The 135,975-nt window shown below is 60.0% G+C and overlaps 6 protein-coding genes and 1 long non-coding RNA gene across 16 annotated transcripts; 1 reads left to right on the top strand and 6 right to left on the bottom strand.

The window, feature by feature from the left end:
• Nucleotides 1-31,999: 31,999 nt before the first annotated feature.
• On the bottom strand, nt 32,000-35,731 carry LOC134471157 (collagen alpha-1(I) chain-like). Its single transcript, XM_063229140.1, has 4 exons — nt 35,651-35,731; nt 34,454-35,437; nt 34,080-34,185; nt 32,000-32,903 (listed from the first exon to the last, which is right to left on the bottom strand). The coding sequence occupies exons 1-4, from the start codon at nt 35,729-35,731 to the stop codon at nt 32,812-32,814; spliced, it is 1,263 nt and encodes a 420-aa protein (XP_063085210.1). The 3' UTR covers nt 32,000-32,811.
• Nucleotides 35,732-38,160: 2,429 nt separating this feature from the next.
• Nucleotides 38,161-54,999, top strand: Onecut3 (one cut homeobox 3). The gene is made up of 2 exons (XM_063228953.1): nt 38,161-39,492; nt 50,534-54,999. Exons 1-2 carry the CDS (start codon nt 38,283-38,285, stop codon nt 50,839-50,841), a joined length of 1,518 nt encoding a protein of 505 aa, XP_063085023.1. The 5' UTR covers nt 38,161-38,282; the 3' UTR covers nt 50,842-54,999.
• On the bottom strand, nt 46,143-52,080 carry LOC134471086 (uncharacterized). The gene is made up of 3 exons (XR_010040436.1): nt 52,040-52,080; nt 51,625-51,757; nt 46,143-46,863 (listed from the first exon to the last, which is right to left on the bottom strand). It is a non-coding gene; the product is annotated as an uncharacterized LOC134471086 (long non-coding RNA).
• A 633-nt stretch (nt 55,000-55,632) lies between the features above and the next one.
• Atp8b3 (ATPase phospholipid transporting 8B3) lies at nt 55,633-73,578 on the bottom strand. 5 transcript variants are annotated; one of them, XM_063228945.1, is made up of 28 exons: nt 73,453-73,578; nt 72,212-72,270; nt 71,697-71,788; nt 70,949-71,062; nt 70,606-70,704; nt 70,187-70,248; nt 69,712-69,784; nt 69,535-69,605; nt 69,009-69,091; nt 66,718-66,876; nt 65,486-65,574; nt 64,270-64,463; nt 63,981-64,189; nt 63,749-63,780; nt 63,509-63,665; nt 62,564-62,752; nt 62,356-62,468; nt 61,013-61,177; nt 60,809-60,920; nt 60,300-60,375; nt 60,061-60,172; nt 59,524-59,878; nt 59,218-59,441; nt 58,671-58,754; nt 57,801-58,040; nt 57,357-57,495; nt 57,126-57,253; nt 55,633-56,312 (listed from the first exon to the last, which is right to left on the bottom strand). In XM_063228945.1, exons 2-28 carry the CDS (start codon nt 72,258-72,260, stop codon nt 55,638-55,640), a joined length of 4,095 nt encoding a protein of 1,364 aa, XP_063085015.1. In that variant the 5' UTR covers nt 72,261-72,270; nt 73,453-73,578; the 3' UTR covers nt 55,633-55,637. The 5 variants fall into 5 exon arrangements, with proteins under 5 accessions (XP_063085015.1, XP_063085016.1, XP_063085018.1 ...); XM_063228946.1 differs by having other exon boundaries at nt 57,192-57,253; XM_063228948.1 differs by having other exon boundaries at nt 71,697-71,818; nt 73,453-73,576.
• A 1,704-nt stretch (nt 73,579-75,282) lies between these two features.
• On the bottom strand, nt 75,283-98,338 carry Rexo1 (RNA exonuclease 1 homolog). Of its 3 annotated transcripts, none has more exons than XM_063228952.1 (15): nt 98,012-98,338; nt 82,279-84,062; nt 81,385-81,489; nt 80,567-80,840; nt 78,995-79,158; nt 78,478-78,609; nt 78,290-78,413; nt 77,875-77,988; nt 77,644-77,781; nt 77,449-77,562; nt 77,189-77,262; nt 76,782-76,892; nt 76,406-76,521; nt 76,069-76,328; nt 75,283-75,974 (listed from the first exon to the last, which is right to left on the bottom strand). In XM_063228952.1, exons 1-15 carry the CDS (start codon nt 98,166-98,168, stop codon nt 75,886-75,888), a joined length of 3,756 nt encoding a protein of 1,251 aa, XP_063085022.1. In that variant the 5' UTR covers nt 98,169-98,338; the 3' UTR covers nt 75,283-75,885. The 3 variants fall into 3 exon arrangements, with proteins under 3 accessions (XP_063085022.1, XP_003460887.1, XP_063085021.1); XM_003460839.5 differs by having other exon boundaries at nt 80,567-80,780; nt 98,012-98,326; XM_063228951.1 differs by lacking the exon at nt 98,012-98,338 and adding an exon at nt 95,755-95,986 and having other exon boundaries at nt 80,567-80,780.
• A 4,381-nt stretch (nt 98,339-102,719) lies between these two features.
• Klf16 (KLF transcription factor 16) lies at nt 102,720-113,013 on the bottom strand. Of its 3 annotated transcripts, XM_063228954.1 has the most exons (3): nt 108,778-109,170; nt 108,376-108,477; nt 102,720-104,985 (listed from the first exon to the last, which is right to left on the bottom strand). In XM_063228954.1, the coding sequence occupies exons 1-3, from the start codon at nt 109,070-109,072 to the stop codon at nt 104,684-104,686; spliced, it is 699 nt and encodes a 232-aa protein (XP_063085024.1). In that variant the 5' UTR covers nt 109,073-109,170; the 3' UTR covers nt 102,720-104,683. The 3 variants fall into 3 exon arrangements, with proteins under 3 accessions (XP_063085024.1, XP_013000577.2, XP_063085025.1); XM_013145123.2 differs by lacking the exons at nt 108,376-108,477; nt 108,778-109,170 and adding an exon at nt 112,257-113,013; XM_063228955.1 differs by lacking the exons at nt 108,376-108,477; nt 108,778-109,170 and adding an exon at nt 107,699-108,351.
• A 6,404-nt stretch (nt 113,014-119,417) lies between these two features.
• Abhd17a (abhydrolase domain containing 17A, depalmitoylase) lies at nt 119,418-127,645 on the bottom strand. 2 transcript variants are annotated; one of them, XM_013145175.3, is made up of 6 exons: nt 127,470-127,645; nt 124,300-124,465; nt 123,983-124,083; nt 122,999-123,193; nt 121,170-121,349; nt 119,418-121,086 (listed from the first exon to the last, which is right to left on the bottom strand). In XM_013145175.3, the coding sequence occupies exons 2-6, from the start codon at nt 124,312-124,314 to the stop codon at nt 120,861-120,863; spliced, it is 717 nt and encodes a 238-aa protein (XP_013000629.1). In that variant the 5' UTR covers nt 124,315-124,465; nt 127,470-127,645; the 3' UTR covers nt 119,418-120,860. The 2 variants fall into 2 exon arrangements, with proteins under 2 accessions (XP_013000629.1, XP_003460888.1); XM_003460840.5 differs by having other exon boundaries at nt 123,983-124,465.
• Between the last annotated feature and the right edge of the window lie 8,330 nt (nt 127,646-135,975).

The raw sequence follows: 135,975 nt of genomic DNA, 5'->3' as shown, positions 1-135,975 counted from the left end.
AAGTGCAGGCCTGGGGGGACAGCGGCTTTGCTGACCTCACCGGAAGGGTGCAAAGAGACGGGGAGTGGGGAGCTGGGCCCGGGAGGTCAGCGCCCAAGCAGGAGGTGGACAGGGCCTGCATTAGAAAGTGTGGAACAATATGCCCACCCCCGTGGCTGTGGGCAGGCACCATCACTGCTTCTAAAAGATTCCACCACCTTGGCTCCGCCCGACATCTGTCCTTTAAACCTCACAGATCATTATCTCTCCTGAGCAGCACACTAACTGGTGCCCCTTCTGGGGATTCCAGTGTCAGGACAGTGGGCCGCCATGGCGCTTCTGGAACATTCCATCAGCATAGCCCTGGGTGGGCACTGTTCCTCCTTCTAGAACATTCTGTGCCTGGCTGCTTCCAGACTTTACATCACTGCTTCTAGGTCCCACCATTGGGCCTCCCGAGGCCACCACTGTGCTTCTAGAAGGTGCCCCATTAGAGCCCGAACCAGTCCCACGCCTGCTTCTGGAATCTTCTGCCCTGGGCTGCCTCTAGAAGATTCCACCCCGCTGCTTCTAGAAGATTCCACCCGGCTGCTTCTAGAAGATTCCACCCGGCTGCTTCTAGAAGATTCTACCCGGCTGCTTCTAGAAGATTCCACCCCGCTGCTTCATGGCTGGGCAGCTCAGCCCTGCGGCCACCAGGGCCGGAAGCAGCAGGGTTCCCTCTGCGATGTCCCTTCTGAGGCACGCAGGGAGGTGGCATCTAGAGAAAGTCCAGCTCCTGCATGGTCCCCGGGCCCCGCCTGGTGCCCAGGGGCGGTAGTGGGGGGCGATGTCCTGGCACTGGGGTCCCGGGGTGAATGCACCTGAGCGGGGTGGGGGGTGGGAGTAGCCAGGAGGGATGCAGAGGGCAAAGCCTGCTCTGGGTCCTTCTGGGCCTCAGTTTCCCCATCTGAGCAGTGGGTGGCCACGTGGAGGCGATCTGCCGTTGGCATCCAGACCGGGCAGCTGCTGCTCAGAGGGGCCGGGCTGCTCCCCTGGGGCGCACAGAGGCGGGGGCGCGGGGCGGGGCGCGGGGGGGCCCGGGGGGCTGCTGGCCCTTTAAGAGCCTCGTTCCCGCGCTGCGGCTGCCGCCGGGATCGATGGCAGCCCTGGCAACGCGATTAGATTCTGGGCTGCTTCGTGCCGGCGGCTCCGGGGCGGGCGCGCTCCGGATGGGGGTGGGGAAACTGAGGCGCAGGGCTGGAGGGTGCGGCCGGGGCAGGCCAGCAGGACGTGGGTCTCCGGGACGGCTGTGTGTGCCCGGGCTGGGAGGCCGAGGCAGGCGGAGGCCAGCTGGGTGCTCTGGGGAGACCCGGCTCAAAGGAAAAGCGGTTAGGAGCGGGCGTGGGGTGCAGGCCTGTAACCCAGTGCCTGGGAGGCTGAGGCAGGCGGATCCCCGCGAGGCAGCCTGGGCTCCATAGTGAGTTCAAGGCCACCTTCGATGGCAGCGAGACCTTGTCTCAAAACAAAAAGGGTGGGTGGCCTGGGACGCAGCTCATTGCAAAGGCCCTGGGTTCAAATGGTTTGTGTACCCACTGCACGCACCCCAGGCCCTCAGAGGGGCTGGTTCCCAGCGCTCCCACAACCAGTGTTTGTCAATTGACTGAACAAGTGTATTTACCAGGTGCCAGGTGATGGTGCCAGGTACCAGGAATAAATGAAATCCAAACTGCTTACCTTGGGCTTCCTTCTGAACAACCTGAGGCCTCCACTCCGCAAACCTCTGTCCTTAAGTCCTTCCCAGCATTGATTTATTCTTTCATTTATTTAATTATTTGTGGTGTTGAGACAGGGTCTCACTATGTAGCTCAGGCTGGCCTTGAGCCTCGCAGTGATCCTCCTGCCTCAGCCTCCCAAATGTGCCAAGGCTAAGACCGCAGGGTTGCACCACCATGGCGCCTGGCTCGGAGTCAAGATGTTAACCAGCCCCTCGGGGTCCCCTGGGAGGAGAGGGACCCAGGGACAGGAAGGGAGGCCCGGAGGCTGGACATGGCCCTCCAGGAGCGGCCCGGGCCCCAGACACGGGGGCGCTGGCCAGCAGGGGGGCAGGGCCGTGGGGTGCTGGGCCCGCCGGCCCTGGGCAGCAGTAATTAAGGGCTCCGCCCGCGCCGCGATGCGCACCCTTACCTGATCATCTATTAGGCCGCTGACGGCTCGTCAATATTAATTCGTTTATTTAAACAACTCGGCCCCTAATGAAGATGTGGCCTGTGCGCGGCCGCCTGGCGGTGGGCTGGGCACGCGGGGTACAGGGCTCAGACCCGGGCCTGGAGAGATGTCCCCACAGCCTGGTGACCTCAGCGCTCTACTGGACAGGAGGGGAAACTGAGGCCCGGGCAGGTGGGGAGCCTCCCGAGGAGGCCGAGACAGGGGCGAGGCAGGCTCAGAGCCGGTCCAAGCCCTCTGGACGCTGGACCCCCGATGCTGCTCTGTCTGGGGCACCGAGGACAGCAGGGTGGCCTTGTCTTGGCTCAGTGCCCTCCGCCTGGTGGCTTTATCCTGGGGACACTGGAGAGGGAAACCGAGCTGGCCCAGTGGCGACAGGACAGACTCACGGACTGGGACCTGCCTACCCCGGGGTGGGGCTCGGGGGGAGGGCCCTAGTGTGGGCAGAGGAGGGAGGTGCAGCCTGCGCCCCGGCTGCTTCGGAGGCCGAGGCGAGAGGGTTGCAGCTTTGAGGGCGGCTGGGCAGTGCTGGAAGAGGCGGGCTCACAGTGCAAAGGGCGGCGCTGCGGCTCCGTGCCCACCACCCGCGGAGCGCCAGGGCCTGGCTTCCGTCCTGGCACCGCACAGGAAGGCACAGACCGAGAAGGGCGCTCACTCTGCGAAGGGTCCGGCTAAGCCACTACGTTGCCCACACTGGGCTGGAACTTGAGATCCTCCTGCCTCAGCCTCCCAGAGTGCTGGGATGCCAGGCGGGCACACCCCGCCCGGCTTAGCCCTGGGTCCCCGCGGCATGGTGTAACGGGGACAGGCTGGAAGGTCTCGGTGGCCCACGTGTCCTGGCCGCTCCCCCAGGTTGAGGGCAGCAGGGGCATTAAAGTTAACTTCCTCTTAAACAGACGTAATTAGTGCTCTCCGGTCCCACATAAATTAACCACGCTGGCCGCGGAGGCCGGGATGCCGATCGATGGGGAGAGCTTCTCCGGCTCATCTGTCAGGACCGGCTGATAACGGCACACGGCTTTATCTCCTTCAGCTCCGCAGGGGGAAGGAGGTACTGTCGGGGTGGAATCGTGGGGCAGGGGCATGTGACCGGGCCTGGTTCTAAGTGTCATTTTAGTTGAATCCTCGCAATTGGGTTTTATTTTTGAGACAGAATCTCACTGTGTAGTCCATGCTGGGCCTCAGCTCCACTGTGTAACCCAGGTTGGCCTCAAACTGTGGAGATCTCCCTGCCTCAGCCTCCTGAGGACTGATATTATAGCAGGTACCACCACACCTTCCAGTTTAACCCTCACAGAGCCCTGCAAAGCATCAACATGATTCTTCCTTCTTTCCCTGTAAATCTGCTGAGGTTTGAAATGGTAGAAACCAAAGGACCAGAAAAAACAAAGCTCAGCATAAGCAAAGGCCCTGGGGCAATGTGGTCAGGGGACTTGATTGACAGAACAGAGGGGGAAGGGAGCATATCCTAAGCAGGTGGAGATGGGGGGGGGTTCTCCCAGACAAGGACACAGATGGACAAGTCCCTTCCGATGTTACATGGAGGATTCATCTGGGGGCAGCAGGGGAAAAGCAGGGAAAAAATGGAGGACCCCAGGGCCATATATGGGATGGACAAGGGGTGCCAGGGCTGGGCAGGGAGCCCGGATGGAAGATGTGGGCAGATAGGGGGCAGATTTCAAACAGGAAATGGAAGCTGGGCGCAGTGGCACACAAGTGTGGGCCCCAGCGTGGGGCAGCTTAGTGGCTTGGTGAGAGCCCCTCCCCCAAAGTAAAATAAACCCGCTGGGGGCAAGCTGGGGGCAGAGCTGGGTGCAGGGGCAGGGAGGGGAGAGAAAGCCCCCAGGCCAGGAGCTGGTGCCCGCTTGGTCCCTGCAGCCCCCTCCCACCTGCTCCACTGGGTCCCCCAAGGCTGCCGGAGCTCCAGCATGCGGCTTTGATCCCCAGGCCCTGAGCTGGCTGAGTTACCGCTCAAGCTCAGGCCTGGCTGCGGACAGCGAGCCCCAGGCCCACAGCTGTCTGAAGATGACGCTGTCTGGCAGCCGAGGCACAGCCGGCTCCGTCCCTGGTCCAGCCTGGGCTGGGCAGCTTCTGGGGCTGCCTGCCTCAGTTTCCTTTCCGGTGAGGATTCCGGCAGGGGCTGCCGGGAGTGAGTCTCCCTGCTGGGTGCCCCTTGGGGCCAAAGTCCCAGGCAGAGGGGGATGGAGGTGACAGGGAGCCCCGTCCGGGGTCTTTTACCAACTTTTACCAACGGCGGGGTGCTCTGATGCCTGGGGAAGCTGGAGCCTCCTCCTCCTCTTCGTCCTCCTCTTTGTGGTAGGAGGACTGCCACCCTGTGCTGCGGCCCCAGACCTGTCTATCTGTTTCTGTCTTTTTCTTTTTTATCAGTACCAGGGATTGAACTCACGACCACACACTTGCAAGGCAGGTGCTTATGCCACTGAGCTAAATTCCCAGCCCCATCTTTTTCTGTTTTGAGATGGGGTCTTGCTAAGTTGCTCTTGCCCAGTCAGAGCTGGAGACTCTCCTGCCTCAGCCTCCCAGAGTGCTGGCCTGACAGGCAGGTGCTACCACACTTAGCTGACCTGAATCTTCACTAAACTTAGCAGATGCATTTTTTCTATGTGCCTCAGTTTCCCCATCTGCACAGTCACCTGCAAATTGGTCCAAGGTTGAGCCCTGAGGGTTAGGGTTAGGGTTGGGGTCTGCGTATTCAACACCAGTAATCACACCTGCACAGGGGCGGCGTGGGAAGGCAGCCCCCAGACCCTTGGCGTGGGAGGCTGGCGGGCGCTTCTGGGAAACCCCGAGACCCCACGGGATTCCTTCTCTTCTGAGAAACACTAGAGCCTGCGTGGAAGCGGCTGACAGGGCAGGCGTCCCCTCTGCTGTCCTGGACCCCGAATCCAGGCACTTCTGGAAGCCACAGTGGTAGGAAGGGGGGTCACGCAGTCTGCAGCCGGTGACCCCCTCCTCACCCTGGAGCCCCCAGCATCCCTGAGCCCAGGTCCAGCGAGACTGTGACCCCCATCAGCAATCTGTGGGTACCCCACACTCCCCTCCCCCGCAGCCCCCTCTCAGGGCGGGCACGGCGCCTAGTTCCTGGGCTTGGCCTCTCTCTCAAATGTCGCCTCTTCCTAGCTTGCAAATGGATGTCCTAGCTGGGGAGACAGGAGAGTGGCAAGTTTGAGACCAGCCTGGGTGACTCGGTGGCTTAGTGGGACCCTGCTCAAAATAAAAAATACAAAACAGTCCGGGATGGAGCTCGGTGCAGAGGCCCTGGGTTCAGCCTCTAGCATTAAAGAAGAAAGAGAGAAAGAAAGAAGAAAAGAAGGCAAGGACAGGAAATGGCGCACCCCTGTCACCCCAGCACTCGGCAGGCTGAGGCAGGAGGATCTCTGCGAGTTCCAGACCAGCCTGGGCGCCAAAGTGAGCTCAAGGCCAGCCTGGACTGCACAGAGACCCTGTCTCAAAAGACAAACAAAAAAAACAAACAAAACAAACCTGAAGCCTGGTGGACCCCTGAGTATGCTTGTGACAGACGAGATACAATACCTGCGTCCCCAGGGGTGCCTGCCGTTTGAGATGCCTCTCAGTGTGCCCGCAAGCACTGATGCCGGTGGGATTTTTAGCAAACCACAAACTGACTGCCAGGCAAACCTGGCACGGCGCGCTGGTAGAAAAGAGCCCCGTTAAGAAAAGTGAAATGGAACCAACATAAAAAGTTCATGAAATAAAAATGTAGCTGACTGACGCATGGTGTTTCTGTGATTCTGGTGGTGACACAAAAGCTCACACAACCTACAAAATTCAAACGGCCCAAATTTCGTGATTTGAGGCCGGGCATGGTGGCGCACGCCTGTGATTCTAGCACCCGGGAGGCTGAGGCAAGAGGATCGCTGAGGGTTGGAGACCAGCCTGAACCCTGTAGCTAGACACTGTCTCAAAAAGCCTGATAATAATCTCAGGGAAGGGCTTTGATTGGCTAGAGAGACATCGTGAGCCTGTCACGTGCCCACTTCTGAACCAATCCCAACAGCCGAGGGGCGGGACCACTACATGATTGACTGCTTTGGGTGATCCACCCCTCCAATGGCCAAGGGTGATTTGGACTTTTCTTAAAGAAGGATGGTGCTGACCAAGCACAAAAATCACTCAAGAAACTGACTTGCATTTGGCCCTCAGGGAATCTCCTGGACACGGGTATTCATTGGTGGGTGGTTAGGGCTGGGGAATAGAGAGAAAAACAGAATAGTCTATAACTGTACATGGGAACTCGGTTAAGGATTTGTAGCGCAAGGGACCTTGAAGCTGGAGCTTTGAGGGATAAGTAGGAGTCTGCTTGGTAATGACAGGAAAGGTCACAGAAAATGAGCAAGCCACGGCGATAAATATTCATGTATTTCTTGAAACCAGTTGAATATGCACTCACTTCATTTAGAATGCCTGGCCCATGAAAGCATAGGCTTTTGCCTGCTTTTTAGACAAAGATCACAGAGACAGAGCAATCCACATTTTAGCAGAATCTTCCATTCCAAAGCAGAAACATCAGACTCCTGACCCAGGGCTCTGGGTTGGAGCTTGGGGTGCAGCGCACAGGTCTGGAAGCTTCCATGGGGGTATCACCAGGATGGGCCAAGGGAACCCACACAGGGGTCGCTGCTCGTGGGCATCTGGGGTGACCGGGAAGGGGCACAGGGAGACCGGGCTGGCTGGGCCTGAGTGGAGCTCAGAAAGCCGCTCAGAGGCTGGAGGACAGCAGGCCGCATCCGGAGAGCAGTGGGGACCCTCCTGCTGGGGAACAGTGCCCGCCCCTCGGTGCTTTTTAGGGGTCCCCAAGGCTAGGCCACCAGCCCTGGCACAGGGCACTCTCCGGGGGCCTTGGCTGTCTGCTGTGGAGCCCCGAGCCTGCCCCACATCCCTGTCACCCTGCCACAGACCCGGCTTCTGAGGATGCCCCAGAGATGGGCTGGGCACGGGCAGCCGATCAATAGCAGCCGGGCGGCTGGGCCGGGCGGAAGGAAGCCAGGGCCATCGGCCGCCCGCGGCCCGCACCCCACCCTCCGGCGGTGGATAAGGCCCGGGGACCCTCTTGAGTGGAGCCAGGCACCCACCTGCCACAGGGTGCTCCTATCTCCCCCGCAAGAGCCCAGTTCCTGAATTGCCCCAATGGGCCGCGCCGCAGGCCGGCTCCGAAGCACTTAATAGCTCGGGCCTAATGTTTTATTGTTGGTTTTAAAAGTGTAATTAGTTCAAGTGTAAACAGAAAAACCTGCTTAATTAAGAATTTTTAAACAGGGGCATAAAACGGCCGGGGAAGCATTGATGGAGCCCTGAGCGGCCTTCATAAAATCGATCAGAGAAGCTTCGGGTGAGGAGGGGCGGGTGGGGCACCGAGGGGGACAGGGTCCTTCCCGGGGACCAGTGTGGGCCCAGCCCGGCCCCGGACCAGCTGGTTTATGACCAGGGGCCCGGGACCACTGCCGGATGATTTTCGCACATCAGCAGACATGGAGGTTGGCCCTGAGCACTGAGGGAAGCCTTTTTATCTTCCTTTTTGATAAGGAGGATGGAACCCAGGGTCCCCTCCCTCAGCTGCACCTCCAGCCCTTTCCGAATTTTTATTGAGTCGGGATCTCCCTAGGTCGCTAGGTTGCCCGGCCTAGATTTGGATATGGAATCCTCCTGCCTCAGCCTCCGAGTGCTGGGATGACAGGCCTTTGCCACCACTTGCAGTTTTTTAAAAAAAGCCTTTGTAGGTGTCTGGGAGCTGAGCCCAGTGCCCTGGGGCCTGCTGGATGGCGAAGACCCTCCCCCACAAAGGAGGTCCTGGTTCCCCTGGTGAAGGCACCCTTTGGGTGGACCACGCCCACGTCCAGGCCTCACAGCTCTGTGGAGTCTCAGAGGTCCTGGGTCACCTCCCGGCCAGCTGATCCATTCTGTGTTCATGTTGAGATTTTTGTTCATTAGTTTTTTGAGGCAGGGTTTTGCTACGTGGCCCAGGCTAACCGAACCTGGGGGGATCCTCCTGCCTCAGCCTCCTGAGAGCTAGGCTTACGGGCCTGTGCCGCTGTACCCAGCTTCATGTGGTGATTTCATCCCACTAGGTGGAAGGGCCCTTCTTATACCCAGCTGTGGGTGGCCCTCACGAGGCACAGAGAGAGGACAGGGACCTGATTCAGCAGCTAAGCTGGGGCCCATGGTGAGCCCTGGGCTGGACCGACTGCTGGGGAGGGCCGGGGGACCCTGTCTGGTTCCCAGGAGGTCTCCAGGCTCGGCTTTGTGATCCTTGTGGATTGGAGAAGTTTCCAGGACTCAGTGGTCACCAGGGCCTGCGGGGACCTGGAATCCGAGGGCTCAGGGGCCACGAGCCAGGGGAGTCACCCAGAGGGGCATCCCGGGTCACCACTGTCTCCTTCGGGGTTCAAGGGCAAAGCGTGGATGGGGGGGCCCAGCTGGGGACCCCAGGAGAAGCTCTCCCTTCCCGGGGATGGGGTTGCCCCAGATCATAGCAGCCCGGGTCACTTCCCAAGACCAGATATGGACCTGGGCCCCTGCACCTGCCACATGTGACAGGGCCTCGGGGCTGTACTCATGGGTCTTGATGACCATCAGAGACCAACGGAGATGTGATCTCTGATTGGAGCTTTTATGTGTGGGTCTCTACTCCCTTCCTGTCCCCCTCAGTCGCCCTCTGTGCACAGTCTACTTCTGTCTCTTTTTCTTTTTTTGAGCCAGGATTTTGCTATGTAGCCCAGGCTGGCTTTGAACTCTCAGAGTTCCTCCTGACTCAGCCTCCCGAGTGCTGGGATTGCAAGTGTGACCACCATGCCTGGCTTCACTTCCTTTCTATCTTTCTTTCCTTTTCTTCCCTCCTTCTTTATTTCATTCTTTCTTCCTTCTCATTTTGAGATAGTATCTCACTAAAATGTCCAGACGGGTCTTGAACTTGTGACCCTCCTGCCTCAGCCTACTGAGCAGCTGCCACCTTGCTTATGTGTCCGTCTCTGCGTGACTGTGAGTCTCCACGACCTTCCCTTTCAGCTCCCATGTCCACCTCTCTGACTCCTTCTCCGTTTCTGTTTTAGCTCCTTTTCTCTTGTTGCTGAGACAAAATGTCCAACACCTGAACGGAAGAGGAGAAAGGTTTGTAGCTCAGTTTGCAGAGGCCCTTGCTGGGGGACGAATCAGAGGGCTGCAGCTGTGTCCTTTTTTCCTGGGTTGGTACAATACATGGCCTCACCTGTGCTAGGCTAAGCGCTCACCAGTGGGTTAGAGCCCGAAGCCTCCTTATGTTACGTAGAGATGTTGCCCAAGCTGGCCTTGGGCTTGCAACCCTCCTGCCTCAGCCTCCTGAGTGCTGTCCTGCCTCTCCTGTTCAGCATCTCTGCTCCACCGGGCAGAAGGCTGGAGGTCTCTGACAGCCGGCACTTCTGGGGCAGAGTGGGAGCCCAAGGCTGCTGTGTTTATCAGCTGATGAGAGGCGCACGGGTGGGCAGGCAGGCATGGGGGCTGTGAGCACGGCTCAGAATACAGCAGGCAGCCAGAGGGCAGAGTGGGGTGGTGACCGTGTGAGAAATGAGTCCGTGACAGACGGGACAAGTGTCTACGTCCCTGCAGAGGGGTGCCTGGGGGGATCAATGAGCAGGTGGAGGGGACACAGTGATGAACTGGAGAGTGGGCAGTGGATAGGTGGATGGATGGTTGGATGGATGGATGGATGGGTGGATGGGTGGATGGATGGTTGGATGGATGGATGGATGGGTGGATGGATGGGTGGATGGATGGATGGGTGGGTGGGTGGATGGGTGGATGGATGGATGGATGGGTGGGTGGATGGATGGGTGGATGGGTGGATGGATGGTTGGATGGATGGATGGATGGATGGGTGGGTGGATGGATGGATGGGTGGGTGGATGGATGTATGGATAGATGGATGGATGGGTGGATGGATGGTTGGATGGATGGGTGGATGGATGGATGGATGGGTGGGTGGATGGATGGATGGATGGATGGGTGGATGGATGGGTGGGTGGATGGATGGATGGATGGATGGGTGGATGGGTGGATGGGTGGATGGGTGGATGGATGGATGGATGGATGGGTGGATGGGTGGATGGATGGGTGGATGGATGGATGGATGGATGAATGGGTGGATGGGTGGATGGATGGATGGATGGATGGATGGGTGGATGGGTGGATGGATGGATGGATGGATGGATGGGTGGATGGGTGGATGGATGGATGGGTGGATGGATGGATAGATGGATGGATGGATGGGTGGATGGATGGATGGGTGGATGGATGGATGGGTGGATGGGTGGATGGGTGGATGGATGGGTGGATGGATGGATGGGTGGATGGATGGACGGGTGGATGGGTGGACGGGTGGATGGGTGGACGGGTGGATGGATGGACGGGTGGATGGATGGACGGGTGGATGGGTGGATGGGTGGATGGATGGGTGGATGGATGGACGGGTGGATGGATGGACGGGTGGATGGGTGGATGGGTGGATGGATGGGTGGATGGATGGATAGATGGATGGATGGATGGATGGGTGGGTGGGTGGATGGGTGGATGGGTGGATGGATGGATGGATGGATGGGTGGATGGGTGGATGGATGGATGGATGGATGGGTGGATGGATGGATAGATGGATGGATGGATGGGTGGATGGATGGATGGGTGGATGGATGGACGGGTGGATGGGTGGACGGGTGGATGGATGGATAGATGGATGGATGGATGGGTGGATGGATGGATGGGTGGATGGATGGACGGGTGGATGGGTGGACGGGTGGATGGATGGGTGGATGGATGGATGGGTGGATGGATGGACGGGTGGATGGGTGGATGGGTGGATGGATGGGTGGATGGATGGATGGGTGGATGGATGGACGGGTGGATGGGTGGACGGGTGGATGGATGGGTGGATGGATGGATGGGTGGATGGATGGACGGGTCGATGGGTGGATGGGTGGATGGGTAGATGGGTGGGTGGATGCCTCAGTGGATGAACAGATGGCATGAGGGGTGAGGAGATGGGTCGGGACCAGGTGAGGAACAGTCAGATGGGTGAGCTACTGGCGGGTGGATGAAGGGAGGAGGAGACCAACACGTGGCCGTTGTCCCCCGTGTGCCCCCAGTGCCCTCTGGGCTCCCAGCAGCCCGGTGAGGCCTGGACGCAGCTGTCTGCCCTGCAGACCTCGGTGTCCCCTCGGGGTCGCTGCCGCGGAGGGGACACAGTGGGGCCCAGCGTCCACCCCGCTGCCCGCACCCCTCCCCCGGGAAGGACGAGTCCAGGTGCAAGGGACGGGGCGGGGGACATGAACCGGTCATTAATCACAGTGAATGGGCAGAAGGTAGAGCGCGGCTGGAGACACAGGGACACTGGGGCAACCCAGCGGCTCCCACCAATTAGAGCTCCGGCTGGCGTCCTCGCCGGCGTGGCTGAGTTGATTACTCTAATTAATTTTGCTTCGACCTGCCCGGTCTGCTGGGAGAACGCTGAGCATGCCGGGAGGTGAAGGCGCCACCTCCCACCCGGCCCCTGCCCTGCGCATGCGCGTCCCTGATGGCCGGGTCTACAAGGTCACAGGATGCCCCTCTGGCCTTTGTTTTGGTTTGTTTGTTTCTTAGACACGGTCTCAGTGTGTGGTCCAGGCAGGTCTTGAGCTCACATTGTAGCCCAGGCTGGTCTCGAACTTGCAAGGATCCTCCTGCCTCAGCCTCCCGAGTGCTGGGATGACGGGTGCATCACCACACCCCGCTCCTGTAACAGCCATAACCGGTCTTCTCATTGTGACATAAACCCGGCTTACACTGTGACTACCGGAGTTGAGGTCGTCTGCTTCACCATCACAAGCCAGGAGAGTCAACCAAAAAACTCACAGCAGCATGGTAGCCTACATTATGTCCTTACAGCTACCCTGCAAAAATTAATTAAAATTCAGAGAAAGAATAAAGAATGGCATGGATTTTATAGAAAGTAAAAAGAAAGATAAAATGATAAGATAAGGGTGGTGGCCCAGGCCTGTCATCCCAGCACTCCGGAGGCTGAGGCAGGAGGGTCACCATACATTTAAGGCCAGCCTGGATGACATAGCCAGACACTGTTTCAAAACAAAGCGAGAAAAACAAAAAGAAAACGAGGTGAGCATGGAGTTTGGTGTGCAGGCCCTGAGTTTCACCCCCAGTACTCAGAGAGCAGGGCAGGGAACAGGAGAGAAAGCGATGGACGTTAACAAGGGCAGGAGCCCTGGACTGCGCTGACCCAGGAAACCAAGACGCTCATGGACAGGAGACGGAAGGTGGGGAAACACTTCAGGCTTCTGTGCTAACAAACTTTAACAATGAAATGGATGATTTTACAGGAAACCATAAATTACCAAAATCTACCCGCCAAAACCAGCAAAACCCTTCAGGAAAAGCCCTGGAGGGTCTCACTGTCACTTGGTGCCAGGGCCCAACCACAGATTCCACACAGACCCACTGAGACAAGGAGACACACAGGATACCACTGCAGCAGCACGGCCAGTTCCCCAGTGGTGAGAACAGCACCAGACAGACACACTCACCCGGCAAGGTCCATCCATGCCCTGGAATATTACTTGCCCAGGAAAAGCGGTGAGGCCATGATGGGGAGGAGCCCTGGGGCCGGCATGCTTAATGAGGGACGCCAGACAGAAGGCACACAGCGTGGGCTGTGTAGACAGGAAACGCCCAGGACGGGTGGACTCGGAGACAGGAAGTGGACTCGTGGGTGCAGGGCTGGGAGGGTTTGGGGGACAGGGCTGGGTGATAAGAGGATTGGAAATTCAGTGCGGGACGGTAACAGTGTGACTGTGGTAAATTCCCCTGAACTGTACACTAGAAAATGATCCATTACGTATTAGGTAGATTTGAGTGGAATAAAGGACCCTGGACTCGGGTTTCTGGGCTTTTGCAGGAGGATGGAAGAGCGCATGCATGGATGGGGCAGGGCTGGGCCTCTACAGGACACGGAGCGGGACTGTGGCCCAGGAAGACCTGGAGAATGGGGCAGAAGGAAGAGGCCCTGCCTCTGGGGGACCTGTCCCCCGCCACAGGCAGGAGCGGGGTCCTTGCAGATGCTGAGCCAGGACCAAGATGAGCCGGGCAGTGCAGGCTGCCCGTGAGCTCACCGTGTAGCTCAGGCTGGTTCTGACCTCCCAACGATCCTCCTGCCTCAGCCTCCTGCCTCAGTCCTGGGATAACAGGGGTGCAGAGGCCCCGGGTTCAATCTTTGGTATCAAAATAAACACGGAGGGGTCCTTAAAGCTGCTAAGTCTGCGGCCACTGGTGGCATAGCCGTGGATCACAAGTACCCAAGGACGTCGGCAGGGCACGGGTAAGGTTTGTGCCAGGCTCGGCTCAGGTCCCCTGTAACCCCTGACAGCGCTGTGCTTTCCGCTCCACAGGCTGCCGCAGAGGACGGCGGGAAGGACTGGGCCCCAAGCGATCAATGCTCCGCAGCGGCCACCCTGATTGAGACAGACATTTAGATTATTTCCAATTTTCAAAACGCATCAGAAAGGCCCGCAGTGACGTCTTCCATGCAGCTTCGAGAGAGATGTGAAATCCCCGGATGATCCGTCTTGGGGAGGGAGGGTGGACCGCAGGACCTTTGCCCACGCTACCCAAGGGCATCCCCGAGCTACACCCTAACCCTTTGTATTTTATTTTGAGACAAGATCCCATGGAGTTGCTCTGTCCCCAGGCAGGCCTTCAATTTGTGATTCTCCTGCCTCAGCCTCCCAGAGCGCTGAGATTTCAGGTGTGCCCCACCGTGCCTGGCTTTATTTTTCCATCGTGACACAAGGTCTCACTGAAGTGGCTCAGGTTGCATTTGAATTAGTGGGCTTCCTGTTCCAGCCTTGGCTACACCCATGGGAAAGAAAGACTCCTTGGAAATACTCTCAGGGAATGTGGGCTTTGGGCATCTTCGAGATCAATAACATTATAACCTGGTAATTGTTATAATTCCATGGCACAGTACAATGTCAAAAGAAAATCCTGGGGAGCTGGGCATGGTGGTGACACCTGTAATCCCAGCACTAGGGAGACTGAGGCAGGAGGATCGTTGCGAGTTCGAGACCAACCTGGGCTACAAAGTGAGCCCCAGGCCAGCCTGAACTGCACAGTAAGACCCTGTTTCAAAAAGAAGGGGGAAAAAAAAAACAAGAAAAAGATCAAAGAGATTGTTAAGGAGAGAGCGCAGGCCAGGTGCCATGGTGCACGCCTGTCTTCCTGGTAACTTGGGTGCCTCGGGCAGGAGGATCCAAGCTCAAGCCCAGCCTGGGCACCTCAGGGAGACCCTGTCTCAACATAAATAAAAAGGGCAGGAGCCGGAGCGCGGCCGTGGGCCTCTGCGTGGTCCCCTCTGAGTGCTGGAAGGTGTGGCAGAGATGGCCCCAGGACGTTTGCCCAAACACCTGGTTTGAGGGCTCAGCATGGCCATTGTGGAGAAGGCCACTGTCCTCAGAGTGGTAGAAAAGGACAAGAAGAGGGAAGGATAGCGTGTTCTTTCCCCTGCACATGGCCATCTTCTCCACACTTCCTGCACAACTCTTCAGCCTCCCTGTACGGACTTGCACGGGACCCCACAGTAAGCCCTAGGCCTTCCCGCGGACAGACAGCCCTGTCCCACGCTCCCACACCTGACCCTGTGGAGGGAACTGTATGCTCATTTTTTAGATTTTCATATATTTGTATATCTGGCACTAAAACTTTTCTCTAGTGAGCATTGACTGATACACGCCCCTAATCCAATCCCCGCACACTGGAATATTATGCAGCCAGGAAAAGGAGTACACCTATGACACTTACCACAGTATCGATGGACATCGGGGAAGCCATGCTCCCTGAGAGACGGCAGCCACAGAGGCCACACAGCCTGGGCCCCGTGGACAGGAAATACCCAGGACAGGTGACTCCAGACAAGTAGATTTGGGGGTTTCCAGGGCTGGGAGTGGCTGGATGACTGCTCATGGGGAGAGGGGAAGGGTGATGGGACTTTCTGGAATGAAATCAAGATGAATATATTAAAGACCATTAAACTGTAAGCTTTATTTTTTTTATTTATTTATTTATTTATGTCTTTTTCATTTTTATTGGTACCAGGGATCGAACTCATGACTGCCTGCTTGCAAGGCAGGTGCTTATGCCGCTGAGCTAAATCCCCAGCCCCTATTTTATTTATTATTATTAGGTTTATCTTTTTGAGACAGTGTCTCTCAGTGCAGTTCTGTCTGGCCTTGAGCTTCCTTTGTAGTCCAGGCTGGTCTCAAACTCACAACGATCCTCCTGCCTCAGCCTCCCGAGTGCTGGGATGATAGGCGTGAGCCACCGCACCCGGGTAAAATTGTGTACTTTATTTTTTATTTTTAAAAATTGTATACTTTAAAATGTTTAATTTTATAGTAGTAAATTTCACTTCAATCTAAAATACAGGAGAACAAAAAAACAAAAATTGAAGCCAATGACAGCGGTGAACACAGCCTGGCTGTGGGAAACTGTGAAAAAGACTCAGGTGTGCTGCGCCACAAATTATGCAAATATAACTTTAAGTGGAATAAAGTTTGAAAACCGGCATCTTTCTCTCTGTTTAGTTAAGAAAACATCTACATTCATATCTCCAAGTGAAAAAAACCAGGCCTGCTGAGAAGCTTAAAAAGTGAGGTTTTCATGCAATAAGCGAATTTCAAATAGAAGAAACACGGTGGCCAGGCTGGCCGCGCCAGTCACTCCGAGATTACGGGAGGCCGAGGCAGGAGGATCAACAAATTCCACGCCAGCCTGGGCGACTCCGTGAGAGGGTCTCAAAAGGAAACAGGAGAAAAGAACTAGGAAGCCGGGCGTGGTGGCGCACGCCTGTCATCCCAGCACTCGGGAGGCTGAGGCGGGAGGATCGTCATGAGTTCAAGGCCAGCCTGAGCCATGCAGAGAGACCCTGTCTCAACAAACAATCAAACAAAGAAACAAACAGAGAACTGACCATGGAGCTCAGTGTGAACACGGTGGGTTCAGTCCACAGACCTCAAAAAATATCTAACACTGTGTCCTACGCACGGGGACAGGGGACCTTGCAGGATGGCACAGGCTGGAGGGGCCGGGAGGGGGCCCCCGGCCAGCCCACTGGCGATGCTTTCTGTACTAGGAAATTACTCCACAATCCGCAGTTATTAAGGGAGGCAGAAAGCGGAGGGCGCGTGGGCTTTTAAGCAGCTTCCTCCTGGCACCCCGGAGACGGATCCACTCCCGGCTTCGGGTGGCATTTCTTGGTTTGTTGGTGCTCGTGAGGTGTTCGGGGTGTTTCTCTTTTTCTGGCCTTGGGGTTGCTTATCTCTGTCTGAGGACAGTTTTACCCCTCAGCTATACACGGTTTATGGAATAAAAGATCACAAGGGGACTTTGCGGCCTGCCCCCCACTCCCCCCCCGGCCGGGGTGGACGCGGCTGCCCCCATCCGCCAGCGCCTGCTGGACTGCTCATCAAATATTCAAATGTGAGTTTCCAGGGCAGCCGCGGAGACTTGGCAACGCTGATGATAAAATATATATATATTTCTGCGCCTCACCCCGTCCCCCGCCGCCGTGAGCCCCCAGGCTTTGCGGCCCACCCCGACACCCCGCACGAATCTTGGTTTGGAGGGTCCCCCGGGGAAGCCTTGTTCTAAACGAGGTGCAAAAATCTAAGCAGCACCAACAAAAAAAAAAAGCGCCAGGCGGGATCAATATTCTCTTCACAGCTCCATCGATTAACAACGATATTCTTCATTTATTAATTATGAAGGGGATACAGAGCTGCAGCCCCTTCTCTAGCTGTGGCAGCCTTGGGGGCCAGGCCTGGGATCCCCACTCAGCGCCACCACCACCCCCACAGCCCGAGGCCACAAGCAGGGCACAGAGCTGTGCTGTGCCCCAACCCAGGGTCACCAGGAGACACCTCAGGAGTCACCCCAGCCTCCGCGCTAACGATGCTATTTCTGTGCTTCCGGGCTGCCTTTGCAGTCCCCCCTCCAGAATACAAGTCCCCAGCCCGGGGCCAGACCAGCCAGCGAGTTCCTCTCGCTTTCCTGCAGTACTGAGGGCTGAGCCCAGAGCCTTTGACACCAAGCTAAGGGCCCAGACCTTCATTTTGAGACAGGGTCTCACTAAGTCACTAAGTCAGTCTGGGTTCCAACTTGAGACCTGCCTGACTCAACTTCCCAGAGAAGGACAGCTTTGCTGAGCCCATAAAGCTGCCTGAGTCGAAGGGCAGCCAGGACGGGCAGTACGGCTGGCAGAGCAGAAGGCGGCATCCACAAGCCTGGGGAGGCTGAGGCAGGAGGATCGCCATGAGCTTGAGGCCAGCCTGGACGACACGGGGAGCCACACGGAAAGAAAGAAGGCAGCAGCTGCCCCACGGAAAGCTCTCCGAGGCCACCATGGCAGCTGGAGCAGGGCAGATTCGGCTCCCATCTGTGTCCCAGGCCACCCGTCCTCAGATGGGCTTCCTGTCCGCTCTGGCCCGGCCACTGCGGGGGTGTATGGCGGGGATGGCGTTCATCGCAAGGCGCAGGCTCCAGGCCGGGCCACACTGACCCTCGTCACTAGAGTTCAGCACCACGACGGTCTGGAGGTGCCCACAGAAAACACCCCTGGTGGACAGAGGCGGGGTGGACGGAGCGGGGATAGAGTTGGATAAACTCATACGTGGAGTGCGTGGCCTACTGACTGTGGGGGGGGTGGACAGATGAACATGGATGGATGGATGGATGGGTGGATGGATGGATGGACGGATGGATGGATGGATGGGTGGATGGATGGATGGATGGATGGGTGGATGGATGGATGGACAGATGGGTGGATGGATGGGTGGATGGGTGGATGGATGGACAGATGGGTGGATGGATGGGTGGATGGATGGGTGGATGGATGGACAGATGGGCGGATGGATGGGTGGATGGGTGGATGGGTGGATGGATGGGTGGATGGACAGATGGGTGGATGGATGGGTGGATGGATGGGTGGATGGATGGATGGATGGGTGGATGGATGGGTGGATGGGTGGATGGATGGGTGGATGGATGGATGGATGGATGGGTGGATGGGTGGATGGATGGGTGGATGGATGGGTGGATGGATGGACGGATGGGTGGATGGATGGGTGGATGGATGGACGGATGGGTGGATGGATGGGTGGATGGATGGATGGATGGATGGGTGGATGGATGGACAGATGGGTGGATGGATGGGTGGATGGATGGATGGATGGATGGATGGATGGATGGGTGGATGGATGGATGGACAGATGGGCGGATGGATGGGTGGATGGGTGGATGGATGGATGGGTGGATGGATGGACAGATGGGTGGATGGATGGGTGGATGGATGGATGGGTGGATGGATGGACAGATGGGCGGATGGATGGGTGGATGGATGGATGGATGGGTGGATGGATGGACAGATGGGTGGATGGATGGATGGGTGGATGGGTGGATGGCTGGATGGGCAATGGGTGAGGTAGGAAGGTGAGTGGCCGAGGAATCCATGCCGGGGTGCACCCGCAAGGCCTCCTGCGGGGAACACCGGACCTTGGGGTTCCTCTGCGTGCCTGCCTTTTGGCACCCCCTCTAGGGACCTCTGCAGCAAGGGATGGGGCAGCAGGGAGCATCCCAGTCTCACAGGGACAGCGCAGCCCCTGTGGTGGGGGCAGCTCCCAGCCTGTGCGCCCCCCTCCCCGCCTCCCTCCAGCGCCCCCTCCTCTCCGCCTCCCCCCTCCCGCTTGTCCATCCCCCCCCCCGCGGGGCACAGAGCTTGGGCGGCAGCAGGAGCCTCGGCGTGCTGGGGAGGGGGCTCCTCCGCCCGGGTCGATGCGAGCGGGGGCCCGGGCTGCGGTTTACACTGAATCCACAAAAATCACCGGAGCTTGAAAAGTGGTCAATACGCCATCGATCGGGAGCTGCTGATCGGCGCGGCCGACGCAGCCGGCGGGGGAGGCGGGGCGAGCCGGCGGGGTGGGGACCGGAGCAGACAGCCAAGAGGGGCGCCCCTCCTCCGCCTCTCAGCCTTGCGGTGGGTGGTCCTGGGGCCTGAAAGTCCTTCCCCAGCTCTTCTGGGTGATGCTGAAGGAAGGCAGAAAAATCCAGCTGGTCCAAGGCTGTGTAACTTTCAGTTCGTTCCTGTCCCTCTCTGTGCCTCTATTGTCCTATCTGTGAAATGGGTGCTGTGATTCTCATTCTATTGGGAACCCTTGGCTCCCCCCCTTCCCCTCCACTTCCTCTCGCCCTTGCAGACTTTCCTTTGTTTTTTCCTTCTCAGCAGTGAGGAGTGGGGTTCCAGGCAGGGCGGGGGGGGGCAGTTGTGGGCTGAGTCTGGGATGCGATGCAGGACCAGGCATGCTGGGGACTGCAGGACCAGAGGCTGCAAAGTGCATGGGGGGGGTATCAGGGGACCCACACTTGCTGAAGCCTCTGATGTGGAAGCCGGGGGGGGGGGGTAGGAGGGGGCCGTGGAGTGATTTAGAGGAGGGGTGACTCGGGTGATAAGCACCCCGTCCCAGGGCTGCGCCCGACTGACGTGGCCTCAGGGTGATCTCACGGCCTCCCAGGCCAAGCCCCCTCACCTCCTTCCCTGGTGGCATCTGCCTCTGTGTCTTCCTGGCCCCAGGCGACTGGGAGCCTCTGGGGATCCCTGGACCGAGCGCCACAGATTTCAGTGAAGAGGGAAGAATGTGGAGCAGGCCTGAGAGACGCCAGGTGGGCAGCTGGGGAAACTGAGGCCACGCTGCGGGCTGCTGCCTTCCGAGCACTCCAGCCCCGAGCCACCCACAGCCACCGGACCCCCAGCTCCCACCAGGGAGGGAGAGGCCCAGCACCCCTCCCCTCCCCGTCTGCCTCCCAGCGCCCGGCCTGACGCCCTCCCCGCAGAGGTCAGGGAGCTAATTTCATTCCCTTGTATCCCTCACATCTCGGTGATTAATAATTGAAGAAACTACATTTCACTGGGGCTGGGGACAAATCAGAAATCACACAGCATCGTGTGCTCTGGACAGCGGGGACCCGTCAGGAGGGACGAGCTGAGACCAGGGGTGCCTGCTCCCACAGCCTCGAGAATACCCAGTGATGTTTTCAAAGTATTCCTTGTGGGAGGCTGAGGCAGGAGGATCGCTGCAAGATGGAGGGCAGCCTGGACTGTGTATCGAGATCCTGTTTCAAAAAGGAAAAAAAAAAAATTTGTTGTGGCCTGGTGCATGGTTGCCTGCCTGTTATTCCAGCACTAGAGAGGCTGAGGCAGGAGGATCTCAACTTCCAGTCCAGTTTGGGCAGCTTTGAGACTTAGCAGACCCTGTCTCAAAAAAAAAAAAAAAAAGATAAGAAGGGCTAGGACTGTAGCTCGGTGTGAAGGCCCAGTACTACAAAATTAAATAAATAAGGAAGAAAATCCTAATTTTACAGCTGCTCTTGGGATCCCATTTTACAGACGGGAAATGGAGGCACTGATCAGAGAAATTACTTTCTCAAAGACACAGAGCTGAGATTCAAACCAAGAGCACCCCAGTCACCTCCTTCCTGCACCTAAGAACCTAGCTGGGGGCCACCGAGGTTTGGGATCCCCCCACACTGCACCCCAAAGTCTGCCTATCCAAATGCCTTAGGAATCTCAGGGCTGATGCTAAGCATCTGGGGTGTACAGGATCTTGTTAAGACCTTGACTACCTTGGGTACTGGATGGGAACGACACTTGGAGCAGCAAAGCCACCTTCCAGTGGCCACTTACACAGGGTACAACTCAGGGTGTCCCACCCCACCTACAGCTCCAACCAGGACCCCCTCTGGCACTGCCCCCTTCAACTGTGATCTGGAGGCTCAGCGCTGTGAAAGGTGGTGTGCAGGCGCTTGGCTGTATCCTAGGACCCACTTATTGGAGATCAGCCGAAACATGGATACATGAGCAAAGCCCGGGCCAGCCATGCATTGGAATATTAGTCAGCCAGGAAGAGGAGTGGGGCTGTGATTCTCGCCACAGCATGGACAAACACTGGGGGCTTTGTGCTTGTGAGAGACGCCACAGACAGAGGACACGCAGCATGGGCTCTGGACAGGTGACACAGAGACAGCGAGTGAAGTAGGGCATGTCATAAATTGTCACTGTGAAATTTGTTTACTGTTAGGTTGGACATATTCATCTCAATAAGGGGAAAAAACTACAGGAGGCCGAGGCAGCTCACTCTCAGACTGCATCCCAGGCTGCCTCAAACCCATTGCGATCCTCCCAGTGCTCCTTCTGTATTGGTCAGAGTAAAATGGGTTGGGGGACCTTGTTCTCCAAGCAGGGGGGTCAGTAACTAGTGGACGTCTCTTCCTGTGGTGCAGTGTTAGGTAGTCATAAAAGGCAACGAAGAAGAAATTTTTAAAATGACAGAGGAAGACAGGTACTCGTGAAAATACAGGTGACAGATGGGGGTCACAGAGCCCCCTCGGGTAACATCCCTGTCTTCCGGGTTAAAGTCCTCAGGCCTCTTTCGGCGCGGCCCTGGTGTCCAGACCAGGACTAGCTGCAGGGAGCAATTTCCTGAGACCCTGAAGACGGTCTCTGTCTTCCCTCTGCTCTGTTGTTTAAGCAGCCTGGGGTTTTTCCTGAGACGGTCTTGCTATGCAATTCAGGCTGGCCTTGGGCTCACTGTGTAGACAAAGCTGGCCTCCAACTCATAGTGATTCTCCCGCCTCAGCCACCTGAGTGTTGAGATGACAGGTGTGCGTCACCCGCTGGCTCTCCTGCCCCTGTTTTTAAAAGTGTGATCCCAACGCTCTGGGAGGCTGAGGCAGGAGGATCATAGGTTTGAGCCCAACCCAGGACTCTGATTATGCCATAATCAGAATCTGCCTCATAATAAAAATAAAAAGGGCTGGGGGGTGCAGCTCGGCCCAAAGTGCACAGCAAAAATACTAACAATAAGCCAGAAGGTTGGCGGTGGCTCAGACAGAGCGTGCTGGGCGGGTAAGAGCCATTTGATGGTGGTGACACTGGACATCAGGAGGGGCAAGGACATCCAAGCCCAGAGGAGCCTCAACAGGGCTCCCATCTGTGACCCCGAGTTCCTGCCCATCTGCACTGAGCAGGGTCAGCCTGGGATTCAAGCATTTCCTCTTGCAAGCCATCCCTGGAAAAATCTCCGGTTGCCAGGCATGGTGGCATATCTGTCATCCCAGCCCTCTGGGAGGCTGAGACAGGAGGATCCCCATGAGTTTAAGGCCAGCCTGGGCTACACAGGGAGACCCTGTCTCAACAAACCAGACCAAATAAATACATAAATAAATTCCTGTAAAACCAATGACTCGGAGGAGGGTGGGGGAGAAAGGGAATGGGGGGAGGATGAAAAAAAGGGGGGAATGGGCCGGAAGGGGGACGGGGAGACGTCATCCCAGCACAGAATGGGGACACTCGGGCTGCTCCAAGGGCCGTGGGGAGCTGGAGCCCTGGAAAGCAAGGGCGGGGAGAGGGGGAGGGGTTTCTGTCCCCCAGGTGGCGCCCCTCGGGGCCGGGGTGCTCATAGGCGGGGTCCCTGCACCCCAACACTCGCGCAGGATTTGAACTTGCGTCCAGGACTAGACACGAGGGACTCCCCTGCACTCCGCGCTGGGGCCACGCGGCGATTTCCCAGGCACCGGCGAGCAGGCAGTGGCCGCCGCCGCCGTCCTCGCAGAGGGGGGAGCGCCCGCACCTCCCCGCGGCCCTGCCGGAGCTTATTAAGCGCCTCGGGCCGCGCGATCGATGGCCACCGGGCGCCGGCTGCGGCCTCCCTCCCGGCCAGCGCGCTGCGCATGCGCGCGGGCGCCCGGATTGATCGGCTGCGCTCCAGCATCCTCGGCCGCCCGGCCCCGCCCCTCCTCCCGCCGCGTTGCCCGGCAACCGCTCTCCGGCGCGTCCCCATTGGCTGACGGCGGCTCCGCTCCCCGGGCGCGCGTGGTCAGTTGGTCAGCGCGGCCGCGGCGTGGCCAGGGGCTCGGCTCCGGGCGCGGGTCGATGCCGCCTCCCGTCTGACCTTTCCCGGCGTGGGGAGGGAGCTGCGGGCGGCGGGGGCGCGGAGGAGCGGGGAGCACAGGGGGTGGTGATGGTGGAGAGAGCTGGACCATCTTGGGAGGGAAAAAAAAAGTTTATTGACCCGTTTCTTATCTCGGGGATGCACGGCTTCCTGCCGAGGGGGTGATTGAACGGCGGTGTGGGGCGGGGGTGGCGGGGGTCCCTCCCTCATCGCGCGGGGCGCCACCTGCCTGCTGCCTGGGACCCTCCCTGGGCACAGGGGGCCCCCATTCCAGGAAGGCCTCATGGGTGGCTGAAAGCGGTCGGTACCCAGAAAGTGGGGGGCAGGCTTCAGGTTCCCTCTGTCACACCAGACTGACCACTGCACCCCAAAAGACAACTAAAAACACTCAGTTGCATCTAGGGGCCCACACTGGCTGCTTGAGGCCCGGGCCCTTGAGAAGGTGCTTTGTCAAAATGAATGAACACAGAGGCGAAGCCGGCAGGGTCCACGGGGTGCGGGGGGTGGGGGGGGCGGCCTCCGTGCTGGGCCACAGCCCACTTCACAGAGCGGAGAGGACCCCAACTTGAGGACAGCCACTGGGCCTTTTGAAAGCACACTTCCAGGCCGGGAGAAAAATCCCAAAGCCGAGCAGCGCGTCCCATTTAGTAAAAGAAGCAACTGGGTGTCAGGAGCAGGGTTACTCCAGACCAAAGCTTCCTTTGGGGAGACGCTAAGGTTCTTGGCCTGGGACCCCAAAAACCTCTGGCTTCCCCCAGGGTGAAACACAAGACTGAGTTAGTTAGCAAATGCGAGGTTTCTGGAAACTGAGACCTTGTCAGAGCTCGGGGGGCAGGAGGTTTGCTTAAACGCCCTCTGTGCAGCCCCCATGCACCCCCAAATCCAGCGTGGTCTTAGAGAGCTACTCCCAAACTGCCTTTAAGGAAATTTAAAAGGACACAAAACAGCCACAGCCCGCATCCCGTCAGCCCCACACAGGGCCCTGGGGCTCTGCCCCCCCTCCCCGCAGCCCCCTACCTGGCTGGTTTTTTCTTTCCTTTCCTATTTCTCTCCTAATGCCCCACCTGCTAGGGCCCCTCTCGGCCCCCGCCTGCTGGAGAAGGTTGCATTGACCGGATTGTGCGGGGGTTATTTTTGAAAGCAGATGCTGGAATTCAATTTTTATTTTAACCTGGTTATTGAGTGGGGAGCGGGAGGGGCGGGATCGGCGGGGCGCGCGGAGATGAAAAAGCTGCTTTTTATCAAAGGATGAGCCATTTGGAAAATGGCTGCTGGGGTTTTAATGTACAAGCAGCTCAACAGCACGTGTGTGACTGGGTATGAGCGCGGAATGAACGTGCAGAATGCGTGTGTGTGTGTGTGTGTGTGTGTGTGTGTGCGTGTGTGAGCTGGCTGTATTTTGCACTCATCTTTTGGGTTGGTTTGGTTTGGGTGTTTTCTTGAGACAGAATCCCGCTGTGGAGCCCAGGCTGGCCTCTAACTCAAGGAGATCCTCCTGCCTCAGCCTCCCAAATAACTGGCATCACAGGTGTGTCCACCATGTCCAGCAAGGCATTTAGTTTACAAATGTTTGTCTCCTTTGGGCACTCTAGCAGGGCACAGGCCTGCCCACTTCGGCGTCACCTGATGTCCAGGGTCAAGGGCAGGATACACACACACAGGAGAGGACAGTGACCCTAAACATGTCCCAGAATCTTGGCTTGAGTCTGGCACATGCAGGCCTTGGTAGCATGGTGTGGGGGCCCCTGGGTAACGGGGAAGCTGAGGTCTGGGCATCTGGTTCCCTCACGGGCATCAGCTGGCCCTGGACACTGTTCCTGGTGGACATGGCATGGCGGGTGTGTGGATTTCTGAAGCCTGCTCTCCTCTCCATCTGACAGCTTTATTAACCCCCTTCAGGGGCTCGAGAGACAGTCAGGTTTGCTGACTGCTCCTCCAGCCTCTCTGGAGACCTGGCTTGAGGTGTCCCTACCCTGTCCCCAAGAGTTAAGGTGAGAAGACCCTAGAACCCCTCCAGGGCCTGCGACCCACTCCTATAGGCTCGGTTACATCTGGGGCCGCCTCCAGGAGCGACGCCCCTCTAGCACAGTTCAAACTTGAAGCCCGACCTTGGCCAGGGCTGTGACCCTGACCTCATTTCCCCCAGTGCAGGCACTCAACACACACAGGACAGGAATTCCTGTGGTCTCCTGACTAGGGATTTTTCTTAGGAGAACAAAATTGTGGGTAAGAGGATGCGGCTGGCCATGTTCCTTTTTGTTTTTGTTTGGTTTTGAGACAGGGTCTCATATGCCATTCAGAAGAGCTTTAAACCCACTACACAGCCCAGGCTGACCTCAAACTGTCATCAATCCTCCTGCCTCAGCCTCCCCAGTGCTGGGGTTACAGGTGTGCACCACCACTTCTGGCTGGGGCCCTCTTCCTGACACTGCCGTCCCAGCTACCTCAGGAGGCTGAGGCAGGAGGATCGCAAGCTCGGCAACGCAGTGGGACTCTGGCTCAGAATAAAACTTTTAAGGGCGGAGCGCTGGTTAGCACACAAGGCCCTGGGCTGCGTCCTCAGTGCTGTGATTTATAAATCCTGGGGAAGATCTGGGTACCCCAAAATGGGCTGCGGTGGAAGCAGCCACAGAGCAGCCATAGCATAGGGCGAGGAGCAGCCGTGGGAAGGGCGCTGGACCCGGAGCCAGGGAACTCACCCCGCAACAGAGAGAAATGAGCCCAGCGCGGGAGCGGATGTCTGTCCTGTGAGCACTCGGGAGGCCAGTGCGGGAGGATCACAAGTTCAAAGCCAGCTTGGACCATTAGCAAGGCCTTGTCTCAAAATAAAAACTAAAAAGAACACCAGGGATGCAGCTCAGCACCATAAGTGCCTCCCTGGCAACCGCAAAGTCCTGAGTTCAAGTCCCAGTGCCAAAAAAATTAATTAAAATTTAAAAAATAAAATGACTCAGGGTGTAGCTTAGTGTAAAGGCTCTGGGTTCCATCCCAGGAGGAAGGAAGGAAGCAGGGAAGGAAGGCCAGTCATCTCCTGCTCACATCCCTTATTCTCAAAGCCGAGTGGTGGTCCTCACGGCAGGCCCTGCCTGACCCAGCCCCTCCCATCTCCACTTCTCTCCTGACCTCTGTGCTTTGCATATGCTGTTCCCTCTGCCTGTACACTGTTCCCATTTCTCTCCACCTCAGGAACTCCTGCACCACCTAGAGGTTTTTTTTTTTTTTTGGAACCTGCACTCGAACTCAGGACCTCACGCTTGCCAGGCAGGTGCTGTGCTGCTGAGCTATATCCCCAGCTTTTCTAAAAAAAAAAAAAAAAATCCATTTTGCTTCAAAAAGAACATAAAAGAAAAGTACAAAAATAAAACAAAATTTTAAGTGGGCCAAGGATATAGCTAGCAGCACAGTGCCTGCCTGGCAAGCGTGAGGTCATGAGTTCGATCCCAGTACCAAAAAAAGAAAGAAAAAAACAAAAACATGTTCAAAAATTTTTTCAAAACACATCAATCGAGGTATCTTTTTTTTCTTAAGACAGGGTCTCGCTATGCAGCCCAGGCTGACCTTGAACTTGAGAGAATCCTCCTGCCTCAGCCTCCTGAGTGCTGGGTTACAGCTGTGCACACCATGCCCCATCCTCCTGTGGTTTGAGGCCGAGGGCTCCTCCTTGGGCTCAGCTCCCAGCCTCACAGCATGTCACCGCCCTGAGACTTCCAGCCCGGGCCTAGCTCACAGCCAGCACACCAAGAGGTCTGTCGGTGAATCCCACTTTGGGTTTTGTTTTCTTTTTGTTTGTTGTTTGCTTTACGTTTTTGAGACAGAGCTCCCCATGTAGGCCTGCCCGGAACTCAACGCTCTGTGTGAATCCACTTTGAAAACATAGCTGAAAAAAAAAATTTTTAAAAAAAAGAAAAAGAAAACACAGCTGGTAAAAGGGACGAGAAGCCGTGCGGTGGCCTGTCATCCCAGCCCTCTGGGAGGCTGAGGCAGGAGAATCCCAAGTCTTAGCTCAGCCAGGTCAATGTTGCAAGACTGTCTCAAGATAAAAAGTACAAAGGGCTGGGGACAGAGCTCGGTGGGTGTGAAGGCCCTGGGTCCCAGCCCTAGCAGGGTAGAGACAGGAGAGATGGAGGAGGAGGAGGAGGAGGAAGAGGAGGAGGAGGAGGAGGAGGAGGAGGAGAGGGGGGGGAGAGGAGGGGGGGGAGGAGAGGAGAGGGAGGGGGGAGGAGAGGAGGGGGAGGGGGAGGGGGAGGGGATCCCGCCCCCCCCCCCCCCCGCAGCCGCTGGGACGCTGCAAATGGGGTGACCTCTGCCACGTTATTAGCAGCCGCCTGGGCCTCCCTGGGCCTCCCCAAAGCGAGGGAGGCGGCAGAGGCCTTTTTAAGGGCCCCCTCTTCCCCGGGCACCCCCCACCTGAGCGCGCTGAAGAGCCCATTAAGCGATTTTTTTTCTTCCACTTACAGCTCGCGGCATGGACGGATTCAATATCTGCCTTGCAAGAGCCTGGGCCGCCTGGATAAAGGACCCCCCTCCCTGCCCGCCGGCACGTTTGATCCTCTCCCGGCCCCCCAGACCCCCGGGCAGGAGAGGCGCTGCCGCCCCCAGGCGCAGCGTTTCAAGTCTGCAGGCTGGGGTGGGGGCAGGGAGCCGGGCTCCTTTGCAGGTGGGCGGGAGGCCGCCTCCCCCAGGAAGCCTTCCGGGGTCAGGACCCTGAGCTCTGCCTGTGTCCCCAGCATAAGAAGGCCGAGGCAGGCACAGGACAGGTCAGGTCGGGGTGGGGGCTTAGGACTGAACCCCATCTGGGGCTCGAGGCCTGCAGGTGGCCAGGTGCAGAGGGAAGCCCTGGTCCAGACCAGGGGAGGCGTCCTGTCCACTCACACGGGGCGCTAGCCCGTCATCACAGCACTCTGGGAGGCTGAGACAGGAGGGTCTCCGCTTTGAGAGGAGCTCAGGCAACTTGGTGCCTGAGTGAGACTCTGCCTCAAAATTAAAAATGATAAGCAAATTAAGATGGCTGCTTCTGGGTTCCGCGCCGGTCAGCTGCCCACTCCTCTCTGGAACTTTGGGCAGCCCCACTTCCTGTCAGGGACTCCCAGGACTTCCTGGAGAAGCTCAGCGCTGTTTGTAAGTCTTGAATCCGTGGGCACCGGGGGCAGCTGGGAGTTTATCTCTGGAAATAAGTCACGGATTCCAACAAGCAAACTCTGACCCAAGGCCCTGGGGTAGGACAGGGAACAGGTGCCCCGGAGGACCCGGGTTTGCCCAGCCCAGCCAGCTTCTAGGATCTTCCCACAGGACCAGGGGCTTAATGGATAACGGCGTGGGGAGGAGGCTGGAGGACAGCTGTCGCAACGCCTGAGCCCCACCTGCTTCCAAGTAACAACCACCCCCTGGCGCACTCCCGTGATCCCCAAACTTGAGGCTGAGCCACAGAAGGCTGACAAGTTCAAGCCCAGCCCAGGCAATTGAGTGGCTCTGGAGGACCCAGACTCAAAATTAAAAATTATTAAGGGCTGAGGGATGTAGCTCAGCATGCAGGCCCTGGGTGGGATCCCCAAGACTGGCAGGAAAGAAAGAGAGAGAGAGACAGGACAAACAATCACAACTAAATGAATAAATAAAGCCTACCACACAGGGGGTACTGAGGTCCTAAAGGGACCGGGTTGAGGGGCCACATAGAGACACAGAAATGAGCCCAGGTGAAGAGGCCGAGGACTGAGCATGCAGATGGGCCCTATGGTGTGGGTGCGAGAGAAGGGCAAGGTGTGGGGGAGGGGTGGGACACTGGAACTGGGCTTTGCAGGTAGAATAGGAGTTTGCTAGAGAGTGGGAGGAAAAAGCAGGCCCTTGTGGCAGCGCTGGGAGGGACTGACACTGAGGCCGCTGGGGGGACGCGGGCAGCCCGGGCCAGGCTCAAAGCTGAGTCTGCGGAGGCCTTGGTCAGTGTGGAGCAGGCGGTGACCGGTCCAGCAGAGGTGGCCTGGGCAGAGGGACCCAGGTGCCCACGGGAGGGCGAGGGAGGCCGCTTCCCCTCCTGCTCCCCAAATGGCGAAGCCCTTCCCCGCTTCCCAGGGATTCATTCTGCAGAGAAGAAAATGCTTTTTGTATTGATAATGGGCTCACTGTGCCTGCGCAGCCTCTGTGCACCAGCCCTGCCGTCCCCTCCCCTCCCCAGGCTGGGCTCCTCGGCGCGCCCTGAGGCTGCCGCAGCCCCGGCCACCCGCGCAGGCAGGGCCGGGCCTGGGCCTGGGTTGATGCCGCTGCCCGGAGACCGGGCTGCTGCCGCTCGGCTGAGCCGCACGGGGAATTGTTGGAAATGTCGCCTCTTTCTCTGGCGGACATCAAACCGCAGGAGGTAGGGGCGCTCTCCTCTACCCCTCCAGCAGTCTCGGCGCCCGGTTATTAGACACCTACTGTGCGCCCCGCCCCGGCCTCTGCGGCCAGCAGAGCGGACCTGAGCCCTCCCTCCCTGAGCGCACAGGCTGCTGGCAGAAAAGGATGGGAAAAAAGCAAGAAGAAATGAAAAAATAAAAAAATTTTTTTTCAGGGAGGCTGAGGCAGAAAGATCTCAGGCTCCAGGCCACCTGGACAACTTAGCGGTCCCCGGCTCAAGGGAAAAAGAGATACGATGTGGCCAGGGTAGGTCTTGCCAGCATGCACAAGGCCCCGGGTTTCTCTTCACTACCCCGAAAGCAGATTCCAGGGGAAGAGTGTTCAGCTACGAATCCTAACCGGCCCCCGGAAGGGAGGCTTAGGAGTGCGTCAGTGTAAAAGAGGGCGGACTCTGGGAGCTCTGGGCTGCTGAGGTGGTGACCCCGAAAGAGATCAGAAAAATGCAGAGGAGCCCCCTCTGTGACCTGGGGGGACAGTCACTTTCCTGGGACGGACGAACAGCTGTGGACATGCCCAGAGGCTCGGGGTAGCAGAACCGGTCAGTGAGTTGCCCAGGCTGGGCTCAAACGTGGGATCCTCCTGCCTCAGCCTCCCAGAAGGCAGGGATGCCAGGCGGGGCCACCTCACCCAGCTTGGTAATTTGCATTTCTGATGGATTCAGAAGGCTCAGAGGCCTTACTGGTCTAGGAGCAGCCTCTGTTCCCAGAACCAGAGTCAGTGGCCTGGTGAGAGGAATGCTCTGGCCAAAGCTCCAGGGACAGGGACAGGGACAGGGACAGGGAGAGGGGTGAGGACACACAGTAGGCACTCAGTAAATGTAATGACAGCGTGAGCAGTGGTGATGATGCAGCACATGTGGGGGCAGAGAATCTTTTCTGAACCAGTGCCAGGTCAAAACGCAGGATGCAAAGGCACAGCTCCCAGTGTATCAGTCAGCTACAGCTGCATAACAAATTCCCACAAATGGTCCAGCTGAACAAACATATTTATTATCTCACACTTTCTGGCCATCCCTTGGCTGTGTCTTCTGTTCAGGTCTCACCAGACTACAGTCCAGGTGTCAGTCAGGATTTGGGCCAGCTCATGCCCTAAGCGGCAGGGTCCATGTCCTAGCGGAAGTCCAGGTCTTCCTGCTGGCTCTTCAGCTGGGGGCCGCCATCAGGGGGCAGCACCCAGGCTTTCTGCCAGGGGTCCTCTCCAGACTCCCTGTCTATCGGGATGGTCACACGGGCCCTTGGTGTCTGAGGGAGAAAGCTCCCTGGACCCCCATGGAACCCCGAACCCTAGGTGCTGAGGTCCCTGATGGAATCTGGCTACGGCTGACATGGAGACCTGTCCTCCCATGGATTTTGTTTTATTAATTTTATTAATTTACTACTTTTTGGAGGTAGCAGAATTGAACACAGGGCCTTTCCACAGAGCTTCAGTGCTAGCTCTTCTTAAAATTTTTTATCTTAAAACATTAAGTGGCCCAGGCTGGGCTGGGACTTGAGATCCTTCTGCTTCAGCCTCCCAGACTGCCGGGATGACGGGTGTCACCACTGTGTCCCGTGTTTGTAGTCGTGACACAAATAACCAGAAGAAAAAGTGAGTATGCTTTTAGGACCTATGCGGTTTTTCCCTCAAATATTTTCAGTCTCTGACTTGTTAAATCTAAAGACACAGTGGCCTGAATGTGTCCCACAAGGGACTTGTGGTGGTGACTACCAGCCACATCTGGAGGGGAAGAGACAAAGTGGGATGAATTGCTTTAGGATCCCGTCGGCCAAGCTGGGTGGGTGGCATGCACCTGTAATCCCTGCACTTGGAAGGCTGAGACAGGAGAATTCCAAGTTCAAGACCAGCCCTGATCTAAAGAGAAAAAAAAAAAAGTAGAGAAAAGAGAAAAAGAATTTGCCAGCCATTGCTTGCTTGGGACTGCACAGAAATACACAGCTGAACATTTGTGCCTCCAAACACCCATAAAAATGTGCCCAGACACAGAAATGGATGCGCTTGCAGTGTTTCTCTCTTTGCATTGCTTGCCAGGAAACTCAGAGAGAACATTGGACCCCCTGGGTGGCAAGGGTTCAGAACCAGCTGCTGTGGGTTTTGGAGACCGGCTTCTCCTTGAGTTTTCTCTTCTCTCAGCCTCCATTCTGTTTTCTCTCTCTGCCTGGCCTCTTTACCCTCTTTTCCACCCCAATCTTTCTGGACCCCCTCCCCCCACTGGAGATTAGCCAGCAAGGTCACAGGTCTGGCTGAACAACCTGCCTTGGGCAGGAATCAGGGAAGCAGCCCCTGAGCCAGCTGAAGAAATCATCCTGCAGAGGACCCGAGGGGGGCTCATCAGCAGCACAGTCACCCCAAACCACCCCCTCTACCCCAATCCACATCGGAGTCCAGGTGCTGCTTTGGGAAACCCCGTCTCTCCTGCGGCAGTCCAGCCAAGTCTGGCCTTGAAGCTCACCCGGCCCAGGCGGTGGAGGAGACAGCAGAGCCCCCCAAACCATGCCTTCCCGGGTTCCCAGGTACCTGCAAAGCAGCCATGGCCCCGCCGGCCAGGGCCCCGGTCGTTGGTGCAGGAGACTGAGCCCTGGCTCCGGGGTCCCCACTGGGCATCCCAGAGCTGCGGGAGGCCGAGGCAGGAGGGTGTCAAGCTGAGCCCAGCCTGCCTGATTTAGCGACCCGTTGGACCCTGTGCCGCCCAGGCCCACCCCAGCCACGTCTGCTGCGAGGCTGAGCCCAGGGAGGTGTGGCCTGGGGTCTGCTCTGGGCTCTGTCCCCTCCCTCCGTCCAGAGCCGCGGCCCTGGCTCCAGGCCCCCAGGATCGATCTGAGATCAATCCTGCCGGCGGGGGCCTCCTGTCGCCTTCCTCCCCCACCTGTCTGCCCTCCCCCTGCACAGACCTCAGCAGCTCTGCCTGTCACACGGGTCCCTCTGAAAGCCTGCTCTATCCCTGCTGCACGAATGGGGAAACTGAGGCTCCAGAAAGGCCACCCGGTGGGCAAGAGGATTTACAAATCTGACACCAGTGCTGAACTCCGTGAGGGCAAAGCTACCAGAACAGGCTCTCACTCAGGAACATGCAGGGGATGGTACCTGAAAGGGCCGGGGCGCCAGCAGCCTCCATAGCCAGGGTGGAAGCCAGACCAGTCTCCCCACCTGTGAAATGGTGACGCAGGCTGGGTACACTGGCACGCGTGCCCCTCTGTCAGGCCTCTGCTTCCTTCCTACTCTGCGGGTCTTTTAAGTGTTCCAGGCAGGAGAGAGGCATCTGCACTGGGCCTGCCTCAGTTTCGCCGTCTGGAAAACAGTAGAGCCTGGATCAGGCGGTCATTCAGGGCCTGCTCAGCGCCTTCCCTTCCATGCTGCTGTTGTGACCCGAGGAAGCCCCCCCTTCCCGGGGACCCTCCTTCCTGGCCTGTGACAAGCAGACCTCCCCGTGTCCTCTCACCCACAGCCTGGGGTGGAAACAGGGCCCTGAGGCCTCAATTAGGACAGACAGACAGACAGATAGAAACAGGGAGCGCTGGGGAGGGAGCCTGCAGCTCTCGGCCCAAAGTGCAGGGAGGGAAAGGCAGAGGGGGAGGGGCGCCTGCCAGGGAGGGACCAAGGAGACAGCTGGGGGTGTCAGCTGAGGGCTCCCAAATCTTCCTGGCCTGGGGAGGCTGAGGCAGGAAGGTCACTGCAAGTTCCAGGCCATTCTGTGTCCAAAAAAAGAGGCAGAGAAGAGGGGAGGTTGGGGAGCTCCTCAGGGACCCCCAACTCTTTCAGCGTTTAGCGTGCCCTTGGCCTTCCCGGTGGGTGGGAGAAACCGAGCCCCAGTGAGCAGTCTCAGCCTGGTGCCCAGCGCCACCGAGCCCTGGCCCGGCCTCTGAGGCCTCCGCGCAGGGACCCCAGAGGGTCGCAGATCCCCTCCCCCGGGCGTCCTCTCTGTGGGCCGGGTGTGGGTGCCGGCTCTGTGCCCCCCCGCCCCGTCCCTGCCCTGGGGCTCACCCCCAAGTGACACACCCACCGTGTCTGTCTGTCCATCTGTGACAGACCCGGCTCCCCTACAGACAGAGTTGGGGTGCAGACTTGGGAGCTGAACTCTGAAGAGCAGAACCCCTGTCTCTCTCTCCCACACCCCACATGCTGTGACTCACTTTTGGGCTCAGGAACAAAACAGCTCCCGACAGACGCAAAAGCCTGACCCCCTCCACCCTGGCATTCAAGGCCTGGCTTTCAGCTTTGGGCCCCAGCTTTATCTAATCGGCACAGTCAACAAATATTTCCTAGTGAAGCCCTTTGAGGTGCCCGGAAGATTGAGTTGATGCCAGGCTCCTGCCCTCTGCCCCACCTCCTTCCTCTCCAAGTGACAAGGAGTCTTTTTATCTGTGATTTACCTATCTGTCCATAACTCCTACACATCCTACAAAACCCAGCCTCTCAGTCTCCCTCATCTAGGAAGGGAGAGCTTGCTCCCTCCCTGCTCCACACCTCTGTTCAGTCCTGAAGTCAGCCAGGATGGGGGTGGCAGCCCAGTCACCGTTCTCCTGTCCAAGTTTGGGAGCTCCGGGAACAGAAGCCAAAGGCTGGGCCCCAGCTGCAGGGCAGAAGTGCACAGAGAGGTTGTTAAGTCAAGCGGATGGCCCAGCTCCTCTACCCAGCTGGAGCAGGCAGATTCGGTCAGATGAGGCCTTCCTCAGTCCCAGCACCTCGCCACCACCCAGGAGGACAGGGACTCAGGCCCAGGCCCCCAGGCGGATTGGAGGAAAGGTCCGCGTGGCAGGGTAACCGGCAGGGGGGTGGGGCCCCAGCTCGGCCTGCCCGGCAGAAAGCAGCAGGCCCGGCTCTGGCCGAGCGCGGCTCACCTGCGTGCAGCTCCCCAGTCCGGGCTCCCCGGGGTGGCTCTGGGTGTCCGGGTCTGGAGAGCGGCGCTGTCCACGGCGGCTCCGTCCTGGGCCCGTCCACGGCCTGGACACTTCGGGCTGCGGCACCGGCCAGCTGGGGCCGCGCAGAGCCGGCTCCCGAGACCCCGGGCCGCGGGGCCTCTGCAGGCTCACCGCGCCGGGGCGCCCCTCTCCCGGCTCCGCGCGCCCCTTTCCTTCCGAGGGAGCGCGGGGGGCGCCCATCTGCACCCCATCTTCACAACGGGCGGCCGCCGGGGCTGACCAGGGCGGCCCTCGCCGCCCCTCCGGAGCGCGCTGCACCCGGGTTTCGCTGCGCCCGGGCCGCCGGGGCCTGCAGCGGCGGGCAGCGCTGGGCGGGGGGTCCGGCTGGGGGGTGGGGGCGTCCCGAGGCCCCTGCCCTGCGCCCCTCCCCCGCCTTCCAGAGCCCCCTGCCTCAGTTTCCCGCACTGCACCTGGAGCGCGCGGCGGGAGCGCCCGCCCAGAGGACGGGAGAAAGCGGGGTCCGCGCCCGGCCCGGGGCGCGCCCTGCCCCAGGCAGCTCCGCCTGCGCCCGGACAGGCCCGGAGGGAGCCCCGGCTCTCCCCGCCGCTGCAGGGAAACTGAGGCGCGCGCCCGCAGGCGGGGAGGGCGAGGCTCCCGCGCACTCAGCTGCGGATTCGATGGCGGCCGGGCCGGGGCGGGCGCGGGCATCGATCGCGCGCAGCTGTCGCAGAGGAGCCGAGGCCCGTGCGCCCCTGACCGCGCGGGGACCCCCGGGACGCTCGGCCCGCCAGGGGCGAAACCCCGACTTGGAGAAAACTTGGGGTGCGGCTTTGGGGACGTCCTGGGGCCCAGCGGGCCGAGGTCGAGGTCGGAGTCTTGGGGAGCAGCGCGGCCCGGGGAGGGGGACCCCGCCAGCTGTGAGAGGCCCGCGCCCTCCCCGACCTCGCCCGAATGAAGCTGGAGCTAAAGGCGGGGGTCTGGGGCGTCACGGTTTGGGGGCGCAGGGGGGAGCCGGCGCGGCCCGGGGCTGCAGGGCGGTTATTTTGTACCCTCGCTCTGAGGGAACTGTCCCCCCAGCCGGTGAGTTTCACATCCCAGGGAGGCAGATTTAATCAGGACCACGGATGGGGCCGGGGAGACCCCAGAAAAGAAAATTGGGGGGTAACAACCCCCCACAATTTGCAGCCGGCCCGAGACCTGGAAATCAGGCGGCTGGGGGAGAGGAGGCGCGCAGGAGGCGGATTCGGGCAGCTGCATTTGGCGAGGGGTGACTCCGGTGGAGGAGAGGGCGCCCCAACCTTCTCTCCTCTGTTCAGCCCTGGGATGGGGGGCCGGAGCCTGAGCCTAGGACCCGCCCCCAGGCCCGAGCCGGGCACAGAGAGGGCAGGCGTGGCCCCGAAGCCCAGCACACCAGGCCAGAGAGACGCGCCGGGCCGCACCTCGGTCCTCCCGGAAGGGGTGCTGAGCCCAGAGTTTCTGGGGTGTTGAGGTCCCCACAAAGCCAGGAAAGGGGCTCCCAGCACCCCTGCAGCCCACCCTCCCCCACTCGCAATTTGCCTAATGACCCAGGATCGATCCGGCCCAGCCCCCCGCCGGCTCTATTTTACTAATTACTAAAAGGGGGTGGGGATGCGGGCTCCGGGTCCCTGGGGGGCCACACGCCATCTCGGGGGCCGCAGATCTGCGCCCGGTTCCCAGGGGGGCCCAGAGGGAGCGCCCCGGTCCTGCAGGAGTCCCGTGCGCCTGGGCCTAAGAGGGACCTGGGGATGGCAGCGCTGCGTGCACCCGCGGAGGCCCAGCCCCGGGCTCAGTCCTTTTTAGGGTGTCCTGAAGCAGCCGAGGGGAGGGACCCCACCTCAGAGCCGTGGGCCACCGCTCTCCCTGCAATATGGATCCCGTCAAAGGAAAATCCAGTGCGGCCGCAGGAAGCCGAGCCTGAAGCAGGAGTCGCCCCTGACCCCCACCTGCTTCCCCCGTCCCCACAGGATCACTGCCTCCCGTCCCCCCTTTTTCCACCCCCTGCTCTCCACCCCACCCCGCCTGGGCCTCCCAAGCTTGGGGTGCTATTATTTTTATGGCGGCCCATTGATTTTTAGACCCCACGATTCTTTTTCATGATCTGTGACTGCCCAGCCCGGGCTGGGCTTTGGCTGCGGCCCCACTCCTGGACCCGGCAGCCCCATGGGGAAGGCGAATCTCACTTCCAGGCCCGAACCCCCTCCTGCCTCGGTCTTCCCACCCGGAAAATGGGTGTGATTGTGGGCCACGCCGGAAATCACTCTCCAGGCCTGGGAAGGGGGCATCCAACGCCCCGAGCTGGGGGTGTCTGGGTCCTTGGACAGAACCGTGGGGTCCAGGAGAGGAAGCCCAGGGGTCCCTGCTCATGCCAGGGCCTAAGACACAGTGAGAACCCGGATTTAAACAACTAAACGCTAAACTACTAACCACTGAGTCCTAAGCACCGACAGGAACCCTTGCGTCCCACCCAACGCGATGACACGGCTCAGGGCAGCCCACTCAGTGATCCCCTCCAAGATCGAGATCCCAATCCATCACTCCACCAAGTCCCCCAGCACTCAGAGACCGGCCCCCCTCCAGTAACTGGGGACGATGCAGACTCTCCCCAGACCCTTGGCTGAGGGGGGCTGGAAGGGACCTGCTGACTGCTCACAGGTGGGGGAACAGAGTCACAGAAAGGGGTTCAAGCACAGGGCACGGTGCAGAGCACCACGCTGCCTTGCGTGGCCACGTTGCCTGTGTTGCGTGGGCACCGACTTCTGCGCTGGGCCCCTTCCTCCCCGAGCCCCCAGAGCGCAGGTGCGAGGACAAAGCACGGTCCCCGCGGCCAGGCACCTCCGGAGGAGAGGAGCTGAGGGGTTCCCCTGGCCTCTGGCTCTCTCCTCTCTCGCCTGCATCCTACCCAATGCACCTGCCCCCGAGGTGACGCCTCATTAGTGCAGTCCCCCATTGACCCCACTGCCCAGGAGCCCCTGGGCCTCACCTGTCACCGGGTGGTGAAGAGGACCGCCCCCACCCACAGGAGCCTACAGCGGGACGGAGAGGAGAGAGGACCTGGGGTCCCTGGGCCGAGGGTGACAGGTGACCTTAACCCTGGGCTTTGAGCACACAGGGACCCTGGCGTCCAGAGGGATTCTTGGCACCCCCCACCCAGGCCGGGCGTTCTACTGGGCACTTGGGGAAACTGAGGCCCGGCTGCCCTCACAGGGGGAGGACCCTGTGCGCCTGCCTCTCTCTTTGCCCACTTCGTCCCCCCAAGAGGTGGCTGTGAGGCCGGGCTCGCAGGAGATCTGGCCCCCGGGGGTCTATGCAACAGGGGTGACCCGGGGATCACCCCTAAGCGTCTGGCCACACAGCCAGGCGCACTCTGGAGCCGAACCCTTAACTCCAGAGTGCACCCCAGAGCGCCCAGGGACGCCGATGGAGCCCCCTCGCCACCGACGCGGGGCGTGCCTGACCCTCGCCCGCCGCTGTCCCCTGGGCGGAAGAGCCGCTCCCCGAGGTGGGCACGAGCACGGGGGACCCCGGAAGCTCCTCGCCCCAGCCTCTCTCCCGCCTGGCACTCGCGGGGGCCGGCGGGCGGGGTGCGGGTGGGCGGGGGCGCTGACGTCAGACCTCGGCCCGGGCGCCGCGGTCGCTCCCCGCCACATTCTGGTGGCCGCGGTCGCTCAGTCGCTCGCAGCCTGGCCGGACATTGCGCCGAGCAGCCTGGAGCCTCTGGCGCGCGCGGCCACCGGGGAGCAGGCGGGGGCCATGCGGCGGCCTTGAGCGCGCCAGGCGGGCGCTGAGCATGGAGCTGAGCCTGGAGAGCCTCGGGGGGCTGCATGGCGTGGCCCACGCGCAGGCGGCCGAGCTGCTGAGCCCCGGCCACGCGCGCCCCGCCGCGGCGCAGCACCGGAGCCTGGTGGCGCCCGGGCGCCCGGGCTTGGTGGCCGGCATGGCCAGCCTGCTGGACGGCGGCAGCGGCGGCGGCGGCGGGGGTGCAGGGGGGGCCGGGGGCGCGGGCGGCGCGGGCGGCGGCGCGGGGGGCGCGGACTTCCGCGGGGAGCTGGCGGCGCCGCTGCACCCCGCCATGGGCATGGCCTGCGAGGCGCCCGGCCTGGGCGGCACCTACACGACGCTCACGCCGCTGCAGCACCTGCCGCCGCTGGCCGCCGTGGCCGACAAGTTCCACCCGCACGCGGCCGCCGCGGCCGTGGCCGGAGCGCACGGCGCCCACCCGCACGCGCACCCGCACCCCGCGGCCGCGCCGCCCCCGCCGCCCCCGCCGCAGCGCCTGGCCGCCAGCGTGAGCGGCAGCTTCACCCTCATGCGCGACGAGCGCGCGGCGCTGGCCTCCGTGGGCCACCTCTACGCGCCCTACGGCAAGGAGCTGCCGGCCATGGGGTCGCCGCTGTCCCCGCTGCCCAACGCGCTGCCGCCCGCGCTGCACGGCGCCCCGCAGCCCCCGCCGCCGCCGCCGCCGCCGCCGCTGGCCGCCTACGGGGCCCCGGGGCACCTGGGCGCCGACAAGCTGCTGCCGCCCGCCGCCTTCGAGCCGCACGCCGCGCTGCTGGGGCGCGCGGAGGACGCGCTGGCCCGAGGGCTGCCCGGGGGCGGCGGGGCCGGGGCCGGGGGCGGCGCGGCGGGCGGCGGGGGCGCCGCGGGGCTGCTGGCGCCGCTGGGCGGGCTGGCGGCGGCCGGGGCGCACGGGCCGCACTCGGGCGGCGCCGGCGGGGGCGGAGGCGCGGGCGGCCCGGGCGCGGGCGCGGCGGCGGCGGCCGAGGAGATCAACACCAAGGAGGTGGCGCAGCGCATCACGGCCGAGCTGAAGCGCTACAGCATCCCGCAGGCCATCTTCGCGCAGCGCATCCTGTGCCGCTCGCAGGGGACGCTGTCCGACCTGCTGCGCAACCCCAAGCCCTGGAGCAAGCTCAAGTCCGGCCGCGAGACCTTCCGCAGGATGTGGAAGTGGCTGCAGGAGCCCGAGTTCCAGCGCATGTCGGCTCTGCGCCTGGCAGGTAGGGTCCCCGGGAACGGGCCCCTCCCCGGCCGGCGTGCGCCCTGAGCCCCTGCGCCTTCGTACTGTCGCCGAAAGGGAGGAGGACGGGGTGCCGCCAGCCCCACCGCACCCCACCGGGGCGTGCTCCGGGGACCCCCCGGGCTCCGGTGCCGCTGCCAGCCGGGAGGGTCGGCGCGCTTCGGGGGCGCAGCGCGCAGGGCGGCTTATTGTGCGCGCGCGCGTCTGCCTGGGGCTGGGGTGCTGTGGCTTGGCCCAGCGCGGTGTCCTCACGCGGGTGTGACACCCTCGCCCCTAAGGCCCCGGCGGGAGGTCGCCGGGCCTCCAGCCCCGGGCCATGAGCGCCCGCGTCGGCGGGGTCGGGCCGCGCGCTCCGCTTTGTAGCTCGGTCCCTGCGATCGATCGCCCCTCCCCCACTCCGGCCGCTGGCAAAGGTCACCCGGGAGCGCGGGGGAGGGGCGGCCCGGGGACCCTCGGCTCGCGCGCCCCGGAGGCCTCCACACCGGGCCCGGCCGCCCCCACCGCCCCGCCTCCGCTCCGGCCTCGGGTGCGCGCGCCGCGGCCGGCCCTGCTTTTGGGGGTTCGGCCTCTCCGGTCCCCGCTCCACCACGCACGGGCAAAACCCACGACGGTTCCTTCCCCGCTCGCCCTGCGCTTTTATCCTGCTCCCTCCCGGCCTGCTGCAATCGCTGCCCCCCGGGGACCCTGCGAGCTCCCCTCCCGGCCGACAAGCGCGGGGTGTACGGCTGCCCCCAGCCGGGAGGCCGCTCAGGCCCCAGAACCCGGTGTTTGGGGGTGCGAGCGAGGCGGCCCCGCCCCCGTCCCCTAGGTAGGGCGCCTTTCCCTGCTGGCGTTGGGGAGCCGGCCGCGCACCCCGCGCTCCAGCGACAATAGCAGCTGCCGGCTCAGAGCGATCGATCGCTGGGCTGATTTCTCACAAGGGCGAGAAGGGCGGGGACGCGCGGGGCTCCAGCCGGAAGCCCGGGTAGCCCGTGACAGTGGGGGGGGGTGACCCTGTTCCCCACTCCCCCTTCCAAACACCAGGGCTGACCCGGTGTGGCCACAGGGCCCCCTGAACCCTACAACCCGCTCCCTCCCCAACAACCCAGGCGGGAAGCAACCCACTCGCCGGCCTCAGTTTCCCCTTTCTGCAGAGCCCTGAGTCTGGCCAGAGTGGCCTCCGGGACACTTGGATGCTCCGATTCGGCCTTGGGAAAATAAATCCCTGTTGGAGGGTCCCTGTGGCAGGGACCCAGGACCCAGGGAGGCTGCTCCGGGCTGGGCCACCCTGGCTGTTTGTCCCCCTGCACACACAGGGACGCACAGAGGGACACTGGGTCACACCCACGATCGGTGACCCGTGCACTGGGGCATGAAGAGCGGTGATGCCCAGGGGCGCTCGCCAAACCGGGGTTCCCCATGTCACCGGGACGCAGGCCCACTGCTGCCTCCTCCCCGGCGTCCTTCCTGCGGTCAGCTGGTGCGTCTGAGGTGACCACCTAGCGTCCCCATGTCCCCTTCCCTCCCATGCGGGCAGTGGAGCCCTCGCTCTGCGTCCCCTCCGCTCTGGGTTACTTCTGTGGTTTATTCTGAGGCAGGGCCTCCCTCAGCTCTGGCTGCTCTCTAACTTAGAATTCTCCTGCCTCAGCCTCGAGAAGTAGTCACCATGACAGGCCTCATTAGCGGTGTTTGAATGGTGCGTCTTGGGGTCACAGAGACAAGCTGCCCGGTGACCCAGAGGGACACCGAGGGGCATGCAGGTACCCTGCGACCCCTGAGCCCCTGTTCAGTTGTGCTCACCCCCACCCAGGCCACCCTGCATGTCTACCCGCTTCGGGCCTGATTATGGGAGGGTAAACTGAGGCCACGTTTACCGGGCTCTGCCTCCTGATTCCCGAAGCGGCGGAGGCTCAGCTCCCCACTTAGGAAGCAGGGGTTAGGTGGTAGCTCTGGGGCAGGGCGTGGTGGCGCACAACTGTCCCCAGCACTCTGGGAGGCTGAGGCGGGAGGATGGCAGGTCCCAACCCAGCTGCAAAGGCCCTGGGCCCCATTTCTAACACACGAATTTATATAAATGCTGCTCAGGGAAGGGGGAGCCTGCCGGCCGCGGGGCGCTCGCTGCAGGGCTCAGCCTGTCCCCTGTGCCGTCTGGGCGGTGGCAGTCAGGTAATTAGGCCCCGCCAGGCCTTTAGTTCCGGTTAAGTGGCAGCAAATCGCCGCAGTTAAGGGGGAGGCGGCCAGGCGCGACCCTGCTCACCGCCGGGCCGGCCTCGTGCTGACGGCGTCTGCAGCGGCGGGGACTCCGCGTGCGTCTCCTCGGTCCCCCCGTCCTGTGCCCGCCACGATGGGCCCTTCTGGGGCTCGGAAGGAGACCGAGGTCCTGGCAAGAGAATAAACGAAGAGACTGAGACAGATGGACAGACAGGCAGATGGACAGATGGACAGGCAGGAAGGAGGAGAGGATCCCCAGTCCCCTAGGACCCCTGCTCCCCAGCACCCCCACACAGGGCCGTCTTCTGCCCCCGGATCACAGGGCAGGGCACAAGGGGGGTGCCCATGATGGCTTTGCTTCCCAAGAAACCCCGCGTAGACCTCAGAACCCTGGTTCCTGCTTCCTAGTCTGTGTGCCTCAGTTTGCTTGTGTGTAAAATGTGTGCTGGGGGCGCAGAAGCCCGGTTCTGGCCCTGACATAGTCATTCTGTGTCTCCCTAGATCAAGACCCACCCCATAGGTCCCACCCGCACCCCACTTTCATGGACCGGGGCCCCAGAGTCCTCCTCCACCCCCACCCAGCAGAGGCCGAATCTGCCACTCTGGGGGAGGGCGGGCCGGCCCCTGGGGTGGGGGCAGTCCATGAGTCCGAATTACGGCCTCTAATTCATCACCGTGCGGTTGATGGCTCCGGCTTCCTTCAAACACTGTGTAAATTGCAACTGGGCAGGAAAAGTGGTGGGTTTTTGTTTTTGTTTTTTTTGGTAATGGATAAGAAAAATATATTTCATAAACATCAAAGCAGGCAGCTGGAAACGGGGTGCCTCTCCTCCTCCCCCAGAGGGAAGGCAGGGCCCAGCACCCCAGGAGCCCCTGGCTGGGCGCCCCTGTGACCCCAGCACTCTGGGAGGCTGAGGCAGGAGGATGGAAAGTTCAAACCCAGCCTGGGCAACTTAGGGAGACGCTGTCTCAAGAAATAAAAATCAGAGCAGCCGGGCTCAGTTGCAGAGGTCCAGGGCTCAATCCCCAGCACTAGGAAGGAAGGGAGGGAGGCAGGCCTAACCTGGGTGCCCACTGACTCTGGCTCAGCCTCAGTTCCTCATCTGAGAAATGGGCACGACAGCTCAGCGTGGACGGCGCTGCCGGGCCCCCCCAGGTCTGGAAGGGACCCCTGGTGATCGCTGCAGCTGGCATCTGGCTCCTTTATCCTCCAGTATTTTTTTTTTTTTTTTGGTACCGGGAATCAAATTCACGACCTCCTGCCTGCTGCTAGTCAGACAGGTGCTTACATCCTGAGCTAGATCCCCAGCCCATCCTCCATTCTTAAAGTCCTAGCACCGCTCACGTCCGTAAGCTCTCTCCCATTGGCCTGCTCCTTCCCTATCAACCATTACCACTCTAGTCTGAACTACCCCTACCTTTCTGCCATCTCCTTGCTGGGCTTCCAGCTCCACCTCACCCCACACACACAACCTCGGGGCTCCCCATTCCCTGCCTCATGTTCCCTGCTGGAGCTGCTCTCAGGACCTCCTGAGAGGTAGACACGCCTTCCTGTTACTGCCCACAGCACCTAACTCTAGCTCCTATCGTCCTGGTGGGGGGGGAGGGTACTCGAGGCCGGTGGAGAGACAGGGACAAAAGCCGCAGGTAGGAAAGTCAGGCTGCCGGACCCCTGCAGCTTCTTTGTGCTCAGCCAGCAAGCAGCCAGCTTAACCAGGGGAGCCGAGCTGGTTTGAAGCAGTTTTTAATTAAATATAGACCCTGATCAATACGGAGGGCAGAGCCGGTGGGGGAGGGGACAGTCTGGGCCCAAGGCCGGGCCTGGCGACCCGCACGACCTTCCGCAGGCTCGGGCGAGACTCTTGCTGCCTCGGTCTCCTCTGCCCGGTGGGCAGGGCAGGGAAATTGGAGCCCGTTTGTTTTTATTTTTAGTGTGTTCTCGGGATCGAACTCATGACCAGGAGCTTGCAAGGCAGGCGCTTATGCCCCGAGCTAAATCCCCGACCCCGAACCCCTTTTTATTTTTATTTTTAGGAAGCCTTTCTCCTGGGGAGTCTGTTGCTTTGTTTCTCTTCCGCGTCTCCCTGTGCAGCCGCCACGCTGGTCTCCAACTCGCCGTGACCTTCCTGCCTCAGCCTCCCCAGTGCAGGCCTGCGCGGCCACACCCGGCACCTCCGGACTCTTGCAGATGTGGGGCGCGGCTTGGGGATCCCCCGACTTACCCAGCCACAGAGCGGAGCTGCAGATTCGGCCCTAAATAGGACAAGGGCGGCCTGTGCACACCCGGGCGGCAGGGGAGAGGTGCGGGGCGCAGTGGGGACGCCCCTCCACGGGGCGTGCAGCCCGGGGGGCCGGGGAGAGGAGACCCCTTGGTCGATGGCAGGATGTCTGCGCCTCAGTTTCCCCACCTGGGAGGTCCTGTGGGGGTCGGGAAGCCACAGAGTCCCGGGGACACCGTGCTGCACAGGTCCGGGGCGGGCTGGGGAGACCCAGACCCTGCGGCCTGAGGGGACCCGGAACTGGGACTGCGCTCTCCGTCAGCCTGGGCTGCAGGCGACTCGCTGGGACCTGCACTCCGCCAGAATCCCGGTTCCACCGAGAGTTAGGAGGGAAGGAAGGACGGGGGGCATTGTTATTATTATTATTAGAGACGACGCCTTTTGAGAGCGCGCCGCGCCAGGCTGGCGTGGGCCGCACGGTGCCCTCCTGCCTCAGCCTCCAGCGCCGGGGTAATGGCTGCCCTATTTGAGTGACAGAAGAGGCCTCTCCCGCCTGCCGTTCTGCCCACTTCCGTTTCTACACTAAAGTCCGCTGCAGGCACAAATTCTGTTTTCCTTTCCTTTCCTTTTTCTTTTTCTGGGGGTGATGGGGATTGAACCCAGGGCCTTTGCACTGAGCTCCGTCTCACCCCTTTTTACATTTCTTACTTTGCAGCCAAGGTCCGGCTAAGTCGCTAGGTGACTGAGGCTGGGCTGGAATTTGCAGTCCTCCTGCCTCAGCCTCCGGGCTGCATTTCCTTCCTTAAGGGCATAAAAGAGCCTGGGCTTGCTGTGCCCTCGCTCTGCACCCCCAGGGGATCCCCACCCCTAAACAGAGGGAACCCTGGCCAAGCAAGGAGGTGCACGCCCGTCATCCCGGTCACTGGGGAGGCTGAGGCAGGAGGATCCAAAGTTTAAGACCAAGTCTGGCAACTTAGAGAGACCCTGGACAGATATCAAAAACTGGAAAGGGCCGGGGCTGGGCTCCGCGGTGCAGCTTCGCGGGTCCAGGTCCGGCACGGTGAGGTGGCCCCGGGACAGGCGGGCCTCACAGCATTGTGGCCAGACCTTTTTACCAGCTGCCTAGTATTCTGCTGTTTCTTCATGGAGCGATTCACGCTGAGCCGATTTCCGGGCTCAGTTTCGGTCTCCTGGGGCTGCGGTGACACCATGATCCCTCACCTGACCGCATCTGGGATTAATGTCCCAACGATGGAGGCGCTAGGCCGAGCTGCTGCTCTCCCGTCCCTTATCACCAGTTCCTTTCCTGTCATCATTTTCAAATTCATTTTGTGCTGCGGGCAGCTGGGGCCGAGATTTGTGTGTTTTGTTTCTTTAATCAGAGCCGGGTGGGGTTGACTCTTACCCTAAGTGCTGATCTGTGTCACTGTGTCCAGTCCCCTTGGACACCACAGAGGGTGGCCTGGGGGAGGTGGCGACTCCTCCTTCCCCATTAGACTTTGAAAGGCTGGGAACTAATTTGAAAATTCGGCCATTGAAACCCTCTGGGGGAGGGGGTGGGGGAGGGACGGGAGGGGACCTTGGGACCCTCGAGGGGCTGAGGAACCTGGGCTGTGCCTGTAGACCCCCCTTTCTCTCTCTTTCTTTTGTTGTTCATTTTTTTCTGACAACGTCTCACTGTGGCCCAGGCCGCCTTGAACTCTGGAGATCCGCCTGCCTCAGCCTCCCCAGCTGCGATTCCGAGGCAGCATCACCGTGCGTGGGTCCCCCACTCGGAGGACGGTCAGGCTGTCACCCGCCGTCTCTGGGGTGGGGAGGCCCTGGAGGATGTGAGGCAGCTCGGCCACCAGGGTGGAGGTGATCTGGGTGCTCCCCACGTCAGGGGCCAGGATGTGTCGCCCAGGAAACCAGCCTTCCTGGCGGCAGCAGCGGCAGGCAGCGGCGGCCCCTTCGGACCAGGCTCCTCTGGGCGGACCGGCGAGGCGGGAGGGGCGCGGTGTGGTCCCCGCTGCGGCCTGTGCTGGGGGCGGGGATGGGGGCGCGGAGAAGCTCAGGGGCTCCCCCCTCCGCCCCCTGGAACTGCCGTCCCTTTTCCCCTCTGAGATTCCAGCTTCTTCCGGCCGGGGTGGGGGCGTCTCAGAGCGTCCTTCAGGTCGAGTCTGGGGGACCCGCGTGGCACCTCCGTCCCCAGGGCTCTCACCCGAAGTCTGCTTTCTTTTTTTACTTTTCGTTCATTTATTTGTTTGCTGTTTGGCTTTTTGAGCGGCGTCTCACTATGTAACTCAGGCTGACCCGGAATTCACGGCGGGGGGGCCCTCCTGCCTCAGCCTCCTGCATGTTGGGGTTGCAGGCGTGTATCGCCTTGCTGGATCGGCCCTTGGTGGGACAGCCAAGTCTCAGCTTCAGTTTCCCAGACAAGTGCAAGATTATGGGGGTGATCTTGCCCTGCCGAGGGTTCAGACTTGCCCCCCACCCCATCCCCACTGTGTGTGCTTGACAAACCCAGGAAACATCGGGGCAGGCAGAGAGCATGCGGCCAGCTGCAAATGGAGTGGCTCTGCCGCCCTGTCCTCCCCTGCCATCTCCCTCAGGCCACTCCCTCCTGCCACCCAGGCCCCAGGCAGCTGCTCCTGCTGTCTCACTGGTCAGGGTCAGAGGTCTCCCCACCACGCTGCAGGCTCTCCTGATTTCTCCCCATGGTGGTTTCATCCCAGTAACAACCCAGCCCCAGCCCAGCCCGGGACCCAGCATGGCTCTGCCAGGGGAGTCGAAGGAAAAGACCTCCTGAGGAAGGGGCCAATGTAGCTGGGCACTGAGGGATGTGTAGAAGTTCTCTGGCTAGACGGTCCAACTTCTTCCTCCTGAGATCAGTTGCTCCATCTGGCTCCCCTCCTGGAAGATTCCAGAGAGCCCTGCCGTGAGAGGCAGAGGGACCTTAAGACCTGGAAGAAAGCGGGACTCAGGGTCAGCTTCTCCCAGGAACTCCCAGGTCTCATCTCAGCCTCACTTCACTTAGGACCAGGTCCACACGGGGCCGCAGTCCGCGGGGCACGGTCTGACGCCCTCCTGGGCCTGTGGGCTGCGGGCCCCCGACACGTCCTGGCAAGGCAAGGGGCGGGGGCGCTGCGGGGGGGCAAGCCCCGGGGCTTTGCCCTTCGCGCGCGTCCTGGGGCCCGGCTGCGGTGGGGGCGGCTGCCCTCTGCCGGAAGCCTCGGGAACTGCAAGGCGCTGTCGGCCAGGGCAGGGTCGCTGCTGAGACCGAGGTCAGCCCCGCGCCTGTGCCTGGTGTGAGGTGCAGGCTGCGCCGGTGCTCTAAGGCTCAGTCCTTGGGGCCGGGAGGGCGCGGAGGGCAGGGCGGGGTGGGCTCTCAGCCTCAGGGCCGTGGGAAAAATACAAAGAAGGAAAGGAGCCGCGTTTGGTGGCGCCCTTGTCATCCCGGCACCCCGGGAGGCTGAGGCAGGAGGATCGAAAGTTCGAGCCCAGCATGGGCAGCTTAGCAATTGAGCGAGACCCTGTCTGAAAATAAAAAATGAAAAGGCTGGAGATGCAGCTCAGTGGAAAGGCCCAGCGTTCAATCCCCGGTGCCTTAGGGGGACAGGAGCGAGGGGGCAGAGGGGCAGGGGAGGGGCGGGAGGGGGCGGGGCCGGGGCGGGGCGCAGCGCACCTGGGGGGAGGACCCCCAGCAGGGGCCCCAGGCTTGGAGAGGGGAGCCAGTGGGCTGGGGTGACTCACCCAGCACCCCTCAGCACGCTGAGGTCCCCCGACAGCCCCCACACGCCAGCCCCGCAGGCTGAGGCCCTGCCTGTGGGGACTGCTGGGGCCACAGTGCTTCCCCCTGTGACAGGGCGCAGAGCACCCCAGGGAGGGCTGGGAGCTGCGGGTGCTGAAGTGGGCGACAGGTGGGTGCTGCGGGAGATGGAGGAGGAGGAGATGGAGGAGGAGATGGAGGAGGAGATGGAGGAGGAGATGGAGGAGGAGGAGATGGAGGAGGAGGAGATGGAGGAGGAGCAGGAAATGGAGGAGGGGGAGATGGAGGAGGAGGAGATGGAGGAGGAGGAGGAGGAGATGGAGGAAGAGGAGGAGCAGGAGATGGAGAAGGAGGAGCAGGAGATGGAGGAGGAGGAGGAGATGGAGGAGGAGGTGGAGGAGGAGGAGATGGAGGAGGAGCAGGAGATGGAGGAGGAGGAGGAGGAAATGGAGGAGGAGATGGAGGAGGAGCAGGAAATGGAGGAGGGGGAGATGGAGGAGGAGGAGGAGGAGATGGAGGAAGAGGAGGAGCAGGAGATGGAGGAGGAGGAGGAGATGGAGGAGGAGGTGGAGGAGGAGGAGATGGAGGAGGAGGAGGAGGAGATGGAGGAGGAGATGGAGGAGGAGATGGAGGAGGAGGAGGAGATGAAGGAGGAGGAGGAGATGGAGGAGGAGGAGGAGATGGAGGAGGAGGAGGAGATGGAGGAGGAGGAGGAGATGGAGGAGGAGGAGAGGGAAGAGGAGGAGATGGATGGCGCTCGGGGCAGTCGTGAGAAACCTCGGGACTCTGGGGCCTCAGTCAGCCTTTGCATGCTGGGTGGAGACCCGGGGACGAGGGGACCCAGGCCCGCCCTGCACCGGCAGCCCGTCACGCTGCCATCCCTTTGTACATTCGCGGTCCCGGGGACCCCACGCGGTGGCGCCTCACGGCTGAGCCCACCCAGCTCTGGTTCCCTATAAGCTTATTTTCATTTTGACACCGGACTTAAGTTTTCCAGATTAGGCTCGAATACAAGACCCTCCTGCCTCGGCCTCCCAAGCTGAGCTGCCAGGCACGCGGCCCGTTCCGCGTTCCCTATTTTTATTGGTCCTGACCCCACGCTTGCCAGCCAGGCGCTGCGCCCCTGAGCTCTGCCCCCGGCCCTTCACGTCCCCTTTAAAGAAAGGGAACCCAGGACAGCGGTGTCCGTTTGTAGGTCCAGCACTCTGCGAGGCTGAGGCCAGGCGGGCACCTTAGTGACTTAGCAAGACCCGTTCTGAAAATAAAGACATAAAAACGGCTGGCGATGTGGCTGGTGCGCAGGGCCTGGGCTCGGTCCCCAGCAACTGAAAAACCAGGGCGAGGGGCCAAGGATGTAGCTCAGCAGCGTAAGCGCCTGTCTGGCAAGCGCAGGGTCCTGAGTTCGATTCCTGCTGCCGAAAAGAATTTGAAAAACCAAACTGAAACACAATGGGCCCGGAGTTCCCTCCCCTGACCTTGTGCGGATAAAAGGAAAATAGGTCCACCTGTCTCCCGCCGTGAGGTTTCATGCACCAGCGCCCCCTGCTGCTCACTGAGCCGCCCCAGCCTCGCCCAGTGTGTGTGTTTTGGCGCTGGGAACAGAGCTCAAAGCCTGACCACGCTGCGTCCAGGCTCGAGTGTGGATGTCTTTTGTCAGTTTGGGAGGTTGTTGTTTGTTTTTGTTTGAGACGGGGCCTCGTTATGTGATCCAGGCTGACCTCGAACTCACAGAGACCCTCCTGCCTCAGCCTCCCAAATGCTTGTGTGCCAAGCATACACCACAGTGCCCACCTTATTTATTTATTTATTGGTAACATAGTCTCATTATGTTCCCAGGGCTGATCTTCAACGCTTGGGCTCACGCAGCCCTCCTGCCTCAGCCTCCCGGGTGCTGGGATGACAGGTGTGGGCCACCTCACCGAGCTGCCTTCTTCCTCCTCCTCCTCCTCCCCCTCCCCCTCCCCTCCCCCTCCCCCTCCCCTCCCCCCCCTCCCCTCCCCCCTCCCCCTCCCCTCCCCCCCTCCCCCCAGACTCAGGCGCCTCCCCCTCAGCCTCGCAGAGGGCGGGACCGCAGGCGTGCAGCGCCCCCGCCCGGCCCAGCTCTGTGCGTCTCTGCTGAGATCAGCCCCTCTGCTCACTTGTCTCCTCTGACTCGCCCGCCGCTGCCCAGCAGCCTGCTGCCTACCGTTAAGCATGAAACCTGCCGGCCCGGGGGTCAGAGCCAGCAGCCAGGGCCGGGGGCGCCGCCTCCGTGACTCTAGGCCTGCAAACCCCGGTCCCTGAGAAACGCGTCCGGCGGCAGACACGCATCTCTTTTCCCCGTCTGGCCGTAGGGCTGCGGAACCCGAGCGCCAACCCGCGGGGCCCGGCAGGGGGCGCTGCAGAGCCCCCAGGCCCGGGAGTCTGCAGCCCCCCGGCTTCTGGGATCAGTGGGGGGCGGGAGGCTCGGACGGCGTCGGGGCTGCGGGGCAGAAAACACCCGTGGGCCGCTGGGGAGGGGGGCCAGCTCCCCTGAAGCCCCCCTGTTCCCCATCCCGTCCCCCGCTGTGTCCGCTGCGCCTCCGCAGGGCTCTGGCGCCCCCTAGAGCCGCCCCCGGGTAGTGTCTGGGGCCTTTGTCCTGCTCGGAGAAAACCGCGCCGCGCGTGGTCCCAGCCCGGACCCCGCACGCCCTCCCCCTTCCCGGATCCTCTCCGCCGCCCCGAGGGGTCCCGGGGCGCTCGCTGGAGGGCGCGGTGGCGCCATCGGGCTCGCGGGCACCGCGCCCGGGCCCTGGGTTTTGGGGTGCCCTTCTCCGGGCGGGCGGCAGGGGGCGCTGCAGAGTTGGGGCGGCGCCGAGCTCACGCCGGGTCCCCGCCCCCCGCAGCCTGCAAGCGCAAGGAGCAGGAGCAGCAGAAGGAGCGCGCGCTGCAGCCCAAGAAGCAGCGCCTGGTCTTCACCGACCTGCAGCGCCGCACGCTCATCGCCATCTTCAAGGAGAACAAGCGGCCGTCCAAGGAGATGCAGGTCACCATCTCGCAGCAGCTGGGGCTGGAGCTCAACACCGTCAGCAACTTCTTCATGAACGCGCGGCGGCGCTGCATGAACCGCTGGGCCGAGGAGCCGGGCGCCGCCGCCGCCCCCGGGGGCCCCGCCGCCAGCGCCGCCGCCAACGCCGCCTTCTCCAAGGCCTGAGCGCCCCGCGCCGCCCCGGGGGGACCGCACACCCCGGCCGGCGCACATGGGGCCCCTCCCGCCCCCAGCCCAGCCCAGCCCAGCCCCCCAGGCGGGGACCCCAAGGGGCTCCCCAGCTCCCCCACCCACACCCCGCCTCCGTTCAGGACGCCGTCCAGGGTTGGGAGGGGCCCCCAGGAAATTCGGGGCTCACTGTGTGGTCCCTTGAAGCGGGTCAAAAAGCACATACTAGAAATATAAACCGGGTATTTAAGGGAAAAAAAAAAAGGAATTTTAAGAATAAGCTTCCTCTGCCAGACACCCCAGCCCCCCAAGGAAGGCAGAGGGGCTAAGGGGAACGAGCCCCCAAGCCACCCCCTGCACCCACTGTCCCTTCTGAGTGGCCAAAACCCACGTTAAGCTGGGTCCTCCGGCGCCCCCTCCCGTCCCACGCCACCCCTCTGCTGGCAGGACCCCCCCAGCCGAGACCCCCCACTGCCACCACCCAGAGGCCAGGATCTCTCGTGCCAAGATTTGCCTGCCTTAAAACCTGGGGAGGGCCCGCGAGGACAGCGCCCTCGTCACCCACCGACCTGGGTGTGGCCGGCCCCAACATGCGGGTACATCCCAGGCGCCTCTGCCCCGCACCCCGTGGTTGAATTCGCTCTATAAACCGGTAGGCACCTTGCTAAACGCGCACAGGGGAAGACGCACCCCAGGAACCGGAGGACCACGCCAGAGGCCGCGAGAGGGAGGAGACACGCGAGTCCCTGCGGGGTGCGCACCAGGGGCCCCCCAACTCACCGCCCTCCTCGTGGACTGCAGAACTGGCCCCCACCCCACCACGCCGGGGGCGGCAGCTGGGGGACCTCGCGTTTGTGTCCGACGTCCCTTCCAGGGGAGGATCAGACGCCGGAGGACTTGGAATCTGCTTGCTCTGTGTTTTGCCAAAAAAAAAAAAAAAATTGTTTTTTACAAAGGGGAGGGGTCAGAAATGAAGGGGAGCCCCCCACCCCTCCCTGCAGCACTCGAGACTGGATCCCCAAGACCCGCCTCCCGCGGTTCCAAATCCAGAGGCTGGAAGACCCCCCTCCCCAAGCCCCCCAAACCCTGACCCCCTCGGCTGCCTCCCAGGGAGGGGCCCCCCTCCCTTAGAGAGCGCCAAGAACGTTTCTAGCGCTCCCCAATCCCCAGGTAAAGGCTACCTCAGTACGCTCACCTCCGTGATTGGAAAATCACGTCTGATACCAAAGATTCCCCCGGGCCTTGTGCTGGATTCAGGGTTCCCTCCCCTCCCCCACCCAGCCTGGTGTCCCCCCCCACCAAACGAGAGCCACAGACAGACAGACAGACAGAGAGGGAGAGAGAGAGGAGGGCAGGTCGGTGAGTGCCTTTTTCTTGAACCAAAGATGTGTATGCCGTGTCCGTGTCCTTATCGGCCACCGCTGTCCTCCAGCTTTGTAAGTGACACTCCCAGAATCTGTGGGGGCCGGGACAGCACCTTGAGAGTGGAGAGTCCCCAGGCCCGGCTTGCTGACTGACCCTGGACATGCAAACACAGACAGACAGACAGACAGACAGACACACACACACACACACACACACACACACACACACACGCACGCACGCACACACACGCACACACACGCAGGGGCCCTGGCCCTGTTCCTTTTCGGGATGATTCTGGCCCCTGGGAACCCCATTTTGGGAAACTGAGGCCCCCACACACACCCCAAAACCCCTGAACCCCTCTTCCGGATGATGGGTGACAGGGTGACATATCTTCTGAGCCCAGCAGGTCTCGGGCCCACGAAACCATTTTAATTTTATTTATTATATTTATTTTAATTTTTATTTCTTTCTTCTGTTTTTCCCGTACCCGGGACCCCCCGCCCCCCCGCCCCCCCAGCCTGCCAGGCAGGCGCTGTGCTGCTGAGCTGCATCCCGGCCACAGCTGCTTTACAATTAGGAGGAAAAAACGAACTTTTAGGGCAAAGAGACTGTTTAATGTGCCCGGTTCACAGAGAGGTCCTCATTTTGTCCTCGTGGTGCTGGAGATGGAACCCAGGACCTCAGGCTGGCAGAGCACGCGCCTGACACTCGGCCCTGTGTCCTGTCCCAAAGGGTCCTTTCCTTCCCGTCTGTCTCTTTTTCTTCCTTTCTTTTTCTGTGTATGCAGGTTTTTGTTTCTGTGTGTGCTTTCCCTTTTTGTTTTGAGACAGGGACTTGCTCTGTAATTCGGGCTGGCCTTGAACTCACTGTGTAGCCCAGCTTGGCTTTGAACTCACAGAGATCCTCCTGCCTCAGCCTCCCGAGTGCTGGGGCTCCAGGTGTGGCCACTACGCTCAGCCTATTGGGTCAGTTTCAGACATCGGTGTGCACACGCACACACACGCACACCAGCTCCATACTTTTCACCAGGCGCACACCCCCGTCCCCCACCCTGTGCTATCTGGTCCTGCAAACAAACCAAAGACCCTTCCCATGCAGGGAACCCCCCTCCAGCACAATCCCTTCAAGCCTTTGACAATTCTCTCAGAAATACCTCAAAAATATTTAATGTATAGTTTATGTGATAAAAGAAAATTCCTTAGCTAGTTTTTGGACTACGTGACTTGAAGTTTTGTACAGTTAGATTATAATTTCACGGGCCACGGTGTGTTTCTTGGACCATCCTATGGGAGACGTAGTGAATGTCAGGGCAGCCAGGCTGGCGGTCAGTGAGGGCCAGGCAGGGCGGGGATGGGGGACCAGCGGCGTTTACAGATTTCTTATTTAAACAAGTCTTTTAGGAAAGAGAGGGTGAGAGAGAGAAAGAGAGAGAGGAGAGAGGTGAACCTTTCTGTTCTCTGGCTTCTGTTTTTGTTTTTTGAGTCCTGTCTTCTAAGAGTATTTATTATTCTACGTGTTCCGTGTCCAGATGTAATTTAAGAGAAAAAAAAAAGGAAGAAAAATGAAAGAAAAAAAAAGACAAAATGGAGTTTGATTGGTGCATGGTTAATGTACTCTTTCTTGGCGATAATGTATTAAGTGGGGGCGGGGGGTGGGGGGGTCCATGTCCAATCTGCGTGCTTCAAGCCCAAGTCGGTGTTGTCCCGTGGTCTTTTGTGCTGCTCTGTGCCCATTTATCCTCTCTGAGGAGCTGTGTGTGTCCAGCAGATGACCAGGCCCCAGGTGGATGGCCAAAGGGGTCCTGGAGCAAGCCAGACCTGAGCTCCATGGGCCCCCACACCACTGCCTGCCTCTTCACAGAGCAGGGGGCGGTCACCAGGTCCCTACCCCATCTGGATGGGATGTGGGTGTCCTCACCAGCCAGGACCCTGCCCAGCTCTGTCCCCTCTCCCCCGTTGTTTTCACTTTAGCATGTATTCCTAAGTGTCTTGTTCAGAGGAGAGAGACAATCAGGCAGTTTGAGTCCCGTCGCCTGTGGGGGAGGGGGTCTGGGGTGCACCCCAACTTCCCAGATCCAAAGGGCCTTTTTGAGCGCCCTCTTGGGCCCAGCTCTACCTGGTCCTCCTCTCAGCTTCCTGGCCCTGGGTTGGACCTAAGTTAGATTTTCTGGGCGGCCCGGGAGTGGGGTGCTGTTTTTGGTAGGACACCCCCTCCTGGAGGAAAGATGTGTCCCTCCAGCCCCCCACATCAGGAAAGCAGGCCCTGGGGCTATGACTGTCCCTAGGTTTCTGTTTTACCTCTGCGGTGGCCCTGCAGGTGGGGACAGAGGTCAAGCCCAGGGGGAGTTGTGACTGCAGCTCCTGTGACCGCAGAATGACATCTTTGTGGCCTGCAGAACAGCAGGGCCTGGGGAGGCAGAGTTTGAACCCCAACGAAAGCTCCTTCTCTGCCCAAGGTGGACCCACCAGAGCCCGGCCATGGGCCCCTGCCTCATGCAGGTGGCTCCGGGGGACCCCTGAGGGTCATCACAGCAGGAACAGGTGGGGGCCTCGCAGCAGCGTTTTCAATGTAGATGGAAAAGTAGGCGGGCTTGCACGGAGGCCAAGGGGATCACCCCAGTTCTGTTCTTCCCAGGGCAGGAAGAGGAGGGGTACAGCCCGCTCCACCCCACCCTCAGGCGACAGGTTTAAAAGGGAAAACAAACAAAAAACTCATCTTTGTTAATCGTTCCTGTGCTCAGTTTGCTGTTTTGGTTTTTTCTTCAATAAATTATTTCCCAGTCAGTCAGCCGGGTGTGCGTGTGTTGCCGTGGCAGGGGCGGGGTGGGGGCGGTAACCAGGGGAGGGGGCAGAGGGCGCAGCCACCCGGAAGATGGGAGGGGAGGCCGGGAGGGAGCCCGGCCCTCTCCCAGGCCCCTGTCACCCTCGCTCAGGAAGCCCTGGGCATCAGAGGGACAAGCTGGGCCCTCTGTTGCTTCTGGAGTTTGGGGTAAAAGGTGTTTATCTGAAGAGGGAGGACTGCAGCTAGCGCCTGGAGGAGCGGGCAGAGGGGCCACAGACAGGCGGTGGGGAGCGAACAGTCCACCATGCAGACCTGCTTTCTCTCTCTGTCTCTGTGGTACTGAGATGGAACCCAGGGCACTCACATGAGCTATGCCCTTAGCTCATTTTTAAATTTTTTGTCAGGGTCTCCCGGTGTAATCCAGCCTGACCTCGAATTCACTCTGCAGCTCAGGCTGGCCTCAAACTCACAGCAACCCTCCTGTCTCAGCCTCCCAAGTGCTAGGATTATAGGAGTGTGGCTATGCCACACTTAAAAGTGGGTTGTTTTCTTTTTTTCTGTCTAAAAACTAGCAAAAAAGATTCCACGCGGCTGGCTTCCAACAAGAGGCCCAAAGTTAAGGCAGAAGCCCCAAGAAGCTGAGGTCAGGCGGATCTAGGTTTATTAGAAAAAGCATAGGGCACAGCTTCCTTGTCCTTGGCGTTGAGAGCCGGCTGTCCGGGAGGAGGTGGCATCGGGACCTCCTGGAAGTACTCAGGCAGCCACTCCATCGGGGAGGGCTCCCGCTCCAGGGACCCGGACTCGGTCTCCATGGCCTGCTCACTCAGGGAGTCCTGGGTCTGCAAGGGGGGCGCCCCACTCCCGGAGCCCTGACCCCAGGGCAGTGATGGCCTCGCCAAGGCTGGTGCCTGAGCCTCAGCCACCGACCAGGAGCGCTCTTGGGACAGCGGGGCCTCCGGAAGCGAGGGCTCCAACCACCTGCCCTGCCCGCCGGGGCCTGTCCACTGGTCCTGGCCGGCGTCCTGGGAGGTGGCCCTGGACCTGAGCTGCAGCATCGGGTTCGCCAGGAACGAGATCTTCCTGGGCTCCGGGGGCGCCGAGGGCAGCTCCTCCACCTCGGAGGGCAGGGCCGCGGAGATGTTCACGTTCGTGTCGCTGCTGTCCCTGCGCGGCCTCCGCAGGATCTTGCCCTGCGTGATGAGGTCCCCGTAGCCCTCGTAATGGGAGAAGGCGTAGCTGGAGCGCCGCACGCGGGACTGGCGCCTGAGAGGCAAGGGCTCCTCCGAGACCTCCTCGCTGGGGGGCACCTCTGCCTCCTCCTGCAGGGCAAAGGGGCCACGGGATCATCAGCCTCCCGCTGCGGGACATTTAGAGCCAGTTCTAGTTCGTTGTGGTAGAGCCAGTCTCCTCCAGGGAACTGCCTCTGAGCCAGCCAATCAAGAGCCCCTCCGAGGATCCTGCCTCTGAGCCAGCCAATCAGAGTCCCTCCTTGGAGCCTGCCTCTGAGCCAGCCAATCAGAGTCCTCACTCTTTATTCCAAAATAGCCGATGACTAGTCCCCTCTCTTACTGGACTCTGATCCAGCCAATCAGGGTGCCAACCCTCAATGGGTCAGCCAATCAGGGCCCCTCACTTGAGCCTAACTCTGAACTAGCCCTGATCTTTTCCCTTACTTTTGAGACAGGGTCTAAAATGCTAAATTGCCGAGGCTAAACTCAAACTTGTGATCATCCTGCCTCATTCTCCCAGTATATTTTGAGACAGGCTCCTGCCAAATGGCACAGACTGGCTCAAATTCACAATCCCCCTGCCTTGGCCTCTCTTGGCCTTCCTTTTTAAGGCTGAGTAATATTCCACGGGCTGGAAGGATCTCTGTAGGTACTGCCTCATCTGTCGACATGTCCAAGTCGTCTCCCCTGTGGCATAAACCATTCCAGAGTTTTTTTGTCCCCCCGTCCCCACTCCCAAAACCAGGATGATTCGAGGTGGGAATCTGATGGTGTCTGCGTGAGAACCCAGAGTTGCCCTGTTGCTTCTGCCTCAGGATGTGTGGTCCCCGCCTGGGGAGTGCGGCCTCCCTGAAAGCACCACATGTGTGTGTGTGGGGGGGGGGGGCGTGCCCAGACTCTCACCTTGAAGCGCGGCTCCTTGACCGTGTGTTGGTAGATTCGGTAGGCGAGGGTGGGCAGGATACTCACCACCACATTCAGCAGCAGCACCAGCAGCAGCGACGCCTTGGTCAGCACATTGTGGAGGGCATCTGGGGATGGAGGGAGGGGACAGCAGAGGTGGCTCCCACTGCCTCTTCCTGGGGAAGGTCCTTCCCACATCCACCTCTATCCTGTCCCGCGCCGGGGGCTCACACAGAAACGGAAATGTCTTCGGAAACAGCCGGTAAAGCCACAGGCTCTGGGTGATGTACGTCATGACAAAGTAGCAGCCCAGGCTGAGGAGCACGGTCCCCACGAACAGGAAGGTCCAGTACCTTACGATCAGCATGATCTGGGCAGGGAGGAACAGAGGTCAGCCGGGGGCAGGGACTGAGGATGGGCCTCCAGGAGGCCAGGATGCGGGAGTCAGCAGGGCACGGGGGCACAGGCCTGTCATCCTAGCGCTCGGGAGGCTGAGGCAGGAGGATGACCATGGTTTGGGGCCAGCCTGGACCACATAGTGTTCGAGGCCAGGCTGAACTACACAGTGAGATCCTGTCTCGAAGCAGCCCCAAATGAAGCTGCTGGAAAGGGGGGCCTTGAAGCCGGTCTGAGCTCCACCCCGCCCCCGGGCTGGGACCAGGCAGCCTGGCGAACCTCAATGGTGATGGTCAGCAGGCTGCTCAGGGCCACCACCACTGCAAAGGACTGGTAGTCACTGAGGCTGCTGGGCCCGGCCGTGTCGCGGATGATCCACAGAGTAAAGAAGAAGTTGACCAGGGAGGTGACCAGGCCCTGGGTGATGGCTTTGCAGAACACCCAGTAGTTGAAAAGCTCATCTTTCTGGCCAGCCACGTACAGCTCAGGCATCTGCAGGCTCTGCTTGTCGCTCACATCCTGGGCAGGGGTGTGGGGAGCTCTTGGGCCGGGGGCCAGGATAAGGCCAGAGGGACCCCGAAAGGAGACTGGACTCCCACTGGCCACTGGCCACAGGTGGTGATGGAAATGAATTAAAACCAAATGGGGTGGGCGGGGTGCGTAGCGCACACCTGTCATCACAGCACTCAGGAGGCTGAGGCAGGAGGATTCATACAAGTTTGAGGCCAGATGGGGTACATAGTGAGTTCAAGACCAGCCTGGACTGGATGGGCTGTCTTTAATCGTCCTCTCTCCATCCCCCCAAAAATGAACTGTAAAGTCCAGTTCCATGCTCAAGGGCTCCTGACTGGCCAGGGCTTCTTAATGGGCAATGTGGTGTGGACATGTCCATCACCCAGGATGTTCTCTGGACAGCCCAGTGGGGTCCCTCAGGATTGGAGGGAAAGCAGAGACCAGAGGGCTGAGGAGCAGACTGCAGGGTTAGAGGTCCCACCAAGAGAAGGAGGTGGCCCCGCGAGACAGTGGCACCCAAGCTGGAGCAGATAGGACGCAGCGGGCAGGCAGGGGCTTAGATTAGGCCACACCCACCTGGACCTTGAGCCTGGCCCAGGCAGGAGGCAGCAGAACCTGGCGCCAGACTCGGCTCACCTGCTCGAAGAGCCCCACGTAGAGGACGGGTAAGGTGCTGTAGAGCAGATTGTACAACGACAGGAACCACCCTTCATACAGTGGCTGTGCGGGGCGGACAGAGAGGGCGCTCAGAGGCCCGTGGGCAGCCGGGAGGGCTCCCCAGGGGACCAGGAGGTACTGTCACAGTTGGGGTTGTGGGCTGAGACCAGGAGTGGGTTAAGCAAAGTTTGTATAAAGATCAGTGCAAATTAAAAGAAAAATAAAAACCAGGGGGAAAGCTGGGCATGGTGTCTGCACCCCTATCATCTCAGCGCTCTGGGAGGCTGAGACAGGAGGATTGCAAAGCAATGCAAGCCGGGCCTGGAGAAACCTCATGACTGAGGAAACTGAGATGTCTCCAAGTTTTTAAACATCCCTCCTCCCCCCTCAGCCTCCTAGGATGCTGGGGTCTCAGTCTTGCAGGCTCACACTTATCTCCCCAGTTCGAGAGGAGGTTGGGGAGGGGTCCCGGAAGGCCCGGCCGGCTCCATACTCCCCGAGAAAGGGAGAGAGACCGACCGCACACCTGGGCGCTGAAGCCAGTGTAGAAGGCGAACCAGAACTGGGACGCCAGGCTGGCCATCGTCTTGTAGAAGAAATAGCGCAGGAATTTGCAGACCCGCATGTAGGACCAGCGGCCGTGCACCAGCAGCAGCCGCTGAAGGAAACAGAACTGACCGAGCGCGAAGTCGCTGTTCTGCACGGCCTGCGTCCCCTCCTGGCCCGCCAGCCCCACGCCGATGTCAGCAGCTGCAGGAGAGGCGCATGCGCGGTGAGCCCCGGGCGCCCCCCCCCCCGTGGCCCTCGCCCCGCTCCCCCCCCAGCCACCCACTCTTGATCATGTTGACGTCGTTGGCGCCATCCCCGATGGCCAGGGTTACTGCCTGCTGGTATTTCTTGACTAGCGCCACGATCAGGGCCTTCTGCTTGGGGGTCACCCGACAGCAGATGACCGCTTGGCACCCAGAGGCCAGGTCCACGAAGGCCCGCTCCCGCCGCGCCTCCGGGCTCTCTTGCTTCAGCTGGAGCTTGCTGCGCTTGGACCGGTGCGTGGCCAGCGAGGCCCCCAGGCTGGACCACATCATGGAAATCCGCCGGATGGTATTCGTCTCCGGCCTGGCCTCGTCCTCCAACTCTCCCTGGATCACAACCCGGGGCTCCTGGCGCAGGGACACCAGTAGCTGGTCCTAGCCGGGGCGGGGAGGAGGGATGGGGTCACTTCCTGTCCTCCATGCCCCCAGGCTGACGACTCCTCCGGGGACGACCCTCGGGGTCTGGCCTCTGAGTGTGGCCATCTGAGGTCCCCGGCGTCCTCCGCGATTCTCCCGGGCCCCTCCTCCACGCCAGGCCGCAAGCTGACCGCACTGACCAGGAACTCCCCGCTGACCACCATGGCCACATCGTTCTGCAGCTGGAACCTCAGGCTGCGCCTGGCGGCCCTCAGCAGTCTGCTGCGTTCCCCATGGGAGTCCAGGAAGATGCTGTGAGCGGGTGGGGAGCTGGGCTTAGCGTGGGGCCACCCAGCCCTGCCCTGTCTTCCCCTGGGCCAGCCCGGTTCGCTGTGCCTCAGTTTCCCCTTGGTGCAGGCGCTGCAGGCAAGCTGCTTACTTCACATCCCGCGCCTCCAGGATGTGCATGTTTTCCGTCAGCAGCTGACACGCAAACCCAATGTTCACAGCGGTTTCTGCAAAACACCAGCTCAGAGCCTCTGGAAAACCCGACCCACTGGCCCTCTGTGGAGGCCCACGCCCACCCCACTAGGTTCTGACCAATCACAGCCAAGTCTCCTCCCCCTGGCATTGTGATTGGTTCAAGGCTGGGTGTGTCACCCAGTCTGACCAATGACAGCCAAGTCTGAGACTGAAGCCTGGCTGCGGGCCAGCCCTGGGGAGTAATTTTGGCCCAGGATCACCTCACCTATGAGAACCCGGAAAATGTCTAAATTTCTTTTAAAATCACAAGAGAGGTTAAAAAAAAAAAAAAAAAGTAAATCCCCAGCACTTCTTATTTGGAGACAGAGTCCTATTCAGCTAAACGATTCAATTACCCAACCTGGGTTCCAACTGGAGAGCTTCCAGCCTCAGCCTCCCAAGGGGACCGGGCGGGAGGTGTCGCACCTTGCTTGTCTCCCGTGAGCACCCACACTTTAATGTTCGCCTTCTTGAGACTACTGATGGTGTCGGGGACCCCGTCCTGGAGCTTGTCCTCGATGGCTGTGACTCCCAGCAGCTGGGGGTGGGGGTGTGGAGGAGCGGCAGGAACTGAGCCGAGCTCCGAGGTCCCTGGCCCTGGGGACTGCCGGTCCCCCACGCGTCGCCCACCTGCAGGCCCTGCTCCATGTCGCTGTACACCTGCTGCAGCGCCTGCGCGCGGTCCTGCAGCTGCACGGAGGCCGCCTCGAGCCGCAGCTGCCACTGCTGGTAGACGCTCTCCTCCACCTCCTTGTAGGCCACGCACAGCGTGCGCAGGGTCTGCTCCGTGAAGGCCTGGGGGGCGGCGGGCGCTGTCACAGCCTTGCCCCCGAACCAGCCTCCTCCCCTGCAGGCACTCCCTCCAGACACCAGCTTCCCCTGGGCTCCAGGTCTTCGAGGGGACAGAAATAAGCCCCCCTGAGCCTCCGGCAGCAGATTTGATTTTTACGTTCCTTTTTCCAGATGGGGTCTCCACGTGTACTTCAGACTGGGCTCTTCAGTAACTGCCACCCTCGGGCCTCAGCCTTCCCAGGCCTGAGGTCACAGACTACAGCACCACCCCCAGCTCTGTGGAAGATCCTAACTCTCCCAGTAGCTACCCAGGACGTCTCCCTGGCGGGGCATCCCCAGCTCTGGGCTCCTCCTTCAGGGCTCCCGGAAAGGCCCAGAACCCATGCACCCTAAGAGTGGCCTGGGTGCTGATGGTCCCCAGTCAAATGCCCGCCACAGTCACCCCAGGTTGCTCCCTTCCCCTGGCGGGGGATTATGTGACAGACAGTTCTCTGGCCTTCCTTGAGCCTCAGTTTACCCCCTTGTGCTATGGGGTGGATACCATCCTGGGCTCTGGGTCTCTTTCTGAGAGACCCATGCTCTCCTCTCCTTCGGGAGGAGAAGGGAACCCTGGGGATCCCAGCAAAGCATTTGGGGAGCCTCTGGCTGGGGGCCCAGACCAAAGGGGAGAGGCTTAGGGGTGACAGAGAGCTGCAAAGGCCATGCTGGAACCCAAATCCATTGGGAGTTGGGGTGGGGTTGGGGAGCTGTCCCCCCAGACACCCAGCCCAAGCCGCCCCATCCACAGGGTGTCATATGAGTTGGAGAGACTCCTTCTCTGAGCAAGTTTGATTTGATCAGGAATTAATTCTTTTTTTGTACTGGGGATCAAATTCACAGCCTCACGCTTGCCAGGCAGGTGCTTGTGCCACTGAGCTAAGTCCCTGGCTGGGCAAGTTTGATTTGGACTTCAGTTCCCTCCCAGTCTGTGTGTGTGTGTGTGTGTGTGTGTGTGTGTGTGTGTGTGCTGGAGCAGGAAGGTGCCTTGAGCAGTGCACAGCCTGCTCAACTGTACACGGCGGCAGCCCCCAAGCTTAGCTGTGGTTAACTGCAGCCAGTTCTCTACCCATCTTTCCTGTTCCCTGCTCTCTCCTGTCCACACACTCACACGTCCATCCCCATTTTCCCAAGCCACGACTCACTGTCAAGATTTTTTCTGTGTTCGACTCCATCACGCCTTTCTTGTACAAGCGCTGGAAGATGACCGTGTCGGCCCCTTTGGTGTACAGGCAGATGGAGCCCTCTGGTGTCCGAACTGTAGGGTTGGTTGGGGGAGAGGCCTGGCTGCCCACACGTGCCCCCAGCCTCCATCCGTCCCCAGCCCAGGGCGGGGAGCCGCCCTGGCCTCACCTAGCACCGACATGCACTTCCGGTCGCTGTTGAAATCCATGAGGGCCAGGACCTCGTAGGTGCGCTCCTCCCCCAGCTCCACCACCGTGATGCTGTCCTGTGTGCGCGACAGGAACACGTAGCCGAAGTTCCGGGCCGCGGTGACCAGCGCCTCCTCGTCTGGGGATGCAGCCTGGTACAGGAGCTGGTCTGGGGGAGGTGGGGACCGTGAGGCTGGGGCTTGGTGGACATGGAGGCTGCACCCCAAAGAGAGGGCACAGAGACAGGGAGAAGGAGGGGCTACTAGTTCTTTCTTTCAGTGCCGGGGAAAGAAACGCAAGCCTCTGCTTTGGGCTCCCCAGCCGGGTCTGTTTAGTTTTCTGGGTTTTTTTTTTTTTTTTTTTTTTTTTTTTTGTCTTTTTGAGACAGGCTCTCACTCTGTAGTCCAGGCTGGCCTTGAGCTCACTTTGTAGCCCAGGCTGGTCTCAAGCTCGCAAACGACCCTCCTGCCTCAGCCTCCCGAGTGCCGGGCTTACAGGCATGAGCCACCACGCCCGGCTTGTCTAGCTTACTTTTGAGAGAGGGAATATTACTCTAGGGTTCAGGCTGGCCTCACTCATGGGTACCCTCCTGCCTCAGCCTCCAGAATGCTGATAACTGCTGACATGTGCCACACCTGGCTTTTTTCTTGTTTTTTTGAGACCCAACCTCCCTAAATTACTAAATTGCCGATGGTGGGCTGGAATTTGCAATGGGCCTGGCTCGGCCTCCCAGAGAGCTTAGAAATACTGGTTGGATCCCAGTCCCTGGGGCCTCTGGGACCCCCTCAGGGCCGTGGGTCCCCTCTGTGTGACTCCCCCTCTAGGTCACATTCCAGGAGTCCCGACGCCCCAGCCTCCACGTTCCATTGGTGACAGGCTTTCTGCGGGTCCAGGCCTGGGAGGGCCCAAGGCCCCGAGCACTCACTGTCCTTCTCCTGGACCATGACCGTGTGGCAGATGGCCAGCAGGCGCCAGAACTCCTGCACCGCCTTGTCCTGCTTGCCCAGCACTATGCGCAGCAGCTCCTCGTTGAAGAATGACAGCCTCCCGTCCGCAAACGTGTTCCACAGGTACGGGTTCTCCTGGGGGCCCAGGCAGGCACGGTCAACAGGGTCCCTGCCCATTCCACTCAGTCCAGTGTCCTGGGGCCAGCGGTGGGGCTCACCTTGGGGGGGATCCCGTCCTCGTTATCCGGACCTGGGGAGACACCACAGTTTCGGGGTTCAGCTCCAACTCAGTGTCCCGCCGCCCCCCCCCCTAATCTCAGGCTTCAGATGCTCAGACACCACCTAGGGGCAAGGTGGCTGCCATCTGTGGCTGGCATCTGGGCGGTTCTGGTCTTTGGCAAGGGGTGGCCCCTTGCTCCCCCCAGGGGTGGCTCTACCCGGGGAGCCCACCGTAGACTCGGCCGGCGATGCAGCATTTCTTGAAGCTCATGACATTCTGTGTGAGGGTCCCCGTCTTATCGGAGAACACGTAATGCACCTGGCCCAGATAGTCGTTGAGGCTGGTGCTGCGGGCCTTGGCGGGCACGTCGTGGGGCGCATGGTACATGTGCAGGTCCCAGTTGATGAACATGCTGTTCCCCAGGTAGATGAACTCCGTTCTGGAAGGCACAGCTCGGTCACGCCATGGCCAGGGCCACCGCCGGACAGGGGCCACGGTCGGGGGCCACCGCCAGCTCACATGATGAACATGGCCAGGGGGACCATGACGCTGAGCAGGATCAGGAAGGCCCAGAAGACGAGGAAGGTCTCCAGGAGTTGCCCCTGGGTGCCCGGCTCCACCGGGATGTAGTGGTGGGTGTTCTTGAGGTCGATGATCTGGAGCCAGTACCCCATGCTCAGCAGGATGGAGATGACCACTATCAACAGGAAGATCTGCGGACAGACGGAAGGGCGGAAGGATGGGTGGTCAGGGCGCCAGGTGGAGGTGTGGGAGGGCCTGGGGTGGTGCTCCAAAGCGGGGACACCCCCAGGGAAGGGAACATTGACGATGAGAAGGGCAGAGTGTTTGCTGGGCTTTTGTTTGACTGCTTTTTTGATTTTTTTTTTTTTTTTTTTTTTTTTTTTTTTTTTTTTGGCTTTCTGAGCCAGGGTCTCTACGCAGTCCAGGCTGGGCTCACTTTGTAACCTAGATCGGTCTCCAAATCGCATTGTCCTCCTGCCTCAGCCTCCCCAGTGCTGGGATGACAGCTCAGCGTTCCTTTTCTTTCATCTTTTCTTCTTTCTTTCTTTTTTGTACCACCAATGGAATTCAGAACCATGTGCTGGCCAGGCAGGCGCTGATGCCACTGAGCTGTGTCCCTGACCCCTTCCTGGTCCTTCCTCTTTGCCCTGGGATTGAACAGGCCCTGCACACTGAGCTCCACTCTCTCCTCTTTGCCCCCCCCCCTTTTTTTAGAGACAGGATCTTATTCATCACTAAGTTGGCCAGACTGGATGATAGCTGTGCACCATCACACCCAGTTTACAATAACTGTTAAACATGTTGGGAGCCTGGGGCTGGGGATTTAGCTCAGTGGCAAAGAACCTGCCAGACAAGTGCAAAATCCTGAGTTAAGAATCTAGGCACCAAAAAAAACCAAAAAAACCCAAGCAAATTAAAATGATGGAGCCTGGTGCGTGCCTGTAATCCCAGGATTTGGGAGGCTGAGGCAGGAGGATTGTGGCAAGTTGGAGACCAACCTGGGCTACAAAGTGAACTCCAAGCCTGAACTGCATAGAGAGACCCTGCCTCAAAAAAGACCAATCAATCAATCAATCAATAATAAATGTTTTTCTTCTGGCTGAAACACCTCTCTATAGGGTCCGACTGCACAGAGCTGCGAAATCCAGCCAGGGCTTCTGTCAGGAGCACAGGGACCTGGCCCTCCCCAGGCAAGGGCTTCTTCCCAGCTCACCAATATCACCAGTTTGTTCATGAAGAGGTCAATCTTGGTTCTCTTCAAGTGGATGTCTCCACAGTTCTTCATGATCTTTGTGTCAAAACCTGTAGGGATTGCATCCATATATCCTGCCGTTATTCACCCACCCATCCACCCCTCCATCCACCCACCCACCCACCCCTCCATCCCTCCACCCACCCACCCCTCCACCCACCCACCCCTCCACCCACCCATCCACCCATCCATCCACCCACCCACCCACCCACCCACCCCTCCATCCACTCCTCCACGCACCCCTCCATCCACTCCTCCACCCACCCCTCCATCCACCCGCCCATCCACCCGCCCATCCACCCACCCACCCATCCACCCCTCCACCCACCCCTCCATCCACCCACCCATCCACCCCTCCACCCACCCATCCACTCCTCCATCCACCCATCCATCCACCCACCCATCCATCCACCCATCCACCCCTCCATCCACCCGCCCATCCACCCATCCATCCACCCACCCACCCATCCACCCATCCACCCCTCCATCCACCCGCCCATCCACCCATCCATCCACCCACCCACCCATCCACCCCTCCACCCACCCCTCCATCCACCCACCCATCCACCCCTCCACCCACCCATCCACTCCTCCATCCACCCATCCATCCACCCACCCATCCATCCACCCATCCACCCCTCCATCCACCCGCCCATCCACCCATCCATCCACCCACCCACCCATCCACCCATCCACCCCTCCATCCACCCGCCCATCCACCCATCCATCCACCCACCCACCCATCCACTCCTCCATCCACCCACCCCTCCCTCCACCCACCCCTCCACTCCTCCACCCACCCCTCCATCCACCCACCCACCCACCCCTCCATCCACCCCTCCACCCACCCCTCCACCCACCCACCCCTCCACCCACCCCTCCCTCCACTCCTCCACCCACCCATCCACCCCTCCACCCGCCCCTCCACCCCTCCCTCCATGCATCCCCTTATTAAATCTGCCCATCTTTTCATCTAACATAAAATCATAGTCCCGGTTCAGCTCGTCCATTTTACTTTTTTTTTTTTTTGGCAGTGCCGGGGACTGAACTCATGAGCTCGGGCTTGCCAGGCAAGCGCTGAGGCCACTAAGCTAAATTCCCAGCCCAGCTCCTTCATTTTTGGGCAGAGGCAGAAGCAGTAAAGTCACGGGGGCCCGGGATGCTCAGGCCCCTGAAGCCCCGCCCCGCCGTACCCGCGTAGATGACCAGCCCGTAGCAGGCGTCCGTGTTGCGGACCCTGGAGCCCCGCAGGAGGACGTTGCTGATGTCCAGGCCGTACTGCCTGCCTTTCCAGTCCAGGCTTCCCACGAACTGGTGCATCCGGCTGTTGGGCTGCTCGCACATCACCGTGCCTGTGGCGGGTTGGTGGTCACAACTCCTACCTCCGAGTCGCCCTCCCCGACCGACTGGGGAGCATCCTACCACCCCGGCTTTTGTCAGTTCCTTTAGGCCCCTCCTGGACAGGCCCGAGGCAGAGCAGGCACCAGGTGCTCAGCAGTGTCTGAGGGCGGGGTGCCCGCTAGAGGGAGCTCATCCAGCACCTGCTCTTAAGGGGTACTGAGCCCCTCCACAGCCCCATCATCCACAGTCACACAGCAGACAGGTTCCAGCAAACACTGGTCCAGGGAGTGGCCAGTGGGAGTTCAAATAACAACGGTGTGTGGGCTGGGACCCCGGCAGAGAAAAGGCTGTGGGGGATGTCACTCCATCCATCATTGAACCACCCTTTCGTCACTAACCACTCACACAGCCTTATTTACCAGCTACCAATCCATCCGTCCACCCATCCACTAGTGACTCCACCATCCATCTGCTTATCTATCTGTCAACACCCACCCACCCACCCATTCATTTACATACCCACTCATCTATCTGCTGTCTGTCCACCCAATCATCCACCCCATCCACCCACCCACCATCCATCCATATATCCACTTACCTATCCATTATCTAGCTTTCCATACACCCACTCACCCATCCATACATTCACCCATCTACCCTTTCAACCATCCATCCACCCATCCATTCATCTATCCATCCACCCACTAATCCATCCATTCATCCATCCATCCATCCATCCATCCATCTATCCATCCACCCATCCATCCACCCATTCATCAGTCCATTCACCCATCCATCCACCTACCCATTCATCCACCCATCCACCCTTTCATCCCTCCAGCCAGCCATCCATTCATTCATCCATCCACCTATCCATCCATCCACCCATCCATCCATCCACTCATCAATCCATCCACCCATTCATCCATCCATCCACCTATCTACTCTTTCATCCATACATACACCCATCCATTCATCCATTCATCCAGGCAGCCATCTATCCACCCATCCATCCACTCACTCATCAGTCAATTCACCCATCCATCCACCCATCCATCCATCCACCCACCCATCCACCCATCCATCCACCCATCCATCCATCCACCTATCCATCCTGCATCCACCCATCCATCCACCCATCCATCCACTCACCCTTTCATCCATTCAGCCATCCATCCACCCCTCCATCCACCCATCCATCCATCCATCCACCTATCTATCCATCCATCCACTCATCAATCCATTCACCCATCCATCCACCCACCCATCCATACATCCACCCATCCATCCACCTACCCATTCATCCACCCATCCACCCTTTTATCCATCCAGCCATCCATCCATTCGTTCATCCATCCACCTATCCATCCATCCCCCCACCTACCCCATCCATCCACCCACATCCATATACCCTCACTGACCACTAACCTGCGCTGCTGTTTGCTGGCCCACTTCATATACCCACATATTACTGCAGAGAAACTCTGTATGTAAACCAATGAGAGCAACTTGGTCTCATGATAAAAAACCAAAACCAAAACCAAAACCAAAACCTAAACAACAACAAAAAACCCATTATGCCAAGAAAACATAAAATTACCCAACTTTTGTTGCATTTCTGTTACTGGGGTTGAACCCAAGGCATCAACATGGAGCTCCATCCCCAGCCCGTTTTAAAGGGTTTTTTTTTTTTTTTTTTCCATCTTAAAACAAGGTCTGGGGACTGGGAGTTTAGCTCAGCGGCACAAATGTCTGCCTGGCAAGTGTGTGGTCATGAGTTTGATCCCTGGCACCAAAAGACATGCCAAGGTCTCACTAAGTCCAGACTCAGCTCAAATTTGCAGTCCTCCTGCTTGGGCACTGTGGACCACCATGCCCAGCTGCAAATCCCCCAACTTTTACACTCAGGTCAGGGGCAGGAAACGGGTCGGGCCAGGTGGGCCTGTTAGAACCTTCTGGACCCCAAAGGCTGGCGAGTTCATGGGAAGGAAGCCGATTCAGTGAGGAGCCAGTGGGCCGGGCACCCAAGTCTCTACCAGTCACTTCCTGGGCCACCACCCATGGGGTGGCCTCACGCCTTCACAGAGGGACAGACACAGGTGCTGGGACGCACAGGTCCCCGGGTGAACTCAGTGGCCCTTACCGTTGAAGGCCGCCATTGTCTTTGAACAGACCAGCTCATGGTGGGTGACGGCCAGGGCCTGTCTGAACTTCAAGTTGGTTTCCCTGGTGACCCGAGGACAAAGGAGGGCAGTTAAGAAGGCGGCACCCTGTGATTCCCTGGGAGCCGAGCCACGCCTGGTCCTGGGTTTTTGCTTAGCACCTACCATGCACCAGCTGTCGCCAGATGGCTGAGGCCCAGAGTGGAAGCGGGCCGTGCCGACGGCCACACAGCACATGGCCCTAGCCACACCCCACCCCAGGCTTTTCTCATTCTCTTGAGACAGAGTTTTGCTAAGTTGTCCAGGTCCCACTTGAAATTAAGGCCCTCCTGCCTCAGCCTCCCAGAGTGCTGGGATGACAGGCGTGCGGCGCCACCAGGCCTGGCTCCTCTGCCTTTCTTCTTATGCCCTGCGCTGGCTTGGTAGCTTGTCATTCGTAGCCGGGACAGGGGCTCCCCCTGGCCTGGCACCCAATACCCCGAGCCCCGCCAGGCCGAAGCTTCGTACCCATCAATGTCGGCCGTCTCCAGGTAGCACAAGCTGCTGGGCTCCGTGCTGGCCAGCAAGAGCAGGTCGGCCTGGATGGACGCGGACGGCAGAGGTGAGGGAATGGCAGAGGGCGGAGGCAGGCGGGGTAGGGAGAGCCCAGCCTGGTCAGGGGTGCCCGGGCCGGCCTCGGCTCACCGGGACGATGCTGTCTCTGGTGACACACACAATGTCCCCAACGCACAGGTCTTTCCACTTCCGCCACTTGAAACTGCAGGAGGAAAGGTGTAAGGAGGGGGCGGGGCTGGGGCCTCGGAGGGGCGGGGCGGGGGCCTGGGAGGGGCGGGGCATGGACCCTGGTGAGGACCCGCCCACCCCTCCAGGCCTTGGCTTCTGCCAGGCTCAGCCCAGCAGCCCAGCCCGGTTTTGCACTTCCCAGTACCTCACCCCAGGGTCCAATGTCCTGTCTGTGACCCCAAGGATCCCCCATGCCAGTACTTCCAGCCTCCCCACCCACCCGTGACTGAGCTCTACACTCCTCGAGCCTCTCTGTCCCCACCCCAGGCCTGGAAGACCGTGGGCACCTAATGAACGCAGGCCATTCTGCAGTCACTACTGCCCCCGCCAGCCTCTGTGTCCCCAGATGTCCCTGCACGGCTGTCCCTGGCCTCACCTCTTCCTGATGAGCTTCTGGCAGGGCCGGTTGTTAATGACATTGTCACTCCTGTGTCGTCCCTGAACCCCGAGGGTGGCGTTAGAAGTAGTCTTGTGTCCCTCGTCCCCACATTGTCCCCACCCTGACCACAGCAAGGAGTCCTCACCGGCTGACCCCAGGGTGTCTGTCCAGGGACCCCAAAACCCAGAGGTCACTTAAAATCAGCAGCTCAGGAGCTGGGGATTTAGCTCAGCGGCATAAGCACCTGCCTTGCAAGCAGGCGGTCATGAGTTTGATCCCCCGTACCGATAAAAAGTTTAAAAAAAAAATCAGCAGCCCACAGAGCCAGAGGACACCAGGGTGCAGGACTCGGGGACAGCCAGAGCCACCTCCTCAGGCCCGCGGCCCCCAGAGGCTTGGCCACAGAACCCACTCACAATATCATCCATCAGATCACGGGTGGCCCGGATGAAGAGGAGACAGAGGAGCGGGAGCAAGATGGAGATCCATGGCAGCGTGGCAATTTCGGGGATGGTCTGCAGGGACAGGGGTCACAGTGACCCCTCCCTGCTGCATCCCCAGTCCTGTAGGCCAGCCTCGCACCGCCCACAACCGCCTGGTGGCCTTGCCTCCCGCTAGCTAGCCTGACATGGGCGGGAGGAAGTGGCCAGGTCCGAAGTTTACTGCCGCCAGGGTGGGCAGGGAGGCTTCTGGAGGAGGCGGTGGGCCGGGGTGGGGGAGGGGAGGCCCAGGCCCAGGCCCTGCTGAGGCCCGGCCCACCTGAAGGATGACAATCAGGAGGAAGTAGAGGTTGGACACACGGTGGAACTGCTCGTACAGGTTGAGGGGCAGGAAGGAGAAGACGTTGTACTTGGCCGTGTGGATTCTGTTGGTCTGGAATCAGAGCGGCAGGGTGGGACGGGCGTCAGGGCCACGCACGCAGGTGCAGGGCCACCAGTCTGGCAAGGCATTGCTGGGAGCGGCCAGGGGCCATTCTGGGCTCAGCCATGGAGCATGTGATAAACACAGGCTTCAAGCCAGCACTGGTGGATGCCCTGCTGGAAGGCAGGGCCTCAGGGCCAGAATTCCCGGAGCCCAGAGCCTGTATGACTGGAGGCCTCCTGGTGACACAGAGCCACGGGGCTTGGACCCTAGGATTTCCCAAGAGGAAGCCCCCAAGGGAGGTCGTGTAGAGCTGGGATGGATTTACGGGCCCTCAGGGACAGTGCATTTTGGACTCTCAGAGTGTGCTGGGCAGTGCCAAGGAAAGGCGGCACCACGAGCAGGGATTTGGTAAGAAGGGACTCCATAGTCAAGCACAGTGCTGCCTGCCTGTCATCCCAGGATCGGGAGGCTGAGGTAGGAGGGTCGCCAACCTGGTCTACAGAAGGAGACCCTGTCTCAGAAAAGGGGGCGATGCGGTGTGGTGCCTGTGATGAGAAGCCTGAGCCAAGGCGAGCCCCGGGCAGAACTCAGGATGCACAAACTCAAGCTGGGAGACTGGATTGCGGGGCACCGTGGGGCCCACCTGGTATTTCCGCCTGCGCCAGCACAGGAAGCCCTTCTCCAGGAACTGCTCGTGGAAAGCCGCGTTGTTGGCCCTCACCTCCCAGGTGAACGCTGTGGCGAGATGGGGGTGTCACCGTAGCCCTGGGTGAGGACAAACAGCCTAACAACGCCCTGGAGGAGGACTAATGGGCCCCCCGGGACCCTGGCACTGGGGATCCCTAGCCCACGATGTTAGGGAGCTCGTAAACAAACCAAAGGCCCTGCTGGGGGTCCTGGCCGGCCTGCACAGTAGGTGCATGTGGATCCCAAGAGGGGTCCCTGCCTCCTTAAGACCCTGGAGAACCACAAATACCCATTTCGCTTACAGATGGGGTAAACTGAGGCCTGGTGATGGCCTCCCAGCACCTAAGGCCGCACACTCACCAAATCCGGTCTTATCGTTTGTGGATAAGTCACGCAAGCGTGTGTGTGATGGGAGTTCCCCACCCCATCCCCCCTTCCTTCTGTCCATGCCCTCCTCAGCCCGGCATGTACCTGTGTCCTTGTCGTCCTGCAGGTCTTCTTCAGGGGTAGCCCTGCCCATGCTGGCAGAGCTGTCAGAGAGAGGGGTCCAAGGTCAAGGCAATGCCCATGGCCCCAGGCTGTGCTGGATGCTGCCCTTAAGGAACCCAGAGCCTAGGGGGTCCCTCCTCTAAAATGTTACCTTCCAGGGTGGTTCACCACCCTGTGGCCAGATCCTCCCCTTGCCTCTCAGTTTAGCATGAAATTAGGTGTTCAATTCATGTTTGTTGACTGACCAAATGAAGCCCAGGCTTATATATTATAGCTCAGAGCAGTCTGTGTGAGTCCAACCTCTAGGGACTGCTTAGAGTCACTCTGCTGGGGTGCTCAGTGGTCACTGGGAAGTGGAAATAGACTGGAACCTCCCGAAGAGCCAGGAACCTTATCACTAACAAACTTAGGAATCCAGGTCTGGTTTTACACCCAGGGGTCTGGTGCAGTTACAGGACAAGCAGGAGGCCCGGCAGCTCTCCGGACGCCCTCCCCCACTCTGCCTCCAGCCCTCGGCGGCCCCTCCTCGCCAGGCCCCGCTGCAGAGCCCTCTGGTCCTCACCCCTCCGGTCTCACTTCATACTGCCCAGAACGTCCTGGCTGGTTCCTGCGTCTCCTCCGGGGCTCCCCTCTGCCCGGGGAGTCCCCCATCCCGCTCTGATCGCCTCTCTTCTACTTCTCTGCCTGTCCCGGTTGCCTGCTAAGTACCCCAACCTCTCCAGGGGACAGAGACTGAGTCATGGGTATCCCTAGGGCCCTGTTGTGCAGGGCCAGCTGGGGTGCTTCAGAGGAGGGAAAGCGAGGCTGCGGTGCAGGGTAGGGTGGGTGGGGTGGGCAGGCGTAGGTGGGGGGGCCATGGCACCTGGTGGGGAGGCGCTCAGGTTGCCAGAATCCCCCAGTGCATCTGGATGCAGAAACACACAGGCCTCGCTGACCCTGCACCCCACTCTCAGCTCACTAGACACCCCATTAACCAGAAGCTGGAATCTCCCCCAGGAGCAGCTGCGCAGGGTCGATGCCCAGAGCGCAGCCCGGGCCTCCCTGAAGCAGAGACCCTGGCGCAAGGGGTCTCGAGCTCTCTCTCTGCGCCTCCTCTAGAGGGCGCCCTCTTCGCCGCCGCTGCATCCCCAGCCCGCAGGCCCGGGACGAGGGGGCGGGGCGGGACCCAGAGAGGGTGAGCCAGAGCCCCGGGATGCAAAGCTTTGGGAGTGCCTGGAGCTCACCTGCGCCGTCCTGCGGGTGGTGGAGCTGTTAGTCCGGAGCCAAACGGCCTGGAACGCGGGGGGAGAGGGGTGGGTCATCGACGGGCGGGGCCAGGTTTCATGGGCGGGGCTTCACTGAGGGGCGGGGCTTCGAAGGGCAGGGGCCAGACCCGGGGGCGGGACCTTCAGATGATGGGCGTCATAGGGCGGGACCAGAACAGAAGGCGTGGTCTGGGAGGGCCAATAAAGTTTCGGGACTTGGAGAAAGGCAGGGCCTTGCAGGATGTGGGTGGGGCTTAAGAATCGGCCAGGTTGGCCAGTTCGCGAGGGTTAGGTTCAGGGGTGGGGGCCTGAGGTCACTCAAGTCCTGAGCCCCAGGCGGGACCAAGCGGCTTCAGGTCCCTGTTTGGTATTGCGTGGGAGGCGCTGTCTGTAGTGCGGGAGCTACAAAGTCTTCTGAGTTTTTTTTGTACCGGGGCTATAACTCAGGACCTTGCACTTGCCAGGCAGGCGCTGATGCTGTTGAGCTGTCCACCCGGGTAGGGAGGCGCTTGAGCCGCCTTTGTGCCTCGCCCACGTCCAGCGCCGGGCTCCCCTCCTCTGTCCGGGCCCCACGCAACGGACCAGGGTGCCGGTGTCCGACTCTGTCCCTAGGTTGCGCACCCTGTCACCCACAGCTCTCTGCCGGTGGTAAGGAAGCCGCTGAACCCTGACAGCCCACCCCATCTGAGCGCTGACCCGGGGCTCCCGCAGACTGATCTGCGAAGTGAGCCTGGGCTGCAGGCCTCCAGACCCCTGGGGTAGGGGTAGAGAAGCTTCTTCTCGTCCATTTATTCACTAGGCGAACACTTCTGCAGCACCTACCCAGCCCAGTTGGGGGCTGCTTGGTTAAGATGTCCTTCAGAAATTGGGTCGACCTTGGGCTGGGGATTTAGCTCAGCGGCATAAGTGTCTGCCTTGCAAGCATGTGGTCGTGAGTTGGATCCCTGGTACCAATTAAAAAATAAGTAAAAAATAAAAAAAATTGGGTCGACCTGTGAGAACTATTTCTCCCTCCTCGCCTTCAACAAAGGGCCATCACAGTTGGGCATGCAGCCTTCCCAAGCAGGGGACAGGCTGTGCAAAGGTCCTGAGGTACCCACTGCAGACAGCAGTACAGCAATACATGGAAGTTCCCTGAGGTTTGGGGGGCCTTGGTCAGGGGTACCCCAAGCTGGAGACAGACATCAAATATAAAACACTGGCACCATTTATTTGTCTTGTGGGGGGAAGAGTGCCTGCCAGCTTGGTCACAGGAGCAGCCCAAGGGGCAGAGACGGGCCAGGCATGTGCCACTGTTGCCCCAAATGCCCAGGGATTTGGGGAGATCCTAGACCACAAAGGCCCCGTTTCCCCTGCAGCCTAATGAGGGCAGTCCCTGTGTGCTGCGCATCCCAACTCCAATCCTGCCCAGCCCTGGGGCCAAGGGTCCCTCTTCATCTGCTTCTGTCACCAAAGAGCCCAGTCAACCTCAAATTCATGGTGACTGGGGGGCCCACTGCCACTCGGAAGCCACATTTCACAAGAGGAGTGGGCTCAGGCCCAGCCCTGTGGACTGGGGTGCGCACTGCGGAAGTCAGAGGTTCCCGGGCAGCCCCTCCCCCAGCCACAGCTGCAGCCCTGGCCCTGCAGGGGTCCCCACAAGCTCCAGACCAGGCCTCCCTGGCTCTGGGCTGCTTCAGGACACTTCTGAGAGCTAAACCCAGTGCCTCAGCAATCCTGGCCTTGGCCACAGGGGTGGTGACAGTGGTCCTAAGGGGCGCATGCAGAGGCCTCATGGGGTGGCACCCACAGCACCACAAGCAGCAAATCTAAAATTCATACAAACGTTTATTCCGTCCCTGCCCAGGGCCGTGGGAAGGGGCAGAGAGAGCCCAGGGGTGGGGGTCCTGTGGGAAGACACTGTCCCCGGACGTCTGGAAGGCAGGCCCTGGGCCAGGCTGGCTTGCTTCTTGGAGGTCATGGAAGTTGGTGGCCAGGAGGAGGCTGGGGAGGCCGTCACCCCAGGCAGACAGGACTGCCAGGAGGCAGAGCCACTGCCCCACCTGGGTCTGGCTCATGGCCACACCCGTCCCCAAGGAGGAGAGCAGCACCAGGGCCTCACTCCAGGGTGGGGACGGTCACTGCGCAAGTCAACAGGTTTAAATTAAAAAATAATAAAAATAATACAAAACAAAAAAGGAAAACAGGACAACCCCTGTCTCAAACAGGCCCACCGCGCCACCCTGCCCCAAGCAGGGCACAGGGGAGTGGGGGGGGCAGGGCTGGCCAGCCGCGCAGCGTCCGTCCCGCCGGGCCGCCTGTCCCTCGTCCGGGGGGCGGCCAGGCGCACAGCTTAGCTCTCAGATTTATTGCACTGTTTTGGAAGAGGCCTGGGGCTGGAGGGGGCGGTGCGGGGCGGGCGAGGCGGTGGCGTCATCGCTTGGTCTTGGCGTCCTCCCGAATCTTCCAGATCACCAGGTGCATGCAGGCGCTGGCATCCTCGCTGGAGCTGTGCCCATCCACTGCGGGACAGGGCCAGGGCCAGGGCCAGGGTCAGGGCTGGCGGGTGAGCCGGGCGGGTGGGGCAGGGGGCAGGGCGGGCGGGGCGGCGCTCACCGTTGTCCTGGATGATCTGTCTGAGGTAGTCGGCCATGAGGTTCCGGAGGGAGCGCTTGTAGGGGAGGCCCAGGCGGTGTGGGAACAGCACAGCCGTGTCCACCACAGTGCTGTGGATGACCTTCAGGGCCAGCAGGTCGCTCTCCAGGCTGTGCCCGATGAGGATGGTGTCAGCGCTGAACATGCTGAGCAGGACAGCCTGCACATCCCGTAGCGTGATGCTCGTGTCCACGAGGTCGGCCTCTGTGACCCCGGAGAACCTGCGGGGAGACGGGCTGAGCACGTGGCAGCACCCAGCGAGTGGACAGGCAGTGGGGCACGCGTGCCAGGGCCACACCTGGTGTTGTAGTCCACGATCTCGTTCTCAGGCTTGACGAAAGTGTCGTATACCACCTGCATGTCCGTGTCCACCACTGTGACGCGGGTCAGCTCCAGGCCATAGGTGGTGTAGGACTGCGGACCGAGGGAGGGGCTCAGCCGGGGACCGGCCCCCTGGGCATTGCAGGCCAGCGCCGTGCAGCCCTGTGACCCCCAGCCCCCGAGGAGCGGAGGCAGGGGCTGGGCAGGGCCACCGGGCTCCAGTGGTGGCGTGAGCTGAAGCTCCCCAAGTGCTCAGCCGGGTGGGCAGTGCCTGCTCAGGGACACGGCTGTGCCCGGAGTTCACTCCCTGGGCTGGCACCACCCCCAACCCCACGCCTCAGGCCAGGCCTCACCATCTCACAGTCCAGGGCGTAGATCCCCGCGTGGGTGTCCCCCGCAAGCTCCTTTTCGAAAGTCCGCACGAAGCCCTCAAGGTTCTCCTTCCGGCCATCCTGCACATGTTGCTGGGGGGCGTGGGGACCTCAGGACAGGGCCAGCATGCCAGGTGTGGTGCTGGGGGCCAGGCCGAGTTCCAGTGCCCCCTCTGGCCCATTCAAAGACAGAAACCCAAGGGTTTGGGGCCCCAAAACCCACCGACAGTGGCCCTGGGCTGGGCAAGACAGGGACCAGATTTGTTGCACAGATGTTACCTGGGGGCCTACTGGGAGGCCAGGGCTGGACAGGCACGGAGGCTACGAGTGGACAGCTCTGCCTGGTGCCCAGCTGGGGAAGTACGGACTGGGCACGGGACATAACTCACCTTTGCCACCTGACAGCCCACGGAGCCCACAGCAGCCGAGCAGCACATGTACTGGGTCTCCCAGCCCCCGGCCACTGCAGAAGCACCACGGTCAGGGGCCGCCCTGGGGCCCGGCTGCACCCTCTGTCCCGACAGCTGCCGGGTTCCCGTTCTCTCCCAGGGCACAGCGGAGCTGGGAGAGGTCTGGGGACCTGGGCTCCCTGAGCAAGGTCACGGGGGAGGGCACTTAGCAATGAGGAGGAGCCGCAGCCAGGCCTCACCCCGGTTCCGGCGCAGCCGCCCCCAGTGGTAGGAGCACTCCTCGTCGCGCAGGCAGCGGCCGGAGGAGGACACGAGGTACTCAGAGCCGCAGCGGCAGCAGATTCTGCAGGAGGCTGCGGGGTGGGGCAGGCGGTGAGGGGCTGTGGGCGCCCAGCACAGCCCAGCGTGCCCCCCAGGCAGCACCGGAGACTCACGGTCCTTGGGCTTCTTCTCCTCGGAGGTGAAGATGATGGCACCCCCAGGCCGCTCGGGGTGCGGGAAGGGGTAGCCATTCTCCTTGAGCTGCTCTGGGGTGAGCAGGTAGTCCCTGAGGCGGCTGTACAGGGTGGCCCCTGCGGACAGCGGGTGTCAGTCTCCCCAGCCCAGCAGGGAGGGACCAGGCAGGACAGGGTGAGCCCCAGGGCTCGGGGTCCGCAGCTGCGCACCTTTCAGGGCTTCCACCCGGGGGCTGCTGGGCCGGCTGAGCGAGAAGCTGGTCTTGGCGGCTAACTTGCCCCCCAGCACCACCTCATGGGACACGACCCTTCGGCCGCTGGGCTCTGGGGAGGGCAGCAGCGGTCAGCCGGGGCCCCCGCAGCCCGGCCAGGCGGGGTGCAGCCCTGGATGCAGCAGTCCGTGCTGTGAGGCCTGCTCCCCCGGCTCCCCGCGGGGTGCAAGGCAGGGCTGCTGCACTGCTGTCCATGGCTTCCGGGAGCCCCCATGGTGACGCTGTGCACCACCCGGATGCTTAACTGGCCCCTGGGAAGGTGGCCGGGAGCCCCGCACAGCCTGTCCGGCTCTGCAGAGGCCACGAGCTAGCCCAGGATCAGGGGACCCCCGCCCTGGGCGCACCGCACTCACTGCTGAGGCTGGGCACGGCGCTGGGTACCAGGCCCCTCAACTTCTTGAGGGTGTTCACGGCCACATTCAGGTAGATGTTCTTGCTGGGGCTGCGGTCGTAGGCCACCTTCTCCTCGTTCAGTGCCTGGGGGGACATGGCTGTCACACTCCACCCCGGGCCCTGCGGCCGCCCCCAACCCGGTGCCCACCTTCTCAATGGCCTCCTGGCTGGACGGGCAGAAGCGGAGGCACTCCTCGATGAACAGGTTGAGATAGCGCTGGCGGATGGCCGTGGGGACCTTGCCCCCGAACTCCTTCGGGATAATGGGCTTCTTCAGACTCTAGCGGAAACGGGGAGGGGGGGGGGCAGCAGGTGAGGCTCGAGGGCCCGCAGCCTCTCAGGATACACACTGCACCAGGAACAGGGGAACTGAGAGCCAAGGCCAGCGGGGACTCCTGCACTGTACCCCAACTTCCATAACCCTGATGTCCGCAACAGCAGTCCGCCAGGGCTGAGGCACCGCCCAGTGGGGTAGTGGAACAGGGTCCCTGGCACCGCCGAGCCACCCCTGCCATCCTACCCGTGAACCCGAGGCAGGATGGGGCACAACACAAGCCCAGCCACTCAGCAAGAGGCGTCCCAAAACAAAAAATAAGAGAGGGCCCAGCACATGCTGGTCCCCAGCTATACGGCCCCCCCCAACAAACAAGCCCGCTGGGCCCCACCTGCAGAGACGGGCTGTGGGCGACGCGCTTCGGGGTGGTGGTGGTGGTGGTCTTGGACGCCATTCCCGACAGCGTGCGGGTCTTCAGCGGCTGGCTGCCGGGCTCGGGGCCGTGGGGCGCCTGGCTGCTGCTGGCCGAGAGGGTCCGCTTGGCACCTGTGGGGGCTGGCGTGGGACAGGGGCTGTGAGCGCAGGAGGACAGGATGCCCATCACCGAGCTGCGGAGCACCAGGTAGCTGCGGTCGTTGAGGGATAGCAGGACGTGCATCTCGGGGCGCGGGGGGAGCGGCCGGGGCGTGGGGTGCGGGCTGTGGAAGGACATTAGGCTCTAGCTGCGTCCGGGCAGGCCCATCGAGGCGGGGGAATGACGGTCAGCTGCGCAGGCCGGCTCGGGCGACGTCGCCGTCGGGGTGGTCTGGCGTGTGGCGAGGGCGGGCAGGGCCTCTGCCACATGTTCCGGCCCCTGACTCCGAGGCATTGACGTCTGAGGGGAAGGCCCTGACTCCTGGGCAAAGCAGCGCAGGGACGGGACGCCCGGCCAGGTCACTGTGACAGCCTCTGTGTTCTGCCTGTCCCTTTGATGAGGTCACAAAGCCCAGTCCTCCCAGCGTCCTGAGCCGGGGGAGGTAGCCCTGGCCATACTGGTCAGGGATCCCAGGACTCGGGGAGGCTGAGGCAAAAGGATCAAAGGTTCAAACCCAGCCTGGCAATCTAGCAATTCAGAATGCCCAATGACCTTGGCCTCCATCTCTCCTTGTCTCTTGCTGGGTGCGCCTATAATCCTGGCTCTCAGCACTGAGGCTGAGGCAGGAGGATCACTGGAGTCCAAGGTCAGCTTAGCTACACAATGTGAGACCTTGTCTCAAGAAACCAAGGCAATAAACAAAACAACAAAAAGAGAGATAGATCTTGTCTCAAAAATAATTCTTGTTGGGTGTGATGGCACACTCCTATAATCCCAGCTCTCAGCAGGCTGAAGGAGGCGGATCATTGGAGACCAGTCTGGGCTGCAGAGTGAGCCCAAGGCCAGCCTGAACCAAAAACAGTGAGACCCTCTCTCAAAAAGACAAAAAAGGAAAGAAATCTTAAAGGCTTTAAATGTAGCTCAATGCAAAGGTTCTGGATTAACTCCCAGTACCACACAAAGAAGCCAGCCTCGGGGGCACACGCCTGGGAACTCAGCGCCAGGGAGCTGGTGGGGGGGGGGGTCGCTACATCTGTGAGGCCAGCCTGAACTACAGTGAGACCTCGTGTCGAAAACAAAACAAGCAAACCCCAGTGTCCACACACGATGCCTTTAGAGGGCACAGCTGTCAGCAGGCAAAACCACACCTAGGCCCGGTAGCAGACGACATGGTGGCCCAGGCTCAGGGCCAGACCTGCAAGGACCCGCTCAGTACAGTCAGGGTGAGTCCACTGCACACACAGGCAAGCCGAGGGCCCTGCACGGCTCCCAAGGCCGACCGGCTGTGCAGGGCAGCTGCCCAGTGACCTTGGGCTCCTGCTCCTTGTACTAAACTAGAAATATGCCGGGAACCCCCACCCGCAGGGGCTGTGGACTAGGGGGACTTACCCGTGGCCAGGCGGGGGTTGGGCACGTGGGCAATCCTCCTCTTCTCCCCGGGGGCGGAGATGTGGACAGAGGCGACCTTCTCTGGCTGTAGTGGGGCAGCCTGCAGCCAGCTGGCTGACTCCCTCTGTGCCTGCTGGGCCCGCCGATAGCACACTTCCTGGGCTGTTGGGAGCCGGGCTGGGGGTGTCGCCGGGCCCCTCCGGGGGGGCTCCACCTGGATGAGCACAAGTCTTGGGACCTGGCCCCATGCCTGGGGCACCCAGGGCTGATAGCCCTGCAGAGGAGGGCATCGAGGTGACAGGGGCTCCTGGGCTGTGCATGTCACCCCCCTAGCCACACCGAGAGCTTCTGGCCTGCACGGCAGGAACCAGCACAAGGCCATGGCCAGCACCTCAGGCCGCCCGGGCTGGAGCATCCACAGGCCTGCTCCACAGCTCCAGGCTCCCTGGGTGCTCAGGCCCGGCTGGATACAGTGGCAGGGTGGGGAGGCAGTCACAGAGCCTCCCTAACCCCAGGCTGCGCCTGGCCCAATCCCAGAAGCCTGGCCCCTCCTCCCCCTCCTCCTCTTCCTCCTCCTCCGCCTCCGGAAGGAAGGTGTGGAGGCCAAGTGGGTCTGCACTCAGGCAGCCAAACCTGGAGCTGGTTCTCTGCCTCTGCCCTTGCCAGTGCCAGCCCGCCACCCCACAGCTGCAGCCCACGCAGCCCACAGGGCGGGCGGGCCCCACTCCCCCACAGGACCTGGGTGGCGCAGGACACCAGGTCACCAAAGGAGTCCACCCCACGGGGCGGACAGTGCCTGGGCTGCACTCCGGTCTCACCTCCTTGCCTTGCTTGACGAGATGCGAGATCCTCCTCCGCTGCCCTGGGAACAGGGTGGTCAGGCCCGCCTGGCCCTTCTCCTCACCCGCGCTGTCCTTGGGGGGCTGAAACACACGCCAGCTCAGCACACAGCCCTCCGCGGCCCGAGCCACCCTCCTGTGCGTGGAGGGGGACCCTGCAGACCCGAGTCACAGATGGGCCAACCATCCGGCCAACCGGAGCCCTGCAGCCCAAGGTCCCAGCGCCAGCCTGGCCTGGCCCTGGGCCACCTCCCAGGCCTGAGGAGCTGCGAATCCTGCCAGCAGGCCGGCCCCACCTCTCCTGCACCCAGCCTGGGCAAGAGATAACTCCAGACAGGACAAGGGAGGCCAGATCTGGAGGGAACAGGCCGAGTCTAGTTCCACTCAGGGCGAGCTCCCTCTGGTGGCTGATGTGGGGACACGGGAAAGGGAGCCCCAGGTGGGAGCCGGATGGCCTGAGCAGGCCAGGGCTCAGGGAGCAGAGACAGGGGCCAGCAGGGGCAAGGTGGGGAAAAAGGGAGAGAAGAGCAGAGCAGGGAGGAGCGGGAGGGGGCGGGGCCCGGTACCCCTTGGCCGGTCAGTCTGCAAGTCAGTCGACACGCTGGCTGCCTCGGGACCCAGCAGGGAGGGCCGTGAGCCCCCATCCTCTTTCTGGACAGGGTGCGGGGGGCAGCAGGGGGCCACCAAGGGCTCCTGAGTTTTAAAGGAGTTAACAGGCCATCGCTGAAGGCACAGCTTCCACCTGCGGCCGTGGCTTGAGGAATCCGGAAACGGCTGCAGAACGGAACGTCCCCGGGCCAGGGCCACTGCCACAGCCCAGGGCAGCAGGGCTAGCACTGGACCCCACGGCCGTGACTGCCTGGTGGCCCTCACCTGCCGTGCCAGCCGGCCCTTGTCCTGCGTCTTCACACTGGTAGACTCATGGAAGATCCGCAGGCACTCCTCCAGGGGGTCTGCATCGAAGTCTACCTCCTGCTCCAGGGCCGAGTAGTCCACGTCCTCCCCCGACTCCCCCTGAGCCCCCGGGGGAGAGGAGGACGAGGAGGATGCAGAGGCGGCAGCAGCAGCTGGGGGTGCGGGGCCGAGGGTGGGGGTGGGGGTGGGGGCGGGCGCAGGTGGCACAGAGGACTTGAGTCGCTTGGGCAGCTGTGCTCCAGGCAGGTCCAGGCTGGAGTCCGAGTCCGAGTCCGAGTCCGAGCTGAGGCTGGGGAGGCTGGAGGGCCAGGCCCGCGGGGTCCCCGTCCCTGAGTCTTCGTCCTCGCTCTCGTCCCCGAAGAGCTCGGCATGGCTCAGGGCCCGCTTCTTCAGCTTGGGCGCATCCCGGGAGGCGCCCTCGTCCAGCGAGTGGGCCTTGCGCTCCCCGAGTTTGCCCGAGGCAGCCCTCTCACCGCCCCTCCTGTCCAGCAGCTGCTGGGGGCCCCCGGCAGCCGGGCGGTGGAGCTTCCCCTTCCCTGAGCTGGCCACCGCGGTGGCTGAAGATGGCTTTTTCTTGGTCCCGTTAGGCTTCTCCGCCTTGTGCTGGGGGCTGCCGGCCCGAGCGACCCTCTTATCCGCCCCGGCCTTCTCCTGGGCCTGCCCCCGCTCCCGCCCCTTAGTCTTGTCTCTCCTCCTGGACTTGTCCTTGTGGCTGGGGGTGGGCGGAGTCCCACATTTCTTTTTCTTGGGTCTGTCCTCCTTGGGGCAGCCCGCGTCCTGCAACACCCTGGCCGGGGAGCTGGGCTTGGCTGGGGGCGCCACGTCCGGGTCCTGTGGGGACTGCCCGAGGTCCCCGACGTCATACTGCACGGCTATCTCCTTGGTCTCCCGGAGGCCGCCCTCCTCAGGCTCCGGGCCCTCCCTGGAGGACGGCTTCCCAGGGGCCTTGCTCTGGGAGCCAGCCCCGGCCTTGGGGGCACTAGCTACGACAGGCTTGTCACCACCCGGGGGCACAGCAGTATCATCTTCTGAGTCTGAGAACCTGGCGTCACAGCCACCGAAGGGGTCGCAGGGCTTCTTGACAGCAGGCATGTAGGGCTCGCTGCCACGGGAGCCCCGGGGCCGCTTGGTGGCCCTCTCATCCCTGGAGCTGGCCCTGCTAAGGTGCCGGGCTGAGTAGTTGGACAGTGGGTCATACTCCAGGTCTGTGGATGGCTTGGAGTTGTCCACTACGTACTTGCTGCTGGCCATGGGTCGGCCATACCGCTGAGGCTGGCCCATGGCCTTGGGGACGTACTCCAGAGCGCCCCCCGCCTTGCTCGGGCCCCTCTCCAGGGACTCCAGGGAGTACTTGCTGCCTGATTCCGAAGGGGCCAGGGGGGTGGGCTGGTAGCCGGTCTCAGGGGTGAGCAGGCCGTGGCTTCCGGGGCTGTAGGTGAAGGCCAGGGGGAAGGCACCCTCGTCCAGGCCCAAGGAGGGGCTGGCGGCTGGGCCGCACGGCGCCAGGGCAGAGGTCCCTGTGGCACTGGGCTCGGTGGCTCCATACTCTCGGGCCGTCTCCAAGAGCTCCTGGTAGCGTCGCTGCTCCAGCTCCACCTCGCTGCGCACGGCCTCGATGGCCTGGTTGACCAGCTCCAGCTCCAGGATGTCCGAGTGGGACTCGTCACCTCGAGCCAGCACGCCATTTTCCTGGGGTGCCGGGGGCTTGGGCAGCTCAGGGTCATAAGGGTCATACCCAAGGCCTGTGGGGAGAAAGGAGAGAGGCAGGTAAGTGGCCTCATGGACGGCCAGCCTCGCCTTGGCACCTGCAGGGAAAGCCCTGGCCAGAGCAGATGGCCAGCTCACCAGGCCCTAAGCCTTGGGTGGCAGATGGGCACGGGGCAGGGACATAGGTGTCGGGGCGGGGAGAGGGCCAGGGTCCTGCAGACCTCATGGAGTGGCTCATGGAACTCACGCCATGCATTCAGACAGCCCACGGTGTCTGGGCACAGACTAGGCCAGCACATCTGAGGCGCTGGGGGGAGGCCCTGGGCTAGGCTGATGACTCACCGTGGAGTGGACGTGGGGATAAGACCACCTGCGGATCACGGGGCCCACCTGGCCAGCGGGTGCCTGCACCCAGTGTATGCCACAGGTGGGCCCCCACTCCGAGACTCAAGCAACAGTCCTGCCTCAACTCTTGAGTAGAAGTCTTGTGCTGGGTGCCACAGAGCCCAGCTCACACAAACCTCACTGCCCACAGCAAGCCTGTGGGGAACAGATGCCAAGGACTCCTCTAATGCCCCGCAGGACCCAGCGAGCAAAGTGCACACCCACTGTGTAGGCTAGAACCTGAGATGATTTTTTTTTTTTTTTTTTTTTTTTTTTTTTTGCGGTACTAGGGATCAAACTCATGACCTCGTGCTTGCCAGGCAGGCACTTATGCCACTGAGCTAAATCCCCAGCCTGAGACAACTTATTTTTGCACACAGACTGTACACAAGCCAGGCAGGGTGGCACACAGCTGTCAGCCGGCACTGCAGGCAGGACGAGTTCGAGCTAGAGCCCCGCCTGCTCAGTGCAGTCAGACTCTTCCTCAAAAACTTAAAAAAGAGCTCCTAGCTCAGCGCAGAAGCCCTGGGCTCAATTCACAGCATGAGGGGGAAAAAAAAGGTGAGAAAGAGACTGCCACAGACCAGACAAGAGAAGACAGAACAGCCGGCGGGCTCAAAGCCACACGGAAAGCCACACGAGACACTGTGACCTTCCTGGGCTGTGGGGTAGCAAGGGATGGAAAGGGCTCCAGCAGCAAAGTCGTCCTGGGACCATCGGGGTGACCCGTACCTCTGCCCGTGGATGCATCTGCACACACACCTGCTCCGAGGTGCTCCCCCAGAAACCTACTACAGCCTGCCCAGTACCTCGACGGGCTGCTGGGCCGGAGCACAGAGCACCTGCGCCTTCCTCTGGCTTCCTGGCTGTGTGACGCACTGGGCGAAGAGGGCAGACACTGAAGGGAGGTGTGTCCCTCCCCTTCAGAAAGCATCTCTGTGAACACAGCAGAACTGGTGACCAGGGCAGAGATGCCACCATGCCATGATGGCCTCCTGGACGCTGCATGACAGCACACACAGTCGGGTCTTTCCTTCCTTTCCTGGGCTGCTGGGGTTGGACGTGTGCTGTACCCCAGCCCTCCACTACGCCCTCATTTCCTCTGTATGGGGCACTCAGAAGCATACACCAGGCCAGTGATAGCGGAGCGGGAACAGCCCCGGCCGGCAGCCACAGTAGCACCAGCACCAGGTCCCAAGTAGCTGCCCTACAGCCGCGGCACACACACCCACAGGACACGCATGGCCTGCAACGCAGGCCGGAAGGCGCACATCCTGGGATGCTGATGAGGGTGGCAACATGGCGCTCCTCCACCACAGCCCCTGTGCTGTGTGGGAAGAAGCAGCGGGGTCCCAGGCTGCTCCCCAGCATGTGCCTGTGCAGCCCCTGCCCTGCTGCCTGGAGCCGGTGGCCAAGTCACCTCGTGTGGTAACAAAATGCTGCAGAAGGGGGTCCCCCTGACAACCCGGGACCTAGTGTTCCCCATAGTCTCCCTGAGAGAAGCCGACGGAGGGTACAGATGCGACTCTGCCAGCTACGTGAACGGAGGAAGGCGCCTCGGGTCTCGGCTGCGCACACGGCTCTAGGGGCCGGGGCAGGAACCCAGGCTCTCCAGGAGCCCTGGGAGGAGCAGCACCGCCACCCTCCAGACTGCAATGAGTATCTGCAGGTTCAAGCAAACAGCTGCAGGAGCTGAGGCAACTTCACTGGGCACAGAAGGTACAGAGCAGGGCTGGGCTGCAGCCATGCACCTCGAGGGCACCTGTAAGTGCGAGGTCATGAGTTTAAGCCCAGTCCCCCGCTCCAAATCTGTATTTAATTTTGCTATTTATTTCTGAGGCAAGGTCTCACCATGTAGTTCAGGCTGGTCTTTACGTCACTATATAGCCCAGGCTGGTCTCGAACTCACAGCAGGCCTGTTGCCTCGGCCTCCTGGGTGCTGGGGGCGCCTGCCCAAAAGCCGTACACAGAAAGCAGAAAGGAGTCCTCTACCTGAGCTCACCAGAGCTGTGAGATACAGGGAAGAGGAGGAGACAGCCAACAAGCGTGCCAGCGCCATCTGGGGGCCTGTGTGGGCACTGCATCGCCATCTATACATGGGGTGGGAGGGGGGTGGGGCGGGGTGTGGGAGTACCGGGCAGCCCTGTCCACTCACTGCGGAAGGCTTGAGGGCTAGGGTAGGAGCCCAGCGGCCCTGCTCCTCCTGGTGTGCAGGCAAGGTGCGGACAGGTAGGGAGGGACAGCCCTCTGGCAAGGGCCACCTGAGGACTCAAGAGGGACACTCAAAAAAAAAAAAAAAAAAGAAGAGGGACACTCACTGGGCACATGCTGGGGGGCTGGTGCGCCCCAGGCTCTGGTAGCCTCCTGGGGACAGGGCCAGCAGGAGGAAGGCCCACCTTCCTCCCCAAGATGGGTGGTTCCATGTGAACCAGGTGCTCCAGGAGTGGGCCAAGGCGTGGAGCCCTGACCTCTGCTTTTGAGCCCAGCCCTCAAGGCCAAGCACACATGGGGCCAAGCACGACAACTACGGGGGCGTCAGAGCCACCCTAGAGTCACCCCCAGAGCACAGAGGGGGGGTCCAGTGTTTTGGGTTTTGCAAGATGCCGCTGTCTGGGTTAGGACAGAGAGGGCCCCCAAAACCCAACGCCCACCTGGAAAGGGGTTTTGTGGAGGAAGGTGTCTGCTGCTCTATAGGGCCGTGGACAGGGCGCAGAAGGGGCCTGCTCTGTAGAAAGCCAGGGTGGTTGAACCAGCTCTGGTCCCCAACTGGAGGGGTGGCCAGGCAGCACTCCCAGGGGAACTCAACCAGCAGGAAGGGTGGGGACACCTGGGGTTCGGAGCACAGTCAGCCCCTGCCTGAGCGCTAGAAGAACACAGGACATGGTCAGGAGGTCGGGCACCGGAGATGTTCAGCTGCGATCCGCGTGAGCCGCTGTCAGCTCCTGGGAGCCCCGGCCTACAGATCTACAGGTTGAGCACACAGGTGTCATCGGCCCTGGCTGTGCCTCCTGTAGCTCTGAGCCAGACACACAGGTGACCTGAGGCTTGGGGCTCAAAAGTGGAAAGTGTCAGCTCAGGCCACTCCTCGAGTCCCTCTCACCTGGCTGCCTGGCCCCAGCCCACCTTGCCTCAGGGGTCTGAGTCCACTGGGGGCCCATCAAGGATGGAGGCACCCAAGGAAATGTCCTTCATGTCCCTACATTTGCTGCCCTAGAGGGCTCAGCCTCCCCTTGGGGAGGGGTACATCAAAAGGATCTGGAGTTGGGGTGTGACTCAGTGGGAAGCGCCTGCTCAGCCTCCCCGAGAAAGAAAGCATACACACACAAATACATTCATTCAATAAAAAAGCAGCACCTCGAGGTGGGAAGGGAGGGGCCTTTCAACCACTGGAGAATTAGTCTGGATGGAACAGAGCCAACTGGGGTTCCCTCAGGGACCTGGACCAGGTACACGTGTTTGGTAAAACAGATTAAGTGCCTGTTTTTGAGAAAAAGAACTCACAGCTGGAGGTGGTACTGACTGCCTGTGGACTGCAGCTACTGGAAGGCTGAAGCAGGAGGACCCCAAATTGGAACCCAGCCTGGGAACTTAAGTGACTCAGCAAGACCCTGTCTCAAAACTTTTTAAAATTATTTTGAGACAGAATCTCATTATTTAGTACAGGCTGGCCTAAGCTCATGATGATCCTCCTGGGTGCTGGGGATGGCAGGAATGTGCCCACACCTGACTCTCAAATTTAAAAAAAGTTTAAAAGAGGCTGGAGATGCAACTGAGAGGCACAGTGCCTGCCTGGCACACACAAAACTCCAGCACCACAAAAGCAAAAACAAAACAAAACCAAGAAGAAGCAATGGGATTGCACACACATCCTCTGCTGGCCAGAAGTCCCCAAAGCCTGTGTTCCATGAACAGCAGCCTTGATCTCTGCCTCTTCCAAGACGAAAGGAGAGGGCACTGCCCAACCCCAGCAATCTCCAGGAGGCCACACCACCTGCCTGGCAGCGCTCTGAGAGACGTTCCTTGGGGCCTCTTCCCAAGTGTCCCCACGATGAGGTGCCAAGGTAGCTGCAGGCCCAGCCTGCCCTGCGTGGCCAGGAGAAACAAGCTCCCACCGTGGGTCTCCAGCTGCCTGGCCGGCTCTCTGCGAGACCCAGCGCAGTCCAGGCCCGAGGTGCGGAGAACAGAGCCTATGAACACTGGCTACCTGTGAAGAGGTTCTGCTTCCCCCGGGAGCCCTGGCACCCCAACCCTTCCTTCCTTCTAGCACCTGCACCTCCTCTCCGCCCTCCTACTGCACCGCCCACTCCTGCCCGGCTGGACTCAGCACCCAGGGAAGAGAAGCCGCCTGGTGCCAGTTCTCACGCAGATGGAGTGAGTGCCTGGCCTGTGTCCCAGAAGGCCTGACGGGCTCCACCAGCAGCAGGCCCCAGGGCTCTCCACAATACCTCCCAGCCCTGACCTGCACCCCAACTGCTTGTGTTCCTAGCCTCTTCTCAAGGTCCAGACTGAGAAAGCCCTCCCAGCCCAGGTGACAGGCACAAGGACGGTCACAGGGATGGAAGGGCCAGGTGTGACGGTGCATGTCTGCAATCGCAGCGCTCCAGGAGCTGAGGCAGGAGGGTCACCATAAATTCAAGGAAAGCCTGGGCTACATGTCGAGTTCAACAACAGCCTGCACCATGGAGCAAGACCAACTTAAACCGAAATAAAGCACAAAGCAAAACCGAAAGGATGGAGAGCCATCAGGCCCTCCAGCAGACCTGGGCGGCAGGGGACTCAAAGGCGGAGAGAGGACCCCGCCAGACTGCCCAGGCTGGGAGGCAGGTTCTGGCAGACATTGCCCCCAAAGCGATGGCCAGGGGATGGGAGTGATCCCACGAGGGATCATCTGTCTTCCAAGCTTAAGTCTCTGCAACTGGGACTCACCCTCAGGGACATAAGACGTTCTCAGGCCCTACTGCTGGACCGCTGGTCCCAGGACCCAGCCCCCGGCTCCACTGGACAGATGCAGGCCCTCATTGTAGATGGGAAAGGTGAGCACCCGACACCTGCAGAGATGACCACAGACCTGGGCTGATAGGGTACTCACAGATGCATGCAGTGGGGCCAAGCCACTGACACCATAGGGACCCCGGTTATGTCCACCCCAGCCTGCCCTGAAGGAGTCAGGGCCTGGCTGGAGTCCTTCCAGGCTTCAGGGCACCCCCACAGTCCAGTGCCTAGGCTGCCAGGCAGGCAGGGGAGCCTCACAGCTCAACCCTGGGGGGGCTCCCAAGCCGACCCAGGAAGCTCAGCCACAGACCTGGACAGGCACTCTTTGCATGGCAGCCGGTCTACCCTTCCACACCCAGCACAAAGAGGGCCATCGAATCGCTGAGGGCAGTGCAGGCAGGACAGGGACCACCACCTCTCTAATGCTGGACCCTGAAGGGCTAGACAGGCTGGGCGGGGTCCCGGGGTCCCCAGGGCAGGGCTGGCCGCAGCCCCTCTCCTCCTCTGCACCGCCTCTTCCCACTAGGCCAGGAAGGTGGGAGCTCCGCTGCTGGTCCCCACGAAGTAATCTAAACTCTAAACCCTTCTCACTCCTGTCCCAGGAGCTTCCAATTCCCAGGGCACACTTCCAGGTGAGGACGCCATCCTGGGCCACTTGACCCCCACCTGGTGTCCCCAGCCCCAAGGTTTCCCAGATGCTTCCAGGACAGGGTCCCGGTATCCTCTTAAGAAAGTGCCACAGTCACATGGGAGCATCAGCAACTTTACTGCTTGATACAATTGTAGGACCTGGGTGTCGGGCGCAGGCGCTCAACACACCCCACCCGGGACGATAAGACCACGTCAGCTTCCGCAATGCGCTACGTCCCTCTCTAAATTAGCCACCCCGTGCGCACCTCGTGCTCACTCCGTATTCGCCCCGTGCTGACTCTGTGGCAACCCGATTGGCCACAGCTAGATATATTAGCCAGAGCCTGCGTCCCATTCCCGCCCTGCTTCCTCGTGGCAGCCTGTGATTGGTCACGGCCGAATATATAAACCAGAGCCCGCGTAAATAAAGCGGCAGTTCCTGTTACCCACAAGAGCGTCCTCTGTCTCATTGGGGGGCTGCGCCGGTCACCTGGGGTGACTCAGGTGGGTTCTCCCAGGCTCACCTGGCCCTTCACTCACTCTCCACCCAGGAACCGGAAGCCCAGAGGGCAAGGGTCGGCTGCAGCCCACCTGCCCTCCAGGCAGCCCTCTGAGGTCCTCCCTGGGGACTGCCCACTGACGGCACATGGCTGGTGCATGGCAGGGTGCCCCTCCTGAGCAATGGACGGCAGGAAGGTACAGTGACTGGATCTTCATCTCCAAGAACAAGGGGACAACGGCTCATGAGCCATAGGTTGGATGGACCTGGAGTGACACTGGTCCCCTCCCCCTGAGGCCACCTCCTGTCACCCAGGTCCCCACAACCGGCAACTCAACACAGCAGCCACAGTGCAACCTATGAAGACTTGGGCGAGGAAGGGACATGAGAACGGCGGTGGCACCCCGGGGCCCGTGCTGGACAGGGCGGAGAATGAGTCTACTTGGCTACAGGGAACCCCAGAGGCACTGGGAGGCAGTGAGGCTGCGCTGCCTTGTCTTCCCTTCTTGGGCATCCTGGAAGTTCCCAAGCGGCCCCTCTGAGGCTCAGTGTGAGAACACCCAGGCCTCTCCTTGGTCTGTATCTCTGCCTAGATCCTCAAGTGAGCCCCAAGGTCATTTTCTGCACCAGAACACTCCTATTCATTCTTCAGAACCTGCACGAGCAACTGCCTGCCTGACACCCTCTCCTGCAGTTCTAGGCTCCAGCTGCTACCCGGAGCCTGGCCTACGAGGCTGCCCCATACCTACCACCCCGGCCCTGTCTGCCTCCTCAGGCACATGCCGACTGCTACCCAGAGAGGCCTGGGCAGCCGTGACCAGCTTCAGGTGTGAGGAGAGGACGCTAAGGCCTGGCTCAGTGGGTCTAAGCCTAGTGCCACCCCAAGGTACCCATGCTCTGGAGCCCCAGAAAGCTGAGCAGGGGCGGCTGGGAAGAAACCCAGGCACCGCTGCAGCCATCCAGGAAGTCTCGTGGCACCACCCCAGGCCTCAAGGCCAGGATGAGTGGCCAGGCAACGCCCCACCTTGGCCCCCAATGGCCACCTCCTAACTCCTGTCCTGCTTGGCCCTTTGCTCTCTCCCTGGTCTGGAAGCTAGATTATTACTCCCCAGCATGAGGATGGGACCAGGACCTTCACACTGAGCAGCACCCCCAGCCCTTTGTAAAATTTGAGGCAAGGTCCCGGGCAGTTGTAGAGCTGTCCAAGCTGGGCCTGAACCTGCCATGCCTGCCTCGGCCTCCTGGGTGCTGGGTGACAGGTGTGCGCCATCACACCCAGCCATGGTCTCCGTTGACACCATCTCAGAACGCATAAGATGAGTCAACTCCCCTGGAGACCCAGCCGCAGCTCCCTGCTGCGGCCCTGCACAGAGGGACACCAGTAGGACACCTACCACCTGGTGCCGGGGCACATGCACTGCAAATGTACTGTGCAGCAGGCCTGCACGAGGCCACACGGAAAGCCAGCCTGGGGCAGGCTAGTGGTACCTGCATTGCTTCAGAGTTCAAGGGGGCGGCAGGAAGCTCCTGGAAGGGCGCACACTCAGATGCCAATGTGGGTCCCCACCCCCACCGACCCCACAGGCTCTGCCCCAGAGAGGAACAGTGCTGGGCACCGTGCTCACGCGTGGGCCCATGGGCTGGGGGCGGGGCCCTGGCCCTGTAATACAGACACAGGCTGGATGGGACTCCTGGCCCTCAGCACCATGCCAGGACACTCTTGGAGGTGGAGGGTTGGCACAGCCCTGTACAGTGCTGAGCAGCTCCACCGACTGCACAGAAGGGACACCTGTCCCCAGATACTACTCTGGGCAGGCACGACAGCAGCTGGAGACCCTGCCTGAGGGTCCACACGAAGCAGGGGGCCTCAAGACACCAAAACCCTCCCCATGCACAAAAGCCTCCCCCAGCACAGGCTGTGGGCACCGAGCTCTGCTTCAGGCTGGACAGGCCAAGAGGCCAGGTTCTATGTGTGTGTCTGTCTGTTTTTCACTGTGGTGCTGGGAATTGAACTCAGTGCCTTCACACTGACCTACATTCTCAGTCCTTTTTATTTTTGTTTTGAGACTGAATGTTTTATTTTATTTTTGGTACCAAAGACTCAACTCACAACCTTGCACTTGCCAGGCAGGCACTTACGCCACTAAAACTAAACCCCCAGCCCTCTGAGACTGAATGTGGTGCAGATTGGCTTCAAACCTTTGACCACCTGTCTCAGTCCAGTAAAGTGCTGGGATGACAGGCATGCACCACTCACTCCCTGTGGCTAAGAAGCCAGGTTTTGAAAACCACAGCCGCAAAGAGAGCCCCAGGTGAGGGAACCACCTCAGGTTAAGCAGTGGCTTTTCAGTTTTTGCAACAGGGTCTTGATATGGAGCCCAGACTGGTCTCAAACTCACAGTGACCCTCCTGTCTCAGCCTCCAGGGTGCGGAAACTACAGATGTGTGCCACCACACATGGCCAAAGTACAGCTGCCTGTACTTTCAAGCACTGCTGAGCTGAGCACCACTCCCAACCCAGGAAGCACAGCTCCACGGACAATGCAGGAGAAATGAAGCACTTCATACAAAGGACCTGCTCAGCACACAGGCCAGCAGCTGCCCAGCCATGCAGGAGGAGGGGGAAACAACCTTGCCTCACCTATTAAAAGAAGGCTGCCTTAGAAACTCAGCACCTCCCCTCCAGTTCCATGAACAATAGAACAAAAGAACCACCCACTCCAGAGCCAGCTCCAGCTGGAGGCTCCTCCCCTGGGCAGAGCCAAGCTGTGTCCAGAGCAGGGGCCTCAGGAAGGGAAGAGACTTAGAAAGGACAGTGGGCTCGCCAGGAAACCACCCTGACCAGCGTGTTTGGGCTGCTCATCACACACCTGGCAGCTTCAAGGTTTTCTGTGGTTGTGATACGGGGGTGAGACAGGTGATGTGAGGTCACTGAGTAGGGAGAGAGCAGGGATGCTGCCCTCTCTGGGCCCTACAGAGCCCAGCATGGCCCACTTGGGAGAACGACCACTCCAGAGCCTAGGGGGAACTGATCCTCCCACAGGTCCAAGCTCCCAGCCTAGCAGGAGGGAGCGGCTGGCCTAACGCTAAGAGGCAGCCAGTGAGAGCACCCCAGGTGGCTGCAACCCCAGCAAGGCCTCTGCTAGGACAAGTTGGCCTCTGCAGGGCTCCTGTATATTCACGCCTTTCCTCCCCACGAGGAGACCACGTGGCTGCCCTTTCCCAGAAAAGAACTGGGCCCACAGAAGGTGCCACTTGTTTGGTCTGAAAGACACCCACGTGGGTGGGCACTGCCAGCCCCGCCCTGGGGATGCTTGGCGATTCCCAGCCCTGTGGGAGCACAGGGCTGCCTGTCACCACTGCCATGCCCTCTTGCTCCCTGTCAGCTTACAGGGGAAGGAAACCCAGCCTCTCTCAGTTCTAGACTGAACCTCCAGAGGCACCAAGGACCTCAGCTCCAACAGGGAGCCTGGCCCATGCTGGGCTGAGCATTCCCAGGCTCAGGGGTCAGATGTCGGGGTGGCCTCTGGATCTCAGTTCCTCCTGTGTAAAATGGGGACACCCCCGCCCCCATCACACAGCATAGGACATAGATGCAGCCTGTCAAGCGTGTGCTATGGGAGGACCTGGGAGTCCACAGGGGCTGTGTCTGAAGGGCAAGAAGGAATAGGACACCTGCCCAGTCCTGCACTGGGCTAGGACACTATGGAAGCCACCTGCCCCGGGTTCACCCAGGCTCTCAGCACCAGCCAGCTGCTCAAAAGCTATCACTCTGTACATCTCTGCTCCAGCCTGGTCCTAGACCCACCCGTGCCCAGGAATATCCCTTTCTCACCCTTGCCTTACCAAATCCTATTTCTTCTAGAAAGTTTAGGGGACTGGACCCAAACCTGCTACTCAGCCCCTGCCCTGATATCAATGCCATCAACCAGCCCCACCCAGAACAGTTCTTGATCAGTTCCTGCTGGGTCTGTATCCCGGGCTGAGACTCTCAGAATTAGACACTGGTGGCCACTAGGGCGGAAATCTGTGTGCGTTCTGCATGGCTGTCACCCCATTACCCACCTGGCTGGACAGGACTCTCCAGATAAAAGCTCTTTGGGGGCCTGCAGACCTGGAAGGGGACAATAGCCAGGACCCTGACACTTACCCGCCCGCCCTTGCACCATGTGCCCATTCCTCTTGCCCATTGTCCCACTGAGAGAAACACCCAGGAAAGGGTTTCAGTCAGAACAGAGAGAGCCAGGCTTTGGAGGCCAGGCTGGCCCCTCCAGATCACCCAGGTAGGGCCAAACCATCAAGCAGGTCCAAGGACAGCAGCCAAGAGAGAAGACTAGGTCCTTCAGCCCTGCAGCTCAAGGTGACCACTGAGCCCTGACCCAAATTCAGCACTGGATCCTACCTGCCCTTCAACCCAGCACTCTTCACTGTCTGCCTCCTGAGCAAATCGCTGCAGCCTCCAAGCCCATGGGACTTCTAACCCCAAGTGCCACACCCTGTCCTCCCCAGGAGGGATCCCCACCTGCCTTAGCTGTCCCACTGGCTCTAGACACACACACACACCCCAACCAGGCAGTGGTGTAAACAGACACCTCTCCCCACTCAGCCTGCTTCCCCGACACAGCGCCTGGATGGGGGAGCCCGGGGATGGCTGGGCCCTGAGTGCCTATGGCTGGCCGCAAGCCACCCCGGCACCTCTTCTGCTTTCTTTCAGCACTGAGAAACCACTATGCAGGCACCGCCAGGAGTCCCCTCAGAGGCCAAACCGACATGGGTCTGTTTCCCCATCACATGCTGCAGGAACAGAAATAGACACCAAAATGCTCAGGGAGGAGCAGGGCCCAGGAACCAAGAAGAAATCAGAGTGGACGGCAGCTCCCTCCTCTGTTCAGAGGGTAGGGGACCCAGCAGAGGGAAGCTGGAAACACTCTCTCCCTGGCCTCCTAGGGGCAGTGCAGTGAGCACAGGATGGGCAGAGAAGCCCAAGCTGGGATGGGACCCCGTAGGTAGGAAGAGCCCCTACCAGAAGTAACCAGACGGGAACAGACTGCTCAGCAAAGAGAAAACATTGGGGTGACGGTAGGCGGGGGTTTCCAGGGTCCGGGGAGCCAGGAGTACGTCATGGCACCTGGGGTACACAAGACATCAAACCAAGAACCCCGAGAAATAGTCCTTTGGGAAACTAATAGACAATTTGTGGCATCAAAAGATACTGAAATTACCTTGGCAGAGGAGAAGTGACCTGAGGAACGCAACCACCTGAGCTGCAGATGAGCCAGCAGAGACACGGCTACAGAGTGGCTGGGGCAAGTGCCTGCCTAGCACGCAGGAGGCCCCATTCCATCCCCCGCATGGCACAAAAAGCAAAAATAGACATTTATGCATTAAAGCAGCAGACAGGAACCTGGAAGGTAGATGATCTTTGGCTTGTGCAGACATCACCCACGCCGCCTGTAAGCTATTAAACTAATTCAAGAAATCACCTGCTACCTGGACTAGTGGAACATGCCTGCAATCCCAGCCACTCAGGAGGCTGAGGCAGGAGGAACACAAGTCCAAGCCCAATCTGGATGACTAACTTATCAGGTTGGTGACACCCTGTCTCAAAATAAAAAATAAAGGGCTGGGGGTGGAGCCCAGTAGCAGGGCGCTTGACTCGCAGGCCAGGTCCCTGAGTTCCATCTTCAGGGTCGGAAAGGAAACAAACTGCATTCCGACAGGGTAAAAATGGGCCTCAGGAGGTGCATGTCAGTCACCAAGAAGCCCTCCTTGTGCACGGCCACTCCCACCAGCTCCTAAGGCCCACCAAAGCTGGGGCATGCTCCCTGGCTCCAACACCTTAGGCTGAGAGGGGGGTGTCTTTCCTCTTCCACCACAGTTCTTATGCTGCTCTCAATCCCCCACATCTGGCCCAAGCAGCACCAAATCAAAGGTTCGGCTGACAACTGGTCCCAGCTGCAGCTATTCTCAGCAAATTACGTGGGAACCTTAAGAAACGGAAAAACACCCAAGCATGGTGACAACATGTGTCACCCCAGCTACTTGGGAGCCTGAGATAGGAGGATGAGAAGCTGAAGGCCAGTCTGGGCATCTGGAGGTGGGGAGAGGGACGAGAGGAGGATTAGAGGCATACCTCAACACCCTTTGGGGGTCAATCACTAGGACTGCTAAACCAAAACAAACGAAACATTTGGTGGTACAGGCACATCATCCCAGCACTTGGGAGGCTGAGACAGGAGGACTCCCCGTAAGTTCAAGGCCAGTCAGGACTACATAGCAAGTTCAAGGTCAGCCTTTATTTTGCAGTAAGACCTGTCTAGAAAAAAAAGAGACAGACACTGGGAACAATTCTCTCCTTTGTGGTAAACAAAAACAGGCCTGAGCTCTCACCCTAGCAAGACTACTCCGCTTCTGAAGTCACAAGAGCCCCAGCCAAGAGTCACTGTTTGAAGGAGAACATGAGACAGAACATTTGACATCAGATTTGGAAACTTGAGATCTGTAAGACCAGGGCCTTAGCTAGACCAAGTGGTGCAGGCTTGTTATGCCAGCACCCTGGAGGCTGAGGCAGCAGTCACAAGTTTAAAGCCAGCCTGGGCTACACAGAGCAAGGCACTGTCTCAAAACAATACATAAATTAAAATAAACACAGCGTCTGGTGGAAGGGGAGAGCCACTCCCGAGGGAGAGAGGGAGTCTCAATGACACTACACTTAATTCCTCCAGGCCCGTCCTTGTGATGTCATCCTCCTTCGCTCCACTCTAAATCCTCAAGGTTCCTACCGTCTCAACCTCAAATCCCACACTTCTTGCAAGAAACCTTCTTGCGACGCTCACCGAGGCTGCCAGCCGACAGGCACCATGATAGGACAACTGTGCAGTCCAGACTGCCCGACCAGAAGTGGGATGTTCCTAGGAACACCGCGCCGTTTCAACCAAAGTGGGTTTTGACGCTTTTCCTGTCCAGGGGCGTGTGACAAGCAGCTAGATGTACAGCAGGTGCTCTTACAACTCTGGACTCAACTACTGGAGACAGCGTGGCTGCACCTGGAGGCGCGGCCCGAGAAAACATCGCAGAAATAATCGAGGGAGGACACGGGCTCTCCAGGCTGGAGAAGGCGTCCCGCGGCCGGCGCGATCGGATCGCGCCCGCTTTCCAAACCCGCTCCTCCGGCCCAGGACTCCGCGCCGCGCCTATGCCCAACCCAATCACTCCGCCCTCGCGACAAGCCCCGAAGACACGGCCTCTCGTTGTTTATATTTTACACTCTCAGAAACGGAGAGTCGGGCGGCTCCGCCATTTGCACAAGGACCGGGGGTGGGGAGGTGTGGGTCCGGGTCCCAAAGGCGCGGGGGAGGGGACGTCGCCCGGGAGCATCATAGGGAGGGCACTGGGAGGGGAACCTGGGCGCCGACCAGCCCGGAGGTGGAGTCCAGACGCTGCCCCGGAACCCAAGCCAGTCGGGCAGGCGGGCATTACCTGCTCCCGGGGGCGTCGCTCCGCCGCCGACGGGGGCTCCGGGGGCCCGGGCCCCACGGTGTCGAAAGTGGCAGTAGGGCCGCCGGCAGGGCCCCCCGGGATCCCCTGCCCAATAGGGGCAGTCGATAGCCCGGAAGAAGCCAGTGGAACGTAGCATGGTCCGTCCCGCGGCGGGACCCAGGCCCGGAGCCGCCCGGGCCCCCGGGCCCCCTCACAGGCGCCGCGGTCGCCGCTGCCCGCGCCTCACGGACCCCGCTGCCGCCATCTTGCTCCGAGGCCCCCGAGGCCCCGGGGACGCCACCGCAAGGGATTCCGGGAAGGGTTGTCCGCAGCGCGCCTGCTCTGAAACACCCGCTCCCACTTAACCCCGGTGAACAGTGGACTCACACACTAGAACAGAAAGAGAATTAGATGGCACTGAGTACCCCAGTTGTGTCCTCTAGGGCCTTCTCAGCCGGCAGTGCCTGACCCTCCGTGGCAAGAGCCGTGCCATTTTGAGCCCTACGCGCCCTGCTGAGTCGGGTCTGTCCGTGACGCGCCTGACTGAAAAAAGCCTGAGGGTGGGGCGGCTTATTTGCACTTCGTTGTCATACCGATTTAAAGGCGCCCTCTGTGGGACGCAGTGGGTCCTGGGGGCTGATGTTATTTAGGACACCCATGGGTGCCCCTTGACTACACTCGAAAATTCACCTGTCCCTAGTCAATCACTCAATCAATCAATAAAAAAAAAAAAATCACTACCTAGCCCTAGTACACAGTTGGCTCAATGAGTGCCTTAATCTTTCCAATTTTTTGTTTCCTTTTTTTTGTTTCTGTTTTTGTTCTGTTTTGTGGCACTGGGGGTGGAAAACAGTTTCCAACCCCTTTTAAAATTTTTAACTTGGAAGTCATCCTCTATAGTTCAATTTGGCCTCAAAGTTACACTCTTCCTGTCTCAGCCTCCCTTAACAGCGGAATGTCACCATGTCCTGGCAGGTGTGTGCTTCCATGCCCGCCTCTCTACAACTGTGTTCACCAGTCTAATCCCCAGGTCCACAATCACTCAATTTTTAAAATGTTATATTGAGGGCTAGGGATATAGCTCAGCAGTACAGTGCCTGCCTGGCAAGCATGAGGTCCTGAGTTCAATTCCTAGCACCACATAAATAAAATGTTATATTGACCTGGCCGTGATGGCACACACCTGTAATACCAACACTTGGGAAGCTGAGGCAGGAAGATCACTGAGAATTCATTCGAGGCCAGCCTGGGCTACAAAATGAGTTCAAAGGCAGGCTGAACTGTACAGTGAGAGCGTGTCTCAAAAGGACAAAAGAAGAAAAAAGTTATTGAGTGCCTGTATGCCACACCAGCACCTAATCATACAAAGGGGGAGAGGGTATAGATGGGGGGACACCCTGTCCCACAGGATAGACTGTTTTACCAGGAAATTAGCAGAAGGTCCTGCTGCATTCTGGGGAATTTTAAGTGCTCTGACTCCTTCGAAAATGATATAGTTGAATCTTCAAAACTGAAACTTAAGGCAGGGGTGGTGGCATGCACCTGTCATCCCAGGGGCAGGGCATTTAGCTCAGTGGCCTAAGCGCCTGCCTGGCAAGCGTGAGGTTGTAAGTTCGATCCCCAGTATTAAAAAAAAAAAAAAAAAGTTAGCCACCTGTCATCCCAGCACTCTGGGGGCTGAGGCAGCCAGACTGCCACACATTCGACTACATGAGGACACTCTGTCTCAAAACAAACAAACAAAAAACCCTGATACACAAGTAGCCCAATGTGAGGGCCCACACCTGTCATCATAACACTCTGGGATGCTGGGGCAGGAGGAGCTGCAGTTTGAACCCCGAGGGCACGGTGGTGACACCTGTAATCTCACTTAGCACTCTGGAGGCTGAGACACAACAAAAATAGCCAGGATTTTAAACCCAGCCTGCACTACATAAGGAGACCCTGTCTACAAACAACAAAACAAAGCAACCTGCTTAAATACAGTAAAGGCTGCAGCAAAGATCAGGAGGAGGTGCAGGAACTCTTTCTCGAACAAGCTCTGGAGCAGAAGATCCCCCAGGGAGGTGGTGAGGGCCCTGCGGAGGACGTGCGGAGCCACACAGGGTTGGCAGCAAGAGAAATGCTTGCTCCTTTTTATCATCCCCTTGACGTCTTTTCTCTGCAGATAACTACCCCAACAGCTGTGAAGCATCTCACTCTCCAAGCATGGAGTCTCCTCATCACCCCCACCAGGCTTCGGGGTGAAGGTCAGGATCCTGCGACCCTCCCCCCACGCCCAGCTGGATGTAAATCCACAACACAGACCTTTGTGTGGTGCTTTGGGCTTCTTTTGAGACAGGGTCTGGCAGCCATCCTCCCGCCTCAGCCTCCCAAATGCTAGGATGATGTGTGTATCACCCTGCCCAGCCCCCAGCACCGATCTGTTGAATGAACTAGTCAATGACAAATGAATTCCTCCTAAAATCAGTGAGTCTCTTAAGTCACTGGGTGGAGGAACCATACATTACTGTTTAATAGCTGAGGGGTAACGTTCGATTTTTCAGTTTCCCCACGTTGCCCAAGCTGGTCTCCAGATCTCGGGCTCAAGGGACCCTCCCGCCTCGGCCTCCCCGGTAGCCGGATGGATGCTCGGCACACAGTGAGGTGTAGACAGGTGCTACGAAGCCTCAGCTGGCCGCAGCCTGTCTTGTTCCGATCATCGTCCTGCAGTGAACCGCACCTAACCCTTTCCCCCCAAGTGAGCACCAGCATTCAGTACACCTCGGGTGGCACCACCGTGTCTAATCCCAGTTCCAGAATGTTCTACCCGTCCCCTCTCCAGCCGCTGCCCAAGTCCCCTTCCTGTCCCTGGCTTCACCTGTCCTGGGCATCTCCTGTCCCTGGCGCCCCTGCTGAGTTCTCTGGCATCTCTCAGCATGGTGTCCCCAAGGTCCTTATATGCTGTGGTGTCACAGCCGCCCTCCTGTCCTGCAGGAATACCCGTCCAGAGTGTGACTGGACCGCACTGTGTGTGTCCCCATTCATCCAAAGATGGCCGCTTGTCCTGCTCAGCTTTCAGCTGAGTTGTGATGCCGTGAACGTTGGGAGACAAGACTGCTGTGTAGCATGCAGATGCAGCAACACACACCTGTCATTCTAGTACTCGGGCAGCTGAGGCAGGAGGATCGCCAAGTTCAGTCAGTGAGAGTCTGCCTTTGCGCCAGCCGCCCTGCCTCGTGTGAACTGGTGTCTCACCAGCACTTTGTGACAACAGTCATGCTGAATGTCTTCGTGTGCCTGTTGACCATCCGGACCTCCTTCTGTAGAAAAACTATTTAGAGTGGGGGGTGTGGGCCTTAACAGGAGGGGTCAGCTTTCAGACAGACTGAATGGAGGCAGGCAGGGAGGGAGGGAGTGTCCTGAAAATCTGGCAGTACATTCCAGGCAGATGTGGCCAGTACAAAGGCCCTGGGGCAGGAGGAATCCTGGTGCAGTGCGGCAGCAGCAGCGGCAGCAGCAGCAAGCCGGCTGAATGGCTGGAGCAGTGTGAGGAGCAGACTCCTGAGGTGTGGAGGCTGGAAGAGGAAGGGCAGGTTGCAGGGAGGATTTGGGTTTGCTCTGAGGGAGGCTGTCCGGACCATGGAGGGCTGGGTCCTGACTCAGGGGCTCACAGGCGCCCTCTGTTGTCTGCTATGGGGAGGGCAGGCCGAAGGGGAAAACAGGTGAGGTGCTGCTCAGCTAACTCCCAGCCACTTGGGAGGCCGACTGCAAACTGAAACCCAGCCTGGTTAGCGCAGGGAGACGCGGTTATCAGGCCTAAAGATGCAACTCAGCCACCCAGCATGCGCAAGCCCCTGCGTTCACAGAACAGGCCTGGGGAAATGGAAATTTAAATGAAGCCGATGGGTGGGAGGCCGGGGCAGGTGGGCACAGTTCAGTGCGCACATGCAACGTTCAATGCCCGGCACTGTAAAACAAAAAATATGTAAGAGGCCGGTGTGGTGCTGCACACCGATAACCTGGAACCCCACCGGACAGGAGGCGGAGGCAGGAGGAAGGGGAGTTCAACCTGGACGATTTAGCAAGGCCCTGTCCCAAAATAATACATACAAGGGGTAGGGGTATAGCTCAGAGTGAAGGCTGGGTTCCACCGCAGTGAAGGAAAAAGCGTTGGCCAAGTGAAGGCTGGGCCCTGAGACGCTCTCAAGGCGAGACTGGGTGCCCTCAGTAAAGGTGGGTCCTGGGGTCCGCGGGAGCCTGGGGGCGCGGTGCTAGAGGCGGCCTCCAGGGGGCGGGCCAGCGCCGTACCCCAGCAGCAGGGGGTCTGTCCCACCCCCACTCAGCCAGGGCCTGGGCTGGGATCTGGGGGGTCTGCAGCCTGTCTTCCCCACTTCTGGGTTTCCCCAGCGGTGGGGGAGGGGCACGCCATGCCTGCGAGGCGTGGACGGCTGGCCGCTGCTGCAGGGTGGGTCGCAGTGGGTAACATAGAGCACCTGATTCCAGGAGGGCTAGGGGAGGAGCGCAGGTGCCCCAGGGGTTGAGGCTGCACAGAGCACGGGGTTGCTTAGGTCTCCAGGCAGGCAGGCATGGCATGGCCCTAGCCTGCTGCCTCAATTTCCCCTGGAGATTGATGACTTTGGGGCCCCCACAGGTGGGTGGAGGGGCACAGAAGCGCAGAGTCCACAGACTGGGAGCCACCCGCTTGAACAAACCAGACACAGCAGCAGGCTTTTAAAAAGGGCTTCATTAAATACGAGGAGCCCAGGCAGGGTGGGGGAGGGGCACCACCCACGGAAAGCCGTTTCCGGGGGTCCCTCCTGCCCACCCCTCAGAGGCCACATGTGGGACCGGGTCCCAGTGACCCCTGGTTCCCAGGGAGGGGGAAGAGCAGATTCGGGTCTGTCCCAACCCCTTGACAGCAGATGGGAGGACAGCACTATTCTGGGCTTCCTGGGCCCTTGAACTGCAGTCCTGACCTTTGCAGAGGGCAAACACGGGGACACGCCAGGACCAAGCAGGACATCAAGAGACACAAGGGACACGCAGCCCCAGCCCCCGCCCCACCCACGGACTAAGGCATCTCACTAACGCTGCCACGGGAGGAGGCAGGGCTGTGGGCACCGGGCCTGGCATCCCTGACAGTGGGCCCTGGAGGCCGGTGGCCCTCCGAGCCCAGCTCCAGAAGGGCACGCCCAGCCCCCTCCACCAGGCCCCAGGCCCCACAGCCTTTACCCGGGCCCCAGAGCCACCCCATCAGAGACAGGAAGACCTTGAAAGCCACTCAGATGGCCGCCGGTGGCCACCCTTCCCAGGTCTTGTGCAGGAAACCTGGGTCCCCTTCCTAGCAGGGTGCAGGGGCCCCCTACCCCAAGGAAATCCACGCCACAGCAGAAAGCCCGGACTGTGGACCCCAGCAAGTCACCCCTAAGGAACAGCTGCTTACCCCAGCCTCATGTTCAGCCCGGGATCCCCCCCGCCCCACACCCCTGAGGACTAGGGAGCAGCACCCACAGGGACCTGATGGACAAGGGGACTTGGTGCCTGAAAAAATACTCTATCCGTCCAAAAAAAAAAAAAAGCTACCCAGCAGGCTCAACAGCCAGGCCTCCTGCTCACTGCCCAGGGCCCAGAGGCCCCCTCCAGGCGCCCCGGAGGGACAGGGCTTCCAAAGCAGACAGCGACAATTCAAAAGGCCCTGCCGCGCCTGTGCCTTGGGGTCTACTGCCCAGCTTTGGGACAGGGGGACATCGCATCCACCCCAATGACCAGGAGATTCCTGTATGAGATTGTCAGTCACAGTGCCTTGAAGGCCAAAATCAGAGACCCTGCCCAGCGGGAGGAGCGGGGACGCCTGTCCAAACTCCCTCACAGTCAGTCTCTCAGTCACACGCTCACACACACAAGCACAGGCACCCGAAGGAGGCGCCTGCCCCATGCCAGCAGAGCCAGGAAAATAAATAAACCACCATTCACACCCCGTCTGCCTCCCCTGCCCACCATGGGCTCCCCAAAGCAAACCCCAAGCACTCCCCGGGGAGACCACACCAGTCCCTACCTCCCATCTCCTGGGCAGGCCTGGGGGGCTTGGCCACCCTCCCTCCCAGGGGCACCATCTGTGGATACCTGAGATTGAGTACCCGAGTAGGGGGGTGGCCAGGCGGCACCCCCCATTTCCCTGAACATCTCCAATGGCTTTTGGTGGGGTGGGGCAGGGACAGGCAGTGGCCCACAGGAACCCCTGGTCAGCTATGGCTCTGTGCAGACTTCTTCCCAACCTGGAGGGAGCAGCCTGGTGGTCCAGGGACCTCACTGGGTATGGGGCTCCCCTGGGCCACGCTCCACCCCTGAACCCCATACCTTGGGGGAAGACGGGGTGGTGGCAGTGGGGAGGGGGAGGGCTGGTCACCCAAGGTCCCCTGGGAACAGATGGGAAGAGTTGACAGTCATGGCTATTTACAGGTCGGGCCCTGAGGACCCGTCCCAGGCCACCTCCATGGGTGGTGGGGAGCCCAGGCCCAACACCGGGCCCCTCCTGTGTCTTAACAGGGATGGTAGCGGCCAGGGAGCTGGGGTCCACGTGGGTCCCCACCCAGGAAGCCCTGGAGGAGGACAAGTGGGCCCTGTTGCTGGTGGTCCTGCCGCACACCGCCGAGGTCTGGTGGGGCCGAGCCCAGGCTGGAGCCTGGGATCTTACAGGCCGGCAGGTGCAGGGCTGGGCACCGGGCTGGGGGCCGGGCTGCCCGCCTGGCTGCAGGGCAGGGAGTCGCTGGGCGAGGTGCTGCGCGGGCCGGGGCGCCTCAGCAGCTCGGGCCGGAAGCCGGGGTGGCGGCGGGCATGCTTGGTCAGATGGTCGCTGCGGGTGAAGCGCTTGGAGCAGAGCGGGCAGGGGAAGCGCTTCTCGCCCGTGTGCGTCCGGTGGTGGCGGGCCAGCTCGTCGGAGCGCGCGAATTTCTTGTCACACCCTGGCCAGTCACAGGCGAAGGGCCGTTCACCTGTACGGGAACAAACAAGCGGTCAGTGGAGGCTGAAGGACAGGGAGAGCTCCAGTTCCACCCCGAAGGGTCCCCGAGGCGCACCCAGACCTTCGTTCCGACGTCCTTTTGGGTACCAGCGTTCGACCTTTGGACCTGCGCACTGTCCTACGCTCCGGCACTTTATTTTTTCAGAGGGGAGGGGGTCCTCCCTAAGTCACTAAATTGCCCAGGCTGAGTTCCACTTGCAATCCTCCGGCCTCGGCCTCCCAGAGGACTGGAATGACGGGTGCACATGACTTCCGTTTAGAGGCCTTTTTTTTTAAGAGATCAAATTCTGCGTGTGAATTTGAAAAACCAGCAAGCGGGGCTCGGGGAGGATGCTTGCATGGGAACCGGGTTTGCCTCACAAAATTGTAAAAGAGAAAGTAAATCACAACCAGAGCAGCGGGCGTGCTGGCGCACACCCGGAACCCAGCACTTGGGGAGCCTGAGGCAGGAGGGCGGCGGTGAGTCCAGCCAGCCTGAGCTAAGAGTCAGATGCTGCCTCAAAAGAGAAAACTAAAAATTAAGACAAAAACAAAAACTAACTGCAAACACTTCCCCCTTTTGTCCTTCGGAGTTGGAGTCAGGCGTGCCTGAACCATTTCTTTGCGCCAATGCTAAAATGTGGGGACACTGGAGGCCGTGAGGACCCCAGCCCCTCCCCATCCCGTTATCCAAATGGGACTTCTTACAGGAGGGAGGGCTCCCTAGCTTCAATGTGAGGTACATCTTTAAACCCAGCACTGCGGGCATAAGGTGGCATTCACTTGAGATTCCAGCTCTGGGGAGGCTGAGGCAGGAGGATCACTGAGAGCTCCAGGCCAGCTTGGGCTCCATAGTGAGTTCAAGTCCAGCCTGAACTAGATAGACAGACCCTGTCTCAGACACAAAAACCAAAAAACCAGCTGAGGTAGGAGGGGTGGGCCTCAGGGCTCCGGTAAGGGCGGGAGCCTGGCACCCAGGGGCAGCAGGTCTCCCTGAGGCCCAGGGCAGGCAGGGCCAGCAGCAAGCCAGCAACTTCCTCTGAGAATCCTTCCCACGGTCCCGCCCATCCTCTGCACCCCCAAACCCACGCTCAGCCACCTTCTCTGCACCTTCCCCCCTCCGCACTTTGCTACAGAACTGGTCCCAAGGCCCCGCATGGTGACTCCAGGATTCCCATCCTCCCCGCCAGCCAGGGGTCTTGAGGTGGGGGCAGGGGGAAAAGTGTGGACACGTGTTCCAGGGAGTTCACACTTGTGCACAAGGTCGCTGTTCACATCTGGTGGAGATGCTAAGAAGAAAGCAGGATCTGGTCCCTAGTGGCCCCAAGGCCTAGCCTCAGGGGACCCACAGGGAGGCCAGCGTGGAGGTCAGCTCATGCGGGCTGAGCCAGGGAACGAGACCACTGATGGGAGACAGATACTGAGAGGGATCCAGGTAAAAGGACGTGAGAGAAGTCAGGGGCGGTCCCAGGCAGGAGTCACCCCCAGGCGTGCGCGCAGGCAAGGAGGTGACCAGAAGCCGGAGGGGACACATGTGGCAAGAGAGGCCAGAGCAGTGCAGGGATCCCTGGGGGAGGGGAAGTGGGCGGGCCAAGGCTCCCAGGGGCACGTGCTGCCACCTGCCTCCCCCACAACAGACAGCAGACGCCCCGCCCAAGGCAGCGTGGGGGAGGGGTGCTCACACACACACACACACACACAGCTGCCCGAGGCTGGGACCCCAGGCAGAGGGGACCTGGTGCCGCCTACCGGAGTGAGGAAGGGCAGTAACTGTTGCCAAGGCCACCGGCCCCCCCCAGCCCAGGTGTCCCCTAAACAATACAGGAAGCAGGCTTGGCACCTGCTAGGCACCGCCTGTGTGGCGTTCCTTTTTCCTCTCTCCCAGCCCTCCTGTTAGGAAAGTGGTCCCTACCATCCTCCTGACCCAGACTCTCAAAATGCTGGGATCACAGGGTGCGTATGACCATGCCCAGCTACACAGGGAAGCTTGGGACCTCCACTGCCGTGCTGACCACAGACCTGACAGCGCCAGGGGGCTCAGTCTGGGGGAGACAGGAGACTGGTCATGGGGGCGACCGTGCAGCCTGGTCACCATCTTGCGGGGCGGCACCCGGGAGGTGGAGGCCAGAGCTAGCTAGTCACCCCGCGGCCGGTTTCCCCAGCAGCTGCCTCACTTCCTCTTTCAGGGTAGCGGGGCTGCCCCCCCACCCCGCCCAGCCCCCCGCCGCGCAGTTCCACTTTGCCGTGAGCAGGGTAGAGGGGCGCAGCCACTGGGAACACAGCTGCGCACCTAGCTCGGTGGCAGCGGAGGAGCAGAGGCCCCAGCCAACCCCGCTCACATGGCCCTGCTCCAGCCAGGAGCCAGAGCCGCGGGCTCCATGCAGCAGAGGCGAGGGTCGCCTAGCTGGCCTGGGTGCCTGCCCGTCGCGGCCTCCAGCGCGGCAGCTGGGGTGTGCACATGTGCACGTGGGTGGTGGTAACGGGGTGCACAGCTTCCCGCCCCCACGATACTGGCAGCGTGCCCATGGAATGCCTGGCTGGGTCCTGCCACAATCTCCCCAGATCCACGCACACACGGGTGTGGGGGGTGCTGCGTTAACTTGGGGGGCACAAACAGGGTGTCCCGGGGCTAAGCCCCCAGGGAACACTCCCTCCCCTGCCACCCTCGATCCCCTGAGCACAGCCACCCCGCCTCTCCAAGCTACCTGCCTGCAGCATGGGGCAGGCGGAGGATGTGGCGGGTGGGGACCACGCAGGAAGGGCACTGTGGGCGGAGCCATGGTGGACTTGACCCTCTGACTCGGGCGGGGCCCGGGTGAGCTGGGGACAGCAGCCGGGGCGGCCTCGGTGCCAAGCCGGCTCAGAAAAATGGAGGGCAAGTCGTCCTGGAAAACTGTTCCAGGCCAGGAGCCACCGCCAGAGGGGGACCTGGAGGCAGGACGCGCCAGGCCGCGCGCAGTGTGTCTCTATGGGCCCGAGGGCCGGGACCAAGGACCCCGGGTTTAGGGGTCTAGCAGCACAGCCTGGCTTCCCAAGGCGTGGGGCCAGGTGCCCACGCTTGCATAAACGCCCAGCCATCGGGAAAGGCGGGCTCCGTGGGGGAGGGGATAGGGGCCTCTGGCTCCTCGTGCATCCCCAGGCTTCCTCTTTAGTTAGCCTGTGAGGCCCTTCAGCAAACCTGAAGTCAGAGGGGTCCCTGGCTGGGGGCGGGGGTCCTCAATCCCTCATGCCACTTGAGCCACGTGCCTGCTAAGTGTCGGCATCTTTATAATCCACGCTGACACCACCCCTGCTACACCCCCAGTTCTGGCCTGGGCCACCAGCAGCTTCCCAGAGCTCCGCCCTGCCCAGGGTCCAAACTGAAGTCCCCTCCCAACCCTACCTCGGTTTCTGCTGAGGGGTGCCTCAGCACAGTAGTCTCCAGAGTGTGACGGTGACGCCCACTTCCCATCCTTCATGGCCTTGCTTTGCACCCTGTTTGCACCTGAAGCAGAGGGTAGGTGCTAGACACACAGCCAGAACCCCTCCTGGGGTCGAGGGGCAGGTCTAGGGGACCCACCGCATGGCTTCACGCAGGAGGGAGTGGCAGATGCACCCGCGTGCCCAGGCACAGCACTCTTGTTCTTCCTGAACAGCCCAGGCAGCCAGGCTGCTTCCCACCCACCCACATGGGCACCTTCCCCTTGGGGCTCCTCTGAGGGGCATGTGGGGGACACCTCCAGACCAGGGTCCCCACCCAGCCGCCCTGCCCTCTCTCCCCAGCACCCTGGCTGGTATCACTCACCAACTCCCAACCCATCTGGGCCACCTTTATCAGGAAGCCTGGGTGGGGGGTAGTTATCACCCCCTGCAGTGTTGGGGGCCTCCCCCTCCCCCCTGGCTACGATCTTGCAGACAGTCTCAGCTACTGTCCTTGGAGGAAGGGGCTGGGCACTGCCCACCTGACCCCACCGGAGCTCAGGGCTCTGGCTGAGATGCAGGCGGCAATGCTGGGCTGGGTAAGAAGGTGCTTCCGGCTCGGCTCGGGGCCTACCGTCTCCATTTGCCCCACCCTCTTCAGCCAAGGGTCTAACCACCATCCTGCCTACTCCAAGGGCTGTCAGAGGGGAAATCGGGGCACCTCTCTCCTCCCAGACGGCACTCCACCCTCAACCCCTCTCCCACTCTAATCCTGGCTCCATAAACGGATTTTCCCCTGCAAAGCCCAGCCTGCCTTGGTCCCGCCCTGGGGATTAAACTCAGCCCTTCACCTTGCCCGATCCCACGCCCCTGCAAATCTCTCCTGGGGACGCACCATTCCCTGGCCCACCGGAGGGCTCTTCCTCTGAACCTCTGAGCCAGCCAGCCTCCTCCACCGGTCACACCTGTGGCACCTTCTGCCTGCCACCTTCAATGGTTCTGCACACAAGCCATTGGGCTGAAGTCACCACTGGCCATGCCCGCCCAGCAGAGCACCACGACTGCTTCTTAAATAAATAACATTTTTAAAGAATGGCTTAACTGGGGGAAGGAGGTGGCCCTGCAATGGCCCCCCAGCCCCAGACACTGAGTGACATCTGGGGACCACTGTGGTTGTCACACTGGGGGTGCTGCTGTCCTGGAGCGGGTGCAGGCCAAGGGCACTGCTCAGCATCCTGCAGTGCGAGGACGATCACCCCCACAGGAAGATGTGACCCCAAGAAGTCTGAGAAGGGGCCTGGGGTTATCAGAGCTCTCCCAGGTCTGACTGCTATCTCTGGGGAGGGGGCCACACACACACACCCCTCCCCTGGAGTCACAGAACTGATTGTGCCTGGTACTAGGGGACCAGGAGCCTTGGGAGGGGGGTGGAGGAGGTACCAGGACTCAGGAGCAAGGAGTCGACAGGCAGCCTCTCCTCCCGCCCCCGCCCCGACACGTTGCTGGCTCTCTCTGTATCCATGGCAACCGCGTCAACATCTCCCACAGCTTCCAAAGTCCTTCCCCGCCTCACACAGGGGGGCTCTTGGAGGGGCTGGGGGAGCTTAGCAAGCCACACTCACCTCCTGCACCCAGATCCCCCGGTGAAAACATCCCATGCACCCTTCCAGGTTCCTCACACCCCCAGGGCCAAATAGAGCAGAGGTAACGGGGTACAAAGCTTTAGCCCACCTGACTGCAGCTGCATGCCTCAGTTTACTCATGTGTCCAAGGGACCAAACCCAGACTGCTCTTCCCGGAGCACCGAGTCCCCAGGCAAAGGTGGGTGGGATAGGATTTTCTCTCCCAATCTGTGGCCTCCGTTGTGTTCCTGCAGACAGTGGGTGACCAAGATGCATGCCTAACTACCCTTCGATGCCTCCAGCAGGACTAGGGCCTCTGTGCCACCTTTCCTTCCTCTGGGAGCTAGAAGAACCAAGAAGCCCCCTCCAGTGAAAGCAGTCCCTCCTGCTTACTGCTCAGGGGCCCCAAAGCCGAGGACCCTGGCTGAGGACTGTGTTTCAGGACTGCCCTCCTGGTCCTCAAGCAGGTCTTTCAGTTGGGGGCTCTGGACAAGCCTTCCACAGCCTCCTGTGGGTGAGGCCCCAGGACCTCCCCTCACAGGCAGGGAAACAGAGTACTGGGCTGCCAGCCACGCTCACCTCACCCCTCCCGGGGTCTCAGCGCCCCTGGAGGGGGTGACCATGGGGACACCCCAGGATCTAACTCAAACTGCCCTGCCTTCTCAGGCGTGGAGGGAAGCATACCATGGCCTGGCCTCCTCCTCCTCCCCACCCAAGAAGTCGGAGAGCCTTTGAGAAAAGCCAAACCAGACCAAGGCGGTGGGAATCAAAAGCACCTTGGGAGGGCAGGAAGGACCCAGGGGAGCCAAGAATGTGAAAGCCGGGTTCCTCTCTCAACAGGTTCCTTTGTGACCCAATTGCTGTTTGAACCAACAGATTCACCCAGAATGAGCTAAGTACAGGGCACCCCAGACCGCAGCCTGCAGGAGCACCTCTCCGTCCCCCCAAATTCCTTCCCATCTTCCCAGACCCTACCCTCCAGCACCCCTGCCGCAGATCGAGCACACTCAAGGACCTCTGGGCAGAGGATGGGGGTCCCACCTGTCCAGCCCTTCCTCGGGCTTGCAGGAGGACGGGCAGGGGGCAGGAGAGTGCGGAGGGTGAAAGGGGCTCTCCAAGCCCACTGCCCCAGGACAGAACCTTGGTCACCACCCTAACTGGTGCTGCCAGGGGGTGCTGCACCCTCTGCTTCCCTGCACCCTCTCCCCGGGTGCCCAGATAAAAACCCCTGAACCAAACTCCTCTGTCAATAGTGTTAGCCAGAACAATCCCCACAACGACCCTAAAAAACAGAACACAACCTCAGGCACTTCACAGAAATGAGAAATGGGGCCTGGGGCAGATAAGTCCGCAGCTAAAAGGCGGCAGGGCCAGAATGTCCCTCTCGCCTCTTGTTCACAAATCTCCATCCCTGCTGTCCAGAAGGGGCAGGGAAAACCCAGGCCGACCATGGAAGCCCACCTTCCCGTCACCCACTCCAACTCCCAGCCTGGATGGGGTGATCTGTAGGGGCCAGCGGGAAGGGCTGGCCGCCAACACAAGGCCGGCAGGCACCTAGTACGAGCCGCCCGGGAACCACTGAGTGGCCGGATCTCTGCCCACTTCGAGCCTGCGCGTCTCTTCGAGGATATAGGGAGACAGCAGACACGCCGGGGACCCCGACTGCAATGGCCCTGAAACTCGAAATTCAGGCCCCAACGCGCACTCCGGACCGCACCCTCCACCTCGTTAAAATAGAACGGAAAGAAAACGTGCCGGGCACCCCCCACATCCTGGCCCTGCGCCAGGCGCTCAGCCGCCATCCGGAGAGAATCCGAACGGCCTCCCGGGAGGAGGCAACGCCGAGATCTCCACCCTTTTCGCAGATAAGGACACTGAGGCTGGGGGCAGGCTGGAAAAAAAATCCCCTAGAGTGGTGAACCCTAAACATCCCAACTGATAGCCCCGACCGGAACCCAGAGAATGAGGAACGAGAAGCCAGAATCACGGGGCGGCCTGCCAAGCATAACATCGCGCCCGGAGCCCGGTTCCGCCGGAGCCCCTCCGCGGGCCGCCCGACCGCGTGGCCGCCACGCCCCCTGGCGCGCGCCCCACCCACCGAGGCTCCGCCCGCCCGGCGGCGCGGAGGACCCGGGCGCGCCCCCCTCCCCGCCCCCCACGCGCCACGCAGTTTCGGGGTCCCAGCGGGGGAGGGGGTCCATAAGGACGCCCCCGCACGTCCGCAGATCGCGACCCAGCTCACCTGTGTGAGTCCGCAGGTGCGACTTTAGGTGCGAGGATTTGTAGTAGGCTTTGGCGCACCCCGGGAAGGGACAGCGGTGACTCTTGGCGGCGGCATTGGCGGGGGCGCGGCCAGAGGTCGGAGAGGAGGCGGCCGAGGAGGAGGAGGCCGGCGAGGCGCCCCCTGGGGCGGCTCCCGGCCCGCCCCGCAGGTCGGCCAGGATGCTGGCTGCCAGCAGGTGGGGCGCGGCGGCGGAGGCGCCACTCGGGCTCGGGCCAGAGGGAGCAGCGGGGGGCGGCGGAGGTGGCCCCGGGATGCCGGGCGAGGCGGGTTCACGGCGCGCCGCGCGCACCTCCAGGCTGGCCGAGGGGCCCGCGCCCTCGGGGCTGGCCCGCCCGCGGTGCACCACGGCACCCGAGGAGATGGCCATGAGGACGTCGGCGGCGAAGTAATCCACGCAGGCCACAGCCGCCGACATGCCGGTTTCGGGCCCACGGCGAGGGCGCAGCGTGTGGAGCGGAGGCAGCGGGAGCAATGTCCCTCCGGCCGGCGGCGGCTGCTCGAGTGCGGGGGGAGGAGGAGGAGGCCCGGCGCGCGCCGCCGCCCGCCGCCCGCGCTCGGCCCGCCCCGCCCCGCCTGACGCGCCCTTGACGCACCGGAGCCCGCGGGGGCGGCCGCGGCCAGCCCCGCCCGGAGGACGCCCCCTCGGGGCGCCAAGGCCACGCCCCCCGATGGCGCGCCCTCCACCACCCTAGTTGCCGCGCGCGCGGGCATAGGGGGCGGGGCTGGGACCGGGAAGCCCGCCCCGCGACGCACCCCTCTTGCACCGGACAGCGCCGGAGTCCCCCACTCCTCGCGCGGTCTCTCTACGCTAGGTCTCCAGGCCTCAGAGCCCCGCTCCGTCCTGGCGTGCGCCCCGTACTCTTCCCAGAGCACCCTCTCTACAGGTTTGAGCGCTCGACTTGCGAGCCCCGCCCACACCCTGGCACGCCCCTCTCCAGAGCGCGCCCCACCTCGTCCCCAAACGCCCCTCCCTGCGGGGCGCACCACGCCTTCTTTGGCGCGCGCCCCGCCTCCGCCGGCGCGCCCACCCCACGCTGAGGCGCGCGGCCGGCAGGAGCCCGCCCCCTCCCCGGATGCCTCCACCTTGGCCCCGGGCGCGTCCCCGGTCTGGATAGGGGAGGGGGCAGGGTTTAAATCCGCACGTGGCCCGGGTGGGGGTGCCAAGCGGCCGGCCCCGCCCCCAGGCCACGTGCGCGACCCTTCCCCCCCCTTCTTTCCCGGCCTGGGGCCGCTGGGGCCCCTGCTTTGTGTACCCCGCCGCCTCTCGCCCATTCTCTGGGCTCCACGCTCGCCAGTCCCGGCGCCTCGCAAGACCTCCCGGTCTAGGTACTGGGCGTCCCGCGGCAGAGCTGCCGAAGGTGGTGCACCCCGCCCCTCCCAGCCCGGCCTGCGCTGGTTCCTCTTTCGGCGCCCGTTCCGGAGTTACTCGTGCGCGGCCCGCTGGAGCCCGATAGGGCCCCGATCAGGTTAGAGGAGGAGGCGGTGAGGGCGCGCAAAAAGGGTGAGGCAAGGGACCCCCCCAAGCAGTTAAGACACCGCGGTCCCGGCGACGCTTCCCCGGCCCAAGCTAGGATCCTTCAACTGGGACGGGGAAACCGAGCTCAGCTTGTGGCGCCTCTGGAAGTCCCCCAACGACGTCTGCGCCAGGTTACTTAAGAGTGGCGAGGTCACTGTGCACCCACATCACCAGGGACCCCCAAACTCGCAGGCGGCATCGGGCTCTCGGAAGTGGGCGATCAGGCTCCCGCCCCTTCCCAGTCCGGCCGGGCGGTGGAGACCTGCAGTGGCCCGTAGAGCCTCTAGGGGGCGAAGCTGTCGCGGCGTGTGCTGCTCGGTTTGCGAACCAAGCCCTGGGCAGCGGGGACACGCGGCCTGCCCGGCCAGTCGCCATCCTCTATCGCCCTCTCCACACATGCTCCGGCAGCTACCTAAATGGGGCCGTTTTTGCCCTCAGGTTGGCCACTGTCCCCCGAGTGCCCCCACCCTAAAGTACTTCAGCCTCCCAGGAGATTGAGATTGAGCTCTCCCAGGTGCAAGCGATTAGCAGTAGCTGGGCTGGGCAGAAGACCAAAGTCTGGCCTTGCCCTGGAGGACCCTGTCTCCTTTAGGCCCCCTCATCTCATGGACACCCAGGCCTCTTGCATCTTTTAATACTTGAGATGCAGGGATGGCACCCCAGGCCTCTGCGCCGAGCTACACCTTTTATACATCTTATTTTTTGAGAAGGGTCTTGCTGAATTGCCCGGGGTGGGCTTGCACTTGAGGTCCTCCCGCCTCTTGGGCTTGCAGCCTGCCATGGGGCTGGGGTTACAGGTTTGAGCCACAGTAATGGCTCCGAGAGTGCAGTTTTATTCCTGTCTCTTTTCTGGTCTTGTGGGTCCCCTCTCCCCAGCTCCAGGCCTGCCACACGTGCTGGAGGCAGGAGGCAGTCAGGACGCTTCAGTCCTTCTGCAGATGTTTGTGTGGGCCTGGCCTCCAGGGGCTCACAGTGTCCACCAAGACAGCAGTCACGTTGAAGAGGTGGGGCCACCTGGGGCTACAAGATGCCTTTGGCCCATAGCCATGCTGCTGGGGCAGGAAGAAACCCCAGGCCATCATCCATGAGAATGTCACCAAGAGAACAGTCACAAAGAAGTGGCACCATGCTGGTGGGGACCTAGGGCCCCAGGGTTGGGCTGGGTCAAGGCAGGTGCCGGTTTGCACACCCTGATGGACACCCCCTTTGTGGGCCTCTTAAGTCTCCACTTCCAGTCATCGTCGTTGTGGTCACCTTTGGCCTTTACTTGTGAGCCATCCTTCCCGCTCAGCAGACCCCCATGACCACCTTGGACCCCGCCACACTCTTGCCTAAGCTTTTTGACCCTCTCCTCACAAGCCTTTAAGAATTGTCACCCCATTTTACAGATCAAGAAATGGAGGCTGGAATATGGAGAAATGGCACATCTGTGCTGTTAGGTTAAAAAAAAAAAAGTGGGGGAATTTGGGGTAAGTGCAGGGTACTGCATTCTGCCTCCCTAGTTCCTGAAGCCCCCGCCCCTGTTTCACCAGTAGAGGTCCCCTTTCCCTTCTCTTACACCTCACCCCCACCTCACAAGGCTCAGAAGTGGCTTCTCAAAGCCAGGCAGGGGACGGGTGGCAGCTGAATACCACTGGCAGAGACTGCCAGGACTTCTCTGCCTCAGGGGGGTTCAGGCAAGGATGGAGGTTACATAAAATGGGGTACAACTTCCACAGATACCCCAGGATCTGCCCGGCCGACACAGTGCTGCCCACAGGTGGCTTCCCGAGGAAACCGAGGGTAAGGGGAGGATGGTGAAATGTCTGTGGGAACCTGGGAACCCCACCTGCACCAGGTAACCAAGGCCAACGTCCCACGTGACATAGTGTGGGTCTCAGGTACCCCGAGACGGTGGGAGAGATGGTGTTTCTCCAGAGGCTCCTCACCCAAGCCCAGGTTGGGGAGTCTGTTTTGTGGCACTGGGGATGGAACCCAAGGTCTCCACACTGAGCTACATCCCCAGCCCTTTTCTTCAAATTTGAGACAGCTCTTCGCTGAGTTTGCTCAGGCTGGACTCCAGCTTGCCCTCCACCTGCCTCAGCCTCCCAGAGTGGTGAGTTTACCGGTATGGGCCACCAAGCCTGGCCAGACGAGGGGACATTTGATAAAACATGGGCAGTCCTCAGGGAGATGGGAAGGTCATGAGAGAGCAGGAAAGTCTTCAGCCTCAAGAACCATCACAAGTTTTTTTTTTTTTTTTTTTTTTTTTCTTTTTTTTTTTTTTTTTCTTTTTGCTTTTTATCAGTACCAGGGATCGAACTCACGACTGCCTGCTTACAAGGCAGGCGCTTATGCTGCTGAGCTCAATCCCCAGCCCCAAGTATTAAATTTTTGGTGGGGGAATGGGTTAGTTTTATGAGATAGGGTCTCACTAAATTGCCCAAGATGGCATAAAACTTGGGATCTTCCTGCCCCAGCCTCCCACGTGTGAGGCTGACAGGCCGAAAAGGACCATAATGTGGAACACAAGCCTACAAGAGCAGAATAGCCTTGGTGTACAAGCATTTGGGGCTGATGTCTGCTATGGGGACCCCAAGGTACCCCTGTCAATTTCTCAGACTCAAATTATACCAAAACAAAAATGAAAACCCGGCAGGAATCATGAACCAGAGTCATTTAATCACAGCACGGTGAAGCAGCAGCTCACACCACAGCAGGCCTCCAGTTCCTTCCGCCTTCCACTTCTGGTCCGCAGGTGGGTCTCGCCTTGCAGCTCAGGCTGGCCTTGAGCTCCCAATCCTGTCTCCGCCTCCTCAAGAGCTGATGGCCAGGCTGTGCCAAGGCACCTGTCTTTTTGTTTGTTGCCTTTGAGCACAGCTTATCAAAGTGTCAAAGATGTCCTGAGCCGACACGGCTCTGTATGCACAACCGGGACAGAAGAGAGGCTGATGGGACCACAGCAACCATCACCCGAACGCAGGGCCAGGGCCATGTGGCTGCTGGAGGCACAGCAGAGCCTTCCAGAAAGACAGACACGTGGGACGTGAGGGGCACTCCTGGGGTCTGCGGTGTCCCCCTTGACTGGGGCACCGGGGATCTGTTCACCTGTGCAAATATCCACAGGCCTCTGCAGACAGAGCCTCCAGCCCCCCGTCCTCTTGCCTCAGTTTCCAAAGAGCTAGAAATTTTATGGCCAGTCGGGCTCCCCTATACTGAGCTGCCACAGGGCCCTCCTTGGGGTTCTCCTGGACTCCCGCGCTCCTGTCTGCGCCTGCTCAGGGAGTGCTGGGCAGTGCGAACTCCAAAGGGGCCAGGCCAGTGGCGCCCAACTCACAGACCCACATCACTCTTACTGCTGAGCCACCTGTTTGTGCCGGCGAGGGTCTCCACAGCTTGTCCTGTCTTACTTACTTTCTTTCTGGCACTGAGGATTGAGCCCAGGGCCTCTGCCCTGTGCTACACCCCCAGCTGTCTTTGTTTCTTGAGACGGAATCTCTTGACTCACTCAGCTGCCCTGTTCTGTTTGCGGTCCTCCTGCCTCTGCCTCTCAGGGTGCTGGGCGGAGGCAGGGCATCACCACCAGCTTGGTCTTTACAAGACGCTGACGCTGACAGAAAGGAGGGCTGGCCCTTGCATGTGGGCCACTCAAATCTCCAAGAGCAGGTGAGGCAGGACCACTGGGGCAGACTTGGTCCCCTTGGGACTCTGGGTACCATACCATGGGGGGCCACAAGACTCAAACAGCTGGAGGACCAAGGAACATGGAGCTGCTGTCTGTTCTACAATGCCCCTTGGTTAAGTGACGGGTAAGGCCAGGCCTTGCACGTCCCGGGAACAACAGAATGTCAAACTGGAAGTCACTTCTCCTGGCACAGGCCAGGGGCCATGCCTTGTGGGACGGGGTGCCCCAGGGGACAGACACAGGGTGGGCAGGGCCCATGCACATGGAGTCCCTGCAGAAGAGTCACTGTGTACACTACACCTGTGAGCACTGCCAAGGAGTAGCGCAGGGTTCTCCCCAGAACCCCAAAACCACGATGGGTGTTCTGAACACACACAGCTCGTCAGGAGAGGGAGATTCAGATCCTCTTCTCACAGAAATTAAAGCCCAACACAGGAGTTATGGTTATTAATTTGAAAAAGCCAGTTTTGAGCCTGGCGTGATAGTGCGCCTCAGTATTCCCAGCACTTGGAAGGCTGAGGCAGGAGGACCACCATGAGCTGGGCCTGCCTGGGCTACACAGTGAGCTCAAGCCACCCTGGTCCTCATGAGTTCCTATCTCAAAAAAATAAAATGTGAATTTCATCTTGCAATTTCATCTATAAATCAAAGCAACTCCCATTTTCCCCCTTTTTGTGGTTGGCTTTTTTGAGAGAAGACCGCATTACATAATCCAAGCCTAGCCTTGGACTATGCTGTCCAGGCTGAGTTTAAACTTCCAAGGATGCTCCTGCCTCAGCCTCCTGAGTGTTTGGGATCACAGCTGCCCACCACCATACCCAGCTAATCCCCATTTCTTCAACAAACAAGATCAGGGATGGGGAAGGAGATAAAGTTTCTTGATGTTCATGAGAAAAAAAGTTGAATTGGGCATGGTAGCACACACCTGAAATCCCAGCACTTGGAGGCTGAGGCAGGAGGATTACAAGCCTTGGCTACATAGTGAGTTCAAAGCCATTTTAAACTATCGGTGAGACCCTGATCTTTAAAAAAAAAAAAAAAAAAAAAAATGCCAGGCATGGTGGGAAACGGTAATCCCAACATTTTGGGAGGATGAGGCAGGAGGATGTCAAATTCGAGTATAGCCTGGGCAACTTAGCAATTTAGTGTGACCCTGTCTCAAAAATAAAAACAACTGGTGGTATGCATCAGTGTGAGGGCCATTCCCAGTCACACACACACACACACACACAGATTGTCACAGCCATTAAAACAGGATGAGCTGCCGGGCATGGTGGCTCATGCCTGTAATCCCAACACTCGGGAGGCTGAGGCAGGAGGATTGTGTCAAGTTTGATCCTGGACTACAAATCGAGCTCAGCTCAAGGCCAGTTTAAACTGCATAATGAGACCTTGTCTCGAAAAGATGAAGAAAAAAAAGATGAGTCCATTCTATGTTCATCTTTTGCCAAAACAGCTCTTAGAAAGTGGCTGGCCTTTCGAAGGAATATATATATATATATATATATATATATATATATATATATATATATATGCATAAACATTTCTTCATGGGCACTTAGGAAACCGGTTTATCTCCGCTTCAGGGGAAAACTGAGCTTGTGGGGGAAGAAACGCGCACTCCCAGCCTCTGCAGTGGGGACTGAATCCCAGATTTCTGCACTGAGCTACATCCGCAGCCTCCTCCTAAAATGTATTTCGAGTCAGGGTCGGGCCAAGTCACTAAGCTGCCAGGCTGCGCTCAAACTTTCCGTTCTCTTGCCTCGGCGTCCTGAACTGCTGGAATTACAGGTTTGTGCCAACATCTGGCTAGGTAGGAACACTTTAAGATTACGCCCAAATACTCCTGACTCCTTCAATGTTTTTTACGTGTGTACCTGAAACCCCCGTCTAATGTAAACTGTTGACGTCGCAGCACCGAAAGCAGCCCAGTCCCCGCCCAAAGGCAGAGCAGGTTTTAATGGTGGCAGAGACAACATTCTAGGTGACCAGCGCTGCAGTAGGGGTCACAGGGCCACCCAGCAGGGGGACAAGATGGGGGTGGGGAGTCGGGGTAGAAACACTGCAGCCGGCAACCTAGACAGAGCAGACGCATCAGCAAAGGGCAGCCGCGCTGGGGCCATAGCACAAACACGGGACGGAGGACGCTGCAGTCTGTGCAAAGACAGTGGAGCTGGCGAGAGAGGGGACATGGACGCTCCCTAATTCACCACGGCTGCCTTCCACAAGCTCCTGGCCTCACAAGTGACCCCGGACTCGCAGCTGGCGCCTCCACCGCGCGCGGACGCTTTCCCGAGCAGACACAACGGGACACGGACGGAAGGACGAGTGCAGCGACAGGACCGTGATACGCGCCGACGAGGAAGTCACGGAAGCAGCCGGGGGCCGGCCTGGGCGGGTACCTGGCTGAGTCTGAGCCGTCACCACTCACCGCCGACCCACCGCCGCCTCCACGGACCACCGGCCGCCTCCACTTCCGGGCTCGCAGACGTCACTTCCGCCCGGCCCCACGTGCTCCGCAGACCCGCGGTAGCCACGCCCCCTCGCTTCCCCCGCCCCGACTGAAGCCCCACCCTCCCTTAAAGAGGACCAACCACGCCTTGGTAGAGGCCGCTGGGAACCTAACCCTGCTGTGGCCTAGGCAGGAGGACAGGGCCTGTCCTGCTCAAGAGCTCCTGCCACGGAGGTCACAGAGCTCTCTAGGTACTGTGGCCTGGGGAGGCCCGGATGCCGCAGCTCAAAGGCCTTGAGTCCTTGAATGGGACAAGGACAGAACTGGGTCTTAGACAGAAGTCCTCCCCAGACCCAGCCCGGGGGACCTCATCCACCTGCCGGCTCCCCTCCAGCTGGCTTGCAGAGGCATCTGCCTGACCCAAAGTCTTGGTCCAGTTCGGTCCGTAGAGCCTGGTGCTCCTGGTACAGGATGGATTCTCTAGTCCCCTCTGTAATAGCGCCCATAGGAGGGCCAGGCAAGGGTGGGCAGAAAGGGACCCCGAGAGAGGCTCCCCACCCGGGGCTGTGCCCCAGAGGTCTAATTTGCCAGTCTCCCCAGAATGCTGCCCTTCCACCCCTTCTCTCATTCCCCTGCCTCCAGCTCTTTGGGGCTGCCGACCCACCACTCCTGGTGCTCACTGGACCTGCAAGAACCACAGAAGGGGAGAGGAACCCTAAAATCTTAAATCTTTTTAATTTTTCACCTCTCTTTGCTTCCAAAAGGAAGAGTGTAACTCCATCACCTGTACATTGTCCGTGGCCCCTGGGCCAGGGCGGGGTCCTAGATGGCCCAGGGGTCCACATGCAGCCCCCTGGGCCGCGGAGGGGCGAGTCCTCGAGCGGCCACCTTATTGCTGAGGCCCGGCACAGGGTGAGTCCCTGGGCACCGTTAGGCGCGCTGGCTGGGCAGCTCCTGGGAGATGAAGCGGCGCAGCCGTTCCAGGTATTCGCTGTGGAGCTCAATGTCGTTGTGCCCGGCGCCCTCTACCCACAGCGGCTCCACGGCCTTGGGGCAGCGCTCATACAGTGCCAGCCCGTGTGAGAAGTCAATCACCTCATCCTCCGTGCCGTGGATGATGAGCACCGGCGACGTGATCTTGGACACCTTCTCGATGCTGGGGGGGTGGGCAGGTTAAGCCACAGCCCCTGGCTAAGGACACCCCGCCTGCCCCCCCACCCACAGGGAGGCCCCGCTCACTTGGGGAATGCATCAAAGCAGTAGGTCTTCTTGGTGTCAGGAAAGGCGACCCGCATGCCCGAGGTGAGCGGCGAGTGCAGCACCACGGCGGCGCACTCGTACCGCGAGGCCAGGTCCACTGTGGGCACCGTGCCGATGCTCTGCCCGTACAGGATGATGCTGTCGGGGCTGATGCCATACCTGGGGGCACAGACAGCAGTGGGGCAGGATCAGCCGAGGCACCAGCTCTGCCCTCCGGTAACTCGATGGCTCCTCCAAGACGCCAAGTAAACACACAGGTGCACACACACACACAAGCACACGCACACGCACACGCACCACACCAGAACAGGCCTCAGGTCCACTCTTCCCTCCTCCCCACACACCTTCAAGTCCTGGGGCAATTTAGGCAGCTGTCACTGGAAGATTCCACCCAGGCTGGGACCCTTGTGCCTCTCCCGTGCCCAACTGGGGCATGGTGGGACACCCTCGAGAACAGAGGCAGGGCTGTGGGAGGTGGAGGTGGATGCCACCCTGAGGATTCTAAGCCTCTGGCCAGGTTCCCACGTGCAGCCTGCCGGCCAAGTTCCCAAATCCAGCACTGTGCTGGCCCGATGCCCCCCCAACCCTGCCCTTGCAGGGTCCCACCACTCTCCTCTCACCCAGAAACTGATCCTGGGTCCTGAACCCGTGGTGGACAGGAGATGGACATCTGGGGAGGCTCCCTTCACTGTTGCCTGGGAGGTCCCTGCACTGGTTCTTGGTACTTGGCCTACACCCCAGCTCCATGGCCACCACTTTGCCCTGTCACCCAGCTTTAAGCAGGAGTTCCCAACTGCCACCTGGATGCACCACAGCCTTCCCCAGGCTTTCACCAGGACTCAGGCCCAAGCTTCCCCATCTCCCACTGCCTCTCCCAGCTGCAGGCTCAGGCCCAGGTCCCAGGAAAACAGTTCTGGCAGCGAGACAGAGGGACAGCGCTCAGGGCCCGCACCCCACACCAGGGTGCAGGTCTACTTGTGCCCCAGGTAGTGGGACAGGCAGCACTGTGCATGCTGAGGCCCTCTCCCTGCAGCAGAGCAGGAAGGGTGCTCACACAGGTCCCCAGGACCAGGACAGTGCCAGGCGACTAGGCAGCCAGGCCTCAGGGAGCCTGCACGGCGCTTCACCATGGCGACCGGCACCGTGTCTACCCAGGGCAACTGGCTTCCCGGGCTGTACCTGGCCCGCAGGGCAGGCCAGACCTTCCATGGGAGCGGGGCTGACACAGAAAGCCCTGCACAGGCACCAAGAGATCCCAGCCCCAGGAGGCCGGGCTGGGCTGCCCTTGGCAGATGCTGGTCAGGGCACACAGCAAGTGTACCACATGGACCCACAGGAAGGTAAGCAGAGGTACTGCCTAAGACCTGGTGGCCAGGAGGGCAGGGACTGGACCAGGGGACCCCATGGCTAAGGGTCTGTGTCACAGCTGGCCACCCACAGGATGGAACCCTCTGGCCCAGCTGAAGGCCCCACCCGTGTGCTGCCCCAGGGTGAGGCCATTCCATAGCCACGCTCCTAGGACCTGGATTCAGTGGCCCAGCCCCACCCTGCACCCCCCAGAAGCTCCCTCTTTCCCTTGTGGACAGCCCGAGTCCTGAGAACCCAGAACCAGCTGCCCTGACCCCAGCCTGGTCTGAAGACCCCTGACTCTACTTCGGCCACAAGGAAGTGGGCATCCACACACCCAGCCCCTGCTGCCCGCACCTGACCCCGCTTGGGATCTGGTGTCAGCTTCTTCCCTCCCCAGCGAAGCTCGGCCGCCTGCCTCGGGACCCCTGCAGCTGTGCCTACCCCTCAGGTGGCCTCACCTGGTGCGCAGGGCCTGCCAGGCGGCATCGATGTCAGCATAGAGGTTCTTCTCGGAGGGCCGGCCGGAGCTGACACCGTAGCCCGAGTAGTCGTAGGAGAAGATGTTGCAGCTGAGGCGGGAGCCCAGGCCAATATAGAAGCTGCTCATCTGGCCGAGGTCCACGGCGTTGCCGTGGGAGAAGAGAACCGTGTACCTGGGGGCACAGGTCAGGGGACGGGAGCACAGGCCTGGCCCAGGAGCTGTCCAGGGCAGAGGACTCAGCACAGTCCCTCCTGGCAGCCAGAGGCTCCCACTGCCTCACCCGCCCGCCCACTCGCACGAGGCCACACAGCCAGTGGGGGGCGGGGTGTACTGGGGGACAGGCGACCAGGGTCCCTTCCACCCAGAGGGGACACTTCTGCTGTGAGACAGGGGCTCTACCTGACCCCAGCAACTGAATGAGGCTAATGCTGTCTGTCCCTGGCGGCCTGTGGCCACCCGAGGCCTGCAGCAGGACTAGGCCCCGCCTGAAGTCAGCCCAAGGACAAGGCCTGGGCCGGCCCTCCCCATGGTCGGCTTCCTGTAGTACCTGGAACCTGGCCAGAAGGTGACAGCCTGCTCTCAAGGATCAGACCCTGTCTGGCAGAGGGAACGCCACCCACTTCAGGCTGGGCGTGGTAGGCAGCCCTGGGGAACAGGCAGGTGGGGTGATCTGAGGTGTCCCCTCCCCTGACCTCTGTGCTCCTGAGTGAGACAGGGTGTCACGGAGGCTGCAAATGGGAGGGGACCAGGCACCTCTTGGCAGCAGGGCACAGGCCTGCTCTTACCTGATCAATCAGACCAAGCGAGGGCGAGGTCAGGTGCCTCACCCCTGCTGGCCACTTGGCCTTTCCACCCCAGCACAGGACCCACAGCACCACCGCCGGTCCCACAAGGGCCCAGTGGGAAGGAGAGCCAGAGAGCAGGGTGCCAGGCGCCCCCTAGCCCCCACCCTGACGCTCACCTGGCCTCAGGCACACAGCGCAAGTACATGCAGGAGATGCGGTTGCCGCGGGCGCTCTTGGTCAGGAAGACCTCGATGGTGTCCAGCTCCCGCTGACCGTACTGGAAGTCAGCGCGCTCCGTCAGGTGGATCTTCCAGCGCCCCGGGGTACCCACAGAGGCCCGCAGGGTCCCTGATGGGGCGGCCCCGGCCCCGCCAGGCGCCGGCTCCGGCTCAGGCAACAGCGAATAGGTGGGCTCAGGCGGCAGGAAGGCGAGCTTGGCAGCGATGCGGCCAGGGCACGGCGGGCAGCAGAAGAGGCAGCAGAGTTCACTCACCGACAGGCCGTTCATGGCGGGCGGGCACTGGGCCGGGCCTCGGACACTCGGCCGCCACCCTCGACAACAGCCCTGTTAGGAGGCTGTGGCCCAGCCCCATCGCAGTCCGAGCCGAGCCCCCAGGAGCCTTGCCGTCACGGGTCTCCATGGTGTGCCTCGGGAAACCCTGTGGGGACCCAGGGCACGTTCCTTCCAGGAAGCTGAGGCCCAGCCCAGGTCCCACCCACTGTGCCAGGTGGGGAGGCATGAGTCCAAGTCCCACCTACACCCACAGCCCCATCTCGTCCTCTCCCGCCCAGACGGCCACACCCTTGACCTCGAAGGCCAGACCTACCCTAGACACAAGGCCCCTCCGTAGCTCCCACCCCCAGGCTTGCCCTCAGCCACTGGTCACTGCACAGAGCAGAGCCATCAGAGCCCTGGCCAGCCCCAGCCTTGCCAGCACATTGCCCCTGCCTTGCGCCCAGGGAGACCCTGTCCCCCCCCAGGGCTCTGTCCACACTGCTGCCCAGACCCATCTCTGCACAATCTTTCAGGGTTGCATTGGCCACCTCTAGGAAGGGGCACAAGATACGGACTGAAGGGACTCAGGCACCCAGGCCTGCCCTCTCCTGCAGCATGGCGCCACATGCTCACAGGGCAGCAGGAGACAGAGCTGCCCACAGCGGAAATACAGCAAACAAAGGCTCCTGAAACAAAGGCAGGATACATCTTGGCCTGGGAAGGCCCCAGTGAGCCTGGACAATGGCTCTTCCCGGTGCTTGGGGCAGGCAGAGTGAGGGCCGCGGTCAAACCAGCAGCTCAGACCTGCTGCTTCAATGCTGCAGCCTGGGGCCTCCGTGAGCCTCCTGGGCCTCAGTGTCCCCATCCACGAGTGTGAGTGCCACTCTGAACTGGAGCAGAGAACACCCAGGCTCACAGACACAGCACTGAAGGACCTGCTGCAGGACAGAGGGCCCCAGAACTACAGGTCTGCAAATGTGCACCCTCCAGACCTCAAATGTGAGGCTCAGGGCTGGAGAGAGACACAGCCCCGTCCCCCAGACCCAGGAGCACGCAGGGAGGGGCACTGGGAAAGCCCGAGCAGGGCTAAGGATGGGGCCAAGGAGGCGCAAACTCCCATGTGGGTTGCAGATCTCATGTGCAGAACTTTTTGGTTCTCAAACAGATCTGGTCCTGCCCCCTCGGGGACTTGGCAATGTCTGGCAACCATTTGTGACAGTTACAATTGAGGACACGGAGTATGAGCACAGGGTTGCTTCTTCACAAATGGGTCCAACAGGGAATGACCTGGCCCCGAATCTCCAGTGTCACAGTTGAGAAAAGTCAGCTTCAAGCTACTCACAAAGGAGCCAGGTGTCCTGGTGCACACCTGTAATCCCTGCGCTCAGGAGGCTGAGGCAGGAGGATCACTTTGAGTTTATGGTCAGCCTAGGCTACATAGTGAACTCAAGGCCACACTGAACTACATAGTGACATCCTGTCTCAAAAATAAACAAACACAGACACATATAAACTCAAAACAAAATACTCCCAAAGGCATCTGGGCCCTGTAGGTAAGGCTGGCTGGCTGGGGCTAGGAGGACTCTGTGGTCTGGACAGAAGGCCCAGCAGACCACCCATGAGGGTGATAAAGAGGTTCCTGACTCCCTGGAAAATGACAATCTTGGACAAAGCCCCATGGTCACAGCTAGAAACACAGGTGTCATCCATGATGCCCCCCTGCCACCCTCCAGGTCCAATCCAATCCATGTCCAGACCTGCTGCTGGCTCTACCTGTTTGCCACAACCTGGTCCCTGCCTCTGTCACCTTTCTCTGCCCTGCAGCAACAGTCTCCTCCTCCCTTGGGATTTTCACTCCTCAGCAAGCATCAGTTCCCTCCAAGCTACCATACTCAGCAGACAGCTTCCACAGTGCTAATCTGATGGTCCCGCTGCCTCCCACACAGGGTGTCCCCATCGCCTCCCACTATTCCCAGAAGATTCCCTCCCTTGCCACAGCCTTCCAGGCCTACAGCCAGGTTCAAACAGGCTCTTGGCCTAGCACTGCTCCTTCCTGATTCTGACTGCCTCAGTGTTCTGCTGAGAACCTCCCCAGCTACCTGGCTGGTCCTACTTTCCCATCCTATCCCCAGTCAGACCTCACTGCCCCTTACCCTTGGGCCTTTAAAGGGGTTTATGTGCTTAATGGAATCTCCACCCCTCAACTACAACCCCATGTGAGCAGGTCCAGTAGGTTTGTGCTTCTGCACGACCCTCGGCCGAGAGGATGGGTAAGGGGTGTGACAAAAGGGGAAGAGCGATTGGGGTCCGCCAGGGCATCCTCCCTGGGACCTGCCACCTGTCACTGACAGGTCCAAATGGAAAGCACACACCAGGGCAGCTCTTTCTACTGCGCACCCACGTTGGTACCCAGAACTCAAACACTGCAACCACAAGCTCACAACTCCGCAGCCCTCAGCCAACTCCCGGTGGGCCTTGGTATTAAAAGGCCCAAGAAGCAGCCGAATACATTCGAAACGACCTACTTAGGACTGCCGCCCATGGCACCTCACCCAGCCAGTCAATCTGCTTGCAGGAAGGTACCGAGAAAAGTGGCCAGGTGGCAGCGAGTTCCAGGAACTGCAGGCGCCGGGCTAGCACTGTGTGTAGCAGAAAGAAGGGTCGCAGAGAGAGGCAGGGCCATGAGCCCAGCTGCGGAGTGGAAACCAAAAATGAGGAGCTGCGGACAGAATCCTAACTACACCAGGAGGACAGCTGGGGCGGGAAGGCCTCTCGGGGGTCCCGCCGGCAGCAAGACGCCTGACGCTGGCCGTGGAGGCACGAGACGGAGACTCCGGTTAAAAGGCCGGGGCAGGATCCGCAGCAGAAGCGGAGTCCGCGCCCGGCTGGGCACTATCCACGGCGGGTCCGCGGCCCCTAGTAAGCGGGGGATTGCTCCATGCAGAAAGCTGGGTGGACGGCGGACAGGGTTTCAACCCGGGTCCGCAATGCTGGCCTGCGGTCCCCATCCCAGGTCCGGGATCTCCGGACAGGACCGCAACCGCCCGGGAGTACGAAGGTCTCAGGAGCGTCCGATCCGACTGCCCCAGCCGCGCGGCCTAGCCAAGCTCCCCAAACCGCCAAGGCCCGCACACAGGACGTCCCTTCCGCCCCTGCCCCGCACTCACCTCCCCAGCCCGCGCCCCCCGGCCCCGGGGCCGCGCTCCATGGCTCCCGTCCGCCCGCCCTAGAGTCCGTCGATCCCCGGGCGTCCGGGCCCAGCCTCCTGCGCCGCTGATACAGCCGCCGCCTCTTCCCTGCGGGCGGAAGTGTGCCTCGCTCTTGGCACCGCCCCGGAAGTGACGCATGGGGCGCGGAGGCCAAGGCCTTCAGCGCGTTCGGATAGGGGCGGGGCAAGGTCTGGGGGCGGGGCTAGGTCTGGGGCGGGGCTTGGGAACCAGCGCCAAGAGTATTTGGTTCCGTCAATGGTTATATTGGATTTTGGGGGTTGCTTTGCTTTTTTGTTGTTGTTGTTATTTTATTATCTTCTCCCTTTTTCATTTTTTTTTCAAAATCTTTTCACTGAGCTGCATTCCCAGCCCTTTTTAGAGTTTTTTATGTTGAAAATCGCTAACTCGCCCAGGCTGGACTCGAATTTGTGATCCTCCTGCCTCAGCCTCTCAGAGGGTTGGGATTACAGTGAGCCACCATGCTGGGCTCTCTCTCCCTCTCTCTCATTCTCCCTCTCTCTCTTTTTTTTTTTTTTTTTGGTACCACAGATCAAACTCATGACCTCACATTTTCCAGGCAGGCACTTATGCCCCTGAGCTAAATCCCCAGTCCCTTGACTGTATCTTTTTTTAACCTTTTTATTTCTTTTTGTTTTGTTGGTGTGTGTGTGTGTGTGTGTGTGAGAGAGAGAGAGAGAGAGAGAGAGAGAGATAAGGTCTCGCTGTATAGACCCGGCTGAGCCCCAACTCACAGCAGTCCTCCTGCTTCAGTCTTCCCAGTGATGGGATTACAGGGAAACACCTCCACATCTGGCCTCTTTTTGTTATGCACGGTGGCGGTGGTCTTGGAGGTTTTTTGAGACAGGTTCACACAGGCTGGCCTCGAGCTCACTGTGTACCTGAAGCTGGCTTTAAACGCATCACGATCCACCTGTGACAGCCTCTCAAATTCTGGAATTACAAGCATAGCCCCCATGCTGGCTGCATCATGATTTTTTTTTTTTTTTTTATCGGTACCAGGGATCAACCTCACGACTGCCTGCTTGCCAAGGCAGGCGCTTATGCCACTGAGCTAAATCCCCAGCCCCATGATTATTTTTTTTACATTATTTTTGTAAGTTGCCAAAGTAGGAGGCAGGGGCCGACTGCCTGTTCTCTTTTCTTTTGGGTACTGGGGATGGAACTCGCACTTGCCAGTCAGGTGCTAAGGCCGCTGAGCTGAACCCGCAGCCCCTGACTGCCTGTTCTTACAGTTTTAACTTAATTAGTGGAGATGGAGGTGTAAGGCAGTGACCCAGGGCATTCTTGGTTAAAGACCAGGCAGCCAAGCTCTCGGCTCCATTCCTGGCACCAGATTAAATAAAGTATTATTGGAACCTGGGACCTGGGAAAAGAGAAAGAAAGATGATATATACAAGTGTATATGCAAGATGATATATACAAGTGTAGGACTCCATCCTGTCTTTATTTAAAATCTTGATACCTGGGGCTGGGGATTTAGCTCAGTGGCATAAGCACCTGCCTTGCAAGTGTGTGGTCATGAGTTCAATCCCCGGTACCGATAAAAATGAAAAAGACAAAAAAAAAATCTTGATACCTTGTTTATGATGAGTTTTTTGTTGTTGTTTTGTTTTTCTGTACTAAGGATTGAACCCAGGGGTACATCACCACTGAGCAAACATCCACAGCTCTTCTACTTAATTATTTATTATTTGCTTGTTTGGTGTGGAATTGAACTGAAGACCTTATGCTTGGCAGGCACTTATGCTGCTGAGCTGTACCCCCAGCCTGCTTGGTTTAGTTTTTTGTTTGTTTTGGTTTTTTGGTACTGGAGATCAAAGTTACAACCTTGATCCTGCCAAGCAGGTGTTTATGCCACTGAGCCAAACCTCTAGTTTAGTTTAGTTTGTTTGTTTGTTTGTTTGTTTGTTTATTTTGATGCTGGGAATCAAACTCAGGACCTCAAGCCTGCCAGCCAGGCACTTATGCCCCTGAGCTATATCCCTAGCCCCTTAGTTTAGTTTTTGAGACAATTATGTAGCTCAGGCTGGCTTTGAACTCTATATAGCTGACTCAAATTTGCAGGAATTCTCCTGCCTCAGCCTTCTGAATGCTAGAATTTCAGGTATGAACCCCTATGCCTAGTCTGTGTTTCATTTTGAAATAAGATCTTGTTAAATCACTCAGACAGGACACGAACTTGTGATCTTGTTCCCTCAGCTTCCTTCAGCACTGTGATCACAGTTACAGATGCAGCCACCAGGCCCAAAGATTTTTTGTGGGGGGGGGGGCACTGGGATTGAACCCAGGACCTTGTACATGCAAAGCAAGAACTCTGCCACTGAGCCATATCCCCAGCCCTATTTGTGTTATTTTTAAAATACTGCATTAATTTTTTTGTCTTGTGTGTGTGTGTGTGTGTGTGTGTGTGTGTTTCGTTTTTATCGGTACCAGGGATCGAACTCACAACTGCCTGCTTGCAAGGCAGGCGCTTATGCCGCTGAGCTAAATCCCCAGCCCCAAATATTGCATTAATTATTAATCCTGATAGCTGAAATTTGGCACCTGAGACAAACACCAGGCCCTGCCAGGCCTGCACCCCAAGGCTGCACCTCTTTCCCAGCAGCTCCAGTCTCTTCCAGCTCTCCACCCGCCCCACCCTTGCAGGTGGCTGGAGCCCCGCCTATCCCAGGAGCACTGATCTCCGGGTCCCACTTTCAGCAGATAAGCTCGGGGATCATAGGTAGACCAACCCCACCCTCCCAGCCACATTCCTGGAAGTGGCGAATGAGCTGCTGAACGACATTGGGGCTCAGGAATTCAGACCCTCCCTGGGTGGATTGGGGCCACTTTATGGCTCCCCGGGTGTGGTCCCATCTCTGGCCCCCACTCTGGCTGCCCTGCCCAGGGTTTCCTGCTGCCTAAAAGCTCCCCCTGTCTGCTGGCCACAACCTTCCAGGAGAGGGGTGCTGGGGATTTAAACCAGAGCCTTCACACTGAGCTCCATCCCCAACCCCTTTCTGGTTTTTTTTCCGAGACACAGTCTTGCTAAATGGCCCCAACTGGGCTCAGGTTTGCTTGAGGTCTTCCCGCCTCGGCCTCCCACAGTGCTGGGATTTCAGGCTTTCATACCCAAGCAGCTGTGCTAAACCTCTGGAGGTTCCTTGGGATTAAGAATCTTCCCACAAGGTTGGAATCCTGCCAACTACCTGTTCAAAAAAAAAAAAAGAATCTTCCCAGGTGCAAAGGTCAAAGCAGTTCCTCTGGACTTCCTTGAACACAGGACAGGCGGCCTCTCAGTCAGCCCTGTTTTTCTCTCCACCCTCTCTCACCCAGAGCTAGGAGGAGCCAGGGCTGGACACACCAGAAAGCCCAGCTCAACCTGTAGTAATTTGCTCCCCAGGAGGAGCGCAGGGAGCCCCTATAAAGGGCAGGAACCCAGGAGGAGGTGGCAATGAAGTTTTGTTTTCCAGCCAAACAAGGTGCTCCAGGGTTCTCAGGAAAAGCCAAAGCCCCCGCAGAAACACCATGTCCTGCGGTTTTTCTTCCCTAAACATCCTGTGAGAGCCAGGCCTGGTAACACACACCCATCAGCTCGGTACTTTGGGAAGCTGAGGCAGGAAGATGACATGTTCGAGCTCAGCCTGGGCATTTTAGCAAGAGCATGTGTCAAAATAAGAACTACAAAGGATTGTGGATGGGGTTCAGTCCAGAGGCCCTGCTTCGATCCATTGTCTTGAAAATCAAAACAAATCAAGGCCCAAGCCCTGAAGATGGAGAGCTGGCACACATTTGCGATCACGGTACTAGGGAGGCTGAGGCAGAAGGATTGCCAGCAGCCCAAGGCCAGCCCAGGTTACAAAGCAAGACTGGTCTCAAAAAAAAAAAAAAAAAATAGAAACAAAGGGCCGGGGACTTGGCACGAGCACCTGCCTGGCAAACACGAGGTCCCTGGTACAAAAAAAAAAAAAAAAAAAAAAAACAGAAATAGAAACAAAAAAGAAAAATAAGAGAAAAGAAAAGAAAAATAAGAAAGTTGGGGCTGGGGATTTAGCTCAGCGGCATAAGCGCCTGCCTTGCAAGCAGGCAGTCGTGAGTTCGATCCCTGGTACCGATAAAAAAACGAAAAAGACTAAAAAAGAAAAAAAAAAAAAAAGAAAAGAAACATAAGAAAGAAAGAAAAGAAAACACAATCACAACCACACACATACAAAAATTGTAGAGCGACCAGGCACAGGACAAAGCTATCTGCCTAGACATTGGTTATGGCAGGACTGTCCTCCAGAGAGAGACGGCTGACTCACCTGTGCCCAGGTTCCAGGACAAGATTTGCGGGGCGTTAAGAGGATCCACCCTGGGCAATAGACAGGTGTGGAGGCCACAGCGTCCCTGGAGGCTGGGACAGAACAAAAAGGAGAGGAAAGGTAAACCACCACTGTCTCTGTCTCTGTCTCTGTCTCTGTCTCTGTCTCTGGGCCAGGACTTCCAGCCTCGACTGTGGGATATTAGTGACCCTGGTCCTTAGGTTTTCAGACTTAAACCTGGACGTAGGACCTAACTATCAGTCCTCAGTTCTCCTTTGAGTCCGCTGAACTGTGCCATCTTTCCTGCTGATTGGCAGCTTGCCCTGGGCAAACCTGGGTGTCCAGGCCTTCATGATCACTTGAGTCCATTCCCATGATATATATATATTTTTTGATGTTTATGTTTTACTAAAGAACCCTGACCTAGTTCAAAATCAAAAGGTTTCCAGGTTAAAAAAAAAAAAAAAAAAAAAAAAGGTTGCCAGGTATGGTGGCACACACCTGTCGTCCCAGGACTCAGGAGGCTGAGGCAGGAGGATTGTCATGAGTTCAAAGCCAGCCCGAACAGCAAGATCCTCTCTTAAAAAAAAAAAAAAAGAAATCGGGCCTATGGGCCCGTGTTCCGCTCTAGTGGTGGTCGTGGGACGGAAGGAGGCAGCAGTCATGGCGATGCCTTAGCAAATGTTTGTGTGCCTGGGTGCCACCCCGAGGACCTGACCACCCTGGAGTACTATGTGGAGAAGGGCCAAGAAACCAGAATACACGACCAGAAAGCCACCCTGGCTGTTTCCGGCAGCCCAGGATGAAAATATGGACCTCCTTGAAGGTATAACTGGTTGGTTGTTTTGTTTTGTTTGGGGATCGAACTCACAACCTTACACTTACCAGAAGTGTAGTGGGGACAGCTGGGCAGAGATCTATCTTTAGCCAGGAAGAGCGCAGTAGGCCGAGGCAGTGTAGAGAGATCGGCTCTGATAGCATGTCCAGCATCATGGCCTCCTCCCAGTGGGCGCACCCCAGGAGAGGTGGGGAGAGGCTTTATTTGGCCAGCCTGGCTCCCAGGAGCCCAGGCTTCCTAATTTCTGAGCCTCGGACACAGGAGACAGTGTCACAGAGGTTTTCATAGTGTGCAGGGTGGGGTTAGGGTATGAGCTCAAACAGACAATTACTCAAAAATGACAGGTTGGGGCTGAGGGTGTAGCTTAGCGGCGTACGCACCTGCCTAGAGAGTGCAAGGTCCTGAGTTTGATTCCCAGGACCGAAAAAACAAAAACATAACAACAAGTTTATAACTTTGGCCATCAGGTCAGCCTTGGTCAGACAACGATGAGGAAGGTGGAGATAAGCGACATAGGTGAGGGAGTGAAGTCCCAGCAGCACAGTGGAAAGGAGGGGGAGAAGGGAGGCTCCTGGGCCTGCAGGTCAGAAAGCCCGGGGCGCCCCAGAATCCTATCAAAAGTGGAGGCGGGGCAGGAGGAGGGAGCCAGAAATGTATTCCGCAGAGGACAGAGGCTGCCTCAGTCAGCCAAGGCAGAGGGCCATCCTTTAAAATAGGCCATTTTTTCCCCAATAGATTATTAAACCAGGCGTGGTGGTGCACACCTGTCATCCCAGCACTAGGGAGGCTGAGGCAGGAGGATTGCTGCAAGTTCAAGGTCAGCCAGGGTTATAAAGTGAGTTCAGGACCAATCATAGTAAAATATCTCAACAAGACTCACACACACAAATTACTCACCAAGGCTAATGGTGTCACCCATGTGTCTTTGCTACTATTTGAAGACCATTATGTAAGCGACCTTACTTACAATCTTATTGGTTAATGGTAATTTTGACCCGCTTTCCACCAGCCTCAGGATTTTGTCCTATAAAATCTCCTTTGAGGACTGGACTCGATGCCAGTCCATTCGAACCCCTCCTGTTCCAACAGCTCCTCTCAGGAGCTATTCCTAGCCCCACTTCTTTGCCCCAGTAAATTTTCTTACTCAAAAAAAAATTCAAAGATTATTGATTAAAAGTCAGCAAAGCACAGTGGTGCACACATATCACCTCGGCACCCCGGGAAAGCAGAGGAGGTGGGTTGCAAATCTGAGCCCAACCTTACCTACTTATTTAATTAACTTTATCTTTTTTGTTGTTGTTGTTCCAAGGAATTGAACTCAGGACTTTGTGCTTGCCAGGCAGGTAGTTATGCTGCTGAGCTAATCCCTGACCCTATTTTATCTTTTTGAGACAAAGTCTTGCTATACACTTTTAGATTGACCTCAAACCCACAGTGATCCAAAAAAAAAAAAACCCTCACAGTGATCCTCCTGCCTCAGCCTCCTGAGTACTAAGAAGACAGGCCTGAACTGTTATGCTCGGCAAGCCTGGACAATTCAGCAGTTAATCAAGAAGACATCGTCTCTAAATGAAAAATACAAAAGGCTGGGGGATGAAGCTCACTGTGAAGGCCCGGGCTGGATGTTCCCCATCAGGGGCAGGACCCCCTAGTAAAGATTCCTGGAAGACTCTACCCTGCTGCACGGGAAACACTCACCCACCTCCTTTGTACAAAACACAAAACGCCACTACTTTAGGACCGGGCAAGCTGATACCGGGGCCAGAGGTCAGGAGCGCTGTTCACTATTCTTCACGATTTGCTGTGTTCTTGGTTCCTGGGTTGGTTTTGGTTTCGCTTTGCAAAGGTGAGTTTCACCGCTGATGATCCCCTGAAGCTCACATAGCAATGGAAGGAACAAAGAAGTCTGCCTTTTTTTTTTCAGTAGAAAGGCTGGGCCTCAGGCCTCCACACCGAGCTCCATCCCAGCCCTTTTTCATTTTTTTCATTTTGAGACAGGGGTCTCTCAATAAATCACTGAGTTGTTCAGGCTAGGTTTGAACTTCTGAGCCTCCTGCTTCAGCTACTCAAAGTGCTGGGATCACAGATGCGTTCTCCATACCCAAACCCAGCTAAAAGGCTTGCTGTGTGTGTGCGCGTGCGTGTGTGTGTGCGTGTGCGTGTGTGTGTGTGTGTGTGTGTGTGTGTGTGTGTCTGAGACAGGGTCTCACTCTGCAGTTCAGGCTGGCCTTGAGCTCACTTTGTAGCCCAGGTTGGCCTTTAACCTCACAGCGATCCTCCTGCCTCAGCCTCCCGAGGTCTGGGGTTACAGATACGCACCACCACATTCAGCAAAGACTTGCTGCTAAGCGTTAACGTTTGCCCTCGCCAGTGTTGATTTTTTTTTTTTTTTTTGTCTTTTTCGTTTTTTTATCGGTACCAGGGATCGAACTCACGACTGCCTGCTTGCAAGGCAGGCGCTTATGCCACTGAGCTAAATTCCCAGCCCCTACCCTCGCCAGTGTTGACCCCGAACAATGGAAAGCGTAGACTCCAGCAGATACCACCCTTCCACATGCTGGCCTTTCAGTCAGGAAAAGGGAGGAAACCCTGCATGCTGCAGCGTGGGCCCAGGAGAGCCCAGCGTTATCAGATCCACAGAGACAGGAAGGAGGACAGCGGGAGGGGACAGGAGTCAGCGTTTCCTGGGGACTGAGGCTCAGCTTGCGAAGTTGGGGAGTCCTGGAGGTAGACAGTGTAGCCAGCACACAGTCCGCTGTGCACTCAGTGCTGTGAGCTTTGCTCTTAGAAATGCTTACACCCTGGGCTGGCGATGAAGCTCAGGAGCACAGCACCTGCCTGGCAAGCGAGAGGTCCTGAGTTCAATTCCTGATACAAACAAAAGAAAGAAACGGTTACTTTGTCTGTGATGTGTATTTTACCACAATAAAACAAAAATCGGAATAAAAAAAGTCATGGTCTATAGGTGCAAGCAGGCGTTGAACGCTGACCTTCTTGCCTCGGGCTCCTGAGCAGCTCGGGTTAGAAGTGTGCACAGCTGAAGCAGCTCAGGTCTGGTTCGGCTTTGTTTTGTTTTGCAGACAGGGTCCTGTTTTGCAAGACTCCACGCAGTCCTTAGGTACCTTAGGCTGGCCTCACGCTTATGGCAATCCTCCTGCCTCAGCCTCCCGAGGGCTGGAGTCACAGGTCTCAGGTCGGTTCTTATGAAGCTGGCCCCATGGGACAAGACCGTCTGAGGCTCTTCCTGGAAGCCACTGTCGTGAGTTGCTGGTCGGGTGTGTCCGAGGCTTAGCTGACTTCAGTGGGGAGAGAAAGAGACCCG

The sequence above is a fragment of the Cavia porcellus genome, unplaced genomic scaffold (assembly GCF_034190915.1).
Source record: "Cavia porcellus strain 051 isolate PalLab524CR breed Dunkin Hartley unplaced genomic scaffold, mCavPor4.1 scaffold_17, whole genome shotgun sequence".
Taxonomy (NCBI): domain Eukaryota; kingdom Metazoa; phylum Chordata; class Mammalia; order Rodentia; family Caviidae; genus Cavia; species Cavia porcellus.
This window is presented reverse-complemented; position numbering and strand designations above follow the sequence as displayed.

Bases quoted from the DNA above. Each gene is read 5' to 3' on its own strand.
- Atp8b3 (XM_063228945.1), bottom strand. From the start codon at position 72,260: ATGGGCAGGGCTACCCCTGAAGAAGACCTGCAGGACGACAAGGACACA. The intron at 65,575-66,717 runs GTACGGCGGGGC...CAATCCCTACAG, and splicing joins CGGGCTGGTCATCTACGCGG to GTTTTGACACAAAGATCATG. The intron at 57,254-57,356 runs GTGAGCCCCCGG...CTCCATCCCCAG, and splicing joins GAAGACATTTCCGTTTCTGT to ATGCCCTCCACAATGTGCTG.
- Onecut3 (XM_063228953.1), top strand. From the start codon at position 38,283: ATGGAGCTGAGCCTGGAGAGCCTCGGGGGGCTGCATGGCGTGGCCCAC. The intron at 39,493-50,533 runs GTAGGGTCCCCG...CGCCCCCCGCAG, and splicing joins GTCGGCTCTGCGCCTGGCAG to CCTGCAAGCGCAAGGAGCAG.
- Abhd17a (XM_003460840.5), bottom strand. From the start codon at position 124,314: ATGAACGGCCTGTCGGTGAGTGAACTCTGCTGCCTCTTCTGCTGCCCG. The intron at 123,194-123,982 runs GTGAGCGTCAGG...CTGTGCCCCCAG, and splicing joins CGCTGTGTGCCTGAGGCCAG to GTACACGGTTCTCTTCTCCC. The intron at 121,087-121,169 runs GTGAGCGGGGCC...CCACCCCCCCAG, and splicing joins TGCTTTGATGCATTCCCCAA to CATCGAGAAGGTGTCCAAGA.
- LOC134471157 (XM_063229140.1), bottom strand. From the start codon at position 35,731: ATGCAGCTGCCCGAATCCGCCTCCTGCGCGCCTCCTCTCCCCCAGCCG. The intron at 34,186-34,453 runs GTGAGCCGCGCT...TCTGCCCTGCAG, and splicing joins GACTGGGGAGCTGCACGCAG to CTGGGGCCCAGCCTTTGGCT. The intron at 32,904-34,079 runs GTGTGGAGCAGG...ACTGTTTTCCAG, and splicing joins GACTTCAGGACTGAACAGAG to ACGGCGAAACTGAGGCAGGC.
- Rexo1 (XM_063228952.1), bottom strand. From the start codon at position 98,168: ATGCTACGTTCCACTGGCTTCTTCCGGGCTATCGACTGCCCCTATTGG. The intron at 84,063-98,011 runs GTAATGCCCGCC...TTCTCCCCACAG, and splicing joins AGCGACGCCCCCGGGAGCAG to GCCTTGGGTATGACCCTTAT. The intron at 75,975-76,068 runs GTGAGCGCCGCC...CCTGTCCCGCAG, and splicing joins ACAGATCATCCAGGACAACG to TGGATGGGCACAGCTCCAGC.
- Klf16 (XM_013145123.2), bottom strand. From the start codon at position 112,713: ATGTCGGCGGCTGTGGCCTGCGTGGATTACTTCGCCGCCGACGTCCTC. The intron at 104,986-112,256 runs GTGAGCTGGGTC...GTTCCCGTACAG, and splicing joins GCACCTGCGGACTCACACAG to GTGAACGGCCCTTCGCCTGT.